At 42.4% G+C, this 119,346-nt stretch overlaps 2 protein-coding genes and 2 pseudogenes across 10 annotated transcripts; 3 read left to right on the top strand and 1 right to left on the bottom strand.

The window, feature by feature from the left end:
* Nucleotides 1-14,699: 14,699 nt before the first annotated feature.
* On the bottom strand, nt 14,700-15,656 carry LOC132679755 (olfactory receptor 7C1-like; annotated as a pseudogene).
* A 40,424-nt stretch (nt 15,657-56,080) lies between these two features.
* Nucleotides 56,081-79,188, top strand: LOC132674922 (adhesion G protein-coupled receptor E2). Of its 4 annotated transcripts, none has more exons than XM_078443277.2 (18): nt 56,081-56,265; nt 57,272-57,322; nt 57,587-57,709; nt 59,512-59,667; nt 64,284-64,430; nt 64,662-64,708; nt 64,831-64,908; nt 65,324-65,501; nt 68,796-68,903; nt 69,091-69,311; nt 69,503-69,682; nt 73,144-73,338; nt 73,627-73,862; nt 74,155-74,221; nt 74,635-74,726; nt 75,571-75,739; nt 75,825-75,935; nt 78,573-79,188. In XM_078443277.2, exons 1-18 carry the CDS (start codon nt 56,235-56,237, stop codon nt 78,657-78,659), a joined length of 2,277 nt encoding a protein of 758 aa, XP_078299403.2. In that variant the 5' UTR covers nt 56,081-56,234; the 3' UTR covers nt 78,660-79,188. The 4 variants fall into 4 exon arrangements, with proteins under 4 accessions (XP_078299403.2, XP_078299402.2, XP_078299404.2 ...); XM_078443276.2 differs by having other exon boundaries at nt 73,141-73,338; XM_078443278.2 differs by lacking the exon at nt 64,831-64,908 and having other exon boundaries at nt 73,141-73,338.
* Nucleotides 79,189-88,448: 9,260 nt separating this feature from the next.
* On the top strand, nt 88,449-115,387 carry LOC132675115 (adhesion G protein-coupled receptor E2-like). 6 transcript variants are annotated; one of them, XM_078443272.2, is made up of 20 exons: nt 88,449-88,537; nt 90,751-90,816; nt 99,293-99,442; nt 101,399-101,446; nt 101,747-101,881; nt 105,352-105,507; nt 106,078-106,254; nt 106,760-106,806; nt 106,949-107,026; nt 107,132-107,309; nt 110,341-110,448; nt 110,613-110,833; nt 111,025-111,204; nt 111,762-111,959; nt 112,244-112,479; nt 112,772-112,838; nt 113,252-113,343; nt 114,188-114,356; nt 114,442-114,552; nt 115,268-115,387. In XM_078443272.2, exons 1-20 carry the CDS (start codon nt 88,510-88,512, stop codon nt 115,316-115,318), a joined length of 2,496 nt encoding a protein of 831 aa, XP_078299398.2. In that variant the 5' UTR covers nt 88,449-88,509; the 3' UTR covers nt 115,319-115,387. The 6 variants fall into 6 exon arrangements, with proteins under 6 accessions (XP_078299398.2, XP_078299400.2, XP_078299401.2 ...); XM_078443274.2 differs by having other exon boundaries at nt 101,399-101,449; nt 106,087-106,254; XM_078443275.2 differs by having other exon boundaries at nt 101,399-101,449; nt 110,757-110,833.
* LOC132677154 (BBSome-interacting protein 1 pseudogene) lies at nt 93,969-94,360 on the top strand (annotated as a pseudogene).
* Nucleotides 115,388-119,346: the final 3,959 nt, after the last annotated feature.

Raw genomic sequence — 119,346 nt, 5'->3', positions numbered from 1 at the left:
AAGCCTCTAGCCAGTTTGATCAAAAACAAAAAGGAAAGGACTCAAACAAATAAAATCAAGAATGAAAGAGCAGAGATTACAACCAGCACTGCAGAAATACAAACAAAAATAAGAGAATATTATAAGCAAGTATAGACCCACAAATTGGGCAATGTGGAAGAAATGGACAAATTCCTAGAAACATATAAACGACCAAAATTGAAACCAGAAGAAATAGAAAATTTGAACAGACCCATAACCAGTAAAGAAATTGAATAGTAATCAAAAATCTCCCAAAAAAACTAGAGTCCAGGGCCAGATGGCTTTCCAGGGGAATTCTAAAAAACATTTAAGGAAGAGTTAACAGCTATTCTTTCAAAGCTGTTCCAAAAAATAAAAATGGAAGGAACACTTCCAAACTCATTCTGTGAAGCTAGCATTACTTTGATTCCAACACCAGACAAAGACCCCACTAAAAAGGACCACTATAGCCCAATTTCCCTGATGAACAGGGACACAAAAATCCTCAACAAGATACTATCCAACTGGATCCAACAATGTATTGAGAGAATTATCCACCATGACCAAGTGGGATTTATACCTGGGATGTGGGCTAGTTCAATATCCACAAAACAATCGATGTGACACATCACATCAGTAAAAGAAAGGACAAGAACCACATGATCCTCTCAATAGATACAGAGAAGGTATTTGACAAAATACAGCATCCTTTATTGATAAAAACCCTCAAGAGAGGAGGGTTAGAAGGATCATACCTTAAGATCAGAAAAGCTGTATTTGAAAGACCACTGATAATATCATCCTCATTGGGGAAAAGCTGAGAGATTTCCCCCCGAGTGTCAGGAACACGACAGGGATGTCCACGCTCACCACTGCTATTTAACATAATATTGGAAGACCTAGCCTCAGAAATCACATAACATAAAGGAATAAAAGGCATCCAAATTGGCAAGTAGGAGGTCAAAGTTTCACTCTTTGCAGACGACATGATACTCTATATGGAAATCCCAAAATATTCCACCAAAATGCTGCTATAACCGATCCATGAATTCAGCAAAGTCACAGGATATAAAATCCATGGACAGAAATCAGAGCATTCCTATACACCAGTGATGAAGCAATAAGACAGAGATATCAAGAAATCTATCCCATTGACAATTGCACTAAAAAACACAATACCTACGAATAAACCTAACCAAAGAGGTGAAAAATCTATACACTGAAACCTATAGAAAGCTTAGGAAAGAAATCGAAGAAAACAAAAATATACAAAAATATTCCGTGCACCTGGATAGAAAGAGCAAATATTTATAAAATGTTGTTACTACTCAAAACACTCTACATATTCAATGCAATCCCTATCGAAATAAAGACAAAATAATTCTTCACAGAGCTACAGCAAACAATCCTAAAATACGTATGGCCCAGAAAAGACCCTGAATAGCCAAAGCATTCCTGAAAAAGAAAACCAAAGCTGGAGGCATCACAATCCCAGACTTCAAGCTGCAATACAAAGCTATAATCATCAAGACAGTATGGTACTGGCACAAAAACTGACACTCATATCAGTGGAACAGAATAGAGAACCTAGAAATGGTCCCACAAATGTATGGTCAACTAATCATTGACAAAGCAAGAAAGAATATCCAATCGAATAAAGACAGACTCTTCAGCAAATGGTGCTGGGAAAACTGGACAGCCACATGCAGAAAAATGAACCTGGACCACTTTCTTACACTATACACAAAAATAAACTCAAAATGGATGAAAGACCTAAATGTAAGACAGGAAGCCATCAAAATCCTCAAGGAGAAAGCAGGCAAAAAAATCTTTGACCTCAGCCGCAGCAACTTCTTCCTCAACACGTCTCCAGAGGCAAGGGAAACAAAAGCAAACATGAACTACTGGGAGCTCATCAAAATAAAAAGCTTCTGCACAGCGAAGGAAACAATCAGCAAAACTAAAAGGCAACCGATGGAATGGGAGAAGATGTGGCAAATGACATATCAGACAAAGGTTAGTATCCAAAATCTATACAGAACTTATAGACAAATGATCCAGTGAAGAAATGGGGAACTCACATGAATAGACACTTTTCCAAAGAAGATGTCCAGATAGCTAACAGACACATGAAAAAATGCTCCACATCACTCATCATCAGAGCAATACAAATCAAAACCACAGTGGGATACCACCTCACACCAGTCAGAATGGCTACATTAACAACTCAGGCAACAACAGATGTTAGTGAGAATGCAATAAAAGAAGGTTTCTTTTGCACTGCTGGTGGGAATGCAAACTGGTGCAGCTGCTCTGGAAAACAATATGGCAATGCCTCAAAAAATTAAAAATAGAACTACCCTATAAGCCAGGAATTACACTACTAGCTATTGAAACAAGGGATACAGGTGTGCTGTTTCAGAGGGGCACAAGCACTTCAATGTTTATAGCAGCACTATAGACAATAGGCAAGGTATGGAAAGAGATCAAATGTCCATCAATGGATGAATGGGTAAAGAAGGTGTGGTATATTTATACACTGGGGTACTACTTGACAACAGAAAAAGTGAAATCTTGCCATTTGCAACGACCTGGATGGAACAAGAGGGTATTATGCTAAGTTAAGATAGCCAGTCAGAGAAAGACAAATATCATACGACTTCACTCATATGAGGAATTTAAGGTACAAACGAGATGAACATAAAGGAAGAGAAGCAAAAATACTATAAAAGCAGGGAGGGGACAAAACATGAGAGACTCTTAAATACAAAGAACAAACAGGGTTGCTGGAGGGGTTGTGGGTGGGGGGATAGGCTAAATGGGTAGGGGGCATTAGGGAAGACACTTGTTGGGATGAGCACTGGGTGTTATACATAGGGGATGAATCACTAGAATCTACTAAAATCATTATAGCATTATATGCTAACTAACTTGCATGTAAATTAAAAAATAAAATTCAGCCAACGGACACTACAGTACAGCGTCTTTTTTCCATGTATATGTTATATATGGTGTCTGTCCACAACAGGATACATCTTATGTAATATATAAAAATGGAACATAAATCATTCCCACATAATTCTCTGCCTTTCTCTCTATCTTTATGTCTACAGTTGGTCTAAACGCTGCATTTTCTATTGCATAAGACAGGTTCAGCTTGCTATTTAAGCTTTATGGGTGTGTACTTCACTGATAAATTCTCTCTGTCCTGTACACACGCGCACACACACACACACACACACACACACACACACACGGAGACAGAGAGAGAGTTCTCCATTACTGTGGTACCGTGTACTCTTGTAGCTGAAGAAACATCTTTTAGAAAGCAGGGGACAGGCTATGCCATAAGTCAAACAGAGTCTTTCTCCTAGCAGAATTGCAGTCTCTGATATTAGGCTTTCCAGCGGAGTAGTCATGGCTAAGGATCACAAGAACCACACAGAGTTAGAAGAATTAACATCAGTCTTTCTCAGTCTCTTCCCAAAAATTTCAAAGGGGAAACACTTCTTCCTTTATTCCATCAGGCCAGCATTGCACTGATTCCAAAACCACGAAAAGGCATTGCAAGAAAAGAAAAGTACAGAACAGTATTCCCAAGGAATGTTGACGCGAAAATTTTTGACTAAGTGTTACCAATGCCAGCCTTGCAGCCTTTTGATCATGGTGTAGAAAAGGGTTGTGCATCATGATCAAATGGCATTTATTCCAGGAAGGCAAGAATGGTTTAACTAATAAAACCCCCTCAGTATAATACACCACATTAACAGAATGAAGGATAAAAGCACACGAGTATCTCAACAGATGGCACATAAAACATGACAAAATGGAGCGTTCCCTGATAGTAACAACACTCAAAAAACTAAGAACAGAAGGAAACTTCCACAACACGAAAGAGGTCATATATGAAAACCCATCTTCTAAAATCATTCCCCAGAGAGAAACACTGAGAACACCCCCTAAGATGATGCAAGACAAGCATGTCTGCTTTCATACCTCTCATGCAACATAGCTTTGCAACTTCGAGACAGAGCAACTAGCCAAAAAAATAAAAAAGAAAAGAAAAAAAGAAGAAGGAAATAAAAGGCATTAAAATTAGAATGGAAGAGGTAATATGAGTCCTCCAGACCAGAGACCTAGCCCCTCTCACTCCCACGGTACTAGTTCTATCCCTTACTTCACTCACACTCTGAAATCAGCAATCGTTTTTTCCTCACAATAACCTGGGTCACTTTTCCACGGGCCGGTCCTGTTCCTACCGCCCCTGACATAGAACCTGAACTTACTCTTCACTAACTACAGAAGGAAACTTCAACCCTCAGGCCAAAGTGTCACTTTCTTTAGTAATCTGACTGTTGCCTACCCAGCCAGGCCACTGTGGCTTCGTTTTGCAGAACCCGCGGCCCCTGCTTCTGATGCCTGGTGAGACAGTAAGAAGTATTTCCAATCCCAGCAGCACAACTTCTGCTCCACTGAATCTCTAAATTTTCCTCCTCTGCTGGCTCTTCCTGGACTGCACACCCCTTGTCCTCATGGGAAGACCCCTACACCGCCTCCACGTCTCAGCACCGAGAAGCTGCTCTGGGAAGCCTTCACTAACTCCCACCAAAGAGTCCTCTTTTCAAGAACAAATAAAATAAAGGGCCAATTTTGGAGGATCTACTTCACCAGATTTCAGTGCCACCTCACATTAATATGTTTATTTATGTATTTTTACCTCTTTCATTCTCTTGATACAGTGAGTACCTTGACAGAACAAACACTGTCTTGGTCATTTATGTATTCATAAAATGCTGAAAACAACGTTTGTTGAATGACTGCAATTAACAAATGGTTCAAAAATGATAGATAGTCATTCCCAACAATGGAAGGACTGGCAAAGAAAATGGAGGAAAGGCTGTTGAGAAATGAAGGCCCATTGATGAAGCACTCACCTTGGAGGAGACAGATCAGGGAGAAAAGGTTTAGTGTATCCAGAGTTTCCCTCCACAATCAAAGCCTTAAGGGCTTGACATCACTAAACTCTCATTAACTTATTGTCCCTATTGGTGCCCCCAAAATAACTACCGACACAAGGGTTCCTTCCTACCATAATATATTTCCCCAGCACTTCTGAAGATGCCACGGCTCACCCAGATGTTAGCACAGAACAGCGTGAAATCAATAACCCAGTCTCTCCCATGGTTGACTGATGCAGCTGGAAGTTATGTCGCCAGGAAGTGAAGAGACATGACCCCACTAGGGAAGGCTCTAGAACACAGCTATGTGCTCATATCACCTGAGGTTTCAAGAGTCGACTTCATTGGTGCAGAAAGGCATTTTAATTTCTGTAATTGTAGGGAATTAATCCCCATGAGTCTCATTAATTAAATATTCTGTTGTCTCTCTTCCCTTTAGGAGACTTGGGTCTCTAGAGCTAGGAGAGAAAAATAGAGAGCAAACTTGTCCCGCTGTTGGTATTGGGACACAGACTTGGCATTCCGGATTGTCTCTTATCACATTTAACTCTCTTATACCAGAAGAAGTTGCCCTGTCTTTACAGGTTCTCCCTAGTAAGTCAGAGTCTCCCATAGTAACTATTCAATTCTGGTTTTGGAGAATTCTGTGTCCCCTTAATCTCTTCTTTCTTCCATCCATACCTGTTCTTTTGGCTCACCATCCTGCAGCCCCCAGCCCCCACAGTGATTCTCCTCTTTTCCTGCTTCTCATTCTCCTTCAACGTGGGCAATATCTATTTAACATCACTCAACCATTTGCTTCTTTGGGCATCCTCTAACCCCTCATTAGCATTTGTGATATAGTAGGCACTAAGCAATGTGGTGGGAAGCAAGAAAAGTGTGAGAATGGTCCTTTATCTTGAGGGGCTCACAGTCTCAACAGGGTAAGAGACATAAAAATAAATGCAATCGTGCCATTTGCAGTGACATGGATGGTGCTAGAATGTATCATGCTAACAGATTAAGTCAATCAGAGAAGGACAAATACCATATGATTTCACTCATATTGAAAGTGAATTAACAAAACAAATGAACATATATGAAGGGTGAAAGAGGAGAGAGGGAAAGAAACCATAAGAGACTCTTAACAAATAGACAGATGGAGAAAAGTGGGAGGGAGATGGGCTAGATGAGTGTTGGGTGTTAAGGAGGGCACTTGTGATGAGCACTGGGTGTTGTATGTAAGTGATGAATTACTGAACTCTCCTCCCAAAACTAATATTTCACTGCATGTTATCTACCTAAAACACAAATTTAAAAATAAAATGAAAAACACATGAATGCACTACCCTGAAGGGGCACTGACACATCAGAAAAAGAATACAACCCTAGTCAACTTTTCCAGAAGAGTTGAGTGAAGGCCGCACAAACAAGCTTCTCTTGGTTCCAACTCTTGATGAGGGAGAAGGGGATAAGGCACTCCAAGAGGAAGTATCTGGGCAGCCAATGTGGGAAATACTTCATACTTGCTGGCCAATAATCAGGGGGCAAGTATGACAATTCAAACATGACCCTGAGCAGTTAGCCTGCAGAGAACAGAGATGCTGATATTTTAGCTACAGGTTTGACACGTACTTATGAAAACAGTGGAGTTTCAGTGTGGATTTCATGATGCGATGTCAGGATCAAGTTCTCCCTGTGGAAAACTCATCATGCAATCATGTTAGACACAGACCCTTGTTACTACAATTGTCTAAGAACACTGTAGATGAAAAAATAGAGAATAAATGGACATTTTTAAATGGCAAAAAAGCAACATTTAAATATTGTGTAAGTTTGCAACTTGGATGGACCTAGAGGTATAGTGCTGAGTGAAATGAGCCAGTCAGAGAAAGACAAATACCCTTTGATGTCACTCATCTGGGGAACTTAAGAAATAAAACGCAGGACCAAATAAGGAAAAGACAGACAAAAAAAACAGATTCTTAAACACAGAGAACAAACTGGTGGTTGCCAGAGAGAATGTGGGTGAGGACGGGTAGGATAGATAAAGGGTATTAAGAGTACGCTTATGTCCATGAGCTCTGAACAGTGTATAGAATTGTTAAGCATTACATTGTACACATCAAATGAATATAACACTGTAGGTAAATTATACTTCAATTAAAACAATGGCTGGGGAAAGGTGAAAATACGATTTTCAGAGTTACCTCATTCTAATTTCAAACTGATCTTTTTTCAACAACAACAAAAACAGAAATATAACTCAATGGAATAGGAGGGAGCCCAGAAATAAACGCAAGTATTATGACTGAATGATTTTTGGCAAGAGTGGCAGAATAGACAGCCCTTCCAAGATGGTGATGGAAAACTTGGATAACCACATGCTTAAAGATGAAGCTGGCCCTTTCATCTACATCTACCAACATGACTCCAAATGGATCACAGACTGAAGTATAAGAGATAAAACTGTAAGCACTTAGAGGAAAATACAGAGGTACATCTATATGCCACTGGATTTGACAAAGATTTCCTGGATACAACACCAAAGACACAGGCAACTAGAGAAAAATTTGCTTTGGCAAAATGAACAATATTTGTGCATCGAAGGGCACTATTTTCCAAGTGAAAAGACGCACCACAAAATGGAGAAAAGATTGGCAAATCACATGCCTGATAATAGATTATTATCCAAAATTAATATCCAAATGGAAAAGAATTTCAAAACTTCCACAGCAAAAAAAAAAAAAAACCAAATAACTCAATTTATTTTATTTTTTTTCAATATATGAAGTTTACTGTCAAATTGGTTTCCATACAACACCCAGTGCTCATCCCAACAGGTGCCCTCCTCAATACCCATCACCCACCCTCCCCTCCCTCCCACTCCCCATCAACCCTCAGTTTGTTCTCAGTTTTTAAGAGTCTCTTATGCTTTGGATCTCTCCCACTCTAATCTCTTTTTTTTTTCCTTCCCCTCCCCCATGGGTTTCTGTTAAGTTTCTCAGGATCCACATAAGAGTGAAAACATATGGTATCTGTCTTTCTCTGTATGGCTTATTTCACTTAGCATCACACTCTCCAGTTCCATCCATGTTGCTACAAAGGGCCATATTTCGTTCTTTCTCATTGCCATGTAGTACCATTGTGTATATAAACCACAATTTCTTTATCCATTCATCAGTTGATGGACATTTAGGCTCTTTACACAATTTGGCTATTGTTGAGAGTGCTGCTATAAACATTGGGGTACAAGTGCCCCTATGCATCAGTACTCCTGTATCCCTTGGGTAAATTCCTAGCAGTGCTCCAAATAACTCAATTTAAAAACAGCTATGCTTTTATTTAAATCCCAGTTACATAACATACAATGTAATATTAGATTCAGGTGATTCAACACTTCCATAATAAAAACTTTTTTAAAAAGATATTTAAGGGCGCCTGGGTGGCTCAGTCAGTTAAGCAACCAACTTCGGCTCGGTTTATGATCTCGCAGTTTGTGAGTTTGAGCCCCGTGTCGGGCTCTGTGCTGACAGCTCAGAGCCTGGAGCCTGCTTCGTATTCTGTGTCTCCCCCTCTCTCTGCCCCTCCCCTGCTCATGCTCTGTGTCTCTCTGTCTCTCAATAATAAATAAATGTTTAAAAAAATTTAAATAAAAATAAAAAAATAATAAAAAGATGTTTAAAAAATAAAAGAAACAATTTCTGTTGGTGACGATTTGGAGAAAAAAGTAACCCTCCAATACTGTTGGTGGGAATCAAAACTGGAACCCGCCACTGTGGAAAAGAGTATGGAGATTCCTCAAAAGTATAAATAGAGCTTCTCTACAATCCCATAAATGCACTATCAGCTTATTACCCCCCAAAATACAAAATCACGAATTAAAAGGGATACATACCCCTTTGTTTAGAGTAGCATCTTTACAATAACCAAATTGTGGGAACAGCCCAAGTGTCCACCAATAGATGAATGAATAAAGAAGATGTGGGACATACACACACACAATGACATATTATTCATCCAATGAAAGGGAATGAAATCTTGCCAATTGCATCAACACTGATGGAGCTAAAGTGTATTATGCTAAGCAAAAGAAGTCAGTCAGAGAAAGACGAATGCCATATGACTTCATTCCTGTGTGGAATTTAAGAAAGAATACAAACGAGCAAAGGAAAAAAAAAGAGAAGCAAACCAAACATCAGACTCTTAACCACAGAGAACACACTGACAGTTACCAAAGGGGAGGCGTGGGGGAGGATTGTGATGGGGACTAAGGAGCGCAGTTGTGATGAGCACCAGGTATGGTATGGAAGGGTTGAATCACTGTGTTGTACACCTGAAAGTGAGGTTACACTGCATGCTAACTATACTGGAATTAAAATGTAAACATAAATTTTAAAACAAAATTAATGATAAAAAAAGAACAGGCAATGGACTCAAACAGGCATTTCTCCAAAGACTATATAAGAATGGCTACTGAGCGTGGGAAAGATGTACAACATGACTAATCAAGAGGGAAATGCAAATCAAAACCATAACGTGATACCACGTCACACACACTAGGATGGCTATTTAATTTTTTTTAATATATGAAATTTATTGTCAAATTGGTTTCCATACAACAGCCAGTGCTCATCCCAAAAGATGCCCTCTTCAATGCCCATCACCTACCCTCCCCTCCCTCCCACCCCCCATCAGCCCTCAGTTTGTTCTCAGTTTTTAAGAGTCTCTTATGCTTTGGATCTCTCCCACTCTAATCTCTTTTTTTTCCTTCCCCTCCCCCATGGGTTTCTGTTAAGTTTCTCAGGATCCACATAAGAGTGAAACCATGTGGTATCTGTCTTTCTCTGTATGGTTTATTTCACTTAGCATCACACTCTCCAGTTCCATCCACGTTGCTACAAAAGGCCATATTTCATTCTTTCTCATTGCCACGTAGTACTCCATTGTGTATATAAACCACAATTTCTTTATCCATTCATCAGTTGATGGACATTTAGGCTCTTTACACAATTTGGCTATTGTTGAGAGTGCTGCTATAAACATTGGGGTACAAGTGCCCCTATGCATCAGTACTCCTGTATCCCTTGGGTAAATTCCTAACAGTGCTATTGCTGGGTCATAGGGTAGGTCTATTTTTAATTTTTTGAGGAACCTCCACACTGTTTTCCAGAGTGGCTGCACCAGTTTGCATTCCCACCAACAGTGCAAGAGGGTTCCCGTTTCTCCACATCCTCTCCAGCATCTATAGTCTCCTGATTTCTTCATTTTGGCCACTCTGACTGGCGTGAGGTGATATCTGAGTGTGGTTTTGATTTGTATTTCCCTGGTGAGGAGCAATGTTGAGCATCTTTTCATGTGCCTGTTGGCCATCTGGATGTCTTCTTTAGAGAAGTGTCTATTCATGTTTTCTGCCCATTTCTTCACTGGCTTATTTGTTTTTTGGGTGTGGAGTTTAGTGAGCTCTTTATAGATTTTGGATACTAGCCCTTTGTCTGATATGTCATTTGCAAATATCTTTTCCCATTCCGTTGGTTGCCTTTTAGTTTTGTTGATTGTTTCCTTTGCTGTGCAGAAGCTTTTTATCTTCATGAAGTCCCAATAGTTCGTTTTTGCTTTTCATTCCCTTGCATTTGGGGATGTGTCAAGTAAGAAATTGCTGCAGCTGAGGTCAGAGAGGTCTTTTCCTGCTTTCTCCTCTAGGGTTTTGATGGTTTCCTGTCTCATATTCAGGTCCTTTATCCATTTTGAGTTTATTTTTGTGAATGGTGTAAGAAAGTAGTCTAGTTTCATTCTTCTGCATGTTGCTGTCCAGTTCTCCCAGCACCATTTGTTAAAGAGACTGTCTTTTTTCCATTGGATGTTCTTTCCTGCGTTGTCAAAGATTAGTTGGCCATACTTTTGTGGGTCTAGTTCTGGGGTGTCTATTCTATTCCATTGGTCTATGTGTCTGTTTTTGTGCCAATACCATGCTGTCTTGATGATGACAGCTTTGTAGTAGAGGCTAACGTCTGGGATTGTGATGCCTCCCGCTTTGGTCTTCTTCAAAATTACTTTGGCTATTCGGGGCCTTTTGTGGTTCCATATGAATTTTAGTATCGCTTGTTCTAGCTTCAAGAAGAATGCTGCTGCAATTTTGATTGGGATTGCATTGAATGTGTAGATAGCTTTGGGTAGTATTGACATTTTAACAATATTTATTCTTCCAACCCATGAGCACAGAATGTTTTTCCATTTCTTTATATCTTCTTCAATTTCTTTCATAAGCCCTCTATAGTTTTCAGCATACAGATCTTGTACGTCTTTGGTTAGATTTATTCCTAGGTATTTTATGCTTCTTGGTGCAATTGTGAATGGGATCAGTTTCTTTATTTGTCTTTCTGTTGCTTCATTATTAGTGCATAAGAATGCAACTGATTTCTGCACATTGATTTTGTATCCTGCAGCTTTGCTGAATTCATGCATCAGTTCTAGCAGACTTTTGGTGGAGTCTATCGGATTTTCCATGTATAATATCATGTCATCTGCAAAAAGTGAAAGCTTGACTTCATCTTTGCCAATTTTGATGCCTTTGATTTCCTTTTGTTGTCTGATTGCTGATGCTAGCACTTCCAACACTATGTTAAACAACAGCAGTGAGAGTGGACATCCCTGTCGTGTTCCTGATCTCAGGGGGAAAGCTCTCAGTTTTTCCCCATTGAGGATGATATTAGCTGTGGGCTTTTCATAAATGGCTTTTATGATGTTTAAGCATGTTCCTTCTATCCCGACTTTCTCGAGAGTTTTTATTAAGAAACGATGCTGAATTTTGTCAAATGCTTTTTCTGCATCGATTAACAGGATCATATGGTTCTTATCTTTTCTTTTATTAATGTCATGTATCATGTTGATTGATTTGTGAATGTTGAACCAGCCCTGCATCCCAGGAATGAATCCCACTTGATCGTGGTGAATAATTCTTTTTATAAGCTGTTGAATTCGATTTGCTAGTATCTTATTGAGAATTTTTGCATCCATATTCATCAGGGATATTGGCCTGTAGTTCTCTTTTTTTGCTGGGTCTCTGTCTGGTTTAGGAATCAAAGTAATACTGGCTTCATAGAATGAGTCTGGAAGTTTTCCTTCCCTTTCTATTTTTTGGAATAGCTTGAGAAGGAAAGGTATTATCTCTGCTTTAAATGTCTGGTAGAATTCCCCAGGGAAGCCATAGGATGGCTATTCTAAATACTAACCCAGAAACCATGTGTTGGTGAGGATACGGAGAAATTGGAACACTGTGGTGCTTTGCTGATAAATAACTAAAATGTGGCACAGCTGCTGGAGGAAACAGTATGCCAGTTCATCAAAATATAAACGTAGAAATATTACTTGAGCCAGTAGTTTCACATCTGGTTATATATCCACTTATATGCCTCAAGAAAAAGGTAAAGCAGTGACTAGAAAAGATTTTTGTACACCGCTGTTCATACGGCTCTACTTACAGTAGACAAAATGCAGAGACAACCTGAATGTCCATCAACAAACTCATGAATGAACAAAGCGGGGTGAGCACATAGAGTGGAACATCATTCAGCCTTTAAAATGAATGGAATTCTGACACAGGCTACAACATGGATGAACTGTGCAAACACAATGCTAAGTGAATGTAGCCAGACACAAAAGGACTAATATTATACAATTACATCTATATGAGGTACTAAAGTACTCAGCTTTAGAGAGAGAATTTAGGATGGTGGGAGACAAGGACTGGGTAGAGGGACAATGGGGAGTTAATATTTCATAGGGACAAAGGTTAGGTCTGAGACCATGAGAAAGTTCTGGAGATGGATAGAGGTGGTGATTGCACAATGGTGAGAAAGTACTTAATGCCACATAAATGTATTTCAAAATGTTTGAAATAATAAATTTTATATGTATTTTACCATGAGAAAAAAAAATAGTGACATGCTCTAAAAGAATTTCAGTGCCATAAATAGGTTAATATGATGTCAAGGAAGGAATCCAAAGTGCAGGGAGACAAGGGTGATGTGATGGGTTTATCTTGTGTGATTCAATACCTCAACCACAAAGTATACCCAAAATAAGGGTTCGGAGAACATAAAATTCATAAGGTCATTGAGAAATACCTTGCTGAGGGCTGTAATGTCTTTCTTGACAAGCTCTACAGAGCTTCTGCCCCGCATGACAGACTTACCATGGACATGCTGAATATAAAATCCCTTCTCCTGTGTTCAGCCCTTTCTGAACTGCCAGAGGCCATGTCAGCAGTCCCAAACCATCTAAGGTATGGTATTCATAGTGCATGTAAGAGCTAATCATTCTCATCCAAATTGGTTAAGCTACAGGGATTTCTGTAAATGGCAAATTCATCATGGTGTCTTCATGAACCAAAAATGATGGGCAGCTCAATAAGAATTCATCCAATTTGAGTCGTCAAAAAAAATTAAAAATTTAAAAGCCCTCCAGTTCTCATGAAGAAAACATGACCTGAATCACCGCAATGAAGGGTCATAATGTCTACTTGACTCTCAGAGCTGAGACACTTTACTGACTCAGATCCTCAATTGATGGAACCAGTTGCCCGTGAGTGAAGACTATAAAATGACAACAAATGCTTTACGTTTTCCTCCAAACCCAACCCAAAAGCTTGGAAGTGACATTGCTAGCCAGCTTATGATGGTTCATGAGGACTGTGGTCTGAACTAAAATTGGTAGCTTGAAACTGGGCAAGATGAGGGTAATTATACCATGGAAATTGGCAAATGCTACAAGCAAGCTCTCTTCTTCATCCGATTTTTCTTATTTTCTTCTCTCTTCTTACATCTCCTCTTTTGTTTTCTCTTTGCTTTTGAGCGAGAGCTCCCTAAACATTTATTTGAATACTAGTGTGCAAAAGGACCTGTGAACTTTTACAAACCAAAGTGGTGGCTTCGGGAGCAGGTGATGATGAGACATTTGTCTTACTCTGTCTCATAAAGCACGGGTTAGGTCCATAATCATATCCTGCTACTAGTACCTGATTTCTGAGATGCTTGCTACAAAAATTTGGCTGGAAATGGGCAGAATATCCATACTGCTTTTGTGACCTGTGAAAGGGCGATTACGGTAGGAGGTGCTGAGGGAAATCGCCAGACAGTGTTGCTGCTACCTGCCAAAATACTAAAAGAAAAGCCATAACGCATCCCTGGGATAACCACCAAGAGTGACACCATTGATCCCTGAAAAACCAGGAGTTGTAATTTCTATTACCTACACACTTCATGGATGTTTTGGACTGTGCAAGGGAAAATTAGATACTCCATGGTAAATGCGGAATATTGTGAATGTCATCACACGGGGTTCCAGGCCTCTGCTGATGCAGATATGATCTCTTTCCAGGATAGATTGACATAAACCTCAAAAACTGGTGTATACTCTCTGATAACTTAAATGATTTTTCTCCCAAAGCAGAATACTCTAATGAATAGCTGCTTTCATCTCAGAGAGGACAGATTCCACATTTATTCCTCTGGGTCTTTCTATCACATTATAAGTATTCAATTTCCTATATTATTTATTTGCTGCTGAAAATCCACGCAATGGAATTTAATGAGAGATCTAAAATTTTATAAAGAAATGCAGAAGAAATAGTTGCTGATTATGAATGAAAAGTTAAAGAACCCAAGTACTGTGGAAAGATAAACTGCAGACTGTCAATCTATGAACTGATACAAACATCATGATCTACATATTCCAGGGTTTTGAGCCCTGTTGCTCAAGTCTTTATCTTAAAGCAAAGAATCCTACATTCAGAGAATGTCCCTCTGCTAAAGAGCTTTCTCAGGGCTTGCTTCATGTCTCTGTTCCTCAGGCCATAGATGAAGGGGTTCAGCATGGGCGTCACCACCGTGCACATGACTGAGGCTATGGCACTTGTCCTGGAGTTTTGTGCAGCAGCAGAACTCAGATACACCCCAAGGCTTGTAGCATAGAACAAAGAGACCACTGAGAGGTGAGACCCACACGTGGAAAATGCTTTACACTTGCCACTCCCTGATGAAATTCTCAAAATGGAGGCTACAATCTTAGAGTAAGAATATAGGATACCAGCGATTGGAACAACACCCAGAAGTCCACTTGTGAGATAAGTCACCAGGACATTGAGGAACATATCAGAGCAAGCAAGTTGGATCACCTGATTAAGTCCACAGAAAAACTGAAGGATTTCCAGCTCTGTGCAAAAGGAGAGTTGCAAAATCAATAAGTCATGTAATAGAGAGTCAAGAACACTCAACACCTAGGATCCCAGGAGTAGGATGCCACAGAACTTGGGGTTCATGATGACCATGTAGTGCAGTGGCTGACAGATGGCCACAAAACAGTCATGGGCCATCACTGTCAAGAGTATGTTATCTAATACTCCAAAAAGCACGACATCTGGCTGAGACAGACTTCATAGGTGATCATTTTGCTCTGCGTCTGGATGTTCAGCAGCATCTTTGGGACGGTGGTGGAGGTGAAACAGATGTCTGCAAAGGACAGGTTGGAGAGGAAAAAGTACATGGGCGTGGGGGGGTGGGAGTCTGTGATAATGGCCAGGATCATGAGTAGGTTCCCAGTGAAGGTGACCAGGTACATGGACAGGAACAGCCAAAAGAACAGTGACTGCAGTCCCCGCTCGTCTGACAGTCCCAGGAGGGGACTAAATTCAGAAATTCGGGTTTGGTTTTCTTGTTCCATGAAACTAAACTACAGAAATAGAAAGAAGAGCCTTTCAAATTTAGCCACAAACAGTAGTCAAGAAAGTAACAGAGAGGGAACCAAGGTGGCCTTCAGTAGGTGAATGGATAAATAAGCTGTCATGTACCCAGACAATGCAATGTTATTCTGTACTTGGAAGAAACACACCATCAAGCCATGAAAAGACATAGAGGAAACTTCAGTGCATATTATTAAGTGAAAGAAGTTTATCTGAAAAAGCTTCATACTGTATGATTCTAAAAACATGAAATTGTAGAAAAGGCAAAACTACGGAAAAGGAATAACAGGTATCAATGTGGCCAAAGGGTGCAGTGGGAGCGAGAGGGGTTAAGAGGCAGAGCACAAAGGGTTTTTAGGGCAGTGAAATACTCCATATGATACTATAAATATGGATACATGTTTGTTTTGTGCCAGTCTCAGTATATCATTTACCAACGTTGTGACTGGACCAGCCCTTATCATTCTTATGATGGTTGCAAGACACCCTCTGCAATAACCATCAGGAAACTCTGAAAAAAAAAATTACTGCTCATAGCTCCTGGGGCCACACAGTGAAGTCACAGAGAGACAGAGAGCGCACATGGACCTTGGGGTCCGCTTTTACTGGGGTGAGGGACTAGAGTTTCACTGGTTCACTCTTTATTTGTAAATTTAAAACTTAAGAGCAGGAATTAAAGCACAAAAGAGAAAAAGGAGAGAAAAGTCCGTTTCTAAATCAGCCAGATCCCTACAACAAAACAAAAAAATATGGGGCGCCTGGGTGGCTCAGTCAGTTAAGCGTCCAGCTTCAGCTCAGGTCATGATCTCGCGGTTCATGAGTTTGAGCCCCACGTCGGGCTCGGGGCTGACAGCTCGGAGCCTGGAGCCAGCTTCGGATTCTGGGTCTCCCTCTCTCTCCGTCCCTCCCCTGCTTGCGCTCTGTCTCTCTGTCTCTCAAAAATGAATACACATGAAAAAATATTAAAAATATATATCAGAATGGGGCACCCTGGTTCTTTATTTAATTACAGGGCTGGCAATGTGGGTTTTGTTTCTGAAATAGCCATGCTTGAAGTGGCTGCCTCAGCAACAGTCTGTTGCAATAACACTGCAGCACGGTGACCGATAGGGACTACACTTACTGTGGTGAGTATTGAGCAATGTCAAACATCGCTAAATCAATATGTTGTACAACAGAAACTAACGGAACATTGTGTGTTCATTATGCTTCAATTAAAAAAAAGAAAGGAACTGAAGTCAGGCACTCGCGTTACACAAAAGGAAAAACCAACCGTCAGGGCTCACACTACACAGTCATCGTACAGTTTCTCAAACCCATAGAACGTACAACACCAAGAGTAAACTGTAATATGAACTGTGGACCTTGGCTGGCTAAAGATGTGACGGTGTAGGTTCACTGACTGTAAGAAACGCACCACTCTTGTGGGCGGTGTTGATAATGAGGGTAGCTATGCCTCGTGAGAGAAGGGAATATAGGGAAAGTGTACCTTCCCCTCAATTTTGCTGTGAACCTAAAACTGCTCTGAAAAAAAAAAAAGTCTTCATTTTTCAAAGCTTAAAAATAAACAGAAATGCTATGATTTTATTTTACACACCTTTAATTGGCTAATTTCTGTATATTATCCACAAATCTAGTTCCTTTTTATTTGGGGATTTGGGATTTCGAGGAATCCCAAATGCTCTCTCTTCTCTTTGATGCTGAAACTTATTAGCCACTCCTGCCCTTAATCCAAACATCTTTCCCAGGCATTATTTTCCTCTGCAAATCGCCTGAGGCTTTCCTTTGTCCATCGACAACTAGTTTTGACCAATTATTTTGTGCTTATTATTGTTGAAAGCACTGGGAATCAACAGTACAATTAATTTTTAAGAATCTTTGCCCCTTCAATTCCACGTATGAGTGAAATCATATGATATTTGTCTTTCTCTGGTTGACTTGTTTAGCTTAGCATAATACAAAAAAATAAAATCTTTTCCCCTAACTAGTTTTATTCTAGGATATGTATGTGGCTGGAGGAAATAGAATATCAGTAAATAAGTAAATGACATTTCATGTGGAGATTATTATTATTAAGTAAACTAATACAGAATGATGAGATTGCAGAGTGGAGAAAAAAATCTTCTATACTCACTCCTTTCTTCTTTTTAGTTTTTATTTATTTATTTTCAGAGAGAGAGTGTGTACAAGCAGGGGAGGGGCAGGGAGAGAGGGAGAGAGATAGAGAATCCTAAACTCTGTGCTGACAGCACAGAGCCTGATGGGGGGCTCGAACTCACTAACCGTGAGATCATGACCTGAGCTGAAATCAAGAGTCACATGCTTCACCAACCGAGCCACCCAGGTGCCCCTTGTATTCTCACTTCTAATTAGAGACCTTTGAGGGGGAAAAACCTGGTCATTGGGATGAAGTGCAGGATTTACCTATGAGAAGAGCATGTAGAACAGAGAAATATTCAGGGCAAAGCCCCCAGTATGGGAGCATTCCTGTTATCACTGAGAAACAGAAAGGAGAGTGGTGTGACCAGAATGGGTACAGCAGGTATAAGGGTAGAAGGTAAAATAAGAGGGAGGAGGCCAGAACATTCAGATGCTGGGGAAAGCTCCTAACGTGTGAGATCTCACAGGTGTCCTTTACATGTAACCGTTGTTAAATACAATGCATTTAAGTACATATATTGTAAATCATACATATAAATGATACGTAACTTAACACTCCATACACTACAATTTATCTCCCTCAGTGTCCACTGTCTCTAAATTTTGCATTTTTGATTGTAGAACACAAATTCAGCATGGGATAGATGTTCAGCTTGTGTCCTCTTCAGTGAGAACTTCCTTTACTCCACCGACATGCATGCTCAGAGTCATGAACTGGGGTGTCATATCCTCCTATACCGGAAGCATAGCTGAATGGGCAGCAGAGGGCACTCTATAAGATAAGCCTATTAGCTCGCTTTCTTCGGAGAATTGAGTTTTGTAGTCAAGCATCCTAATGGGGTAGCCATGTCTGTAGGGATCCCAAGAATGAGCCAGCTCTGAATCAGGGAATGTTTGTGGTGGTCTTCTGCTATGCACATGGAGAGGAAGAGAAAACTAGTCTACAGAGAGGGAGAGAAGAATGAAGTCGACAAAAGGGGGGAAGGAAAGAAAAGGCTGCATTCAATCGAGAGAGGGTGTAAAGGGAGAATCGACTTCTCTAGGTGCCAGTAAAACACATCCAAGTTATAGCCCCCAGAGTGTCCAGAAAAAAATAACAGTACTCTTAATACTCAACTAGATAAATATTTTTGATCTTTATGGCCCCAAAGGATTCATATACTCACAGTATCATAATTTACAAATAAAGATCAATAAAAAATTGAAAATACAAATAGTAAAATTGACATAATTCAACCAAAATATTTTCAGTGATTTTTTTCAAAGTCCAATGAGCTGGGAAAGTAAATGTTTTGGTATGTGAAACCAAACTATTTTGATTGTTTAAAAACTGTTACTGAAATGCTAGTAAATTCTAGCAAACCTTTAAGGAAGAAGTTATACCAATCCTCCATAATACTTCCAAAAAATAGAAGCAGTCAGAGTACTTCCTAACTCATTTGGTAAAGCCAGCATTAACTAACATTGGAACTAAAGACATTACAAGACAGGAACATTACAGGCCAATCTCTCTCATGAAAATAGATGCAAAATCCTTAACAAAATATTAGTAAAGCAAAATCAACAATGTAAAGAAATGATATGACACGAAGACCAAATGAAATTTATTCCAGATGTGCAAGATTGGTTCAATATTTGAAAGACATCTGTGCCTAGAGTTAACAATACACTATTTCATACTTAAAAATGTATTCATAGCTGGGGAGCCTGGGTGGCTCAGGTGGTTAAGTGTCAACTTCGGCTCAGGTCATGATCTCACGGTGTGTGGGTTTGAGCCCCACGTCGAGCTCTGTGCAGACAGCTCGGAGCCTGCTTCAGATTCTCTCTCTCTCCCCTCTCTCTGCCCCTCCCATGCTCATGCTCTCTCTCTGTCTCTCAATAATAAATAAACATTAAAAAAAATTAATGTATTCATAGAATAATACTCTAGCTCCATCCATGCTGTTGCTTATGCTAAACAAAGTCAGTCAGTCAAAGAAAGACAAATACCATATGATTTCACTCATATGTAGACTTTGAGAAACTAAACAAATGAGCAAAAGTGGGGGGCAGAAGGGGAGAGGCAAACCAAGAAACATACTCTTAACTATAGAGAACAAACTGATGGTTGCCAGAGGGAAGGTGGGTGAGGAATGAGTGAACTAGCTGGTGGGGATTAAGGAGTTCGCTTGTGATGAGCCCCAGGTGTTGTAGGGAAGGGCTGAATCACTAAATTCTACTCTTGGAACTAATATTACATTGTAGGTTAAACTAACTGGAATTTAAATAAAAACTTGAAAATAAATAAAACTTAAAAAAAAAAAGAAAAGCAAGTAAAGACATACAGACTGAGAAGGAAGAAATAACTGTCTTTGCTCACAGCTGACATGATCATCTATGAGGAAAATCCCAAAGAACCAACAAGAAAACCCCAGGAACTAATAAGTGACTATAGCAAGATTGCAAGAAACAGGATAAACATGTAAAAGTTAATTACCTTCCTACATACCAAAAATGAGCAATTGGGATTTGAAATTTAAAAATACACCATTTGCAATAGCACCCTCAAAAGTGAAATGTGGAGATATAAATTAAACAAGAGAGGTGTAGAACCTAAATGTGAAAAACTATTTAAAAAATGAAAGAAATCACAGAAGATCCACATAGGTGGACACATGTCCTATAATCATGGAGCAGCAACATTGTAAGATATCAGTCTTCCCAACTTGACCTGTACATTCAATGCAATCACAGTCAAAATGCCAGCAAGCTCTTTTGGAGATATCAACAAACCAATTCTAAAGTTTATACGGTAAAGAAAAAGACCTACAGTAGCAACACAATAATGAAGGGGAAACGTTGGAGAACTCACATACCCTAATTTCAGTACTTACTGTAAACCTATGGTGATCCACACAATACTGTGTTTGCAAAAGAATAAACACATGGATTAATGGAACAGGGTTAAAAATCCAGAAATAGACCCACACAAATAGAGGAGCTGATCTATGACAAAGAAGCAAAGAAAATTCAATATTCAATAGTATTTTCAACAAATGAAGCTAGAACAATCAGACATATATGTGCAAACAACATGAACCTAGACGCAAACTTACAGCTTTCACAAAAACTAACTCAAATTGTATCGTATACTTAAAATGCAAAACTATAAAAGTTTTAGAAGAAAACATTGGAGAAAATCTAGGGCTCTTGTGTTTGGTAATGAGTTTTTAGATACAACACCAAAAAAAATAATCCACAAAAGAAAAAACTAAGTTGGACTTTATTAAAATTAAAAACTTCCACTTGCAAAAGGAACTGTTAAGAGAAGCAAAATAACCCACAGCCTGGGAGAAAATATTTGCAGAACATTTATCTGATAAAAGACTTTCATCCAAAATATACAAATATGGAGCCATACAAGCTCTCATTCATTGCTAGTGAGATACAAAATAGCACAGCCACTCTGGAAGACAGTCTGGCAGGTTCTTACAAAATTAAACATAATCTTACCACACAATCCAATAGTTGCACTACTAGATATAAACCCACCGAATCTGAAGACACATCCACACAATAGCCTGTGTGCAAATGTTTTAGCAGCTTTATTCATAATCTCCAAAATCTGGGGGCAACCAAGATGTCCTTCAATAAGTAAATATATAAACACACTATGGTACATCTATACAATGGAATATTATTCAGTGATAAAAAGAAATTATTTACTGAGCCACAAAAAGGCTGGATAAATCTTAAGCGCTTGTTTCTGAATGAAAGAAGCCAGACTGAAAGCCTACATACAGTATAATTTCAGTTATATGACATTCTGGAAAAGTAAAAGCTATACAGAAAATAAAATGATCAATAGTTCCCAAGAGTTTGTAGGAGGGAAGGAAGAGTTGTATAGGTGAAACCCAGTGAATTTTTCCAAGTACCAAAACTATTCCATAGAATGTTTGTGTGCAATTGTGAGCACTTGATATCATGTATTTGTGAAAACCCATTGAAACTTTACATCACTTTTACAATTAAACCTTCATGTATCCAAACAAAGACATCAGTTGGGAAAGAAAGTCAAGAGAATCCCTGGATGGAATGCAGAATGTGAAAAAAAAAAACTATCTACTTATATTACAAATGTATGAAACAACCTCGCTGAATGGGATGAGGGAAATGGTCATAAACTAAGTAAAACTGGAAATAAGTGGTGTCTATAAAATTAAAGGGAAAGAACAGTACATAATTACATAGTGTACTCAGGTTGATAAAGTTCTCTTCCACCATTGTACGGACTGGCAATGATGGCACGTCTATATATGTATACCAGAGGAGAGCGATCAAGTAAATGGATGACAGATGGGGAAACCAGGATTCTGACTGTTGCAGTAAGGTTTACAGATAAGCAAGGGCAGGATATGGTCGTGGATTGGAGTCCGACACATATACACAGGTTATATAGACAGGTACATACACAGATTAGTAAACACACATGTTTCCTTGCTTGTCAACCGAAAGGACCTAAAGATCCTAGTAGAAATGAGCAAACCAAGAGTTTGGATCTTGATTTCTAACACCACTCACTTGTAGAAGAAACCTGAGCTCCTTGGAAAAATAATGAATTCTAGGGCTTGGACCAGACAATACACCTGATGAGCCTGGAGCATCTTGCGGTGCCAGAAAGAAGGTAACTCAAAAAGCCCACCATGGTGGGGACATAGCAAAGGACATGGAAGCTACCCAAAAGAACTCCCAGTGCCCAAAGCGGGAACAATTTGAGCAACATCATGAAGTGGTATTGGGTTATAACTCAACATGTAAAATCGATAGCCATAAATCCATATTATAAGTAAACAAATTATAAACAAACAACATAAAGACAAATCTCTTATGCAAAAGAGATTCAATAAGTTATTTAAATATTCCACTCTCAAAAAGGCGGAACATAATTCCCCATTCCTGAAGTGTGAGCTGTACATGTTAACTTCCTTACAAAGAGCTCAGTTGGGAGTGTGGGGGGGGCGGGGGGAGAGAAAATTTTAAGTAAGGAAACCTGAAAAGCAGCCAGGTAATCAATGCCACAGTGAACAGCAATACCTTATGTTAGTATTATGCACTCTTGATATGTAGTCTTCCTTTCCAAAATCCATAGACGCTGTTAAATCATGAGAAAAGCATCAGACGAATCCAAATCAAGGGCATTTTACAAAATACTTGACCAGTACTCCTCAGAATTTAAGTTTATTAAGACAAGGGAAGTCTGAGAAACTGTCATAGCTAAGAGGAGCCAAGAAGGGATACCCAGGGGCACCTGGGTGGATCAGTCGGTTAAGCGTTCAGCTTTGGCTCAGATCATGATCTCACGGTTTGTGTTCGAGCCCCGTGTCGGGCTCTGTGCTGACAGCTCTGAGCCTGGAGCCTGCTTCGGATTCTGTGTCTCCCTCTCTCTCTGCCCCTCTCCCACTCACACTTTGTTTCTTTCTCTCAAAATACAAATAAACATTAAAAACCTTTTTTAAGCTTCTGCACTGCAAAGGAAACAATCAACAAAACTAAAAGGCAACCAACGGAATGGAAAACGATATTTGCAAATGACATATCGGACAAAGGGCTAGTATCCAAAATCTATACAGAGCTCACCAAACTCCACACCCGAAAAACAAATAAGCCAGAGAGGAAATGGGCAGAAAACATGAATAGACACTTCTCTAAAGAAGACATCCAGGGGCGCCTGGGTGGCTCAGTCGGTTAAGCGTCCGACTTCGGCTCAGGTCATGATCTCATGGTCCGTGAGTTCGAGCCCCGCGTTGGGCTCTGTGCTGACAGCTCAGAGCCTGGAGCCTGCTTCCGATTCTGTGTCTCCCTCTCTCTCTGACCCTCCCCCGTTCACACTCTGTCTCTCTGTCTCAAAAATAAATAAACATTAAAAAAAATTAAAAAAAAAAAAGAAGACATCCAGATGGCCAACAGGCACATGAAAAGATGCTCAACGTCGCTCCTCATCAGGGAAATATAAATCAAAACCACACTCAGATACCACCTCACGCCAGTCAGAGTGGCCAAAATGAACAAACCAGGAGACTCTAGATGCTAGAGAGGATGTGGAGAAACAGGAACCCTCTTGCACTGTTGGTGGGAATGCAAACTGGTGCAGCCACTCTGGAAAACAGTGTGGAGGTTCCTCAAGAAATTAAAAATAGATCTACCTTATGACCCAGCAATAGCACTGCTAGGAATTTACCCAAGGGATCCAGGAGTGCTGATGCATAGGGGCACTTGTACCCCAATGTTTAAAGCAGCACTTTCAACAATAGCCATACTATGGAAAGAGCCTAAATGTCCATCAACTGATGAATGGATAAAGAAGATGTGGTTTATATACACAATGGAATCCTACTTGGCAATGAGAAAGAATGCAATATGGCCTTTTGTAGCAACGTGGATGGAACTGGAGAGTGTGATGCCAAGTGAAATAAGCCATACAGAGAAAGACAGATACCATATGGTTTCACTCTTATGTCGATCCTGAGAAACTTAACAGAAGACCAAGGGGGAGGGGAAGAAAAAAAAAAAGGTTAGAGAGGGAGAGAGCCAAAACATAAGAGACTCTTAAAAACTGAGAACAAACTGAGGGTTGATGGGGGGTGGGAGGGAGGGGAGGGTGGGTGATGCGTATTGAGGAGGGCACCTGTTGGGATGAGCACTGGGTGTTGTATGGAAACCAATTTGATAATAAATTTCACATTAAAAAGAAAAAAACTTTTTTAAAAAGAGAAGGGATAACTAAATGCAATGTATTCTCCTGGATAGGAGATATAAATAAGGAAAACTGGGTGTGGAGTTTATGTACACTATCTTCACAATTTTTCTGTGAGTTTAAAACTGTTTATAAAATAAAGTCTGTTAAAAATTAAAATTAGTGAAATGCAAACACCTTAGAAACAGCGAGATCTGAGCTTGACTCCAGTCTCCATTATATATGCCTCTTGTAAGTCTCATATTCTTTCCCCATATAATCAGAATAAGAACCTCAACTTCACAGTTATGGAAGAATTAAATAAAATAATGAATAAAAATATTCATGTATGCCTAGCATTAATCAGTGAACTTTTGGATACACTGTTTCAGTTACTCACATATTCATTCCCCACCTCCCATCTCTACCTCCATTATGCTATTTTTATTCATTATCTCTGTATGACATTGACAATCAGCAATACTCTGTCTCTCACATTGACCTGGGTGATCTTTCCACACAATGAGCCCGACTGTGAACATAACCTACTATAAGCTCTGCATTGACTCCACTGATTTCAGAATGAAGTGTTAATCCAATGAAAATGTAAGGTCTCTGTCATCCGGCTGCTGTTTAGCTGGCCCACCTCATGTTTCACTCTTTGCCCTCTGCCCTCATTATTGGTCGGGTATTGGGGAGATCGTTGGGGTATGGGTTAAATGGGCAATGGGCATTAAGGAGGGCACTTGGGATGAGCACTGGGTGTTATACGGAAGTGATGAATCACTGGGTTCTACTCCCAAAACCAATACTACACTGCATATTAATTAACTTGAATGCCTTTTTTTTTTAATTTTTATTAATGTTTATTCATTTTTGAGAGAGAGAGACAGACAGACAGAGCATAAGTGGGGTGGGGAAGAGAGAGATGGAGACACAGTATCTGAAGCAGTCTCCAGGCTCTGAGCTGTCAGAGAAGAGCCTGTCTCAGGGCTCAAACCCACGAACCAGGAGGTCCGGATCTGGGCCAAAATTGGGCGCTTAATCGATTGAGGCATCCAGGCGCCCCTAATTTGAATTTAAATAAATAAATTTAAAACAAAATAACTATGAGTAACTTCCTAAGCATACTTTACAGTTGCATTAATCCCCACCATTTGTTTCCCAACCACCTCGTTCCCTTTCTCCACTGGAAGAATCCCGCTTCTGCCTGGTAAAAATTAAAAATACAAGCTTGTCTGTGAAGACTTCACTCACCTCCCCAGAAAGAGTCGAGTACTTTTGGATCTACTTCAGTGCCCTATCAGGATTTTTTTTTATTTGTTTCCCCTTTTTAAACTACAAGCCCCTCGGAAGAAGGAACAATGTCTAATGCTTTCCTTCAATCCTTCAATGTTAGTGCCTAACATGCACTAATTACTAAATAAATGTTTAGAGAACTAAAAGGGCAAATGGTGGAATAAGGTTAGACAGGCATTTCCATCAATGGAAAAGAAAGGAGAAGCAGCAAAATTAGAAGAAATGCTACCGAGGGAGGAAGGTCCAATGATTAGAAGCCAACACTAGATGAAACAGATTAAGGGAAAAAAAATTTTACTGTATATGGAATCTTTGTCCAGAACCAGGGATGGTAACATGGCAGAGTTTTATATTATTAAATTTTCCTTTATTTGTTATCCCTGTTGGTTCCCCCCAAGGTTACGACCAATAAAAGGAGTCCCGTGTGCTATGTCACACATCTCCCAACATCTGTAAAGATGCTGTGGCTCACCTATATAGTATCAGCTCACAGTTTGAGTTCAGTGACTCAGTTTCTTCCTTAGGTAATGGATGGAGTTGGGGGCTGTGCCCCCAGCAAGGGCAGTGAGATGGAACCACTCGTGAGCTTCCAGAGGAAGACAATGTTGGGTTTTCTCATCATCTGACATTGGTAAAGTAGTCTTGGGGTGGGGTAGCAAAGCATTTTACAGTTTCTGTGGCTTTGGGGGATGGATGAATTTCCATGGAGCCTCATTAATGAAGTATCCTTTTTTGTCTCTCTAGTCCTTGGATATTTAGTTCTCTGGAGGTAGAAGAGAAAAACAGAATAAAACTTACACAGGTTTGACTACTGGGAGATATCTTTGGAGCTCCATGTGTACTTTTTATCCTATTGGACTCCTTCCCTCCAACAGGATGTCTCCTCTATGTAGGTATTATGTCTAGCATGCAGTACACTTTTTTTGTAATTTTTTAATGTTTATTTATTTTTTGAAAGAGAGAGACAGACAGTGTGAGCAGGGGAGGAGCAGAGAGGGAGACACAGAATCGGAAGCAGGCTCCAGAGCTCTGAGCTGTCAGCACAGAGCCTGACACGGGGCTGGAACTCATGAACCAAGAGATCATGACCTGAGCGGAAGTCGGACGCTTAACCGACTGAGCCACCCAGGCGCCCCCTAGCATGCAGTACCCTTAACGATTGCCCCATCCATCTCTACAATGCATTCCTTCTCCAAGATCTAAAGAACACAGTTGAACATTCTGGTGTTGTGAAAATACTTCTGACCACACACAACCTCGCACAGGCTCACCGCTGCATTTTTGTCATTGTTCTCATGTTGATCAGCTGGGAATTGGAACAAAACAAATGAAAAATCATCCCTGTCAAAAAAGCTTAGGGAGAAGGGCCTATAAAATGGTTTTACAGGCAAGGACTCTGGGAGTGTCTATACATGTTGGGGGTCACAAGAGGCAAAGACTGGTCATCATCTCTTTAGGTTTCTGTGTAGAAGGGAACAGGCTCTGGGATTAAGAACACCCTTATTATGATGAGCGCCGAGTAATGTATAGAATTGTTGAATCACTATACTGTAACCTGAAACTAATAAAAACCAGTATATTAATTATAGTGGCATTAAAAAAAGAACTCGAAAAATGAAAAAAAAAAGAAAGGAACAGGTTCTGTTATGAGATGGGCTCATATGTGATGCTCAAAGTTCATTTCATAATATTACATGTCATATAACAATATACAAGTATATTCAAGGAATTATATTTTTAGTTATAAAGATGACTTTATCATTCAAATCAGTGATAAAGGCCATATGCATGTTAGCTGTTCACAGCAGATTGTTCTTTGTTAGACTTCCACACTGAAAATGAGAAGAATTAAGAGTTGTGTGTGCATATGATAGAAGAATCCAATCTGTTGGGGGATATTAGGAGAGAAGAAGGAAAATGTTGGTGAGGAGAAGCCACTGAAGTCCTAACCAAAAGGATGAGGGAATGTTACCTGTATGAACAGAGTGTATATACATGTGCAAATTGGGCATAATCCTTCAGAAATCCATTTCTCATCCCTCATACAAAAAATAGACAAGGTTGAAACATGCCAAATTAGGATGCCAGGTCACAGAATTCCTTGCAACACACAAGAAGAAACTCAAGGGTTTTTTTTGGGTTTTTTTGACAGGGATAGTTGGCTGTGATTGGTCTCAAGGATTCGGAACTATTCCCTAATGCTGACTACCTACGTAAGGCACCTAGTCCTTTCACCTGGATGATGATGATGATGATGATGATGATGATGATGATATATTGTGAATACACTGAGACCAGAGGGAACTGATGCCCAAGAACTTTTGACAAAGGCAAAAGATTATCACTGACAGATAAATTGGAAAATTAAGAAAATACTGAATTTGAGACACAATGTTGACATTATGCTTTCTATGGGACTTCACACTGCCAAAATATAAATGTGCACAAAATTTTTATTCCTCTATACCTAAACCGGTGTCTGGGGCATTTTGATTGTTCCTATTTGTTAAATGAAGCAGTGAAAATCATTTGGTAAAGTATTCAATTGTTAAGTGATCCTGAGCAATTCTTCTTTCCATGGAGCATAGACCAAGAAGTGAAGTCTCTGTTCGTTGTTAGAGAAGGCAGATACGGTGTGAGGAAGAGGCTTCTCATAGACAGTTCTGCCATGACTATACTTTGGCTTCAGTGAGATTTTGGGAATTTTTAGGGTGAAATTCCAGGATTCACTTTCACCCATGGCAAAGGACCATGCATGTAAGTCATATCTACCTGACCAAGCCATGGATGGAGGAACACAATGGATGAAGCCTGCTGGGGAGTCTGAGATAAAAATGGATTAAGGATCCAACCCTCATGGATACCCTGCACCTACAAAGTCACATGCTTTGCATCCTCTACTCCTTTAATTTAGGGGACTTTGTTTGCTTTTTTGTTTGGTTGGGGCTTTTAATACTTTAATAAATATATGGCCCTCATACATTGTACGTGGGAAGGTGACATGATATAGCCACTACAGAAGAGAGTTTGGCTGTTTTTCAAATTTTAAACATAGAATCAACATGTGATTCAGCAATTCCACTCCTAAGCACACACCCAAACAAAGTGAAATCAGGTATCCAAGCAAACACGTGTGCACAAATGTTCATAGCAGCACCATTCACAATATGTAAATTGTGGAAATGTCCACCAAGTAATGAATGTCCAGCCAAACGTCCAGCCAAATATCTATCAATCAATGAATGAAGAAAGAAAATTTGGCATAGCCATATAATGGAATATTATTCAACAACACAAAAGAAACAAGTGCTGATACATGCTCAATGTGGATAAACCTTAAACATACTATAAATTAAATAAGTCAGCTACCAAGTACCACATATTATATTATTCTGTTTATATGAAATATCCAGAATAGGCAAATCCATAAAGACAAAAAGAAGAGTAGTGGTTTTCAGGAGGTAAGAGAAGGGAAGAAAGGGAAGGTGACTACTTAATGGGTACTGAATTTCCTTTCTGGTGATGACAGTGTTCTAGAACTAGACAGAGGTCAATATACTGTCACTGAATTATTATATTTAAAATGATTAATTTTATGTTATGTGAATTTCACTTCTAAATAAGTAAATGACATTACTTTGTATATATCATTCAGCAAATTGCTTTTTTTCACTCATAATTATGATTCAAAATTCATCTATATTATTTTGTTAATGTTTTTTTATTTATTTATTTTGAGAGAGAGAGAGAGAGAGGGAGAGAGAGGAAGGGAGGGAGGGACAGGGGTCAAGAGAGAGAGAGAGAGAGAGAGAGAGTATCCCAAGCAGGCTCCATATTCTCATCCCCACATGGGGCTCCACACGGGGCTCTATCTCACAAACTGTGCTATCATGACCTGACCTGAGCCGATATCAAGAGTTGGTTGCTTAACCAACTGAGCCACCCAGGTGCCCCAAAATTCATCCATATTCTTACACTTAACTGTAGATCATAGGTTTGAAGACTACAGAATGTGGGCCAAATCCATCCCACTGCTTTTTTTATTTTTTGTGGGTGTTTTCGGTTTTTTTGTTTTTTTGGTTTTTTGTTTTTTGTTTTTTTGGTAGTCTTTCCTAAAGGAACATTGATAGATTGTTTGCATCAGACTTCTTTGGTGGGCTTTGGTTATTTTAAAGTTGGAAACAAAACAAAACATAGGGTTAGAAACAAAACATCTAAGTAGTTTGTATTTTCATGGAGAACACTACCTGTTATTTTTAGCAGAATCAGAATTATTTAGGTTTTATTTCTGTAGGTTAAAGTTGTCATTTTCTTCTTTATCTGAAGACTCTGGATACCTAGAAACAAAAGGGTGATAAGTCTTGACTGTCTTAACTTTATCTTTCAAGAGGCAAGAGAGTATGGTTGATGGGATTGAGTCTAGAAGTACAGTCCAGCCAAAGCTGGAGATAAATAATGAACTGTCTTCTCTAAACAGTCCAGATTAGGAGAGGATGTGGATAAAGTAGGAAGGATAAATATTGCCTCAGAGACAGTTGAACCGTATTTTTATTCTTCCTATTGTTCTTTCTTTTTTCCCCGATGTCCCCAAATTACTCCTGTTTAAATTTAAAATGTTATGAATGCTATTTGTATTTTATAAGAATAAGGCACACTGTTCTATTTCTCTATTTTTTCATGAAACATAAGAATATTAAGTTATGTGAGCTATAAAACCTTTTATTGATACAAACCCTACATACAAAATTGAAGTATGGAAAACCCCAGGTAAATTTACATTTTGCTATATTTGCATAATTCTTCAAAGTGCTATTTCATCTAACACAAGGAAAGTCTGACGTTGAATTGCCCTAGAACTGAAAGGTAAAAACAGAACATCTAGGCTTGAAGATTTTTATTCAGAAAATTTTTAGACACTGGATGTCTCAGTCAGTTAAGCATCCCACTCTGACTCAGGTAATGACCTCACAGTTCCTGAGTTCGAGCCCCATGTCGGGCTCTGTGCTGACAACTCCGAGCCTGGAGCCTGCTTCATATTCTATGTCTCCCTCTCTCTTTCTCTCTGCCCCTCCCCTGTTCTCTCTCTCTCTTTCTCTCTCTCAAAAATAAATAAACATTTTTTTAAAAAGAAAGTTTTTAACTAGATAGATATTAGGCCTTTATATATTATTATTTGTATTATCTATTTCTTCATGGGAAAGATTTGGTAATTTGTCTCTTGCAACATACCAGTTCATTTCATTCATCATGTTGAATTTATATGCATATGTCTGTCCATAATATTCTCTCATTATCTTTTCAGTGTCTAAAGGTTGAAGATACTGTACCATCTTTTATTCATGGCATTGGTAATTTGTCTTCATAAATAAAAATGCAATTTCCTTAATACTGTATATCATATGAAATACATATTTATGATAACATGTAATAATCTCTGAGCCTGAATGCAAACCAGTCCATGGTATGTTGCACGCATTTACTGATGCTGAAAATGTGATGAGCTGTCTCTGCATTAGCAATGACCCTAAGTTGTGTAGACACTTCTAGAGACTATGTCTATGAGGTACATGAGGCCATCCTATAAGCCTTTTTTCCTATTGCCTCTTACTGGATGGCTTTGCCTTTCACTGGGCCCACTGTCAATTAATTGGAATGGAAGTCATGATGCATACATATACTAACATGCCTGTGTTGGTGGCTTTTTTGTATGTGCTTGGGAGCATTTGTGCAATATCCTGAGGCTTCAGCTAATAGTGTTCAATTGTATTCTCTAGCTCTTTGGAGAAGGAATGCACCCAACAGATGGATAGGGCAGTCGATCAGAGATACTCTGCCCTCTAGAGATCAAAGAAAGAAAAGAAAGAAAGAAAAAGAGAAAGAAAAGAAAAGAAAAGAGAAGGAGACAAACTCTTCTCCAGGGGAAAAATAAGGGGGGGGGGGGGGGGCTGTCTCATGAGATAGAAAAAATAGAGACTTGTAGCTGCTTCCCAGTGGGCAAAATTGGCAAGACTGTTTACATGTTTTTTTTGTCTTTGTTAACCTCTGCAGAACCAAATCTCTTGGGATTTATAGAGGCACTAAAACATTTTATTTAACAAGGCTCTGTGGGAGTTCAGCTCTTGAAGCTAAACACTGAAAATGCAATCTCTTTCCCTACATCTACATGAGACTATGTAACCAAATTCGGGTCATTAAGAAATACAAATGCCTCTTCCAGAAGCCTCATGAGTGGGTCCATCTCCCTGCCCTTCCTGGGGACAGAGATTCTAACTTCATCTATCACCCAAGGAAGAAACTGGATCACTGACATAAAGACTCCTTTCTGACCATTTCCAGGTGAACCCCATCTTCACAGGTGCTGGGAGATGTGGTATGGCCTTTTAAATATTAATCATTTTAGGGTCACCAACAGGGATAACAAGTCAAGAAAAGTTTAATGTACGATCCTGACAAGTTACCTTCCTTGATTCTAGAAGGAAATAACGAACACTTAAATAAACTTTTTTCTTGAATCTGTCTTCTCTGGTGTTGGTTCTCAATCATGGGCCCTCCTTCCCTCAACAATATTCCATCTTCTTTCACTGCTTTTCTATTCTCCCACATTGATAGAAATATCTGTCTAGCCTCATTCTGCCATTTGTCCTTTCAGCTTTTCAGCGAATATCTATTCAGTAACTACTGCACGGTAGGCACTAAACTGTGGTCTGGGGTTGAAAGAAAGCATAAGGTATTGTCTCAAGAGCTGAAAGTTTAAACAGAGTAAGGTATGTAGAAATAAATGAAACCTCCTGACAGGGCACTGTAATCCTGGGACAGTGTATCCAAAAGTCCACTACTGAAGGTAACGAAGCCTTCACAGAGAAGTTCATAATTATACTGAGCCTTGAAGGAAGAGTAGAGTTCCTCCATGTGGAGAAGAGGGTAAATGTATAGCAGCAAAAAAATCTTCAGAGGGGTAAATGCAAGCATTGGTTAAACTGGAAGGTGTTCTTAAGAAATTACAAATAGTTGTGTATTTTTTAAAGTTTATTTATTTTGAGAGAGACAGAGACAGCATGAGTCGGGGAGGGGCAGAGAGACAGAGGGAGAGAGAAAGAATCCCAAGCAGGCTCTGCACTGTCAGCGCAGAGCCTGATGCAGGGCTTGAACCCATGAAGCCGTAAGATCATGACCTGAGCAGAAATCAAGAGTCAGATGCTTAACCGACTGAGCCATCCAGGCGCCCCACAAATAGTAATTTTTTTAACGAAATCAGAATCTATGTTTAACAAGATTCCCAGGAGATTTGTGCACCTTAAATCAAGGACTGAGAAGTGCTGTGTCCTTCCCACTCCCCTCACACATACAACAGCTACCTACACCTTCTTAATCCCTTTTAAATGCCAGGCATGGATCCCTTGTTGATGTGGGTACTACAGGGCACTGCTGACCCCAGTGTGGTTAGGGTCCAATTAATCCTGCAGCAACCCCTATTGGCATTCTCCTCCTATCTGAGTAAAGAGGTCTAAGCCTCTGAGTCTGGTTGCCCAGTAACAGAATGCTGCTGCTGGCCATCATGTCATTCTGCTAGCCTATGTCATTCAGCTATGGTTTCCATTCTACCTCCTTTGTTCCCAGTAAATACCCACATGGCCATTTTACAGAAGTGAGAACAGGTACAGAAAGACCAAGGGACTTGCCTGAGGTCCCACAGCCAGGGATCAAGACACCAGGCTCTCAGATACCTCCCTGGGACCCGGGACACAAAGGTTTTGTAGTGGATCAAGTATGCCCCCAAGAGCCATACCCAGGTCCTAAGCCCTGTCCCTATGAATGTGACCTGATGTGAAATAAAGGTCTTTGCAGATGTAATTAAGGATATAGAAATGAGATCACTCTGAATTTAGAGTGGGCTCTAAATCCAGTAAGTGTCTTTATGAGAGCAAGGAAGAAAGAGATTTGACACACAGAGATGAGAAAAGGGGTATTTATGTGAAGATATCAGAGTGATGGATCTACAAATCAGGGAATGCCAAGGTTGCCAATAGGTACCAAAAGCTAAGATACAGGCAAGAAACAAATCCATCCCCAGAACCTCCAGAAAGAACCAATGCTAATGACACCTTGATTTCAGACTTCTGGCATCCATAACTGTGACAGAAGAAATTTCTGTTGCTTTAAGCTACCCGGTTTGCAGTAATTTGTTATGGCAGCCCTAGGAAGCCAATGTGTTGCTACTGAGTTCCAGAGAGAGCTGGGGAAGGCGATGTATGTTTTCGTCTTCCAAGGGCAGAAGTCCTGGCAAGTACGTGGAGGGGTGACTGATTATATTGGTATCTTATTAGACATCAACAAACCAGAATGATTCCAAGGATGGGGCGCTCCAAAATTTTTCAGCATTTTGGGGTTTAAGGGCCCAAATACGTCTCCCTCTGGCCTCACGTCAGCTGAGTTGGGCTGTGAAAGAGGTGGATTCCGTGGGACCCAAGGGGCAGAGCTGAAACCAATGTTGCGAAGCATCAAGAGACAGCCATGCCCCCAACAGAGATGAAGTAGAAAGAGGGCAGGTTTCCCAAGTGTCCATCCTGAGGTTGGGTGCAGCCTCTGCTACTTACAAGCTGTGTGGCCTTAAATTGTGCCACACCTGTTTCACCGTCTTCCGATGGAGACAACCCCGTGTAGTCCAAGGCTGCTAGAGGATTTAATTAAGTGATACCTGAAAAGTGCCTGACAGCACTGACAGCAGGTCTACAAGAGCTCAGGGACCTCACAGTTGGGTCACCTGACCAAGGGTGCACGCATTCTTTGAGATTCTTAAGACTAAACTATACACAGGTCTGCGGTTTTATACTTTTACCAACTTACTCATATTGGCTTTAGTTTAATATTCTTCAGCAGTCTTCCTGACTTGGGAAACCCTGCTGGGTACAGACTTTGACATTCCACGGTTTGGGAGAAAGATGTTTATGTGTTGATGCATCTCTAGTTAATTTGTATCAGTAACTTATCCTGTGTTTGTTTGGGGGGGGGGGGGCAGTGTTTGCATTGACACAATATTTTATTAAAGACATGATATGTAAGGTTTCAAGAAGAAATTGACCACATAGAGTACAAGGAGTTAACTTAAGCACTATCTTATTAAATATTCCGTGTACTTTTAAAATTATTAAGACATCATCCATATACCATAAAATCCACTCTTTCAAAGTGTTCCATTTAGTGTAGAATTCACTTGTAAAGCCATCTTGTCCTAGGCTTTTTCCCTGTTGGGAGATTTTTTTACTATCAGATTCACTCTCTTTGCTTATTAGTGGTCTATTACAGGTTTCCTATTGACTCATCACTCACTATTGGTAAGATGTGTTTCTAGAAATTTATCCATATATTCTCAATTATCTAATTTGTTGGCATATAACTGTTCACAGTATTCTCTTATGATCTTTTGTGTGTACGTGCTATCAATTGTAATGTCTCCTCTTTCAATTATACTTTTATTAATTTTGAGCCATCTCTTGTTCTCTTAGCCTAGCTAAAGTGTTGTCAATTTTTATGTTCTTTTCTCTAATCTCCTTGGCTAGTATCATTTCACCTGAAAATGTTTACCACCACTGACTTACTGATACTCTCTTTCCCACCCCCAGCAAACACCCTTACATATAACTTCTTTGAAGGCAAAAATTTGTTTTTCTGACACTTCAGGCATGGATTTTTCGCTGCCATTAATAATGCTTGGTACATAATAAATACTTAAAAATATTTGTTGGCCAAAGCACAGAAGAAAAGATGGGGCACATGGGGGGGTCCTTTTGATAATCAGACTAAATAACAATAGATCAAGGGGTGCTTGGGTGTCTCAACTGAGTAGTCAGTTGAGTAAGCTGATCAGCTCAGGTCATGATCTCACAGTTCATGGGTTCGAGCCCCACGTCAGGCTGTGCTGACAGCTCAGAGCCTGGAGCCTGCTTCAGAATCCGTGTCTACCTCTCTCTCTGTTCCTCCCCTGCTCACACTCTCTCTGTCTCTCTCAACAATAAATAAAGGTTAAAAAAAAACAGCAGATCCATAGATAAAATATGGGAATTAATGAATTAATCAGGTGTCACATACAAACTATGGTGTCTTAAGTTGTTGATAACTGCCTGTTTCGCTAAATAATTGTTCCCCCCCTTCCTGGCAGTCATACCAGCTACATGGAACCAGGAAACCAAACACGAGTCTCAGAATTGATCCTCCTTGGATTTTCAGAAGAGGCAGAGCTGCAGCCTCTGCTCTTCGGACTGTTCCTATCAATGTACCTGGTCACTGTCTTTGGGAACCTGCTCATCATCTTGACCATCACCTCAGACTCTTACCTCTACACTCCGATGTGCTTCTTCCTTGCCAACTTGCCCTCAACAGACATTTGCTTCCCCTTCACCATTGTCCCAAAAGATGCTGCTCAACATCCAGACACGGAACAATGTCATTACTTATGCAGACTGCATCATCCCAATATATTCTTTCTTGCCTTTTGGAGAGCTGGACAACTTTTTTCTGACTGTAATGGCGTATGACCAGTTTGTGGCCATCTATCATCCTCTCCGTTACAGTCATCATGAACCCCCGGCTCTGCTGCCTCCCAATTGCCTATATTCTGATACATCCCCATTTATATCATTGCCCCAATCTCTCTTCCCATTTATGTAGATAGAGACTTAACCTCTTCAGATAGTTGTGTTGTACATACTCAAAATCACCATTTTCATTTTTCCAAATGCTCGTTGTCTTTCCCCCATATCAATAAGGATTTTTTTAACATGTCATCATAATTTATTCTTTTTTGTTTTGTTGGTTGGTTTTTTTAATATAATTTATCATCAAACTGGTTTCCATACAATACCCTATGCTCATCCCAACAAGTGCCCTCCTCCCTGCCCATCACTCACTTTCCCCACTCCCTCACCACCCCCCCATCTACCCTTAGTTTGTTCTCAGTCCTTAAGAGTCTCTTATGGTTTGCCTCCCTCTCTCTCTGTAACTCTTTGTCCCCTTCCCCTCCCCCATGTCTTCTGTTAAGTTTCTCAAGATCCACATATGAGTGAAAACATATGGTATCTGTCTTTCTCTGCCTCGCTTATTTCACTTAGCATAATACCCTCCGGTTCCATCCACGTTGCTGCAAATGGCCAGATTTAATTCTTTCTCATTGCCAAGTAGTATTCCATTGTATATATAAACCACAAATGGGTGTGTTTAAAAGCTTTTTTTAAATGTTTATTTATTTTTGGGGGCGCCTGAGTGGCTCAGTTGGTTAAGCGTCCAAATTCGGCTCAGGCCAGGATCTCATGGTCCGTGAGTTCGAGCCCCACATCAGGCTCTGTGCTGACAACTCAGAGCCTGGAACCTGCTTCGGATTCTGTGTCTCCCTCTCTCTCTGACCCTCCCCCACTCTCACTGTCTCTGTGTCTCAAAAATGAATAAATGTTAAAAAATATATATAATAATAAATGTCTATTTTTAAGAGAGAGAGCACCAGGGAGGGAAGGAGAGAGACAGACTGAGATTCTGGCGTGGGTTCTGTGCTGAGAGCAGAGAGCCCCATGCGAGGCTCAAACCCATGAACTGTAATATCATGACCTAAGCGGAAGTCTGACACTTAAACGACTGAGCCACCCAAGCACCCCTAAAATCCTTTTATTCATTGTTTACTTATTTATTTTGAGAGGGGGAAGGGCAGAGAGAGAGGGAAAGAGAGAAAATCCCAAGCAGGCTCGGTGTCGTCAGCACAGAGCCTGATGCAGGCAGGGCTCAGAGAGATTATGAGATTATGAGCTGAGCCAAAATCAAGAGTCAGAGCTTAATTGACTGAGCCACCCAGGAGATTATGAGATTATGGAACCATGAGACTATGACCTGAGCCAAAATCAAGAGTCAGAGCTTAACTGACTGAGCCACCCAGGTGCCCCACAAATGGGTATGTTTATTTTGGATAATTTGAGGAGAATTTAATAGGGGAACTAATTATGAAATCTTGAGCATGGTGTATATAAAGTACTAGAGATCACACAGAATTTTGAGATTGGTAACAGTGGCGAGCATTATCAACCACAGGCCTAATGAGATAAGAGAAGGGAGTAGTTACCGATGCACAGGAAGAAGGACACGTGTGATGAGGGCCTCCTTGATGAGAGCCTACCATGAGACAAAGCCAGTCCATGGAGTTCTCTGGTTCGAGCCCACTCAGCCCTCAAGGCTCTGCTTAATAGGTATTTCAAAGGTATTTGAATATATACCTTAAAAGGTATATTCAAAGGTATTTCTCCTTCCTGATATACTCTGATAGCACTCCATATTATTAGTTCACAGTAAAGAAGGTTCACAAGGCTTTCGTATTTGAATAATAGTTTTCTATAAAGTCAGTACTTCCTCTTTGCTCTGAACGTTCACCAAGTCGTTTTCTGACATGTGTTTAGTTTTTCAAGTGACTCTCTGGTAAGAGAAATTCCTGAAAGTGTCTCCCTCTCTCTTTACCACTCTCTTCTTCTCTCTCTCTCTCTCTTTCACACACACACACACACACACACACACACACACACACACTAGATATTACATAAATTGTTCATCCTATGTTTCTATAGTTTTTAAAAGGAGTTGGGTTTAAAAAAAAATTCATTGCAAGAGTTGATGTTTTGATGGGTGCACAATGTGTTGAATCTTTTCTGATTACTACTATAATCTTGTTTTTCTTTCATCTTTTTCTACTATGCTTTTTTACTTTTTTGTAAATTTTTCAAATTCTATTTTACTTCCATCATTTCGTTTTATTCTATTTCATTATATTCATTTTGTCAAATTTTCAAACATTTTCCTTTTTTTTCTTTTCTTATCTTTCCCTTTTTTCTCTAATCTATCAATCTCCTTTCAACAACCATACCAACACACAACTAGGATCTAGCATCCTTTATTTGATTTGTTTGTGTGTTGTTTTTAATTTTTTAATGTGAATTTTGTTTGCCTTATTCCTTTTCTTCCTCCAAAATGACGAAAGGAAGGAATTCACCCCAAAAGAAAGAACAAAAGCAAAAATGAACTATTGGGACCTCATCAAAATAAAAAGCTTCTACACAGTGAAGGAAACAATCAACAAAACTAAAAGGCAACTGACAGAATGAGGACAGATATTTGGGATAATGGGAGTAGATAATGGGAGAAAGGTTAGTATCCAAAATCTATAAAGAACTTATCAAACTCAACACCCAAATAACAAATAATCCAGTGAAGAAATGGACAAAAGACATGAATAGACACTTTTCCAAAGAAGACATCCAGATGGCCAACTGACACATGAAAAAATGCTCCACGTCACTCATCATCAGGGAAATACAAATCAAAACCACAATGAGATACCACCTTCCACCTGTCAGAATGGCTAACATTAACAACTCAGGCAACAACAGATGTTGGCGAGGATGTGGAGACAGAGGATCTCTCATGCACGGCTAGTGGAAATGCAAACCGGTGCAGCCATTCTGGAAAACAGTATGGAGATTCCTCAAAAAAGTACAACTTCCTCAAAAAATAGAACTACCCTATGACCCAGCAATTGCACTACTAGGCATTTATCCAAGCGATACAGGTGTGCTGTTTTGAAGGGGCACATGCACCCCAATGTTTATAGGAGCATTATCAACAATAGCCAAAGTATGGAAGGAGCCCAAATGTCCATCAATGGATGAAAGGATAAAGAAGATGTGGTATACATATACAATGGAGTATTACTTGGCAATCAAAAAGAATGAAATCTTGCCATTTGCAACTACGTGGATGGAACTAGAGGGTATTAGAACAAAGAGCAAAATTAGTCAGAGAAAGACAAATATCATACGACTTCACTCATATGAGGACTTTAAGATACAAAACAGATGAATATAAGGAAAGGGAAGCAAAAATAATATAAAAACAGAGAGAGGGACAACACATAAGAGACTCAAGTATAGAGAAGAAACAGGGTTGCTGGAGGGGTTGTGGGAGGGGGATGAGCTAAATGAGTAAGAGGCATTAATGAATCTACTCATGAAATCATTGTTGCATTACATGCTAACTAACTTGGATGTAAATTTAAAAATAAATAATTAATAAAATGTAAAAAAAAATGAGACATCACTACAAACCTATTGGAGTGGCAGAAATTAAAACACTGACAACACCAAGTGCTGGTGAAGATGTAGAAAAATAACACCTCTGATTCATTGTTGACGGGAAGGCAAAATGGTACAAAACTTAACACACTCTTACTATATGACCCAGCAATCTGCTCCTTGGTAAATACCCAAATGAATTTAAAACATGTCCACACAAAAAAAATCTGTACATACATATTTATAACATCTTTATTGATCATTGCCAACACTTAGAAGTAACCAAGATGCCCTTCAGTAGGTGAATGGATAAATAAACTATGGCACACCCAGGCAATGGAATATTGCTTAACATTAAAAGAAATTGAGGAGGTCAGGTTAAGATCACAGAGAAGTAGGGGGACCAGGATTTTCTTGTCCCTCAAACACAGTTGTATTGAGGGGCGCCTAGGTGGCCCAGTCGGTTGAGCGTCCGACTTCAGCTCAGGTCATGATCTCGTGGTCTGTGAGTTCGAGCCCCGCGTCAGGCTCTGGGCTGACAGCTCAGAGCCTGGAGCCTGCTTCATATTCTGGGTCTCCCTCTCTCTCTCTCTGCCCTCTCCCGCTCATGCTGTCTCTCTCTGTCTCTCAAAAATAAATAAACGCTAAAAAAAAATTTTTTTTTAAAAAAACACAGTTGTATTGAGATCAAATCACTTGGAACTCCCAGGATATTTATCTGAGGAGTGGCAGAAGGATCTCCACGGTTGGAGGGAGATAGCTCGACAGGATCAAGCCTCTGGAGCTGAAACTTGGAGGTACAAAGGTGTGCGACTTTCTCTGGAACAGAGCTGGAGGCCTTGCACACTCCTAGGGAGGAGGGAGCCAGCCCTGAACACATAGTACAGTGTGGCGATCTCAGGGGCACACTGGGAGAGAACAGCCCCCTTCTTGGAGAATTTTGGGAAGGTTTATTGCCTCCCCAAGGACAAAAGACCCTGGTGCCATCCAAAGGCCTTTAATCAGCTTCAGAACAGGGTCATCACAGTGCAGGGTCCTTTAAGACATTGGGTTTTGAATCCGAGCCCGAGCACCTAGGAGGAATGGGACACTGTGGAGCAGGGCAAGCTGACTTCCCTCGACATTATGTGAAGACCGCCTGAACAGTGTGGTTTGAGACACCTGGTCCAGGGGGGGTGTTGTCATTTTCCACGCCCCCCCCCATCACCAACACAGTGGGGCTTCAGGGAGCAGCACAACAGCCTCCAGTGGAGGCAGGACTCACTTACACCAAACCCCATACCTGCATGCCTCACAACTGCTTACTTACTGGAGCAAGACTGACTGACCCAAGGCAGCCGGCCTCTCCTCCAGACCAGCACAGCCGCCAATCCCAGGCACCAATAGACAACTGTGTTTTGTTTTGTTTTGTTTTGTTGTTTTATTTTATTTTATTTTATTTTATGTTATTATTTTTCTTTCTTCCCTTTTGTTTTTTTCTTTTAGAATCAGGCTCATAGTTTCTGATTTGTTTCTAGTCAATTCTCATTATACACACACACACACACACACGTATGTGTGTGTGTGTGTGTGTGTGTGTGTGTGTGTGTGTGTGTGGACCAGGCATTTTTATTCTATTCATTTCCACCTTTTCTCTTTCTTCTTCTTTATTTTCCTTTCTCTTTCTCTGGATTTAGCCTTATAGTTTTTGATTCTCTGTTTGGTATTTTCTCTCTTTTTATTTTTCTCTTTTTATGGGATGAGGCTTCCCCCACCCCCCTTTCCTTTCTTTTTCAAGGGTTACTTCAATAAATAACTTTGATTGCAAAGCACACCTGCTTGAAGGTCCAAACACCCCACCACTATAAGCAAGGGGGAGCTCTGCAGGGGACTAACCAGTGAGACAGAGCAGCCAAAATGCAACAACAGAGTTCATGCAACATTCACCAAAAACACTTCCTCAAGTGCCAGGCCCTGGGCACTTTTTAATATAGGAGTACTTTCAGGTGCAGGACACATAACAAGCTTTTCAAACACGCAAAAGATGGGGTGCCTGGATGGCTCAGTCGGTTAAGCATCTGACTTCAGCTCAGATCATGATCTCACAGTTTGTGAGTTCAAGCCCCATGTCGGGCTCTGTGATGACAGCTCCGAGCCTGGAGCCTGCTTAAGATTCTGTATCTCCCTCTCTCTGCCCCTTCCACACTCATGCTCTTTGTCTCTCTATCTTGGAAAAATAAATAAACATTAAAAAAATGTTTAAATACACAAAAGACAGAAATTTAGCCAAAATGACAAAATGGAGGAATTCTCCCCAAAAGAAAATTCAAGAAGAAATCAACCAGAGAATTGCTCAAAGCAGATACAAACAATATATCTGAACAAGAATTTAGAATACTAACAGCCATAAGACAAATAGTTGGACTTGAAAAAGCATAGAAGACACCTGAGTAACTCTTGCTACAGAGATCAAAGACCTAAGAACTACTCACAATGAATTTAGAAATGCTGTAGTTGAGATGCAAAATAAACTAGATACAGTGACAGCAAGGATGGAAGAAGCAGGAAAGAGAATAGGCGACATAGAGGGTAAAATTATGGAAATGATTAAGCTGAAAAAAAGGGGAAAAGAAATTACTAGATCACGAGAAGAGAATTAGAGAACTAAGTGATTCCATGAAACGAAACAATGTTGGTATCATAGGCGTTCCAGAAGAAGAAGAATGAGAGAAAGGGCAGAAGGTTTATTTGGACAAATTATAGTTGAGAACTTCCCCAATCTGGGGGAGGAAACAGGCAGGCATCCAAGTCCAAGAGACACAGAGAATTCCCTTCAAAATCAACAAAAAGGACAACACCACAACATATCATAGTGAAACTGGCAAAATACAAAGATAAAGAGAGAATTCTGAAAGGAATTAGGGACAAACGGTCCTTAACCTACAAGAGTAGACACATAAGGGTAGTAGCAGATCTGTCCACTGAAACTTAGCAGGCCAGAAGGGAGTGGCAGGAAATAGCCGATGTGCTGAATAGGAAAAACATGCAGCCAAGAATTCTTTATCTAGCAAGGTTGTCATTCAGACTAGAAGGAGAGATAAAGTCTTTCCCAGACAAACAAAAACTGAAGGAGCTCATAACCACTAAACCAGCCCTGCAAGAGATCCTAAAGGGGACTCTGTGAGTGGAAAGCAGCAAAGACTACAAAGGACCAGAGACATCACCATGAACATGAAATGTACAGATAACACAATGACTCTAAATCCATATCTTTCAATAATCACTCTGAATGTAAATGGACTAAATGCCCCAATCAAAAGATATAGGATATCAGAATGGATTAAAAAAAAAATCCATCTATATGTTGCCTAAAGGAGACTCATTTTAGACATGAAGACACCTGCAGATTGAAAGTGAGAGGATGAAGAAGAATCTATCATGCCAACGGACATCAAAGGAAAGGTGGAGTAGCCATACTTACATCAGACAAACTAGATTTTAAAATAAAGACTGTAACAAGCAATGAATAAGGGCATTATATCATAATTAAGGAGTCTGTCCCTCAAGAAGAACTAATAATTGTAAATATCTATTCCCCCAACATGGAGGCACCCTAATATATAAATCAGTTAATTACAAACATAAGCAAATTTATTGATAATAATACTGTAATTGTAGGTGACTTTAATACTCCACTTCCAACAATGGACAGATCATCTAGGCAGAAAATCAATAAGGAAACAATGCCTCTGAATGACATATGGACCAGATGGACTTAACAGATATATTTAAAACTTTTCATCCTAAAGCAGCAGAATATACTTTCTTCTTGAGTGCATGTGGAACATTCTCCAAAACAGATCACATACTGGTCACAAAACAGCGCTCAACAAAAATATTGAGATCATACCATGCATATTTTCAGATCACAACACTATAAAACTTGAAAATCGACCACAAGAAAAAATTTGGAAAGTCCCCAAATACGTGGAGGTTAAATAACACCCTCCTAAAGAATGAATGACTTAACCAGGAAATTAAAGAAGAAATTTAAAAATACATGGAAGCAAATGAAAATGAAAACATGACAGTCCAAACCATTTGTGATGCAGCAAAGTCAGTCCTAAGAGGAAAGTACAATGCATTTCAGGCCGATCTCAAGAAGCAAGAAAGGTCCCAAATATACAACCAAACCTTCCACCTAAAGGAGCTATAAAGCATCAGCAAATAAATCCCAAAGCCAGCAGAAGAGGGGAAACACTAAAGATTAGAGCAGAAATAAATGATATAGAATCCAAAAAAAAAAAAAGTAGAAGAGATAAATAAATCTAAGACCTGGTTTTTTGAAAGAATACACAAAATTGATAAACTCCTCACCAGAATTCTCAAAAAGAAAAGAGAAATGACCCAAAGAGATAAATCACGAATGAAAAAGGAGAGATCATAACCAACACCAGAGAAATACAATTTTACTAGAACGCTATGAAAAAGTATATGCCAACAAACTGGACAATCTGGAAGAAATGGGGAAATTCCTAGACATCCACACAGTACCAAAACTCAAATGGGAAGAAATATAAAATTTTAACAGGCCCATAACCAGCAAAGAAATTGAATTGGTTATCAAAAAGCTCCCAACAAATAAGAGTCCTGGGCCAGATGGCTTCCCTGGGGAATTCTACCAGATATTTAAAGCAGAGTTAATACCTATTCTTCTCAAGCTGTTGCAAAAAATAGAAACAGAAGGAAAGCTTCCAAACTCATTCTTTGAAGCTGACATTACTTGATTCCCAAACCAGACAGAGACCCCACTAAAAAGGAGAATTACAGACCAGCGATGAACCTGGAAGCAAAAATTCTCAACGAGATACTACAAACTGAAGCCAACAGCACATTAAGAGAATTTTTCACCATGATCGAGTAGGATTCATTCCTGGGCTGCAGGGCTGGTTAAGTATTCACAAATCAAACTGTGTGATACACCACATTAATAGAAGAAAGGATAAGAGCCATATGATCCAGTCAATAGATGCAGAGAAAGCACGTGACAAAAGATAGCATACTTTCTTAATAAAAATCCTCAAGAAAGTAGGATTGTAGGGAACATACCTTAAAATCATAAAAGCCATACATGAAAGGCCCACAGCTAATATCACCCTCAATAGTGAAAAACTGAGAACTTTCCTCCTGAGGTCAAGAACATGACAGGATGTCCACTCTCACCACTGTTGTTCAACATAGTGTTGGAAGTCCTAGCCTAAGCAATCAGACAACAAAATGAAATAAAAGGCATCCAAATTGGCAAAGAAGAAGTCAAACTTTCATTCTTCGCAGATGACATAATACTCTATATGAAAAACCTGAACGACTCCACCCAAAAAAACTGCTAGAGCTGTTACAGGAATTCACCAAAGTCTCAGGATATAAAACCAATGTACAGAAATTAGTTGCATTTCTATACACCAATAATGAAGCAACAGAAAGAAATATCAAGGAATTAATCCCATTTACAATTGCACCAAAACCCATAAATACCTAGTAATAAACCTAACAAAAGAGGTAAAAGACCTGTACACTGAAAACTATACAAAGTTTACGAAAGAAATTTAATAAGACACTAAGAAATGGAAAAACTCATTGGAAAAAGAAATTGGGTGAAAAACTAAATCCCATGCTCCTGGATAGGAAGAACAAATATTGTTAAAATGCCAATACTACCCAAAGCAATCTACATATTCAATGCAATCCCTATCAAAATAACACCAGCATTCTTCACAGAGCTAGAACACACAACCCTAAAAATTTGCATGGAACCACAAAAGACCCCAAATAGTCAAAGTAATGTTGAAAAAGAAAACCAAAGCTGGAGGCATCAAAACCCCAGACTTTCACCTGTATTAAAAAGCAGTAATCACCAAGACGTTATGGTATTGGTACAAAAACAGACACACAGATCAATGGAATAGAAGAGAGAACCTACAACTTGACCCACAAATATATGGCCAATGGATCTTCAACAAAGCAAGAAGGAGTATCCAATGGAAAAAAGACAGTCTCTTTAGCAAATGGTGCTGAGAGAACTGGACAGCAACATGCAGAAGAATGAAACTGAACGACTTTCTTACACCATACACAAAAATAAATTGAAAATTATGAAAGGCCTAAATGTGAGACCACCAAAATCCTACCAGAGAGGGACGCCTGGGAGGCTCAGTCAGTTAAGCATCCGACTTTGGCTCAGGTCATGATCTCATGGCTCATGGGCTCGAGCCCCACATTAGGCTCTGTGCTGACAGCTCAGAGCCTGGAGCCTGCTTCGGATTCTGTGTCTCCCCCTCTCTCTGCCCCTCCCCCCATCTCTCAAAAATGAATAAACATTTAAAAAATGTTTTTAACTGCAAAGTGATATCACCTTATACATCCTTCGTGAGGATGTAGAGAAACCTTGTTTCTGGAAACATAAAAGCAGCCATATAGAAAACAGTAATTCCTGGCAATTTCTCAAAATATTAAAAATGGAATTATCATATGATCTGAAAATCCTAATTCTGGATATATATCCAAAAGAATTGAATGCAGGATTTTTGAAGAGATTTCTGCGTGCCCGTGTTCATAGTAATGTGATTCACAGTAGCTTAGAGTTGGAAGCAATCCAAGTGTCCATTGATGCTTAAACAAAATGAGGTACACAAATACAATGTAATATTACTCAGCCTTAAAAAGGAAGGAAAATTCTGTGAGATGCTATAGCACGGATGAATCTTGAGGATACTATCTTAAGTGAAATAAGCCAGTTATAAAAAGACAAAGATTGCATGATCACCCTTACGTGTGGTATCTAAAATTGTCAAAGTCATAGAAAGAGAAAGTAGAATGGTGATTTCCAGGGGCTGGAAGAGGGAGTAACGGGGAATTGTTGTTTAATGGGTAGAGAGGTTCAATTTTGCAAGATGAAAAAGTTCTGGAGATTCATTACACAACACTGTAAATATATATAACACTAATGAACTGTACACTTCAAAAAGGTTAAGAAGGTAAGAAAAATTTATCAAATTGTACTTAAACGTGTGAAGGTTAGGGGCACTTGGGTGGCTCAGTCGGTTGAACATCCGACTCCAGCTCAGGTCATGATTTTGCAGTTTGTGGGTTTGAGCCCCACAATCAGCTCAGAGGGTGGAGCCTGCTTCAGATTCTGTGCCTCCCTCTTTCTCTACCTCTCCCCGATTCGTGCTCTGTCTCTCTTTCTCTCTCAAAAAAAAATTAATAAAAATTAAAAATCTTTAATAAAAATAAATGTTGTGTACTATATGTCAATTACACCACAATAAAGCTGCTCTAAAAAGATACAACCGCAAAAGGAAATGTTACTCAATTGGACTTCAATAAGATGGAGAATTTCTTCTGTTCATCAAAAAACAGCATCGAGAGAATGAGAATGAGATAGTTCACAATACCAATCTCCTACAAAGGACTCCAGGATATACAAAGACTTCCACAAACAGAAAAGAAACACAACAAAAAGGAGAACAGGGAAAAGGCCTGAGGTTCACCAAGGAGGATATGCAAATGATCGGTATGTGCATGAAAAGCTATGCAACATCTTTAGTCATCAGAAGAGTGCAAATAAAACACACACACACAAAAAACCAAATGCAAAGAAGTCTCCTGTATTTAATCTTGAAAGAGAAAAAGGCCACTAATGGGGAAAAAAATGGTGAAATCCAGATAGAGTCTGTAGTGCATTTAATAGTAACGTACTTCTTATGGTTTTAATCAACGTTAACTTTCTATTCTTGATGAATGTGTAATAGTTACATGAGATGCTTAACACAGAAAGCGCTGAGTGAAGGGTATGTGGGAATTCCCTATACTGCCTGTGCAACTTTTCTAGAAATCTAACGTTAGTCCAAAACAATTTTTGTTTTTTAGAACTTGTAAAAATGAGAAAACACTACACTACACACCCACTACATGCCTGCTGGAATAGCGAAAATTTAAAAGAAGAAAGATAAGGGGTGCCTGGGTGGCTCGGTCAGTTGAGCCTCAGACTCGGTTTCAGCTGAGGCCGTGATCCCAAGGTCAAGGGATTAAGCTCTGTGTTGAGCTCCATGCTGAACAAAGAGTCTGCTTAGGATTCATTCTCTCTCTCCCTCTCCCTCTCCCTCCCTCCCTCCGCCCCTCTCCCCTGCTTGTGCTCTCCATCAAAATAAAAAATAAATAAGGAAGGAAGGAAGGAAGGAAGGAAGGGAGGAAGGAAGGAAGGAAGGAAAGTAGCAAGCATTACAGAAAATGTGGACCCTGGAACTCTCACAGTGATTGTGGAAATATAAACTGGTAGGACCACTTTAGAAAAGTGCTTAGCAATGTCTACCAAAATTATATCTACTCTGTGACCCAACATTTCACTCTTATGAACATCCCAAAATTATATTCATAAGTGCATCCAAAGTGTACAAAAATGTTCATGGAAGCTTCACTTATACTAACAAAAAAATAAAAAATGGAAATGACACAAGTGATCATGAACAGTAAAATGAATAAATAAATTATAGTGTTTTTATACAATGGAATACTACCCAGCAATAAAAAAGAATAAACTACAGTTACAGGTTAATACATGGCTGAATCTCACAAACATAACAGAGTGAAAGAAGAAACATGTTGCTTGCATTCAATTATAAAAGGTTTTAAAAAGGCAACATTAATCTGTACCTTTAGAAATCAAAGTAGTAGTGACTTTTGTGAAAAAACAATTAGAGATAATGGACAAATTTTTTGGAAACCATAATTCAGGAGGAGCCAAGATGATGGACCAGCATGGAAGTTTCTTGTGTGTCTCGCGTCCATGAAATACACCCAGACCAACACTAAACCATGCTGCACGCCTAGAAAACTGATTTGAGGGTTAACACCACAATCTGCACAACCTGAACCACAGAATTCAGCAGGTACACGGCGCGGAGAGGTGAACTGGGGGAGAGAGAAGCCGCAGAGGGCAGGGGGCTGTTTTTGCTTGTGCAGAGAGGACAGAGACGGAGAGGGGAGAGTATGGGAAAAGCGCCCCCCACCCAAAGCAGCTGGAGAGACAGTGGAAAAGTGGAAACAGCCACAGGGACTGAACCAAAAAGGGAGAAAGGAGAAAGGAGAGGGGTAAAATTCTATTGAGACTCTGTAAACAGGGGGAGCACAGAGTCTGAAACTCCGCAGCTCATACCTGGTGGGAAGGGCGAATCCCCAGGGCACAGCGGAGTCGGGGGTCTTCAGGCCACATGGCAGAGGCGGTTCCCCTGCTGGGAGAACATCTGGTACAGGTTGTGTAGCCCCCGCACAGGCAAAGTGCCAGCAGACCCCGGAGACAGCCACATTCGCTGGTGCTGGAACAAGGTCGCTGGGGGTGAAGCCTGGTGCCGGATGTGTGTTGTGATTTGCCATAATCCCTGAAACGCTGCTGCTACGCGATCGCGTGAACTTTCTCTGGGACAGGCTGGCACCCGGCCGCGGTCTCTGGGCGTCATTAGCAGCACGGTCCTGCGAATGTTCCTGGGTGCGGCTGGCACCCGGCTAGTGCTCGGTGAGCCCCTCGCACAGAAGGTCTGAGCAGGTCGAAGCCGCAGTCCCTCAGAAATAAGGGATCGGGAAAAACAGCCACATCTGAGATAAAAATCAGGAGGCAGGTGCCGCCTGGCAACCTGACGGCTTATTCACAGACAGTGTAAAGGCCGGGAGTGGACGAAGCCTGGAGACAAAGGACGGGTGGGCGATTGCTGATCGGGGAGAACACAGTTCTCATACTGGAGATTGGATAGCTGGATGACGCCATTTTCACCCTTCCCGCGCATGCGCATTCGCACCTACATGCATCAGAACAACCCACCCCTGTAAGCTAAGCAGCGCCATCTAGTGGAGAACGGAGCCGTTACACTAAGCCCCGCCCAACTGGGCCAACCTCGCTGTTCAGGAACAACACAAATCTCTCCTCCTGCTTAGTTTACAGACTGTAAAGCGCTTTATAGTTCCACTTCCAGGAGAACGTAACGACGTAATGTAACCGATGTAACTTCAATCGTATTTCAGTCTGTTTGCTGACCCATCTATTCAATTTTATTTTTTTTTCTTTTTCATTTCTTTTCTTTTTCTTGAATGAAGAAAGAGAAAAAAAATATTTTTACTTTCAATTTTTATTAAAAACTTTTTCTTTAATTTTTTCCACTGTGTTTTTTACTTTTTTGTCAAATTTTCAAATTCAATTTTGCTTCCATCATTTCATTTTATTCTATTTCATTGTATTCATTTTTTCAAATTTTCCAACATTTTCCTTTTTTTCCCCTTTTTTCTCTAATCTATCAAGCACCTTTGAACACCCAGACCAAAAAAGACCTAGGATCTAGCATCATTTATTTGATATTTGTGTGTGTGTTGTTTTTAATCTTTTAATTTTAATTTTTTTAGCTCATTAATTCCTTTTCTTCCTTCAAAATGATGAAATGAAGGAATTCATCCCAAAAGAAAAAGCAGGAAGAAACGACAGCCAGGGACATAACCAACACAGATACAAGCAAGGTGTCTTAACCAGAATTTAAAATCACAATAATAAGTATACTAGCTGGGATCAAAAATAGATATCTCTATTTGTCCCTTTCTATGGAGATAAAAGAAGTAAAAGCTAATCAGGATGAAATAAAAATTGCTGTAACTGAGCTGCAATTTCCAATGGATGCTGCAGCAGTAAGGATGGATGAGGCAGAGCAGGGAATCAACAATATAGAGAACAAACTTATGGAGAATAAGAAAGAAAAAAAAAAAGGGAGACTAAGGCAAAAGAGCATGATTTAAGAATTAGAGAAATCAGTGACTCGTTAAAAAGGAACAACATCAGAATCATCGGGGTCCCAGAGGAGGAAGAGAGAGAAATAGGAGTAGAAGGGTTATGTGAGCAAATCATAGTGGAAAACACTCCTAACCAGGGGAAACACAGACACCAAAATCCAGGAAACACAGAGCATTCCCAATAGATTCAACAAAAACCAACCATCAACAAGGCATATCATAGTCAAATTCACAAAATACTCAGGCAAGACGAGAACCATGAAAGCAGCAAGGGAAAAAAAGTACCTAACCTACAAGGGAAGACAGATCAGGTTTGCAGCAGAACTATCCACAGAAACTTGGCAGGCCAGAAAGGAGTGGCAGGATACATTCAATGTGCTGAATTGGAAAAATATGCAGCCAAGAATTCTTTATCCAGGAACACTGTTATTCAAAATAGAAGGAGAGATTAAAAGTTTCCCAAACAAAACTAAAGGAGTCCTTGACCACTAAACCAAGCCTGCAAGAAATTTTCAGGGGGACTCTCTGAGGGGAGAAAATAAATAAATAAATACATGCATACATACATACATGCATACATACATACATACATACCAAAAGCAGCAAAGACTAAAAAGGACCAGAGAACACCAGAAACTCCAACTCTACAAGAAACATAATGGCAATAAACTCATATCTTTCAGTACTCACTCTAAACATCAATGGACTAAATGCTCTAATCAAAACATATAGGGTAACAGAATGGATAAGAAAACAGGATCCATCTATGTGCTGTTTACAAGAGACCCACTTTAGACCCAAAAAACACCTTCAGATTGAAAGTAAGGGGATGGAGAACCATCTATCATGCTAACAGTCGAAAAAAGAAAGCTGGAGTAGCCATACTTATATCAGACGATTTAGACTTTAAAATAAAGACTGTAACAAGAGACAAAGAAGAGCATTATATCATAGTTAAGGGGTCTATCCACCAAGAAGACCTAACAACTATAAACATTTATGCTCCAAATGTGATAGCACCCAAATATATAAATCAATTATACACAAGCATACAGAAACTAATTGATAATAATACCATAATAGTAGGAGACTTCAACACTCCACTCACAGAAATGGACAGATCATCTAATCAAAAAAATCAACAAGGAAACAATGGCTTTGAATGACACACTGGACCAGATGGACTTAACAGATATATTCATAACATATCACCCTAAAGCAGTGGAATATACATTCTTCTCCAGTGCACATGGAACGTTCTCCAGAATAGACCATATATTGGGACACAAATCAGTCTTCAACAAGTACAAAAAGATCAAGATCATACTGTGCATATTTTCAGACCGCAAGGCTATGAAACTCAAAATCAACCACAAGAAAAAATTTGGAAAGGCAACAAATACTTGGAGACTAAAGAGCATCCTACTAAAGAGTGAATGGGCTAACCAAGAAGTTAAAGAGGAAATTAAAAAGTACATGGAAGCCAATGCAAATGGTAACATCACAGGCCAAAACCTCTGGGACGCAGCAAAAGCAGTCATAAGAGGAAAGTATATAGCAATACAGACCTTCCTAAAGAAGGAAGAAAGGTCTCAGATACACAACCTAACCTTACACCTTAAAGATCTGGAAAAATAACAGCAGATAAAACCCAAAACCAGCAGAAGACAGGAAATAATAAAGATTAGAGCAGAAATCAATGCTATCGAAACCAAAAGAAAAAAAAAAGTAGAACAGATCAATGAAACCAGAAGCTGGTTCTTTGAAAGAATTAACAAAATTGATAAACCACTAGCCAGTCTGATCAAAAAGAAAAAGGAAAGGACCCAAATAAATAAAATCAAGAATGAAAGAGGAGAGATCACAGCCAACACACCAAAACTAAAAACAATAATAAGAGAATATTATAAGCAATTATATGCCAATAAAATGGGCAGTATGGAAGAAATGGACAAATTCCTAGAAACATACACTACCAAAATTGAAATAGGAAGAAATAGAAAATTTGAACAGACCCATTACCAGTAAGGAAATCGACTTAGTAATCAAAAATCTGCCAAAAAACAAGAATCCAGGGCCAGATGGCTTTCCAGGGGAATTCTACCAAACATTTAAGGAAGAGTTAACACCTATTCTCCTGAAGCTGTTCCAAACAACAGAAATGGAAGGAAAACTTCCAAACTCTTTCTATGAAGTCAGCATCACCTTGATTCCCAATCCAGACAGAGACCCCACTAAAAAGGAGAACTATACACCAATTTCCCTGATGAACATGGATGCAAAAATCCTCAACAAGATATTAGCCAACCAGATCCAACAATACATTAAAAAAATTATACACCACAACCCAGTGGGATTTACACCTGGGATGCAGGGCTGGTTCAATATCTGCAAAACAATCAATGTGATTCATCACATCAATAAAAGAAAGGACAAGAACCACATGATCCTCTCAATAGATGCAGAGAAAGCATTTGACAAAATACAGCATCCTTTCTTAGTAAAACCCTCAAGAAAGTAGGGATAGAAGGAGCACACGTCGAGATCATAAAAGCCATATATGAACGACACAATGTTAATATCATCCTCAATGGGGAAAAACTGAGAGCTTTCCCCCTAAGGTCAGGAACAAGACAGGGATGTCCACTCTCGCCACTGTTATTCAACATAGTATTGGAAGTCTTAGCCTTAGCCTCGGCACTCAAACAACACAAAGAAATAAAAGGCATCCAAATCAGCCAGGAGGAGGTCAAACTTTCACTCTTCGAAGGTGACGTGATACTCTATATGGAAAACTCAAAAGATTCCACACACACAAAAAAAACTACTAGAGCTGTTACAGGAATTCAGCAAAGTTGCAGGATATAAAATCAATGCACAGAGATCAATTGCATTCCTATACACCAACAATGAAGCCACAGAAAGAAATCAGGAATCAATCCCATTTACAATTGCACCAAAACCCATAAAATACCTAGGAATAAATCTAAACAAAGAGGTGAAAAACCTATACACTGAAAACTGCAGAAAGCTTATGAAAGAAACTGAAGAAGACACAAAAAAAATGGAAAAAGATTCCATGCTCCTGGATAGAAAGAACAAATATTGTTAAAATGTCGATACTACCCAAAGCAATCTACATATTCAATGCAATCCCTATCAAAATACCACCAGCATTCTTCACAGAGCTAGAACAAATATCCCTAAAATTTGTATGGACCCAGAAAAGATCCAGAATAGCCAAAGCAATCTTGAAAAAGAAAACCAAAGCAGGAGAAATCACAATCCCGGACTTCAAGCTGTATTACAAAGCTGCAATCATCAAGACAGTATGGTACTGACACAAAAACAGACGCTCAGATCAATGGAATAGAATAGAGAACCCAGAAATGGACCCACAAATGTATGGCAAACTAATCTTTGACAAAGCAGGAAACAATATCCGATGGGATAAAGACAGTCTCTTCAGCGAATGGTGATGGGAAAACTGGACAGCAACATGCAGAAAAATGAACCTGGACCACTTTCCTACACTATACACAAAAATAAACTCAAAATAGATGAAAGACCTAAACGTAAGACAGGAAGCCATCAAAATCCTAGAGGAGAAAGCAGGCAAAAACCTCTTTGACCTCAGCCACAGCAACTTCTTACTCAACGGGTCTCCAGAGGCAAGGGAAACAAAAGCAAAAATGAACTACTGGGACCTCATCAAAATGAAAAACTTCTGCACAGTGAAGGAAACAATCAGCAAAACTAAAAGGCAACCGACAGAATGGGAGAAGATATTTGCAAATGACATATCAGATAAAGGGTTAGTATCCAAAATCTATAAAGAACTTATCAAATTCAACACCCAAAAAACAAATAATCCAGTGAAGAAATGGGCAAAAGACATGAATAGACACTTCTCCAAGGAAGACATCCAGATGGCCAACCGACACATGAAAAAATGCTCAACATCACTCACCATCAGGGAAATACAAATCAAAACCGCAATGAGATACCACCTCACACCTGTCAGAATGGCTAACATTAACAGCTCCGACAACAACAGATGTTGGCGAGGATGCGGAGAAAGAGGATCTCTTTTGCATTATTGGTGGCAACGCAAGTTGGTGCAGCCACTCTGGAAAACAGTAGGGAGGTTCTTCAAAAAACTAAAAATAGAACTACCCTATGGCCCAGCAATCGCACTACTAGGCATTTATCCATGGGATACGGGTGTGCTGTTTCGAAGGGACACATGCACCCCCATGTTTATAGGAGCACTATCAACAATAGCCAAAGTATGGAAGGAGCCCAAATGTCCCTCGATGGATGAATGGATAAAGAAGATGTGGTATATATATACAATGGAGGATCACTTGGCAGTGAAAAAGAACGAAATCTTGCCATTTGCAACTACGTGGATGGAACTGGAGGGCATTATGCTAAGTGAAATGAGTCGGTCAGAGAAAGACAAAAATCCTATGACTTCACTCCTATGAGGACTTTAAGAGACAAAACAGATGAACATAAGGGAAGGGAAACAAAAAGAATATAAAAACAGAAAGGGGAACAAAACAGAAGAGTCTCATAAATATGGAGAACAAACGGGGGGTGACGGGAGGGGTTGTGGGAAGGGGGAGGGGCTAAACGGGGAAGGGACATTACGGAATCTACTGAAATCATTGTTTCGCTATATGCTAATTTGGATGTAAATTTTAAAAAATAAAAAATAAAATTAAAAAAATTAATAAAGATAACATCCTGTTGGTGAAATAATGGATATAACTAATATTTGCATTATTAGCTGCCTTTCACAAAGGAGGATAGGAAGAACGTTGTTTGTTAGGTATTTCCAGTAGACCATATAATGTGTCATGTGCTTTACCTGTTTGTTCTCATTGAATCCTCCCAACACCCTGGTAAGAATAACTATTTCCATCTTACAAAAATTTTAAGGGGTATATGTGCCTTATATAAAACTAGCAGCTATCAATTCTGCAGCCTTCCCACCTCAACACATTCTTGTTTAAACAGCATCACTGGACTGAAGACAATGGGGAAAAGCAAGAATGAAAAAGAGTAACGTATACGGCTCAAATCCCAGGATGTAGAAGGCAGTCGGTGAATGTTAGCTAGGCAGTAGTCTTATTCAACAATGCTGAACTGCATCATTGGCCGGGGACCCACAGATTTACTCTTTTGGAAAGACCCTTTAATTAGATTCACCATCACTCGCTCTTTCATCATTAGAAATGAAGAAGAATCAGCAAGGTGGCTGGCCATCCAAAGAGTACTAATGCTAGGCAAAAAATAAAAAGGAGAAGAGGGAGATCTGATAAGTTTAAATTGGTGGGGGAAAGGGAAGAAAGCATTCAGGCTAGCTGTTTCTAGCTAGTCAGTTCTTCTAGGGCATACTTTTGCTTCAACAGGAAATATTTTTGGCCCACAGCTCAAGATTGAATTCCCCCACTGCTCAGGCTTCATGTTTCTGTACCATGAAGGGAAGATACTTTGCATTTCATCCAGGTAGGTAGAATTGTGAGAATCTTAAGACCATTTTAGTGTTCTCTATACCTTTGGAAAAACTTCTTTGTCTTTTGCTTGATTCATAGCTTGCTCTTGCATTATTCTCTTGGAAGATAATAACCCCAAAAAAGGACACTTTTTAATTCTATTAATCTTTCAAAGAAGGAAGTGGTTTGAATTTGCAGCTAGGGGAAAATGTGGGACTTATTTGGGTATTTCTCAATTTATGATCTACATATTTTTGTTATTATTACCTGCAAGTGGTTTTGTTTTTAGAATAAATCCTGTGAAATAATATGGTGCCTGAAATTTGCCTCCAAGTTATCCAGTGGGGGTAGGGGCTGAGTAGAGGTGTGGACGAAATAAAAGTAACCATAAGTTGATGATGATTGGAGCAGGATGATTGATCCTCACGGGTTGAGTTGACTATTCTTCTACTTAGAGTTTTCTATTAAACTGAAAAAAGAATTTTTTAATCTAGACCAAGCTGCACAAAGCCACAGAGCCAAAGAGTGGCAGAACTCATTCAAATTTAGTTGCAATCAACTCCAAGAACAGTGGTGCAGTCTCAGGCCAGCCTGGAAGTGAAAATGGATTCAAACCACTTCAAAAGAAGAAACATCCTGACTATAAAGAACAGATATTAGTATCTGAATGAAGACAGGCAGATCTGAAATTTTCCTCATAAGATGTATCTCGTAAAATTGATGGGAATTGATGTTCTAATATGTGTGCCTATTACTTTCCATTTGTGTAGATTTTGATTCCTATACTAAAAATTTACTGCTATCAATTCCTCAGGAGCCTTCTGGAAGATAAAAGGGAAAACATGCACCCCCTAGGTCCTGTGGGAAAGTCTAGGAACCTGTCCAGAAGGAAACACTGGGATGCTTTAGAAGCCATGGGGCAATAGGGGAGAGTCACCTTAACCAGGTTGTAGCACCTATTTGTGTGGGAGGTTTGGATTTCATTCCTCAGCCATATTTACCTTCTTTCTGTGTTCTAGGGCTCTGTGTCCTGCTAATACCATTGGGAGCTATTGCCCACAAGAATGGAGGTGAGTGTGCTCAAACAGACTCTACCCATTACCTGAAGCTGAGGGAAAGGACGTTGCACTAGCAAGGGCTTTTTCTCGGGAGTGCTCTTCTTAGGCTTTGATAAGTTGACCCTGCTTCTCCCCCAGACTTCCAGTCCATTACCAAGGACAATTCCTTGTATGAAAACAAGCATTGCTTTCTTCTCCTCCCTCCATCTCCTTATGCCCCACTGGGAGTCGGCATCTTCTGAGAGCCTGCAAACCCATATGTCCATTCCCCCACAGCTCCCTGTGCTCGGTGCCCACGGAATGCCCACTGTACCAATGCCAGCTCCTGCCGCTGTGATCCTGGATTCACTTCACTCTCTGGAAAGGTCATCTTTAGCACCTCCTCGGAGGTCTGTACAGGTAAAGAGACTGAGAGATCGTAGAGCGGGTCATCACAGAGGGGGTCCTTAGAGGAGTCATCACAGACTCCTCAGCCCTTGAAGCAGCACTTGATTTCATTGTCCAGGGCAGGAGAGAGAAGCCAAGAGACAGGCAATCAGGCCTCATGGTCAAGGAGTATAGTGTTAAGAGCTGAGGATTTGGAGCTGGACTATCTGAGTTCCAGATTTTTTACTGATCAGCTGTGCAAGACCAAGCAAATTGTTTTATGTCCCAGGGCCTCAATTTCCTTCTCTGTAAATCAGGGACAATGATAATATCAACCCATTTAGTTACGTGTTTTAAATCAACATATAAATGGAATCCATAGAGACAGAAAGCAAATTGGTGGTTGTCAGGTGCTGGGGGCGGGAAGAATGGGAAGTGACCACTTAAATGGGAAAGGGAGTTCTTTACTTTTAATTTTTTTATTTTAATCCCATCATAGTTAACAGACAGTGTGATATTAGTTTCAGGTGTACAAGTTAGTGATTCAACAAGTCTATATATCATTATTCAGTGCTCATCATGAGAACTGTACTATTAATCCCCTTTACCTAAAGGGGTTTTCTTTTGGTGTCATAAAAATGTTCTGGAACTAGAGAGAGGGAGTGGTTGCACAACATTGTGAATGCAATACATGCCAGTTAATTGTTCACTTTAAAACAGTTGGTTTTGGTATGTGAACGTCACCTCAAGAAAAAAATACGTAAATGATAAATTAACACATGTCAAACACTTAGAACAGTGCATCGCGCTTGAGAAGAAGCCAATACATTTGCTGTTGTGGTTGTTGTTGGCTGTTAATTGGTCAAAGACAGAGGCAGCCTGTTGAAGGGGGAGGTCAGGAAGGACCATGCAGCCAACAGAGATTCTGAATGTTCCACCAACCCTAGAGCTAACTTGCCGGGAACTCCCTATAAGCCATAATCTCAGTTCCTCCATCCAAAAATATCCACATGCAACCTCAAGCCAGATGGCCATTTGCCATTTGTAAAGCACTATTTCCGAAATTAAAATTAATTTGAACTACATAATAACCAGATGAATGGATACTGTTATCTCTTCCGATTTGTAGATAAGGAAGCTGAGACTTTGAGAGGTGCTTTGTTCACACTCACACAGATGGTCATAGAGCTGGAATTCAGATAGGGTTAATTTGAATTCCACAAATCTCTCAAAGAAACGCCGTCCCTGAAGAAGTTCAGGTCAGCCCCTTGAGAAAGTCAATGTTGGCACCATTTTATAAATGAGGAAACTGAGCCTTGAGAGGTGAAACCATTTGTCCAAAGGAAGAGGAAGGAGCTGGGCCCATGGTTCAAACTGTTGCATTCTGATATCTGTCCAGTTGGTCAAGAGTTGGATAAAATATGAAATATCCCTACTATAGAACATCTATAGGCATTAAAATTATTTCTTGTTTTGATGTGGAAAAGTAGGCATAAAATATTCTAAGACCCCGGAAGAATTTGTATATTCCAAAAGCTGTGTTCTGAGTCCACAGGAAATTGATGAAAATGTAATAGTGTTCTTTTCATAATCAGTAATGGTGGGTGACAGGTACATGTGGATTTATTATACTGTTCTCCATTTTTAAAAAACTGTTGCAGTCTCAGTGGTGGGATATTTAAATGTCATTGGAGTTTTCTGATTTCCCAGTTTTCTCCCATAAACACGTTATTTGGTTCAGAAAGAAAATGCAAGGGGTCAAATCATCTGAATCTCGTTGCTACCTATCCTACCAGAATTTTGGACATTGTTAGAAGTTCTCACTTGTGTTCCAGATATCAACGAGTGTGGCCCACCTTTATACATGTCTTGTGGAAGCCTTGCACATTGTCACAACGTGGAGGGGAGTTACTACTGTGAGTGTGCCCCTGGGCATGAGCTCCTTTCAGGAGGCACCAAATTCCAAAGCGAGAAAGAGAACACTTGTCAAGGTAAGTGGCTTCTGTGTCACACATTTCCCCCATGCCCACGACCAACCTCATCCTGTCAATTATTCCATAGGTCTGAGAGTCCAGAAGAGAACACTCTTGGGTCTCTCATGGGCTCCTTCCTCCCATTTCTTGTACTTGTCCAGACTTACAATGCCCTGTGAAGGTATATCTAGAAAATTCTTTATTGCAACATTGTATACAATAGTTAAGGCTTGGAAACGGATGACTTCCATTAATGGAGAAGAGTTTCACATATTACAGGATAGCCATACAATAATAAGCTTCGGAGCCCTTTTTTATCAACTTGTTTTTCTTTTTGATGGACAGTTCTATGAATTTTAATGTAAGTACAGATCTGGGTTACCACCACTACATTCAGGAACCAAAACAATTAATTACATTATTCCAAAACATTCCTTCATCCTGTTTCTTTATAGGCACTACGCCACCTGCCCTGGCAACCCCTCATATACAGATATTTTTTCCACCTGCAGCACTGTCTTTTGAAAATGTCATATAAATGCAGTAATACAATATGTAGCCTTGTAAGTCAGATTTCATCTACTCAGTGTAATGTTTTTGGAGGTTTATCCATATTGTTTTGTGTATTGATAGCTCATTCCTTTTCCCCCCGCTTTTGATACGTCTATTTTCCAGAAAGAAAATTGGCTACAGTTATTTTGCATTTACAATGACTGTTTTCTTTTATCTGGATCTATTTATCCAGGTCTTGAGTTTGGCTAATAATACAACTGCGTAAAGTTACTTCTAGATTCACATGTCACAGGTTAGTCCACAGATCGTTGTTTTATTACTTTTTAATTTTTTTAACATTTATTCATTTTTGAAAGACGGAGCGCAAGTGGGGGTAGGGCAGAGACAGAGGGAGACACAGAATCTGAAGCAGGCTCCAGACTCTGAGCTGTCAGCCCAGAGCCCGATGTGGGGCTCAAACTCATGAACTACGAGATTATTACCTGAGCTGAAGTTGGACGCTTAACCGACTGAGACACCCAGGCACCTCCACAGATCATTGTTTTAGAGGGATGCATATAGTAACTTTCATTTCTGGCTTTCTGTTAGAATCACCCTGTATTTTAAAAAATAGAGATTCCAGGGCGCCTGGGTGGCTCAGTCGGTTGAGCATCCGACTTGGGCTCAGGTCATGATATCGCAGTCTGTGAGTTCAAGCCCCGCGTTGGGCTCGGTGCTGACAGCTCAGAGCCTGGAGCCTGCTTCGGATTCTGTGTCACCCTCTCTCTCTCTTCCCCTCCCCCACTCATGCTCTGTCTCTCTGTGTGTCAAAAATAAACATTAAAAAAAAATTTTTTTTTAAATAGAGATGCCTGGGATCCCTCCCTACCTGAGATGCTCTGAACCACTCCTGGCATGGAGCTCAGATATAGATATTTCTTCAGAGTTCCAATGTTAATTATGATGACTAGTTCATTCCTTTTTATTGCTAAGTAATATTCTATTGTATAGAATTGGTTTATCCATTCACCCATTTGGGTTGTTTCCAATTGGAATGATTAAAAATAGAGCTAAATGAGATATCTCTTGATAAACTAGAATTCTTCCCAAGTTGTTTTAAATAGAAAAATATGCCACGGGATGGTACTTATAGTATGCCAACGGCTTTGTTTGTCCCCTATCTTCCTTTTTCTTAATTTCAAGCATGTTTCCATACATATATTTTCATCTTAAAACTTTTCAAGCAGTAGTCCAAAAAGTAAATACTACTTTGTGGTAGTATTTAGACAATAATTTTATCATCGGTGTGATTTGATTGCCTACCATTGCTCTGAGCTCTATGCCAGGCACTGTTACTCCAACACTAAATAAAGCACAGGCTGTGTCTCCTGGAGTTTTTACTCCAGTAAGCAGACAGATCAACATACAAATACAATATCAGTCACTCTTGGCAAAGCATCCACGTCTTGGGAAAACAATGTGTTTCTCACCACTGTACCCCAGTGCCTAGCACATAGAAGGCGTTCTGGAAATAACACGTAAGTGAAAAACTGGAAAGAGTTCATCATCACACAAGGTATGAGCTGTGGTCACACCTTGGTCTTGTCGCTTGGCCTTGATTTTGGCTAAGTTTTTACAATCTCTGGTCTTGGTTTCCTTATCTACCCTTGAAGAGATTAAGTGTTTTTTTTAACTTTTTTTTAAAACCTGAATATTAAGTTGTTTATCTTATAAAACTGTGTAAAATACACTTTTAAGAAAAGCTTCATGGATTTATATTAACTGAGGACTTTTCAATCCATTATTAATTTTCATACTAGCCATTTTGTATTTACACAGTTGTTTGACCCATGTTTGAAAGTATCAGAAATGACTAAGAGACAAGGGATGTTTAGTATCCACAAAGAGAAAAGTAAACTAAATTCAACGTTGAATTTAATATTCAATGATTCAAATCATTTCATATTAAAATGTGACAGCAATGTATTTGCTCTGAAATGGTTCAACTTTCAGGTCGCCTGGGTAAAGTTAAGTGTCCAGATCTTGATTTAGGCTCAGGTCACAATCTCACAATAGTGAGATCAAGCCCCGCATCAGGCTCTGTGCTGGGCATGGAACCTGCTTAAAATTCTGTCTTTCTCTGCTCCTCCCCCACTCACTCATTCTCATAGGTGATCTCTCTCTGTTTCTCATGCTTTCTCAAAAAAATATATATAATTAAAAATTTTTTACATGAAATGGGATCACTTTTAAACCTCAACCTTACTGGGAGCATGATGCTGTTTGTAAACTACTCACCATCCCTAAAGTAGAAAAATCTTGGGGCGCCTGGGTGGCTCAGTCGGTTAAGCGTCCGACTTCGGCTCAGGTCACGATCTCACGTTCCGTGAGTTCGAGCCCCGCATCGGGCTCTGGGCTGATGGCTCAGAGCCTGGAGCCTGCTTCCAATTCTGTGTCTCCCTCTCTCTCTGCCCTTCCCCCGTTCATGCTCTGTCTCTCTCTGTCTCAAAAATAAACGTTAAAAAAAATTTTTTTTTTAAAAGAAAAATCTCTGACCTTAAATTGAGAGAAGCATCTCCTACCCCACTGTCTAGGGTACAAACAGAAAAAGCTGTATCAAGTACTGTCCTAGCTCCACTCTCCTGTTTTCTAAGTTAACAAAAGAGGATCAAATTTCTCTCCTAATTAGAAAAGACAGAAAGATAAGTTTACAGCCAAGTGGATTTGAGGACAGTCACATTTACTCAATGCTGTGACCACAATCACATGCCTTCCTCATTTTTCAACCACAAACTGCTCTGAGAAGGAACTTCCCTTGGGTGGGGAGATAGCAGGGATGCCTGAGATATTCTGGGGCCAAAGCAAGTTCCTTCTGGGTATGGCATTTAGAATAGGTCTACCACCCACCCAACAGGCTACAGGCAATGCTGAAGTGTGTGTACGCCCAGAGCCCTGAAGGGTAGAGCTGGCGCCACAGAAAAGTGAGGGGTGGCATTAGCCAGTGGGGTTAGGGGCTTTTTGAGCTGACTATGCATACCTCCCGATTACCCATCAGACTCCCGCAGCAACGCGAAGGGCAGATACCAACATGACTTGGCTGGAAGCGATCCCCAGGCTCCTGGGTGAATCACTGTATTAATTTCTTATTACTAATATAACAAACTTAGTAGTTTAAAACAGTATAATATATTCTCTTACTGTGTTGAAGGTTAGAAGTTTTAAGTGGTTCCTTCTAGAAGCTCTAGGGGAGAATCTGTTTCCTTGCCTTTTCTGGCTTCTGGAAAATGCCTTCATTCCTTGGTTCAAGGCTCCTTTTTCCCCTCTTCAAAGTCAACATCATATGTATCATCTCCTCTCCTCTCTGACCTTCTCCCTCCCTTTTATAAGAATCTTTGTGATTATATTAACTGCACCCATATCATCAGGATAATCCCCCAACAAGAGACTTAATCACCAAGTTCAAAATTTTCTTTTGGATGAAAGATAACATAATCATAGGCTCCAGGAATAAGGACTTGGATGTCATTGAAGGGGCCATTATTCTATCTACTACACTCACCATCCACAAGCAGCTCTGATCTGAATATCACACATATACACACAAAGTTCTCATCTTGGCAACCTTGCTTGAATGTAGAGGCCAGCCAACTCCTTATGCGAAGGGCCACATCATAAATATCTTGAGTTTTTTGGGCCACAAGCTCCCTATCACAACTACTCAACTCTGCCATTATAGTGTGAAAGCAGACAGACAACACATAAATGAATAGGAGTGGCTACATTCCCATAAAATTTTATGTATGGATACTAAAATTTTAATTTCATATAATTTTCATGGGTCGAAAAAGACAGCTCTTCCTTTGATTTTTTATCTTAGCCACTTAAAAAAATCCTTTACAGAAATAGGCAACAGCCGGATTTGGCTGTGGGCCATGGTTTGCCAACCCCTGCTCTGTCCGAGGTGGTGGCTGAGTAGAGAGTGCTATCACCAGATGGTATCCGTCCATTGAAGTTATGATGGAATCTTCGATGCCTGACCTTGAAAAAGATGATGGAAGGTAGGAAGGCTGGACTTACTGAGTATAGGAGAGGCCTGAGCAAGGCCTGGATAGGGGACTGATCCTTCTCTTTTGTGTCTCTAGATGTGGACGAATGCAGCTCCGGAAAACACCAATGCCACAACACCACCCACTGCATCAATGTGAAGGGCAGCTACAGATGCTACTGTCACCATGACTGGGCGGCCAGATCCAGGCCTCTACATGGTCTGAACTTCACCATCTGTGAAGGTATATAGTCCAACACACACACATGCATACACACAGATGCACACGGATGCATGTGCATGTGTGTGTGCACACACTCTTGCACATGAACATCCGTGTGAACACATGCCTTCACAAAACAGAAACCATGCACATACATGCATTCCACATGTATATGCAGGCGCACACACACACACACACACACACACACACACACACACACATTAGTGGTGCTTCTGCCTCTTTTCCCTGCAGAAGTCCCCTTCCCCTCATGGACATCACCTTCTGGAGTCAACAGCCAGGTGAGTGGAGCCTCAGCAGAAGACTAGAAGCAGAAAGATCTTCAGCAACCATCTTGTGTCCACCCTCTCCCCAAACTCCCACTTCAGGCTCTCTGACCTGCCTCCATGTCCCCTTTCCCCAGAGTCTCTCCCGCTTCTTTGACAAGGTCCAGCAGTTATCCCAAGACTTCAAGCCAGCTTTGGCCAAGAACACCATCCAGGTAAAGTCAGAACCAGGAAAGAGGCCAGGTGTGGGAATCCCATAGAGACCTGGGTCACTTTGGTAGGGATGTAGATAGACAAGCTCCTATGTAGTTGACACTGCAACTGGTCCCTCACCCATGGTGGAGAGAAGGCTATCTAGAAGCACTTTTAAAGACACCCAGATGCACTAATTTATTTCCCTATTGGCTGGTTCTGGGCTTTGGGCTTATGTCATCCTTGGCCTTTCTGACCCAGGTTGACCTCTAAGTGGCTGAGATCTAAGCAACAAGGACCATCCAAGGAATCCAATTCAGTGCCATTGTTACCCTCCAAATACCCAATGTCTAGGGTCCGTTCTCTTGGGCTGAATGGCCAGGTCTTCATGCAACCCATTTGATCCATTGCCCACTGGCTCTTTGTCCCATCCCCCAGGACCTCATGCAGGAAGTAGATGAGCTGCTGGAGACCCCAGGGGACCTGGAGACCTTGGCCCCCTCAGAGCAGCACTGTGTGGCCACTCACCTGCTCGTTGGCCTGGAGGATGTCCTGAGAGTGTTGAGCAAGTTGCTGCCCAAAGGGCCACTGACCGCGCATGCTCCTGCAGGCACAGGTAAGTATCTGAGTATGCTTCAGGCTCCCGCTCCTTCTGTTAACCTTCTCACTCTCCCCTCTTCCTAGAGACTGTCCCACTGGAGCCAAGTGGCCACACTCACATCTCAGGATTTTATTTAAAATAATTCAGAAAATATTCCCCTATCATAAAATAAACTCCTGTGGAACTCAGTCTTTTATTTGTTTTAAGCACAAAAGTTTCAGATTTTTTTTAAAGGATAAGTAAAAAGAAGCATATACAAATATCAGTAAGTCTATCATTACATCGTTTATATAATTACCACAGAAAATTGCAACAATGAGGTTCATAAAAATAAGGTATTCAAAAATAAACTCAACACTACCTGGAAATGAAGAAAACACAATTAATCTTGAAAAGTTGAAAATTACATAATATTATCTGATCTAATTTTAAGTATAACCTTAAATAACATTGTACCAACGGTTTCATTGTTAAAACGCATGCTTATTTCTATGCAGTTTTTCCCAGATTTTTCAGCATCCATACTACCCAGGAGATAGCAAAGAGAATTAAAAGCTGGCCACAAATATTTGATTCTGATTCCTGCATTCTCAAATATCCTGGTCATTGTTTAATATCTTTCCATCTTTGTGGACTCCTTTTGCATGCATTTGGAAAGAATTGCAATCATTTTATTCATGGTTTTATCTGGGACTCAAAGAAAGCATTTCCAGACTAATTTCACCATATGTAGATGGCAATTACCAGGAAGACTTACCTCAATCAGGTGTTTTTCAACAGTGTTACTGAGATGTAATTTACCCAACATAAATTCACCCATTTGAAGTGTATAATTCAATGGTTTGGGCATATTCACAAAGGTGTGCGACCATTACCTTGAAATAATCTTAGACATTTTCATCACGCCAAAAAGAAACCGCATATGCATGAGCGGTCACTCCGCATTCCCCGCAACCCCCAGCCCCTGGCAGCCACCAACCTGCTTTCTGTGTCTATGGATCGCCTATTCTGGACATTTCATATAAATGGAATCATACAATCTATGACCTTACGTTATTGGATTCTTTCACTCAGCGTACGTCTTGAAGTTCAGCCATGTTGTAGCTTATATCAGTATTTCATTCCTTTTGATTGACAAATGGTATGCCTTGATAAGGTTATGTACATTTTATTTATCTTTCTATCAGTTGATGGACATTTAGGTTGTTTCTGCTTTGAGGCTATTATGAATTAACACTCACAGACAAATCGTGCAAACGTATGTTTTCCTTTCTTTGGGGTAGATATCTGACGGTGGCATTGCTGGGTCATCTAGTAACTCTACGTTTAATATTTTGAGAAATTTCCAGGCTGCTTTCCAAAGTGGCTGGACCATTTACTTTCCCTCCAGCAATGGATAAGCATTCTAATTTCTCCACATCGTTGCAAACACTTGCTGTTTGGGAGGGCAGGTGATATTATAGCCATCCTAGCAGGTGCGAAATGGTATTTCATTCTGGTTTTCATTTTCACTTACCTAATAACTAATGGTGTTAAGGATATTTTCATGTACTTACTGGCATTTTATATATCTTCTCTAGAGAAATGCCTATTCAAGTCTTTTGCCCATTTTTTAAAGCTTTTATTTAAATTCCAGTTATTTAACATACAGTGTAATATTAGTTTCAGGTGTACCATTTAGTTATTCAACACTTCCATACAATATCGGGTGCTCATCACAAGTGGCTTCCTGAACCCTCATCACCTATTTCACCCATTCCCCCCACCACCTCCCCTCTGGTAACCACCAGTTTGTTCTTTATAGTTAAGGGTCTGTTTCTTGGTTTGCCTCTTTTTTTCCCCTATGAACATCTGTTTTGTTTCTTAAGTTCCATCTATGAGTGAAACCGTATGGTATTTGTCTTTCTCTGACTGACTTATTTTGCTTAGCATAGTACACTCTAGCTCCATCTACCTCGTTGCAAATGGCAAGATTTCATTCTTTTTTTATGCTGACTAATGTTCTCGTGTGTGTGTGTGTGTGTGTGTGTGTGTGTGTGTGTGTGTGTGTGTGTTTGTGACACCTATTCTTTATCCATTCATCAGTTGGTAGATGTTTGGACTCTTTCCATACTTCAGCTACTGTAGACAATGCTGCTATAAACGTTAGGGTGCATGTATCCCTTTGAATTAGTATTTTTGCATTCTTTGGGTTTTTTATTTTATTTATTTTTTAAAACCTTTTTTTTTTAGAGAGAGAGGGTGTGAGTGAGCAAGGGGCAGAAAGAGAGGGAGAGAGACAGAATCCCACCCAGGCTCTGCATTGTCAGCTTAGAGCTCCAAGTGGGGTTCGAGCTCATCTTTGGGTATTTTAATTGGGTTATTTGTCTTATTATTGAGTTGTAAGAACTCTTTATATAGTCTGGACACCAGACCTTGTCAGACTTCGAGTGGCAAATACCTACATCAGATTTAACAGCAGTGTTGTTTATATTCAAATTTGGAGCATCTGTGATTTAGAGTTATGTCGTAGACTCCGGGTCTGAAGTTCTCTCTTGTCCAGCAAGAAAGCGGATGCAGGATTAAAATGTGAGAGAGACTAGTGTCCGGGGAGGAGACAAGAGCACCGAGTAAGGGTCCTTGCTCCATTTTTATTAGGATCAGAAGGCTTACAAGCGTGATGGACGTGCAGGAAGAGACAATGAAACCGTGAAGAAGGCACCTTTCTTTTGCTAATCAGCTCCACACTGGGCAACTTCATCCTGCCTTGTTAACCCATGGGTGCCAGCTCAGGGAATTCCTAAGCTTACTACCCACAGAGTTAGAATTGTCATTGCAACAAAAGCCTTGTCTTGTCTGTTAGCAGTTTCTTCCCTTCCTTGAGATGATGCAAATTCAGTAGAAAATTTTCTTAAAAAGTGCAATCTTTGGAAACATTCTGGTTTTCAGCTTTTAAAAATAGTCAAAGGATGCCTGGGTGGCTTGTTAAGAGTCCGACTCTGATTTCAGCTCAGGTCGTGATCTTTCGGCTTGTGAGATCAAGCCCCACGTTGGGCTCTGTGCTAACAGCATGGAGCCTACTTGGGATTCTCTGCCCTCCTCCTCTGCCCCTCCCCTGCACTCTCTCTCTCTCTCTCTCTCTCTCTCTCTCTCTCTCTCAATGAATAAACATTTTGTAAATCCTCAAATAACGGTATTAAACCAGCCACATCACTCTTATTTCATACTTAAAATTCATGTGGTTTATCAGCATACCAAAAAGATCTAATTCCAATACTGCAAGCAGTAGCCTGACTTCTCCCATCCCTCGTGCCATTGCCACCACTACAGGACTGTCTCTGACGGTGCAGGACCAAGGAATCGGGGATGTCACCTTGGGCCAGAGCCAGGCAAAGATGCAGCTGAAGTGGGATGTGGCACAGGAATCCAATGACTTGGGTAATGACTGCAGTGGGGAAGGGAAGGCCCCTGAGACCTTGCGATGGGACCAGACAGCCAGGATGTGACACAGAATTAAAGATTAAAGGAAAGTGTAGGGTGGGCGGGGCTACAGGGGAGAGTCCATTTGAGGAGAAAGGGGCCCTGGCAGCGACCCTGACATGTCAATCTTGGCCTTGTCCTGCAGGTCCTTCTGTGGTGGGCCTCGTCTCCACTCCAGGGATGAGCAAGTTACTGGCTGAGGCGCCCCTGGTCCTGGACTCTAAGCAGCAGACAGTTCTGCATGAACACAGGGACTTCCTGGCAGGAGGCTTCCCTGTCCTGCTCTCAGATGTCGTCTCTGCGTTTGTGAGCAACAAGGACACCCAGAACCTCAGCTCCCCCGTCACCTTCATCGTCTCCCACCACGTGAGTCCTGGTGGAATGGGGCTGTGAGTAGGCAAGGAACTGGTCTGGGTCCGAGGCTCAGTCTCACTGTCGAGATCACCCTTTGTGTCCTGGGGGCCTCCTCCGTGGGCGCCTCCTTCCCCCAGGAAAGCCCTTTGCAAACCAGCTTTGGATAAGAGTCTCCAGCTCCCACCGACGCTCTCTTCCTACAGTCGGTGATGCCCGGGCCAATGCAGAAGGTGTTCTGTGTCTTCTGGGAGCACAGTCAGGATGGATGTGGTCATTGGTCCACCACGGGCTGCAGGATGGCGGCCACTGGAGATGCCAGCACCACCTGCCAGTGCTCCCACCTCAGCAGCTTTGCCGTCCTCATGGCCCACGGCCACATGCAGGTGAGATCCCTGAGAGAGGCCATGGAGACAAGGATGCTAGAGACTACAGGCAACCAGAAAGGAAAGGATGTGATGGGAGAGGTCAGAAGGGACCCAGGGAGATCAGCATCGAGGACCAAAGCATCGTCCTTTCCTGGCCGGGTGACAGGGTTACTCCTTCTGGGGTGGGGGAGGCGGGGTAGGTGGTGGCACCAGGAATTGAGATCCTCCCAGGTGACAGCAGGCAGATCAAAATGAGAACTCTTTTAACTACATGGCCAGGCCTCATGGGAATCCAGACCAATTCAAACAGCACCCTCAAAACAGCGTGTTTCCTCCCACCATTTCAGCAAAGAATAAAATGTGGTGTACAAGTGTTCATGGTTACATTTCTGAAGAGATGAAAAATATTCGCATGGTTGAAGGAGTAACATTGAAAAGTCTCTTTCCCGCCCATGGCCCCCAGTGATCAGGGTTCTTCTTAGAAGAAATCTCAGTTTCTTCTGAGTACTTTTAGAGATATTTTATGTATAAACAAGCAAATGCATATAATGTGTAATTTTATTTTCACTCCAGGCATTGCCTACATATTCATTCTTAGGCATTTTTTCCATTTCAAATACTTATGAGATTCTGTATCAGTACACAAAGAACTTGACCATTCATCTTTAAATTACACAGCTTTCCATTCTGTGGATGTTCCATACTTTAGCAAATCTCCAACGACAAACATTTTTTGCAAGCTTCAGTTTCTGCAAAGTTGCAATAGCATTGCTATGTCAGAGTAATAGTTCTAACTTTGAGATACATACATTTAATACACACATATAATATCACCACGTATCAGTAGCCACCCAATGGATTCCTTTACATTTTAAAGTTGGGTAACGATACTGTCATTCTTGGCTAATCACCCCACCCAACCATTCAAAGTGTTTCTTTTAAGTGTTTAGATTTGACTCTTCTTTCATTTTTGAAAATACGCCTTGAAATATACGTTCCAACATTTGTTCTCTTCATTGATTTGGTTTTCTTCATTGAAGACCAACTCTGCATGTTGTGGCTCTCATTTACCTCGCTCTCGTATTTCTTGTTCTTCTGATTTCCTTTTGCCTCTTTCTTTATATTAATTTAATTTTGCCAATTTTTTTCATTCCTGTTCTATCTCTTAAACTGTACTTCAGTAGGGTCCATTCTTAATATGAGCTCTTCAAATTTTGTCTTCATTACTGCAGGGGTTTTTTTTCTTCCACTTCTTTATTGTGTTTTTCTAATGCACAACTCCACAAGATCTCTCTTCTCTGAGGCCTTGTATCTCTCCTTTCATTTCTTGCTTATAAAGGCAAGAGCTCCCTTACATGCTTTGATTCAGAGTAAATAATGTCACAACTTTTAGCTGCCCCGTGTTAACAATTATTTGGTGAGTATTCCTTACTTAAATTTTTTACTCTCTTTCTCCTTTTTTGTGATATTTTGTATAGATTTTGTGTTTGTTCCATTTAATTTTTTTGTGATATTTTGTATAGATCTTGTGTTTGTTCCTTTTTATTTTTTTGTGATATGTTGTATAGATCCTTTCAATCACTTATGATTAAGGCAGATGGTGTTTCCTGGAGGAATTATTTCCAAGATATTTATGTAAAAACATGTTCAGGGTTTTGTGATTTTTATGTAACTTTTAAAAATTTATCTAGGGGTGCCTGGGTGGCTCAGTTGGTTAAGCGTCCAACTTCGACTCAGGTCGTGATCTCACGGTTCGTGAGTGCCAGCCCCGCATCGGGCTCTGTGCTGACAGCTCAGGGCCTGGAGTCTGCTTCGGATTCTGTGTCTCCCTCTCTCTCTGCCCCTCCCCCACTCATGCTCTGTCTCTCTCTGTCTCAGAAATAAATAAACATTAAAAAAAAAATAAAAATTTATCTAAGCAAAATTAAATGTCAGCAGTAGGGTTTCCATGTACAAAACCTGTTTTCCTCCACAACCAGAGCCAAACTTCTTTAAACCAACTGGTGGATGGAAACTCCTGCCTACATCATTCCCACTATTGTAATCATGACACAGATTATTCTGGTTTCCTCCAATGTATACTTCTAGTCAATCTTCTCTGATTTTAGCTTCTCTTCCAATTATTCCCTAGTTTTAGAGAAAGTGGAAATGGTGGTTTTGGTTTTATTACATTTGTGGCATTTGAATTATTTCCAAGAACAGGTGTGTGTGTGTGTGTGTGTGTGTGTGTGTGTGTGTGTGCATGTACATGTGAGCACATGTGCACATGCAACCTTTGGGCCACCATTTTCAATACCAGAACAATTGACTTTTTCTTTCAAACAAGGATTACCTTTAAAACGTGATAAGTACTACAATTTGTAATGAATCCTTAGCAATGGGGAGAGATGGGAGGGGAGTGGGGGAAACAGATAATTGTCTGTGTTTTTGTGGTCTGTGTTATTTTTCCCAGCCCAAGAATATGATTATTTTCTAGGTGACCTGGTACAAATACTCAGGAAGGTGCTCTCGGGTCACTGGGATGGGTAGGACTGAAGCATCATTTCCAGGAGAGCAACCTGTAAAACTAATAAACATAGTGATACACAAATTTCAGCATCGAAATACAACCCTAGTAGGTTCAAAGGCTTGATGTCTTGAAGGAGGGTTATCCTATCACATAGGTACAGCTGCGTTTATACAAGCTTTATTTCTAGAATCACACACTCAAGTAACTCATTTTTTTAACTGATGTTATTGGAATACAATATATTTGCAATAGAAATCCGATTATAAGCATACACTTTGTAAGTTTTAACAGTTGTAAAAAACCCATGCTCTAAAGGTCACTGAGCTGGTAGGACTTTTCCGTAACCTCAGAAAGCCCCTCAGGAGTCTTTCAGTGCTCCCATCCCAAACCCCAGGAAACCACAGAACTCATTTTGTTGCTACAGTTTATTTTGACTGTCCTAGAGCCATTCAGTAGAATGGAATTGTTCTCTTTTGTTCCTGGCTCTTCGGCTCAACATTCTATGAGACTCTCTCATATTACTGAGTGTAAACATAATTCATTCCTTTTTATTGCTATATAGCATCCCAACATATTACTCTACCACAGATTGTTTTATACCACAAACTGTTCTCCAATTATTGGGCATTTGCATTTCTTCCAGTTTGGGCTATTATGAATAGAGCTGTTATGAAAATGCATAAACATTGGTCTTATGGACATTCCTTTTCATTTCTCTTGGTAAATACCCAGAAATGGAGTTGCTGAGTCCTATGGTAAGTGTGTGTTTAACATTAATGTATGTTCAACTTTATAAAAAACTCCCAAACTCCATTCCAAAGTAGTTGTTACCTTTTACATTCTCACACAGGAGTGTATGAGAGTTCCAAAAGTTCCATTTTGCAACATTACTATCAGTGTGTTTAAGTTTTACCATTCTAGTCTATGCTTTTAGAGAGGTGACTGTGATCTCATTCACGGGTCTGAGCAGGAGGATCCCATGCTGGCTGTGATCACCTATGTGGGGCTGGGCCTCTCTCTGCTGTGCCTCCTCCTGGCAGCCCTCACCTTCCTCCTGTGCAAAGCCATCCAGAACACCAGCACCTCGCTCCACCTGCAGCTCTCGATCTGCCTCTTCCTGGCCCACCTGCTCTTCCTCACGGCCATCGACCAGACCAAGATCAAGGTACTGACACTGTCACAGAGGACCCCCTGCCCTGAGCCACGGGATGCTCAGTTCGTGGAGCCCTGCTGCACTGATACCTTAATAAAATGGCCTTGGGTGACAGGGAGGCTGGAGGGGTAAATAGCCTATTTCACGTTGACTGATGAAGCAGAAGACAATCCTCTCTCAACAACTCGACCCTATATATATATATATACGAGTTCTCCCCGCTGGCAAGGTATGGGAGGGGTCCTGGGGCCACCCTTCTCCCTGACAGTCCCTCCTGGTGACTCCTTCCTCCTCCCCCAGCTGCTGTGCGCCATCATCGCGGGGGCCTTACACTATCTCTACCTGGCCTCCTTCACCTGGATGCTGTTGGAGGGTCTACACCTCTTCCTCACAGCACGCAACCTGACGGTGGTCAACTACACCAGTGTGAGCAGGTTCATGAAGAGACTCATGTTCCCTGTGGGCTATGGAGTCCTGGCTCTAATCGTGGCCATTTCTGCTGCATCCAGACCTTCCCTTTATGGAACACCCACCAGGTAAGTGCAAATTCCCACTGCCCCTATCTTCTCCAGCACAACTGTGGCCATCATAGAACCAATAGCGATTTAATTTCCCCCGAACATGATAGGCAGAGGAAAGGTCAGTGCCCACTCCGAAGACATCTCTCTGATGGAATTTTGTGTTCCTTGAACTGTTTTTAAGTCCTTAAGATTTAATTATTTCAAATGTTCATTATGAAGTATTTAATCATTATATATTATACATTCTAGTGATTCTTTATCCACAAAGGCCAATGTTCTCTTGACTCACTTCTCATCTCTCTCTTAGATGCTGGCTCCACACAGACAAAGGATTTGTATGGACCTTCCTGGGCCCCGTCTGCACCATCTTCTCCGTGAGTAACACATGACATCAGAGCATCCTGCCTGCCAAAGTGACGGTCATTCAAAGACCAGGTGTACCAGGAGGGTTACAGGCAGCGGGAGCAATCATTCCAGTTGGCCCAGGACTGATGAGAGACCCCCCACCCCGGGATGCAGGAATTTCCATTGCAACAACAGGACTAACATGTTTCCTGAGACCTGGGACTTTCAGTGCTAAAATTTGGAGTTTCCATGCGAACTGCATCGAAGTGCTCGCCAAAGTTACAGGACAAACACATGCCTGAGTTACAGGGTGGTTGGTCTAGTCTTCTAGGACTTCTACAAAAGGCAAAAGCTTCTTACCTGCCGGGTTAGGTGTTGGATGAGCTAGGAGGATGCTTACCAGATGTGGAGTGAATTTAATACACCTGTGGGCTTTCTGCAGATTAATCTGGCCTTCTTTCTGATGACCTTCTGGATAGTGAGAAACAAGCTCTCCTCCCTCAACAGAGATGTGTCCACCCTCCAGAACACCAGGTGAGGAGGAGTCAGAGGAATGTCCCCCATCCAGAGCATTATCCTCAGAGCTCCAAGGATCTGATGTCCAGAGAGAATGGACTTTGCCCTGATACACAGGGATTGCTTCCATGCCTTACCTAGCAGGTCCTGAGAACATTTCTATCCTGACAACACACTCAAAACATCACATAACAGTTCCCAGAACCCAGCGCACCCTTTCATGGTCGTGCCTTCATGCGTTTTAGGCCCCCTGCCTTCCCCTTCTCTTGCCCCACGTGAACGCAGGTTCATCAACCACATGTCACATCACCTAGGAGTTTGGGGATGCCCTTTCCTTTCCTCAACTTTGCACAGAATCAGTGGCCTCTATTCTGGGCAAAGCACATTCTGGGTCAGGTCATGGAGAAGGTGGGGACAGGAACAGCCCTGGATGGGATCTGGGCAGAAGTACCTCACTTTGCAAATGTTATAAGTGATCATTTGTTTCTGTCTTGCCACCAGGCTCTAAGGGCTGTGGAAACAGAAGTCTTGTCTTGGTTGTTCTGAATGCCCAAGCCCCAGCCTAGGGCCAGGGGCACAGAATGTTCTCGACAATGTCAGCTGAACAAAATGAGGGGTCTTCCTGAAACATCGTGACCTTTTTGAAACTCACATTCTGGAGTGTCACTACCATCCCTAGTCCTAGTCAAACTGCCGTCCCTGACCCAAACACCATTTCTTTTTATGGAATCATTGACGATAAAGATCCAAGTTGATCGCTACTCAGTAGGAAGCATCCGTGGAGTGGACTTGAAAACAGGTGGGGAGGGGAGGGGGCTGTTGCTCCCGGTGCGTCACGAGCCTCGTCTCTCCTCCTACCCAGGATGCTGACATTCAAAGCGACGGCTCAGCTCCTCATCCTGGGCTGCACGTGGTGTCTGGGCGTCCTGCAGGTGGGGCCAGCTGCCCGCGTCATGGCTTACCTCTTCACCATCATCAACAGCCTGCAGGGAGCGTTCATCTTCCTGGTGTACTGCCTCCTCAGCCAGCAGGTACCACGGTCCGGCCCCCATCCAGGACTCTTCCTGTCCCCGCCCCGCCCAGTGAGCTGACCCAGAGCGTGCTTCGCCCCTGCAGGTCCGGGAGCAGTACGGGAAATGGTTCAGAGGGGTCAGGAAAGCCAAAGCCGAGCCTGAGAATTACACGCTCTCAAGCGGGACCGTGTCTGATGCCTCCAAGCACAGTGCGGTAAGATTATGCAGTGTTCCCAGAGCACTTCCCTAGCCGATCCACTTGGGCGTCTCATGCCTGCCTCACTGGACAACCTGGGCAGATAGCAGGGGATGCCCTAGGAAGGCTCATGCCTGGACTCCCTTGAAGGCACTTCCCTGTCTTGAAACGAGCTCTTCCTATACTTTCACTCGCTGAGCTTCTGTGTTCACAGCGACCCTTGCACACGACTGTCCTCTTTCCCCACATTTGTGGAGCACCCACTTTGTGCAAAATGTTGCATAGGGTTTCTAATCGTGCTTGGTGAGAAGATACAAATGTAGATACTTATAAGCAGAGAAGGAAGCTTGGTCAGCTAACTAATCAGAAATGAATGGTGTGGAGCAGATCGTTAATGCTCAAAGTGCACAGAGCCATGCACATCTTTTCTCCCAGGTCATTCCAGAGAGACTCACGGGCTTTATATAAATTATGCAAGGTCTTCAGCCTCCTCTACTTTCTCCCAACTTCATTCCCCACCCCCCGTCCTCACCCTGCCTGGCAAGTCGTCTACACATCTCTCCCCAACTTGCCTGTCCTCCCTCTAAAACTGTTCCTTCCCAAATGGTCTACTCATCAAAATCTCATCCTTCAAACTCTTTCCTCCTCCCAGCAGATGTGCGTGCTGACTTCTTCACAGAGAAAACACAAGTCAGCAGGAAGAAACAAGGTTACTTTTGCACTCTCAAAAACACCAGCCATTTGGCATCTAGTTCACTGTGTTCTCATTCCCTCTTGTGACTGCACATAGACAAAATATGCCTCCTAGTTTTTAAGGCTAATCCCTCCACCTGTACTTTGGTTCCTGACCCTCTCGACTTCCCAGTGACTTAACATTACGGTTCACACATTTTATCTCTGGTATATTGGTTCTCATGTTCTCAACAGCTGCATTGTAACACATTACATGTCTCACTTACTCTGATCTATTTTAATTTTTTTTTATTTTATATATATATATATATATATATATAGAGAGAGAGAGAGAGAGAGAGAGAGAGTGTGTGTGTGTGTGTGTGTGAGTGGGGGAGAGGGGCAGAGGGAGAGAATCTTAAGCAGACTCCACGCTCAGTGTGGAGCCCGACTCAGGGCTCAATCCCATGACCATGGGATCATGACCTGATTCAGAAATCAAGAGTCGGATGCTCAACCAGCTGAGCCACCAAGCCGCCCCAAGAAGTACTAATGTTTTATTTATGCTTCCTTCTTCTTCTTCCTCTCGATGTTCGAACCTGGATTTTGCCTCCATCATTCCACCAAAAGACCTCTGTCTTAGGCCACCAACGGTCTCTACTTACGAATATCTTTTGGTCCTCTTAGCGGTCTTAGCAGCATTTGGAACCCTTGGTGTGCTGGACGCTGTGATGGCTTCCTCCATGTCACAATACTCCTCTTGGTCTCTGGCTTCCGCGTGTCCACACTCCCTGGAATATCGCTATCTTTCTGCATGAGCTTGCTCCATCTCCTTTGTATTTCAACCACTCTACCGGGCTGGGTCCTAAGAACACTTCTGTTCTCATAGTTTGGCACACAATTTTAAGACATTTATACATAAATGTATATATACTAGCATTTAGCAAAGTTATTGGGTGCATTTCAAAGTGTAGATCATGAGTGGCTTTGTAAAGGAGGGGAAACGCACATCCACATGTGCCTAGGTATTGGAGGAGGCAGCCATGGGAGGTAGGGGAGGTTTTCCCTACGTTGCTGTATATATACGTTGACAACATTATTTTAAAAAAGAGAATATCCACATACTTGTGATTTGAAAAAGAAAAAGAAAATTCAAAGTTGCCATAAAGCATAAAGAAAGACATTCACATGATGTATATAACTCTCTCATTCTCACTTTAAAGTGCTCACATCTAGGGGTTCCTGGGTGGCTCAGTTTGTTGAGCACCCAACTCTTGATTTCAGCTCAGGTTATGATCTCACAGTCGCGGGATCAAACCCCACCGAAGGCTCCACACTGAAAGTGATGTCTGCTTGGGATTCTCTCTCTCCCTCCGGGTGGTCAGTTGAGTGTTTGACTCTTGATTTCAGCTCAGGACATGAACCCAGGGTCGTGGGATCGAACCCTGAGATGGGCTCTTTCTTCGCTGGAGCTTGCTTGGGATTCTCTCTTTGCCCCTCCCCCACTCGTGCTGTCATGCTCTCTCTCTCTCTCAAAACAAAAACAAAAACAAAAAAACCCTACAAAACAAAGTCCCAAGCAGAAATCCCAGATTGACCTTCTCCCACACTCTTAGGGTGTTTACAGCTAGGAAATTCAGTTTGTACCGACCTGAGTTTAAATGCTGGCTCAGCTATTTGCTGGTTTTTTCACTTTAGACAACTGTTTTATAGCATACATCTTAGCTTCCTCATTTCAAAACCCTCTCACTATCCTCCCTGACTCTTTCTGGCACTGCTCCAGATTTTCCCCATCGGGCTCCTCCAGAAGCCCACCCCTCCCACTCCACCCCGACTCCTACCCCCCCCCCCCCCCCCGCCGTCCCCTCCATCGGGTTCGCATTCCCCCATCAGGACCCCTGCACCAGAGACTGCCGCTATGGGCGATCCCTTTGGCTCACCACAGTCTCTCCCATTGTCTGACTGTCCCCAATTCCTTTTCAGGCTCTCCATTCTTCCAACTCCTCGCATCCCCCACGTTCGGAACGCCTTCTTCCCGGCTTCACAGAATCCCCAGTGCCCAAGCCTTGAGTTCCTGATCATGTTTCTGGATTGCTGGCCCCCCAACACTGACTTCAAGTCCATTTACTGCAGATTCAAAGTCTCGGATTGAGGAGACGAGTTTCTGGTGTCCAGGCTCCTCTAGGCACAAACTTCCTGTTTCCAGATTCTGCGGATTCCAACTTCCAGGAATCGGCCACAAAGAGCTAAGTCCAGCTAAGGTCCTCTTCATCCAGTGGACCACAGTCTTCTCTGTTCTTAAAAGTCTCTGAAGTAGGGACCTCAAGGGAAAAGATGGCCTCAGCGTGTTCACTGTGGCATTGGAAGACGGGAAAACACAAACCACTCAAATAAACCATCAATAAGAAGAGGCAAGATGCTGGGGCACCGGGTGGCTCAGTTGGTTGAGCCTCCAACTCTTGATTTGGGCTCAGGTCATGATCCCAGGGTCAGTGCAGAGCCTACTAAAGATATTCTCTCTCCCTCTGCCCCTCTCCCCTGCTCTCTCTCCCTCTCTCCCTCTCTGAAAATAAAATAAAATAAAACAAAATAAAATACATGGCAAGATGAAAAATTATTTCAGTTTTAAAGAATGCCAGTCCACAGACACAAAGACCAAATCACTGGTACCTATGTTGACACAGAAAAATCTCCACATACGATAAAAAGTGAGTCAAGTTGTTGGGTGTCTGTAGTACAATGCTATATAACTTTAAAAGCTTAAGTGTACTAACATTTGAATGTTTACATGGATAGAGTCTTGTTTAACTCTCATAATTAAGTCATAGATTCTATGTTTGGCAGAACAAATTATAATTCAGTAATAGTAGAGAAAACCTATTTAAGGGAGGTTAGGTCAGGTGAGGATCAGTCAGATCTCTCTTGTGCTTTGTGGTGTCGTATTTTTACAACAAAACAGTATTCATGTTCTTACTTGTTATCAAAAGTAAATTTTTTAATGTTTTAAATGAGATGCCCACTCCAGGTAAAGGCAAGAATACAGTTGCTGAAAAGCAAAGCATAAGGCATGACATATCCCAACCCTAATTCTTAACTAGTGTTTTGCCCACAATGCTTGAAATTCCTTTTGTCTACAGAATGTCTGGTATCTTTTGTTAAACTGCAGATTCTGATTGAGGAATCGTTGGACTTTCTCCTTTGCTTAGGAAGCAGGACTTATGGATCAATCACACGGTCCCCATGTTAACTACTGATTCCAAAATGATATGCTTTACCTTTTTTTTAAGGAGGCTTCACACCCAATGTGGGGTTTGAACTCACGACCCTGAGATCAAGAGTTGCATGTTCTACCAAGCCAGCCAGGTGCCCCCGTTTCAAACCACTTTGAAACTCAATAGCTGAACCGGCTCACAATTCTTTATGCTATCTCCAAGTTCAACCCAACGGAGCGGAAAGAAAGAGTGTATAATTGTCTGCCAAGAAAGCTTCAGAGAATTCACTGGAAAATACTGAGTTCACTAACATGCTGAAAGCAAGGGCAACATTCAAAATGCAATGGTTTTTCTACCAAAGGAAAAATAAATTTTAAAATACAAAGAGCTGAGGGGCGCTTGGCAGCTCAGTCAGTTAAGGGTCCGACTTCGGCTCAGCTCATGATCTCGCGGTTTGTGAATTTGAACCCCGCGCAGGGTGGAGAGCTCGGCGCCTGGAGCCTGCTTCAGATTCTGTCTCCCTCTCTCTCTGCCCCTCCCCTGCTCATGCTGTCTCTCTCTCTCTCTTTCTCTCTCTCTCTCTCTCTCAAAAATAAACATTAAGAAAAAAATTTTAATAAAAAAATAAAATAAAAATACAAAGAGCTGTTTAAATTTAAAAATAATGGGCGCCTGAGTGGCTCAGTCGGTTGAGCGTCCAACTTCAGCTCAGGTCATGATCTCATGGTTCATGGGTTCAAGCCCCGTGATAGGCTCTGTGCTGACAGCTCGGAGCCTGGAACCTGTTTCAGATTCTGTGTCTCCCTCTCTCTGCCCCTCCCCCTGCTCGCACTCTCTCTGTCTCTCTGTCTCTCTGTCTGTCTCTCTCTCAAAATAAACAAACATCTAAATAAATAAATAAATAAATAAATAAATAAATAAATAAATAAAATTTAAAAATAAAACCTCAACAGGAGCTCCCAGGTGGCTTAGTCGGTTAAGCGTCTGACTCTTGATTTTGGCTCAGGTCATGGTCTCGCATTTCATGAGTTCAAGCCCCACATCGGGCTCTGTGCTGACAGTGCAGAGCCTGCTTGGGATTCTCTCTCACTCTCTCTCGCTCTCGCTCTCTCTCTTTCTCTCTCTCTCTCTCAATCTCTCTCTCTCCTTCTGTCTCTGCCCCTCCCCACCTTGCTCTCTCTGTCTCTCTCAAAATGAATAAATAAACTTAAAATTAAAAAAATAAAATAAAACCTCAACAGCACCTAAGAACAATCCCATAAGAAATGCATGAAGTTCTCAAGGAGAAAACTGTAAGGTGTAACTGGAAGAAATCATAACCTACACAAAGAGAGAGAGTTGTGTTAGTAGTGATGGAAAAGTCTTAATACTGTAAAAAAGTTACTACCTCCAAGTTCATCTACACAGTCAATGCAACAGCAGTCAAAATCCCAAGACATTTTCACGGACTTTAGTAAACTGTCTATAAAGTGTATTTAGAAGAAAAAATGTGACAGAAAAGATAGGCCACTTACAAAGAAGAATAAGCAATTAGGCGCTCACAATGGGCCATTTCTTGCTCTTTGCTTTTTCTTGACTGAACATTAATCAGGCTTCTCTCTTTCCTACAGGCCCCTGAATTCTGCGTACCCTCAAGCCTGAGCAAGTACCCAAAAAGTGGAACATACCCTTGCCATCAGCCTCTCCTGGGAATTGGCTGACCACAGCAAGACCCTCTTTTTGCCACAACACACTGATAATTTCCTCTTATTTGTCCAGCTTCCCCTCCAAAGACTCTGCTTATCTCTACCTGCTTCTTCCTTTACCCTATAAAATAAAAATATTTTTCCATATGATTTTGAGATACTCATGGATTTCTGAGAATCTTCTCCCTACAACAATAGTCCTTCTAAGTAAAGTCTCTCCTTATTCAAGCCCAGATTTAAAGTTATTTGAAAGAAAACACAGGGATTTGTGTCATAACATCTATAAAAACAAAACCATGGCAGTTTTTAACATGTGGTATTGTTCCAGGAATAGAAAATGAGTCAATGAAAAAAAACGTAAAGAATACATCATCTACAGCAATGTGACGTTCCATAGAAATAGCATTTCAATTCAACGTTTGAAACACTGAATGTGAAGTCAGGGAAGTCACAAATTCTCTCAATAAATGGTGTCAGGACGACAGGCTATCCACTTAGGAATGAACAAATTCCAGGCACATCAAAATCTACCAAGATTATTAAAATATTGGAAAATGAAGGACAACATCCCAGGCAAGATTAAAGCAAAACTCGTACAGTAAATAATTGAAAACCTGGACCAAAACGAAATTATAAGTTTATGGTGACACCACTCTCAATTTCTTCTTTATTGCAATTGTAATAGGATTGGCATTTACACTGTTTGTTATCAGTGTGAATGTGGACACACAGAATCATCAAGTGATGCTGGTGTTCCAGGGTACCCCTGTCCATGGTGGCCCAAAACCATACGGCAAACAGAGTGCACATCTTCCTGGACCCATTACACAGTGGTCAACTGTTTGCCTGGTGGCACCCTCAGTATCTGTCCCATCTGCCAACTTAGCTACAGATTCCCATTTCTGGGAGCAGTCCTGAGCTATGCCAGTCTATTAGTAGTCAGATTCCAGTTTGGAAGGAGCTGCCGGATTGTATCTGGTTAATAACACACATGCTCTTCAGGTTCCTGGGGTTCCTGTTAAGGATGAGAGAAGGGTTGAATTAACAGAGACTACTTCCAGGGACACCTGACTAGCTCAGTCTGTGAAGTACATGACTCTTGATCTTGGGGTGGTGAGGCCAAGTCCCACTTTAGATGTAGAGATCACTTAAAAAAAATAATTTTTAAAAAAAGAAGGAATACAACTGTGATTGATAAGCATATGTTAATTAAAATCTGCATTTGAGGGGGTTCCGGAAGATGGCGGCGTAGGAGGACGCGGGGCTCACAGCGCGTCCTGCCGATCACTTAGATTCCACCTACACCTGCCTAAAGAACCCAGAAAACCGCCAGAGGATTAGCAGAAGGGAGTCTCCGGAGTCAAGCGCAGACTAGAGGCCCACGGAAGAGGGGCTCCTCCTGAAGTGGATCACCTAAGGAGAAGCGAGCTAAGCCTGCCCCTCCAGCCCCCGTGCACCTTGCCTACCCACCCCAGCTAATACGCCAGATCCCCAGCAACACAAGCCTGGCAGTGTGCAAGTAGCCCAGACGGGCCACGCCACCCCACAGTGAATCCCGCCCCTAGGAGAGGGGAAGAGAAGGCACACACCAGTCTGACTGTGGCCCCAGCGGTGGGCTGGGGGCAGACATCGGGTCGGACTGCAGCCCCGCCCACTAACTCCAGTTATACACCACAGCACAGGGGAAGTGCCCTGCAGGTCCTCACCACGCCAGGGACTCTCCAAAATGACCAAACGGAAGAATTCCCCTCAGAAGAATCTCCAGGAAATAACAACAGCTAATGAACTGATCAAAAAGGATTTAAATAATATAACAGAAAGTGAATTTAGAATAATAGTCATAAAATTAATCGCTGGGCTTGAAAACAGTATACAGGACAGCAGAGAATCTCTTGCCACAAAGATCGAGGGACTAAGGAACAGTCACGAGGAGCTGAAAAACGCTTTAAACGAAATGCAAAACAAAATGGAAACCACGATGGCTCGGCTTGAAGAGGCAGAGGAGAGAATAGGTGAACTAGAAGATAAAGTTATGGAGAAAGAGGAAGCTGAAAGAAAGAGAGATAAAAAAATCCAGGAGTATGAGGGGAAAATTAGAGAACTAAGTGATACACTAAAAAAAAATAATATACGCATAATTGGTATCCCAGAGGAGGAAGAGAGAGGGAAAGGTGCTGAAGGGGTACTTGAACAAATTATAGCTGAGAACTTCCCTGAACTGGGGAAGGAAAAAGGCATTGAAATCCAAGAGGCACAGAGAACTCCCTTCAGACGTAACTTGAATCGATCTTCTGCACGACATATCATAGTGAAACTGGCAAAATACAAGGATAAAGAGAAAATTCTGAAAGCAGCAAGGGATAAACGTGCCCTCACATATAAAGGGAGACCTATAAGACTCGTGACTGATCTCTCCTTTGAAACTTGGCAGGCCAGAAAGGCTTGGCACGATATCTACAGTGTGCTAAACAGAAAAAATATGCAGCCGAGAATCCTTTATCCAGCAAGGCTGTCATTTAGAATAGAAGGAGAGATAAAGGTCTTCCCAAACAAACAAAAACTGAAGGAATTTGTCACCACGAAACCAGCCCTACAAGAGATCCTAAGGGGGATCCTGTGAGACAAAGTACCAGAGACATCACTACAAGCATAAAACATACAGACATCACAATGACTCTAAACCCATATCTTTCTATAATAACACTGAATGTAAATGGATTAAATGCGCCAACTAAAAGACATAGGGTATCAGAATGGATAAAAAAACAAGACCCATCTATTTGCTGTCTACAAGAGACTCATTTTAGATCTGAGGACACCTTTAGATTGAGAGTGAGGGGATGGAGAACTATTTATCATGCTCCTGGAAGCCAAAAGAAAGCTGGAGTAGCCATACTTATATCAGACAAACTAGACTTTAAATTAAAGGCTGTAACAAGAGATGAAGAAGGGCATTATATAATAATCACAGGGTCTATCCACCAGGAAGAGCTAACTATTATAAATGTCTATGCGCCAAATACCCGAGCCCCCAGATATATAAAACAATTACTCATAAACATAAGCAACCTTATTGATAAGAATGTGGTCATTGCAGGGGACTTTAACACCCCACTTACAGAAATGGATAGATCATCTAGACACACAGTCAATAAAGAAACAAGGGCCCTGAATGATACATTGGATCAGATGGACTTGACAGATATATTTAGAACTCTGCATCCCAAAGCAACAGAATATACTTTCTTCTCGAGTGCACATGGAACATTCTCCAAGATAGATCATATACTGGGTCACAAAACAGCCCTTCATAAGTTTACAAGAATTGAAATTATACCATGCATACTTTCAGACCACAATGCTATGAAGCTTGAAATCAACCACAGGAAAAAGTCTGGAAAACCTCCAAAAGCATGGAGGTTAAAGAACACCCTACTAACGAATGAGTGGGTCAACCAGGCAATTAGAGAAGAAATTAAAACATATATGGAAACAAACGAAAATGAAAATACAACAATCCAAACGCTTTGGGATGCAGCGAAGGCAGTCCTGAGAGGAAAATACATTGCAATCCAGGCCTATCTCAAGAAACAAGAAAAATCCCAAATACAAAATCTAACAGCACACCTAAAGGAAATAGAAGCAGAACAGCAAAGGCAGCCTAAACCCAGCAGAAGAAGAGAAATAATAAAGATCAGAGCAGAAATAAACAATATAGAATCTAAAAAAACTGTAGAGCAGATCAACGAAACCAAGAGTTGGTTTTGTGAAAAAATAAACAAAATTGACAAACCTCTAGCCAGGCTTCTCAAAAAGAAAAGGGAGATGACCCAAATAGATAAAATCATGAATGAAAATGGAATGATTACAACCAATCCCTCAGAGATACAAACAATTATCAGGGAATACTATGAAAAATTATATGCCAGCAAATTGGACAACCTGGAAGAAATGGACAAATTTCTAAACACCCACACTCTTCCAAAACTCAATCAGGAGGAAATAGAAAGCTTGAACAGACCCATAACCAGCGAAGAAATTGAATCGGTTATCAAAAATCTCCCAACAAATAAGAGTCCAGGACCAGATGGCTTCCCAGGGGAGTTCTACCAGACATTTAAAGCAGAGATAATACCTATCCTTCTCAAGCTATTCCAAGAAATAGAAAGGGAAGGAAAACTTCCAGACTCATTCTATGAAGCCAGTATTACTTTGATTCCTAAACCAGACAGAGACCCAGTAAAAAAAGAGAACTACAGGCCAATATCCCTGATGAATATGGATGCAAAAATTCTTAATAAGATACTAGCTAATCAAATTCAACAGCATATAAAAAGAATTATTCACCATGATCAAGTGGGATTCATTCCTGGGATGCAGGGCTGGTTCAACATTCGCAAATCGATCAACGTGACACATCACATTAACAAAAAAAAAAAGAGAAGAACCATATGATCCTGTCAATTGATGCAGAAAAGGCCTTTGACAAAATCCAGCACCCTTTCTTAATAAAAACCCTTGAGAAAGTCGGGATAGAAGGAACATACTTAAAGATCATAAAGGCCATTTATGAAAAGCCCACAGCTAACATCATCCTCAACGGGGAAAAACTGAGAGCTTTTTCCCTGAGATCAGGAACACGACAGGGATGCCCACTGTCACCGCTGTTGTTTAACATAGTGCTGGAAGTTCTAGCATCAGCAATCAGACAACAAAAGGAAATCAAAGGCATCAAAATTGGCAAAGATGAAGTCAAGCTTTCGCTTTTTGCAGATGACATGATATTATACATGGAAAATCCGATAGACTCCACCAAAAGTCTGCTAGAACTGATACATGAATTCAGCAAAGTTGCAGGATACAAAATCAATGTGCAGAAATCAGTTGCATTCTTATACACTAACAATGAAGCAACAGAAAGACAAATGAAGAAACTGATCCCATTCACAATTGCACCAAGAAGCATAAAATACCTAGGAATAAATCTAACCAAAGATGTAAAAGATCTGTATGCTGAAAACTATAGAAAGCTTATGCAGGTAATTGAAGAAGATATAAAGAAATGGAAAGACATTCCCTGCTCATGGATTGGAAGAATAAATATTGTCAAAATGTCAATACTACCCAAAGCTATCTACACATTCAATGCAATCCCAATCAAAATTGCACCAGCATTCTTCTCGAAACTAGAACAAGCAATCCTAAAATTCATATGGAACCACAAAAGGCCCCGAATAGCCAAAGTAATTTTGAAGAAGAAGACCAAAGCAGGAGGCATCACAATCCCAGACTTTAGCGTCTACTACAAAGCTGTCATCATCAAGACAGCATGGTATTGGCATAAAAACAGACACATAGACCAATGGAATAGAATAGAAACCCCAGAACTAGACCCACAAACGTATGGCCAACTCATCTTTGACAAAGCAGGAAAGAACATCCAATGGAAAAAAGACAGTCTCTTTAACAAATGGTGCTGGGAGAACTGGACAGCAACATGCAGAAGGTTGAAACTAGACCACTTTCTCACACCATTCACAAAAATAAACTCAAAATGGATAAAGGACCTGAATGTGAGACAGGAAACCATCAAAACCTTAGAGGAGAAAGCAGGAAAAGACCTCTCTGACCTCAGCCGTAGCAATCTCTTACTCGGCACATCCCCAAAGGCAAGGGAATTAAAAGCAAAAGTGAATTACTGGGACCTTATGAAGATAAAAAGCTTCTGCACAGCAAAGGAAACAACCAACAAAACTAAAAGGCAACCAACGGAATGGGAAAAGATATTTGCAAATGACACATCGGACAAAGGGCTAGTATCCAAAATCTATAAAGAGCTCATCAAACTCCACACCCGAAAAACAAATAACCCAGTGAAGAAATGGGCAGAAAACATGAATAGACACTTCTCTAAAGAAGACATCCGCATGGCCAACAGGCACATGAAAAGATGTTCAACGTCGCTCCTTATCAGGGAAATACAAATCAAAACCACACTCAGATACCACCTCACGCCAGTCAGAGTGGCCAAAATGAAGAAATCAGGAGACTATAGATGCTGGAGAGGATGTGGAGAAACAGGAACCCTCTTGCACTGTTGGTGGGAATGCAAATTGGTGCAGCCGCTCTGGAAAGCAGTGTGGAGGTTCCTCAGAAAATTAAAAATAGACCTACCGTATGACCCAGCAATAGCACTGCTAGGAATTTATCCAAGGGATACAGGAGTACTGATGCATAGGGGCACCTGTACCCCAATGTTTATAGCGGCACTCTCAACAATAGCCAAATTATGGAAAGAGCCTAAATGTCCATCAACTGATGAATGGATAAAGAAATTGTGGTTTATATACACAATGGAATACTACGTGGCAATGAGAAAAAATGCAATATGGCCTTTTGTAGCAACATGGATGGAACTGGAGAGTGTGATGCTAAGTGAAATAAGCCATACAGAGAAAGACAGATACCATATGGTTTCACTCTTATGTGGATCCTGAGAAACATAACAGAAACCCATGGGGGAGGGGAAGGAAAAAAAAAAAAAAAAGAGGTTAGAGTGGGAGAGAGCCAAAGCATTAGAGACTGTTAAAAACTGAGAACAAACTGAGGGTTGATGGGGGGTGGGAGGGAGGGCAAGGTGGGAGGGAGGGCAGGGTGGGTGATGGGTATTGAGGAGGGCACCTTTTGGGATGAGCACTGGGTGTTGTATGGAAACCAATTTGACAGTAAATTTCATATATTAAAAAATAAAATAAAAAAAAAAATAAAGGGCCAAAAAAAAAAAAATAAATAAAAATAAAAATAAAAACCACTTTCATGGAAGCTTTCAGTACAAATACCAGTAATGCTATGCAAATATTTAAAAAATAGAAGTGGAGTTTCTGGGAAGTTAATCACAGGACAGACTAGGGGGAAAGAAAGGATCCAGACAAGCAGTTTCCTAAGTCAGCTCCTGTGGGCCAAGTCAGACTTAAAATAGGAAGCCTTTGTAACACGCACAGACCAAGAGCAGAGGTCCGCACCATGAGGAACAGATATCGACTGCTGCCAGGTAGGTAGAATTGTAACAATAGTGACAGATAACTAAAGCTATCTGGGAACTCTCTAACCAGTTAGAGAATATTCTGTGTTCCTGAGACTCTGGTTTTTTTCCCACTTTCTCTACCAAAGACGAAGGGGAGATGTTGAGAAGGATATAAACTCACTTGTATTAAGTCTCAAAGGAGATAATCAGTGAAACTTATTCCCAGGGCCAATCCAACAAAGATTTCTCCTTTTACTACCTATATCAGTCCAGTTTCTCCAGAAAAACAGAGCCAATACAATGTGTGTGTGTGTGTGTGTGTGTGTGTGTGTGTGTGTGTGTGTGTGTGAAAGAGAGAGACAGAGTGAGAAAGAGAGAGAGAGAGAAAGAGGGAGAGATTCATTCATTTTAAGGAGTTGGTTCATGAGATTGTGGAGGTTGGGAAGCTGAAATTCTGCAGGGCAGGCCAGCAGGCTGGAAACCCAGGGGAGATTTGTTGTTCTATCTCAAGTCCAAAGTCAGTCTGGAGGCAGAATTCCCTCTTCCTCGAAAGAGGTCAGACTTCTTTTGTTTTTCCTAAGGACTTCAACTGATTGGATGAGGCCCACCCAGATTATGGAAGATAATCTGTTTTACTCAGAGTCTACTGATTTAACTGTTTCTCTCATCTGAAAAAAACACCTGCCCAGAGATATCTAGACTAATGTTTGACCATATATCTGGGTGCTGTGGCCCAGCCAAATTTGTTACATGAAATTAACCATCATGTTACCTATACTATTTTTTTTACAAGACTATATAGCAAATTATCTAAAAACTCTAATGAGCTAAGAAAAATATCCTTTAGCCCATAGGCTTTGTGTGGGTCACAGCATGGTTTAAAGGACAATAACAGTGCATAATAGCAAAATCAACTTAATTCTGATTAGTCTTTCTTTCCCTCAGTGCTTAGTATGATACCTGTTACATAGTAAGTTAAGCGTTCCTTACGTATTGTCTTTATTGCTTGTAATTTTGTTTCCTGGTTGTCATGAAAATAGCCACATCTCGAGGTGTCTGGGTGGCTCAGTTGAGCGTCCGACTTCAGCTCAGGACATGATCTTGTGGTTCATGGGTACAAGCTCCGTGTCAGGCTCTGTGCTGACAGCTCAGAGCCTAGAGCCTGCTTCGGATTCTGTGTCTCCCTCTCTTTCTCTCTACCCCTCCCCTGCTCACACTCTGTCTCTCTCTATCTCTCTCTCTCTCAAAAATGAGTAAACTTTAAAAATTTTGAAAATAGCCGCATTTCTTATCATCTGATTTGTGGAACAGGATTTTAATGCTGGGCACATTCTAGGAAAATCCTATAAAGGCACACAGATATGAAAAGATTTTCATAGGGTTCATTGCCTCCCACAAATGGAAGGAGAGACTCTAACAGGTGGCCCAGTGATTGCCTGTAGAGTAGATTCCTTTGCGTCTGCAGTGGTGTGTATACCACAGAGCCTGTCCAGTGACCCATCGCTCAGGACGAGACTGGGGGATAAAGGGAAAGGCTGTGCCCTCAGTGCGCCACAGGAGGGCCAGGAGCTCGCATGCAAGAACCACAGAAGTCATGGGTGCTGCACCTGGATAGGCCACTTAACCAGGAGACGGTGGCTCTACCTGACAATGCCCTTAGTTGTCACTCCTCACCTGTCATCAGCTCCCCCCACTCTCTTGACTCCAGGGCTCCCTGCCCTGCTGATACTGCTGTGAGCTAGGGCTCAGACTTGGGGCTGTCTGACGCCCAAACCCACGTTCTTCTCGTGTGCCCCAAAACATGTATGTCAAAGAGGGGACAGTGACCCTGGGAGAGAAATCCTCAGGGTAGATTTCTGCCATTGCCAGAGAACTAAGAACCTGGCCACTGTGAGGACTTTGTGCTTCAAGATTCACTCCCTCCACCGGGAAAGGTTGGAATTTCTACCTTGTGTCCCTGACGTCACCTGTGTATATTCTGTCCCCTCACCTATAGCACTGAGGCTCCGTGAGGATGTGTCTGTTAGTGACTGACTCCTCTGGGAGTCAAGGGATGTGAAGGGCAAAAACTGAGTCCTCAATTCCACGAAAGGTCCGAGAGCCCTGTGGCTGCTGCTGGAAAGCTGTGGGCCGCAGGACCAGACCCACCTCCCCAGGAGGCAATGACCATGCCACCAGGAACTAACACCAGAGCTCCACACTCCTCTTTTTGTCTTCTCACTGGTTTTTTTCTGCTTCAGGACTCTTGCTGCTGCTGCTGCTGCTGCTGCTGTTAATATTCAGAGCTGCTTCCCAGAACACTAGAGGTGAGTCCGCCCAGATTTAGTGACATAAGCTAAGTATGCACATGCTGGGGTCTGGATCCTGTCACCGACAAAGGGGAAAGGAGGTTTATTCTCCAAGCGAGGCTCCAAGATGGCCTTCTGGGGATAAGAGAAGCTGTTTCTTCCTCCCTTAATGTCCAGCCGTCTGTCTTTTCCTCTTCCAAAGGCAGCCATCCCTCCACAACCCTCCCCTGCTCGACTCAGGGACTCTTAGCTGGCAGCTGCTGGCTTCAACCATTCCTTGAGCCTTCCGACTGTGGTCCTCGTTGCTAGGGCCCCCACACCTGTGCTCACTGGTGCCCTCCGAACTCTCCACCGGTCGATGCCTCCGTGATTCGGGTACTCGTCTGGGGAGAGCTTCACCAGCCCCTTGCAGAGTTGTGATGGTACAGGGACTTGGGTGGCAGAGGGGCTTGGAGATATGGGGGGAGGTGGTGAGATGTCCCGAGCCCTCGGCCCTAAGAATAGCACCCAGCCCTTCATCCAGGAAAAGAGAGGTGACAGGGCAGGGGGAGTATGAGGGAAGTGGACCATCAGGTTTTCGTGATCGATGGGTAGAGTGTTGAGAGCTCACACAGCAGAGCTGGGCTACCCGGCTTCAAAGTCTAATTCACCCTGACTACACCTGACACGCAAGAAATTATTTCCCCTCTCTATGCCTCAGGGTGCTTGTCTGTAAATTGGGGATCATCGTTGTACCTACCCCACATGATTAGAGTGAGATTTAAAATTCACCTGCGTAAAGAACAGCTAAAGACGAGTATGGAGCAAATTGTCAACAAATGTCAGTTATTATCACTGTTGCTGTTGCCATTATTATTTTCAAAGAAGAAAGAAAGGGGAGAAATAGTGGAAGCTCAGGCTGTCTTTCTGGAGTGAGCTCACCGGGAACTCTCGGCCCCTCACGGTCATGGTCTCCTTCCTCAGTGTTCACAGCCGACCTATGAGGCAAGCGGAGTTGAAGGTGGGGGCTTTTTCACACCTTCACCCATTTTGCCCACCCCACCCCACCCCCCACCTTGGCAATCACTGATCTGTTCTCTGTATCTCTGAGTTCAGGGGTTTTTTTTTTTATTCCACCAAAAAGTGAGGTCATACAATATTTTTCTCTTTCTGCCTATTTCACTTAGCATAATGCCCTTAAGGCCCATCCCTGCCGTCACAAATGACAGGGTCTCTTCTCTCTTATGGCCAAGTAATATTCCGCTGTATCCGCATACCATTTCGTCATTATCCATTCATCCATCGGTGGACGTTTAGGTTGTTTCCATGTCCTGTTGTAAATAACGTGGGACGGAACATGGGGGTGCAGATATCTCTTTCAGAAAGTGATTTCATTTTCTTCAGGTCAGTACCCGGAAGTGGGATTACTGGATCATACAGTAGTTCTATTTTTATTTTTGTGAGAAATCTCCATACTCTTTCCCATAGTGGCCGCACCAATTTATGTTCCCTCCCACAGTGTGCAGGGTTCTCTTTTCCCACCTCCGCACCAACACTTGCTATTTCTTTTTTTATAGTGGCCACGCTGACAGATGTGAGGTGATATCTCAGTGTGGTTTTGATTTGCGTTCCCCCGATGATTAGTGGTGTTGAGTACATTTTCATGCACCTCTTGGCCACCTGGATGTCTTCTTTGGAAAAATGTATATTCAGAGGCTCTACCCATCTTTAAATTGACTAATAATGCTCTTTGGGGTTTTTGTTGTTTGCTTGTTTCTCTTTGCTATTGAAGGTGTATGAATTCTTTATATATTTTGGATGCTAATCCTTATCGGATACTGTATAAGATTTGCATTTACTTTCTCCCAAATTGTAGATTGTCTTTTTCATTTGGTTGCGGTTTCCCTTGCTGTACAGTTTGATGTGGTCCCACTTGTCTGTTTTTGCTTTTGTTGCCTTTGCTTTTGATGTCAAGTCCAAATAATTGTTGCCCACATCAATGTCAAAAAGCTTACCCCCTATGTTTTCTTCTACGAATTTTATGATTTCAGGATAACATCATTTTTCAAATTATCAAATTTGGGCTCAAAGAGATCAAGTGACTTATTCAAAGTCATACAACTAATAAACTGGTAAAAGCACACCCAGGTCTAAAACTAAGGAGTTTTTAAGTGTTAATGAGGATGTGGAGAAAAAGGAACCCTTGGGCATTGTTGGTGGGAATGCAAACTGGTGCAGTCACTGTGGAAGACATTATAGAGGTTCCTCAAAAAAATTAAAAATAGAAATGCCATATGACCCAGCAATTCCACTACTGAGCATTTACCTAAAGAAAATCAAAACACTCATCAAAAAGAGATATGTCTCTCCTACATTTACTACAACATTATTTACAATAGCCAAGATAAGGAAGCAACCCAAGGGTCCATCCATAGATGAATGGGTAAAGAAGATGTGTATCTGTCAGCAATGATATTACCCACCCATAAAAAAGAATGAGATCTTGCCATCTGCAACACAGATGGCCCTAGAAGGCATGATGCCAAGTGAAATGCGTCAGACTGAGAAAGACAAATCCCGAAAGATTTCATATATATGTGGAATCTAAAATATAAAACAAACAAAACCAGACTCTTTTTTTAGTGTTTATTTATTTTTGACAGAGAGAGAAGGAGAGAGAGAGAGAGACAGCATGTGTGTGAGTGGGGGAGGGGCATAGAGAGGGAGAGGAAGAGAATCCCAAGCAGGCTCCATGCTTGTGAGCACAGAGTCCCACACGGGGTTTGAACTCATGAACCGTGAGATCATGACCTGAGCTGAAGTCGGACACTTAACCAACGGAGTCACCCAGGCACCCCCAACACCGGACTCCTCAATACAGAGAGCAAACTGGTGGTTGCCAGAAGGGTGGTAACAGGGGGATGGGCAAAATAGATTAAGGGGATTAGAAGGTACCAAGCTCCAGCTATCAAATAAATAAGTCACAGAGATGAAAAGTACAGCATAGGGAATATAGACAATAATATGTAATAATCGTGTATGGTGACAGACAGTAGCTACACTTATCATGGTGAGCCCTGAGTAATGTTTAGAATTGTTAGATCATTATGTTGTGCACCTGAAATTAATGTAACACTGTATGTTAATTATACTTCAATGAAAATATATTTTAAAAAAGAAAGAAGAGAGAGGAGTCTGTAAGTAGGCCCGAAAAAGGACCAAAGGTGACCAGTCATCCCAGGAAAAAACTTAGCTGTATCCAACAATTCAGATATGGTGGAAGTGAAGTCAATGTTCCGGGAAGTTCTTCCAAAACAAGGGCAGCTGTCTGTGGAAGATATAACCACAATGGTGCTGTGTAAACCCAAACTTTTACCCTTAAAATCTCTGACTCTGGAAAAATTGGAGAAAATGCAGCAAGCAGCCCAGGATACGATTCGCCAAGAAATGGCAGAAAAGGAACAACAGCAAATAACTCACTGAATGATAACTTAGCACTTCTACAGAATACCCTACCTTAGCATTAACAATAGCTAGAAAATAATTTGCACCTGTTTGCTAAGAACAGTGTGTTAATAAAATTGATAGTCCTTACAAATAATATAAAAATACCCAAGACTAATGAAACTTGTATTGTGAATTTAGACAATGTGGTTTGTATTGAACATAAGCAATTAAAAAAACGTTGAACGCAAAAAAATAAAATAAAATAAAATAAAATAAAAATAAAAAATAAAGAATACAGGAGTGCCTGAGTGGCTCAGTCAGTTAAGCATCCAATTCTTTTTTTTATTATTTTTTTAATGTTTATTTATTTTTGAGACAGAGAGAGACAGAGCATGAATGGGGGAGGGTCAGAGAGAGAGAGGGAGACACAGAATCCAAAGCAGACTCCAGGCTCTGAGCTGTCAGCACAGAGCCCAACACGGGGCTTGAATTCACGAACCATGAGATCATGACCTGAGCTGAAGTCGGAGGCTTAACCGACTGAGCCACCCAGGTGCCCCTAAGCATCCAATTCTTTTTTTTTTTTTTTTGAAATTTATTGTCAAATTGGTTGCCATACAACACCCAGTGCTCATCCCAACAGGTGCCTTCCTCAATGCCCATCACCCCCCCCTCCCCACCCTCCCACCCTCCCTCAACCCTCAGTTTGTTCGCAGTTTTTAAGAGTCTCTTATGCTTTGGCTCTCTTCCACTCTAACCTCTTTTTTTTTTCTTCCCCTCCCCCATGGGTTTCTGTTAAGTTTCTCAGGATCCACATAAGAGTGAAAACATATGGTATCTGTCTTTCTCTGTGTGGCTTATTTCACTTAGCATCACACTCTCCAGTTCCATCCGCATTGCTACAAAAGGCCATATTTCATTCTTTCTCATTGCCACATAGTACTCCATTGTGTATATAAACCACAATTTCTTTATCCATTCATCAGTTGATGGACATTTAGGCTCTTTCCATCATTTGGCTATTGTTGAAAGTGCTGCTACAAACATTGGGGTACAAGTGCCCCTATGCATCAGCACTCCCGTATCCCTTGGGTAAATTCCTAGCAGTGCTACTGCTGGGTCATAGGGTAGGTCTATTTTTAATTTTTTGAGGAACCTCCACACTGTTTTCCAGAGTGGCTACACCAATTTGCATTCCCACCAACAGTGCAAGAGGGTTCCCGTTTCTCCACATCCTCTCCAGCATCTATAGTCTCCTGATTTGTTCATTTTGGCCACTCTGACTGGCGTGGGGTGATATCTGAGTGTGGTTTTGATTTGTATTTCCCTGATGAGGAGCGACGATGAGCATCTTTTCATGTGCCTGTTGGCCATGCGGATGTCTTCTTTAGAGAAGTGTCTATTCATGTTTTCTGCCCATTTCTTCACTGGATTATTTGTCTTTCGGGTGTGGAGTTTGGTGAGCTCTTTATAGATTTTGGATACTAGCCCTTTGTCCGATATGTCATTCCTAAGCATCCAATTCTTGATTGCAGCTCAGGTCATGGTCTCACAGTCATGGGATGGAGCCCCTCATCAGCCACATTGGGCTTGAAGCCTCTTTAAGATTCTCTGTCTTCCACTGCCCCTCTCCCCCATTCACATACTCTCATTCTCACTCTCTCTCAAAAAGGAAGGAAGGAAGGAAGGAAGGAAGGAAGGGAGGGAGGGAGGGAGGAAGGTGGGAGGGAGGAAGGTAGGAGGGAGGAAGGTAGGAGGGAGGAGACATTTCTATAGTCTTTTCTTATTTTGAGTATAGTTGATACATAGTGTTACATTAGTTGCAGATGTACAACATAATGATTTGACAAATTTATACATTGTGCTATGTTTACCCTAAGTGTAGCTGCTATCTGTCCCCATGAAGCAATACGCTGCTATTACAATAGCATTGACTGTGTTCCTTATGCTATGCCTTTTATTCCCCTGACTTACTCACTCAATACTTGCGCATCTAGATCTCTCTCTCCCCCTTCACCCAACTGCCAGCCCCACTTGTCTCTGGCAACCATCTTTTGTTCTCTGTATTTGTAGATCTGATCCTGCTTTTTGTTTGTTTCATTCATTTGGGTTTGGTTTTTTTTTTTTTTTAGATTCTACTTCTGAGTGGTATCACATGGTATTTACCTTTCTCAGTCTTGTTTCACTTAGCATAATACCCTATAGGTCCATCCATATTGTCAAAAATGGCACAAAGTCATCCTTTTTATGGCTGCATAATATCCTGTCGTGTATATACCACATGCCCCTTATCCATTCATCTGCTGATGGACACCCAGGTTGCTTCCATATCTGGGCTATTGTCAATAATGCTGCGATAAACCAAAAAAAAAAGTGTTTTATAAGTTAAGGAGTACTATGCACAAATAAGATAGGATTGTTTAGTACCAGTTAAATCAGTTCTTTCCCCACGAAACAATTTTTTCAGTATGCAAAAACAAGCTTTCAAAATCCAAGAATTAAATTACACTACATATCTGTTTAAGAAATGATACAAAATTAGAAGTGTATCCTTTTAAAAAATCCTGTTGTAGGGGATCCTGAGTGGCTCCATCAGTTAAGCATCCAACTCTTGGTTTTGGCTCAGGTCTTGATCCTGCCCTTAGTGGGTTGGAGCTCTGCACTGGGTTCCGAGCTGACAGTGCAGAGCCTGCTTGGGATTCTCTCTCCCTCTCTCTCTGCCCCTCCCCTGCTCTCTCTCTCTTAAAATAAATAACTTAAATTTTTTTTAATAAATAAATAAAATCCTGTTGTATATGAATATATTTTCAAAAAAATTATTAAACAAATACAACATAATTTTAACTAGAAAGAGAGAAAAAGAAAGAAAGAAAGAAAGAAAGAAAGAAAGAAAGAAAGAAAAAGAAAAGAAGAGAAAAGAAAAGAAAGATAAAGAAATTTCAATCTCATAAAAAACATCAACTATTTTTATTAAATCAGAAACACAAAAATTCAGGGGCATCTGGGTGGCTCAGTCAGTTAAGCGTCCAATTTCGACTCAGGTCACAATCTGGCAATTTGTGGGTTCAAGCCCCATGTTGGGCTCTGTGCTGACAGCTCGAAGCCTGGAGCCTGCTTCAGATTCTGTGTCTCCCTCTCCTCTCTCTGCCCCTCCCTCTCTCCCTCTCCCTCCTCCCTCTCTATCAAAAATAAGTAAACATTTTTAAAAACCTTTTTTAAAGAAAAGAAACATGCAAATTGATTTTACTTTAAGGTGAAAATAAATACAATTTGAATAAAGGAAGTTAGAACTAACGTTTGCTTTAAAAAAAATGTTTAATGACACTGAGAGGTTTTTATTCAACAAAATAAGATCATGAAAGGAAATTATAATACTTAAAAATGGTTAAGACCGAAAAAAAAAAAAAAAAAACTTTTGTGTGCCTTTTACCACAATAAGAAAATAGGGGAAAGAGGGAAATTATACAGTTTTTACTCCAAGAAATACTTTTCATGTACTCAAAAGTCTTAGATGCATATATATTTATAATAATAGAAAATATTCCCAACATGTGTAGTGAACTTATGGGCGATTCTCTTGGTTTTCATTGTTTTACATTTTCTTTGTCTTCCAAACGTCCGTGTGTCATTTAATATTTGGGGGAAAGTGAATTTCATCACGGAAAAAAAAGGTGGTATGACTCCTGCCCAGCCGCCCTCTCCCGATGCCCTGAGAGGCGCCCCTCGCGGACCCCCTGCACGTCTGTGCGCGCGTCTCACGGAGACTCCGGCCCGGGGGAGCGCGGCCAGGGGGCCTGCGGCTGGTGTGGCTGGATCCCCGCTCCCTTCTGGGAGCACGTTTGCCGGTTGAGAGTGTCTCCTCGTCGTGTCTTCCCCTCCCGCGCGCCTCATTACCACCCGCTGGACCCCACCCCATCCCACGACCCCGGAGACGGGTGTCCAGCCATCGCCCCCATCTGAGAAGACAGGAGGGCGGTCCCATGGCCCAGACGGGGCGTGCCTCTTCCCGCCTGCTGTCCCGTCCTGGGGCTGACGCCCACAGCCTGGGCCCGGGGCCTCGGAAAGAAGTCCTCGAGTTCGGGTAGGAGACTCTGCTCTGGGGGAGACCAGCTGCCTGCCAGACCCCCACTCAGCACGAGGTCATGAGCCCTTGCAGGCTCTGAAAGTCTCTGGTCCCCCGATGGGAGTGTCCGGGACCCAACGTTCTGCCCCTGCCCTTTGATTCACCTGATCAAGTTGTTGAGGTCGTGGATAGCTGGCGGTGTCCAGCCTTGCTCTGTGGGTCCCCGAGCTACTCCGAGGGGCCAGGGTCGTGGCCATCTTTCCTCTCACGTTTAGAGAACAGGAAGAGCTAGGAGGCCAGGAACCCACCTTGCAATAACTCAGCTGTGAGCAACTTCTTGGTGCTTCTCCATTTCACATCTATGATGGACTCTGATTAAAGAGAATTCCCCCAGAGACATCCTGGGGCATCTAGAAAAGGCCTGACATTGGGATTTGGGGGAGTGCCTGATGAGAATTATGAGGTGTACTTAGGCCACTGTGAGTAAAGTGGGTAGAAACCATCAACGCTCAGGGACCTGGCCATCTGCTTCTATCCTCAGGTGTGAATGCTGAGTGTCATGTGTCACCCTAGACAGCCCCCAGGCCATGACTGGCTCCACCTCTCAGCATCGAGGGTGGCCTTCCATGCTACTGGCACCCTGAGAGCCCACCCCAGGTCTCCAGCGGTACAAATAACACCACAGGGAAGGGTCTGGACCCTGACTCAGTGCCTCTGTTTATCCCACAAGGTCTACAGAAGGGGATGCAGACCTCCTTCCAGCCCCCATCCTGGAACAGTAGCATCTGAATCTAGGTGGCCCTCAGGCCCAGCCAGAGAGCAGAGACGGCTGTCAGCAGGCTTTCTGGAGCGGCCAGCCCTGCTCAGTCCAGCCTGGGGAGTGCTACCCGGGAGCTGTGTCTGTCCAGCCTTCATTGTCGGGTCAGGCTGGTGACCGGGCTCTCTGCCTGTGGGAACTTATTCCTTTGAAAGTGGAAGGAATAAGCTTACGTTGTTGTATTCCAGACATCGACGTGTGTGAGCGACCCTGGAGGACGCCCTGTGTACCATACGTTGACTGCCAGGGCGTGGATGGGAGATACTGCGTGTGCGGCCCAGGGCAGGAGCTGATTCCCGAGATGACATTCAGGAATGAGAGTGAAAACATGTGTCAAGGTAAGAAGGGCTTTGCACCTTCTGTCTCCTCATCCTCGAGGTTTGAGGTCACTGACCCCACTCTGTCCAGGCCTCAGAGAGCCGTTCTGGGCACCTATACCTGTGTCCCAGCCCTCCCCAAAGCCCCAGACTCAGATCCCTCTGCAGAGTGCCACTTAACTCAATTCTGGAGCATCTCCCTTGCCGCCCAGCATTTCACTTTCAGAAAACCAGAGGGATGGCATCCAACATACTTCACAAGCTCACGGCATGTTATGTTCCGGAGCAGTATCCACCCTCTTCTTCTTCATCAGTGGCAGCCAAGATGAGACTTTCCCCCTGCTCCCCCGAGATCTACACGGGCTCAGCCACACCAGGACCCCTGTCAGCCCCCCAGCATCATGATGGACCCAGGAGCCCTGCCCATAAATGTGGGAGGGGGGCGATCCCAGGGTGGGCCTACCTTCCCTGACTCACAACCCGGCCTGGAAAAGACGCCTCCTAGCACTCTAACCGGCCTCTTGGCCTCCAGGCTCTAATTGCCCATCCCGGGCTCTGCCCTGAACCTTGTCTGTAATTTTAGTTCACAGGCCAGTGGGCAACTCAGGTGACTGGGATGTGGAGGATGTTGGGAGAAGGTGGGAAGAGCGAAACGGGCCACTCCACACATGCTCTAAGATTCAGGCGAATGAAAGAGGCTGCCGTCTGGGCTGGATGAAAACAGAGGGGATCATTGCCAGAGGCGTGACCTTCTTCCAAAGAGGGCAACCCGAAGCCCCACGTTGACCCAGACACTCAGACAGAAGGTGGAGGCTGAGTCCCACTTGGTAGGGCACACAGGTCTGCCCCCTTGGTGGGAGGCCAAGGGCAGAGAAGACAGAATCATCTGCCATCCCTCACCCATGGGTGCCTGCCCCCTCTCCAGCCACCCAGCCATCACCCACCACTGGCCCTGCTCAGATATCTCACCACTTTCTTTTAGTCTGGAGAATTCCTTCTTGGGGATCAGAAAAGGCAACTTCACAGCCCCAAAGCTGCCTGGCCGGATGTCAGCCCCACCATCCACTTCAGCCTGGTCCTCACCATCCTGGTGACCCTGCCTATCCAGCAGGACCTTCATTCTCCTGACCCTTTCCCTCAAGCCTGGCTGGAAGGTCCTGGCTCAAGTGTGGGACTTGTCCATGTCCATAGAGCTAGAGTCTCAGAGTGAGCGTGGATGGGAGCATGATGTCCTGCGAGGGTCACCAGGATTCTAAAGGTTATGCAGGCAGTGAGATCCACCCTGGGGAAGTCAGGACAAAGGCCATCGCTGGATGCCATGACAGGTCCTGGTCAGGAACGCAGCATTTCCCCTGCACTCAGCTCCCAGGAAGGCCCACCCTGGACTTGTCCAAGTCCTCAAGCTGGGACTCAGGTGGCCGTGATGTCCCTGCTCCATCTGGGAGCCACCCAGGAAAGCTGAGGGCACCAAAGCTGACAGACAGAGAGGGTTTGGGCCACTGCCATCCACACGTGAGGAACAGAGCATCCGGCCACACCATCCTCCCATAGGGTGCCCCATGTGAAATAGAAAAGGCACCCACGCACCAGAGAGGAGAGAGCAGGGCCTTCTCCAAGCAGATTTCTGCCATCGCCAGAGAACAAAGAACCTGCCTATGGGGAAGGCACTGGATTTGAAGATTTTCTACTTCAAGGTTTACTCCCCTCCACTGGGAGAGGTTGGGGTTTCTATGTTGTATCCCTGACGTCAGCTGCCTGTGTGTACTCTGTCCCCTCACCTAGAGCACCCGAGGCTCCGCGAAGGCTGTGGTTGTCCTTGACTGACTCCTGGGGAAGTCCAAGGAGAGGGACAGACAGGCCGTGTTTTGGTTCTGTGTAAGGTACAAGAGCCTCCCTCCAGGGGGCAATGACCAGGCAGACAGGGGTTGAAATGGGACCTTGACTCTCCTCTGTCATCTCTCTGTTTTTCTGCCCCAGGGCTCTTGGTGCTGCTGCTGTTGACACTGGGGCCTGTACAGAAACTGAGTGGTAAGTCTGTCCAGCCAGCCCCATTGGTGACATAAGCTGGGGAGTGCATGCTGGGGTCTGGGTTCTCTCACCGATAAGGGGGTACGGGAAGGGAGCTTATTGCACAAATGAGGCTCACAGATGGTCTTCTGGGTATAAAAGAAGCTGTTTCTTCCTCCCTAAATGTGCAGAGTTTTCTGAGCTCTTCCAATGGCAGCCATCCTTCTCTTTCCTCCCCCGCTCTACTCCTGGACCTCCAGCGGGCAGCTGGCTCCCTCCATTTCTTGAGCCTTCTGACTGTGGTCTTGGTCCCCACAGCTTCTGCCCCCACAGACTGTGCTCAGTGGTGCCCTCCAAAGTCCTCATGTGTCAACGCCACGGCCTGTCGCTGCTCTCCAGGGTTCACTTCTTTATCCGGGGACATCTTCACCAACCGCTTGGAGAATTGTGATGGTACAGGGGCCTGGGGGGTGGTGGTGGGCGCATGGAGATGTTGGGGGAAGTGGTAGGGGGAAGATGTTCTCCTCTCTATGCCTCAGTTTGCTTGTCTGTAAATTGGGGATCATCGTTGTACCCACCCCACACGGATGGAGTGAGATTTAAAATCTGCCCGTGTGGAGAACCGATAAAGACAAGTATGGAGCAGACAGTCCAACACAAGCTCTTATCATGGCTACTGCCGTTATTACTATGATCGTGCTCGTTGCACAAGGAAAGGGGAGAAAGAATGGAAGCAACGGGAGGAAAGAAACACAGGACTTGAAAGCCCAGGCTCTCCTCCTGGCGTGAGCTCACCGGGAACTCCCGACCCCTCAAGGTCATGGTTTCCCGCCTCACTGTTCACAGCAGACCCATGAGGAAGCAAATCTAGCACCAGTTTTCCTCCCTGCCTCCTTGCACCCCTACCAATCCCTCCCCACCTCTGGCACCCACGCATCTGTTGTCTGTATAACTTCTGTCTTGTTTGTGGGTTTGTTTTTAGATTCCACATACATTGAAATCGTACGGTATTTGTCTTTCTCTGTGCAACTTAACTCACTTAGTGTAATGCCCTCAAGGTCCATCCATGGTATTGCAAATGTCAGGACTGTCTTCCCTTGTATGGTTAAGTGATACTCCCCCATACACATACAACACTTTTTCATTATCCACTCAAGCATCGATAAAAACTAAGGTTGTTTCCCTACCTTGCCTGTTACAAATAAAGCTGCAACGAACACGAGGATGTCGACTTTCAAGTTAGTGTTTTTGTTTCCTTCAAATAAATACCCAGAAGTAGAACTGCCGGATGATGTGGTACTTCCATTTTTAATGTTTCGAATTTCCCACAGTGGCTGCACCAGTTTGCATTCCCACCCACGGTGCGCAAGTTTCCCTTTTTCCCACATCCTCACCAACACTTGTTATTTCTTATCTTTTTTATAATAGCCATTCCAACAGGTGCGAGATGGTATCTCATTACAGTTTGGCTTTGCACCTCTCTGACGATGAGTGATGTTGGGTACCTTTTCATGTACCTGTTGGCCATTTGGATGTCTTCTTTGGAAAATGTCTTTTCAGATCTGCAGCCCATTTTTTAAGTTGGATTGTTTATTTTTCTTTTTTCTATTGTGTTGAATGAGTTCTGTATTTTGGATGTTAGCCACTTCTCAGCTTTATGATTTGCAAATATTTTCTACTAAACTGTAGGTTGCTTTTTCATTTTTTGATGGTTTCTTTTGCTGTGCAGAAGTTTTTTAGTTTGATATGTTCCCACTAACTTATCTTTGTTTTTTGGAGTCAAATCCAAAAAAATCTGTGCCAAGACCAATTTCAAGAGCTTATTCCCTATGTTTTTTCTATAAATTTTATGGCTTCATTTTTTTAAATGATAATAATTGGGCTCAAAGAGATTGAATTAGCCAGAGTCACCATTAATAAGGATGTAGAACCTAGATGAAGATCTAAAACTAAAGTGTTTTAAAAAAAAATAAAAAATAACAAAACTGAAGAGTTTTTATTCTTCAACAATGCAAAATCATAAAAGAAAATTATATTACTTAAATATGGTTAACATGGTAAATTTTATGTTAAGGGCATTCTACCACAATAAAAAAATAATGGGGAAAGGAGGACATGAGCAGCTCTCACACCAAGAAATATTCTTCATCTACTCAAAATCATCTTAGATGCAAATTTATTGATAATAAAGGAAAATATTCCTAATATGTTTGAAAAGCTGAGGGGAAAACTATCTTAAATCTTCCAGTAGTTCATATAGTAGACTTACAGTTGATTTTCTTTGTTCTCATTTTTTACATTTTCTTTGTTTTCTAAGTACCCATGTGTCATTTAGTGCTTGAGGAAAATATTTTATCAGAGAAAAAAAGGTGCTGTTGTGACCATTGCCCGGCCTTTGTGCATTTGCATACGGGTCTCATGAAGATTCATGGCTGGGTGAGCATGATGAGGAGATCCTACCGCTAATGTAACTGGACCCTGGCTCCTTTCTGGAAGCACATCTGTCTGGTTGAGGAGGCCTCATGCCTTCCACACCTTGGATCTCATTCTCAACCGTCCCCCACTTGAGTCCACCCCATCCTACAACCCTAGAGACGGGTGTCCAGCCATCGCCCCCATCTGAGAAGACAGGAGGGCGGTCCCATGGCCCAGACGGGGCCGTGCCTCTTCCCACCTGCTGTCCCGTCCTGGGCCCGACGCCCACAGCCTGGGCCCGGGGCCTTAGAAGGAAGTCCTCGAGTTCGGGTAGGAGACTCTGCTCTGGGGGAGACCAGCTGCCTGCCCCCACTCAGCACGAGGTCATGAGCCCTTGCAGGCTCTGAAAGTCTCTGATCCCCCCATGGGAGTGTCTGGGACCAAACATTCTGTCCCTGCCCTTTGATTCACCTGATCAAGTTGTTGAGGTTGTCGATAGCTGATGGTGTCCAGCCTTGCTCTGTGGGTCCCCGAGCTACTCAAAGAGAACCTGGCTGATGGACAGCTTTCCTGTCATGTTTAAAGAACAGGGAGATGTAGGATGCCCGAAAACATCCCCAGTGACTCGGCTGTGAGACACTTTGTGCAGCTTCTCCATGTCACGTCCCCAGTGTCTCTGACAAGAGGGGACTTCCCTCAGGAGTGGAGATATTGAGACTCCCACTGAGGCATCTTGGGGCATCTTTAAAATGTCTGACTGGGGCACCTGGGTGGCTCAGTCAGTTGAGCATCCAACTCCAGCTCAGGTCATGATCTCATGGTTCATGAGTTTGAGCCCTAACTCAGGCTCTCTGCTGTCAGTACAGGGCCCACTTCGGATCCTCTGTCCCCTTCTCTCTCTGCGTGTCTCTCTCTCTCTCTCTCTCAAATAAAATAAACATTAAAAAGAAATGCCTGACATTAGGAGCTTGGGGGAGTGGATGATGAGGACTGTGGGTGTCCTTGGGCCACTGTGAATAATGGAAGTGAAAGCTGTCAATGAGCAGAGGCCTGACCACCTGGCTTTATCTTCATGTGCGAATAAGTGTGACCCTGAACAGACTCCAGCCGTGACTCCCTTCACTGACTCATTATGGAGAGTGGCCTTCAATAGCACTGTCGCCCTGACTGCAGCCCACCCCCAGGTTCCCAATCACGCAGACAGACTCAGTGCCTCTGTCCACCCCATGAGGTCTGCAGAAGGGGAGGCAGACCTCCTTCCAGCCCCCATCATGGAACAGAAGCATCTGAATCTAGGTGCCCCTCAGGCCCAGCCAGAGAGCAGAGATGAGCGGAGCCTTCAGCAGCTTTCTGGAGCAACCTGACTCCCACTCAGACCAGCCCCTGAAATGCCACCTGCAAGCTGAGTTCTCTCCCGTTCCGTTGGTAGAGTCTGGCTGGAGGCCAGGGCCTCTGCCCATGGGAACCCACACCTTTGGGAGGTAACCTTTTGTCCTGTTGGCTTTCAGACATCAACGAGTGTGGACCACCCCCCAGAGTGTCCTGTGGAAAATTCGCACACTGCCTTAACACAGAGGGGAGCTACCACTGCATGTGCAGCCCAGGATACGAGCTTGCTTCTGGGGCAAAAACATTCAGGAATGAAAGTGAGAACACATGTCAAGGTAAGAACCACCCCACGCCTTCCATCTCCCCAACCATGCGGTGGGAAGGCATTTGCTCCACTTTCTCTAAGCATCAGAGAGCTGTCCTCGGCACCTACCCGGTCACGCACTCCTCTTTGAACCCCAAGGCTCAGAACCTTCTGCAGAGGGTCACTTCTGAAAGTTCAGAGTATCCCTTGCCCACCCACCGCCCCCCCCCCCACCCCGGCATCTTGTTTTTGTAAAACAAGAGAGAAGGATGGCACTCAAGATATTTAAGGAGCTCACGGCATATTGCTTCCAGTGCAAGATCCCTCCTCTTTACCATCATCAGTGACTGCCAGGATGAGACCTTTCCCCACCAAAGCCCACCTGGGCTCTGCCATACCAGGAAAACTCTCAGACCTCTTGGGCCACATTGGACTCAGGGACCCCACCCCGAAACACTGGAGTGGGAAGATTCGAGAGCTGAGCTTTTCTGAGCCAGTGGTCTCCCTGGCCAACAGTTTTGGCATCCTGATACCCCCTCCTTCTCAGGTGCTCAGTCCCTTGTCTCCTTCCCTGCACAAGGCTTACCCTGACTCTCCCCAGTAATTTCAGTTCACATTCCTGAGAGCAAACCAGATGACCAGAAGCCAGAAGAATGCTGTGTGGAGTCTAAGCAGAATTACACAGATCCACCCCCATACACACATAGAAAATTACATGATCAGAAGGGGCTCCCGTCGAGACAAGATAGCAACAGACGGCATCATTGGGGACCAGCAGGTGAGCAGCTGCCCTGAGGGAATTAAAACAAAGGCCGTCAATGGGAGCCAGATCCAACAGGATCCTTGTTGGGTAATGCACCATTTTCCCTGCACTTGGTTCCCTAGAAGACCCACACTGGCCTTTGTCCAAATGCTGAGGCTGGGACACAGATGCCCACGATGTCTCACCCTGGCTGAAAGCTGCCCGGGGAAGCCGAGGGCACCCAGCCAGGGCTGGGAGACAGGGAGGACCCAGGCCAATTCCATCCATATCTGGCCAGCAGAGCATCTAGGCCACCACATTCACCCATAGCACACCTCTGTGTGAATAAGAAAAGGCACTCACTCACCAGGGAGGAGACAGTAGGGCCTTCCCGATGCTTCTATGCCCAAACCAGGCTCCCTGAATAACCAAATGACCACCTGGGAAAGTACCTGGCCTGACCTGACCCCAGACCCCTACCCCCGAACACGTACAAAGATAGATGCTGTCACACCTCATGAAGCACTCTTGTCTCTTGCAGGCAACTTTTTCCCCAGCTGGACCCCACCCCGTGGAATCAAGAGCCGGGTGAGTTGGCCCCAGCAGGGACCAGGAGACAGGAAATCTTTCCTTGAAGCACGGGCTGCCCGCCCTCCCTGGCCACCATTTTCCCCAAGCTTCCCCACTCGCACGTGAGGCTCTCTGACCTCCTCATTTGCCCTCTTCCCAGAGACTCTCCCGCTTCTTTGAAAAAGTTGAAGATCTGGCCAGAAAGTTCATACCGGCCTTTGCCCAGGACAGCATCCAGGTAAATAGACTTTATTCTCCAGGATCTTTATTCTGAGGCTCAATGGACAGCCTCTTCATGCAGTCTGGCCGACGGCTCACGACTTCTGGGTCTGCTTTCCCCCAGGGCCTCATAGAGGGGGTGGATGAGTTGTTGCAGACCCCGGAAGACTTGGAGGCGCTGCCCCGCTCAGAGCAGCACCGTGTGGCCACGAACCTGCTCGCTGGCCTGGAGGACGTCCTGAGAAACATAAGCCAGGCCCTGCCCAATGGGACATTGACCTTCAATGCATCTGCAGGCACAGGCAAGTACTGGGGTCTGCCCCGGGCTCCTGCCCTGCCCTTCCCCACCTCGTTTATCCCCCAGCCTCACTGGAGCCAGTGACCACGCTTGTATCTCAGTGTTACACTCCCTAAACCAATTAAAAGTGGTTAAAAAGAAATGAATATATTATGCTAAGTCAGAGATGGCCAAATACCATGTGGTCTCACTTATATGTGGAATTCTAAAAAAAAAAAAAGGGGGGGGCACAAGCTTATAGACACAGATTAGTGAGTGTCAGAGGTAGGGGTGAGGTGTGTGGGGGTGGGGCAGTGGGCTAAATGGGTGAAGGGGGTCAAAAGATATAAAATAACTAAGTCATGGGATGTAATGTACAGCAGGAGGATAATAACACTATATTACATGTTTCCAAGTTGCTACAAGAGTAAACCTTGAAAGTTCTTATCACAGGAAAAAAAAATGTAACTCTATGTGGGGACAAGTGTTTACTACACTCACTGTGGTGATCATTTTGCAACACATACAAATAACAAATCATCACCATGTACACCTGAAACTAATATCATGTTCTATGTTCGTTATACTTCAATTAAAAAAAGAAATGAATAAAGCCATAAATAATATACATCTTAATAGAAACTAAATTATGAGCAGTTGAGTTAATGGTAATGAAGAACATAAAATACAATAGAAATGGCTTCCCAAGAAAACAATTTACTTAATTTGGAATCATATGCAGTTAATGTTCTCTCACGGTTAAGTATTTTATTTGTTTCATTTGAGGTAGAATTCACGTAACATAAAATCCACCATTTTATTTTTTTTTTTAATTTTTTTTTTAACGTTTATTTATTTTTGAGAGAGAGAGACAGAGCATGAACGGGGGAGGGTCAGAGGGAGAGGGAGACACAGAATCTGAAACAGTCAACAGGCTCTGAGCTGTCAGCACAGAGCCCAACACGGGGCTCGAACTCACGGACCGTGAGATCGTGACCTGAGCCGAAGTCAGACACTTAACCGACTGAGCCACCCAGGCGCCCCAAAATCCACCATTTTAAACAAAGTATACAATTCAGTGGCATTTAGTACATTCACGGAGTTGTGATCATTTCCTCTATTTCTAAACGGTTTTCATCGCCCTCGAAGTAAATACTGTATGCCACCCCACCCCCAGAAGTCACTCCCTATTCCTCCGCTCCCCCAGCCCCTGGCCACCACTAGTCTGTTTTCTGTCTCTATGGATGGGCCTATTCTGGACTTCTCATACCTAGAGAGTCATACACTATGTGGTTTCTTTCACCTAGCAGGATGTTTTCAAGGTTCATCCACGTTGTAGCATCTCTCAGTGTTTCATTCCCTTTTGCGGCTGAGTAACATTTAATTGTAGATGGATACAGCACTTCTTGTGTCCCCGTTCATCCACTGATGCACATTTAGGGTGTTGCCACCCTTTGACTCTTCACATGGTGCTACTGAGAATATCGGTTCACACATTTTTGTTTGAATAACTGTTCTCGGTTCTTTGGGGTACTTACTTAGGACTGGAATTTCTGAGTTATACAGCGATTCTATGGTCAACTTTTTGAGAACCACCAAACTATTTTCCAAAGAGGCTATTTTTCCATCTCGTATTCTCACCGGCAATGGACCCCGATTTCTACCCCCTCAGCAACACTTGGCACTTTCACTTTTTTGTTGTTGTTGTTTTTTTAAGTGTATTTATTTATTTATTTTGAAAGAGAGAGCACAAGCCAGGGAGGGGCACAGAGAGGTAGAGAGAGAGGATCCCAAGCAGGCTCTAAGCTGTCAGCACGGAACCTGATGTGGGGCTCGAACCCACGAACCATGAGATCATGACTTGAGTCGAAGTTGGACACTCAACCAACTAAGCCACCCTGGCGCCCCTGTTTTATTTTTATTAGAGTCTTTTCAGTATGTGTCTGGTGATATCTCATTGTGGTTTTGATTTACGTTTCCCTGATGACTAGTGATGGCTCACATCTTTTTGTGTAATTATTGAACATGTGTGTATCTTTTTTGGAGAAATGTCTATGCAAGTCCCTTTGCCCTTTATTTCATTGTTTGCCTTTTGGTTGTTGACCTGCAAGAATTCTTTATATGTTTTAATAGTACACTCTGTGAGACATGTGACTTGCTAATTTTTTTCTCCCATTCCATAGATTATTTTTTTTTACTTTTTATTTTTTTATTTTTTTCAATATATGAAGTTTATTGTCAAATTGGTTTCCATACGACACCCAGTGCTCATCCCAAAAGGTGCCCTCCTCAATACCCATCACCCACCCTCCCCTCCCTCCCACCCCCCATCAACCCTCAGTTTGTTCTCAGTTTTTAACAGTCTCTTATGCTTTGGCTCTCTCCCACTCTAACCTCCTTTTTTTTTTTTCCTTCCCCTCCCCCATGGGTTTCTGTTAAGTTTCTCAGGATCCATATAAGAGTGAATATTTTTTTTTGCTTTAATGAACAGGTGCTTCTGTTTTGAAATTCATTTTCTCTTTTTTTCCTTAGTTGCATGTGCATTTGGTGCTATATCTAAGAATCCATTGTCAAATCCAAGGCTGTGAAGATTTACATCTGTGTTTTCTTCCAACTGTTGTACTTTTAGCCCTTAAGTTTAGGATTGTTTGTTTGTTTCTTTGTCTGTTTTAGAGAGAGAAAGAGAGAGATGGGGAGGGGCAGACTGAGAGACAGAGACAGAGAGAGAGAGAGAGAGACAGAGAGAGAGAGAATCCAAACGGGCTCCAAGCTTAGCATGGAGCCCAACACAGGCTTTGATCCCACACCCTTGGGGTCATTACCTGAGCTGAAATCAAAAGTCAGATGCTCAACCAACTGAGCCACCAAGGCATGCCTTAAATTTGGCATGCCACTTTGAGTTAATTTTTGTGTGTTGTATGAAGTAGAGTTCCTGTTCTTCTTTCGTGTGTGGATAGCCAGATGTATGTAAACACACATATAAAGGATAGTATTATTGTAACCACTACAGCCACAAATACTATCCTAACTCCCTTAATAACTCTGACATCTCATAGACCTGTCCCTGAAGGTGCAAGAACAAGGAGACAGAAATGTCACCTTGAGTCTGAACCAGGCAAAGATGCTGCTGAGCTTGGATGAGGTGCATGAATCTAGTGACTCAGGTAACGGCCGAGATGGGAGGTCACAATATGCCCAAGGACGTGACAAACGGGGACCTGAAGCTTACGGGGTGGTAGGGGGCAGAGTGGGGCCAAAAAGGGTCCATCTGAGGAAGAAGGGGCCCTGGTGGGCACCCCGAGGTATCCACATTGGCCTTGTCCTGCAGGTCCTTCTGTGGTGGGCCTCGTCTCCACTCCAGGGATGGGCAAGTTACTGGCCAAGGCGCCCCTGGTCCTGGACCCTAAGCAGCAGGCAGTTCTGCGTGAACGCAAGGAATGGCTGGGAGAGGTCTCCCCTGTCCTGCTCTCAGATGTCGTCTCTGCCTTTGTGAGCAACAAGGACACCCAGAACCTCAGCTCCCCCGTCAACTTCATCTTCTCCCACCGCGTGAGTCCTGGTGGAATGGGGCTGTGGCTGGGCAAGGAACTGGTCTGGGTCTGGGGCTCAGCCTCACTGTCGAGATCACCCTTTGTGTCCTGGGGGCCTCCTCCGTGGGCGCCTCCTTCCCCCAGGAAAGCCCTTTGCAAATCAGCTTTGGATAAGAGTCTCCAGCTCCCACCGACGCTCTCTTCCTACAGTCGGTGACACCCGGGCCAACGCAGAAGGTGTTCTGTGTCTTCTGGGAGCACAGTCAGGATGGAGGTGGTCATTGGTCCACCACGGGCTGCAGGATGGCGGCCACCAGAGACGCCAGCACCACCTGCCAGTGCTCCCACCTCAGCAGCTTTGCCGTCCTCATGGCCCACAGCCACGTGCAGGTGAGATCCCTGAGAGAGGCTGCTTTCCACGTCTATCACTCTCGAACATGTTTCCCCACATGTAGGAGCTTAAAGAAACATAAATTTATGTCTCGTGGTTTCTGTGGGACGAGAATCAGGCGTAGCGTAGCTGAGTTGCCTGCTCTGGGTCTTACAAGGTTGAGACCATTGAGTCAGCCAAAGCTGCATTCTTGTCGGAGGCCTGGGGTCCTCCTGTGAGCTCCCTGGTTGCTGGCAGAATTCCGTTCCTTGCAGTTGTAGAACTGGAATTCCACTTTCTTTCTGGCTGCGAGCAGGGGACCCTGCTCAGCTCCTAGGGGCTACCTGCATTCCTTCTCTCTAGGCCCCACACAGTGTATCAGCATTTCTGTCCAGAGGCCAGCAGGAGAAGCTCCCTCACCTCAAACGCCCTCAAACTTTGAATCCTTTTCTCTAGGAAGAGCCTAGAGCTTTGAGAGCTCACTGATTAGACCAGGCCTACCCAGGGTGATGAAATTCCTCTTAAAGTCAACTGATATAGGACCTGTGACTGTGATGTCCTTTTTGCTGGGTCCCAGAAGGAGGATCCCGTGCTGGTTGTCATCACCTACGTGGGGCTGGGCCTCTCTCTGCTGTGCCTCCTCCTGGCAGCCCTCACCTTCCTCCTGTGCAAAGCCATCCAGAACACCAGCACCTCGCTCCACCTGCAGCTCTCGATCTGCCTCTTCCTGGCCCACCTGCTCTTCCTCACGGCCATCGACCAGACCAAGATCAAGGTACTGACACTGTCACAGAGGACCCCCTGCCCTGAGCCACGGGATGCTCAGTTCGTGGAGCCCTGCTGCACTGATACCTTAATAAAATGGCCTTGGGTGACAGGGAGGCTGGAGGGGTAAATAGACTATTTCATGTTGACTGATGAAGCAGAAGACAATCCTCTCTCAACAACTCAACCCTATATATATATACGAGTTCTCCCCGCTGGCAAGGTATGGGAGGGGTCCTGGGGCCACCCTCCTCCCTGACAGTCCCTCCTGGTGACTCCTTCCTCCTCCCCCAGCTGCTGTGCGCCATCATCGCGGGGGCCTTACACTATCTCTACCTGGCCTCCTTCACCTGGATGCTGTTGGAGGGTCTACACCTCTTCCTCACGGCACGCAACCTGACAGTGGTCAACTACTCCAGTATGAGCAGGTTCATGAAGAGACTCATGCTCCCTGTGGGCTATGGAGTCCCGGCTCTAATCGTGGCCATTTCTGCTGCATCCAGACCTTCCCTTTATGGAACACCCACCAGGTAAGTGCAAATTCCCACTGCCCCTATCTTCTCCAGCACAACTGTGGCCATCATAGAACCAATAGCGATTTAATTTCCCCCGAACATGATAGGCAGAGGAAAGGTCAGTGCCCACTCCGAAGACATCTCTCTGATGGAATTTTGTGTTCCTTGAACTGTTTTTAAGTCCTTAAGATTTAATTATTTCAAATGTTCATTATGAAGTATTTAATCATTATATATTATACATTCTAGTGATTCTTTATCCACAAAGGCCAATGTTCTCTTGACTCACTTCTCATCTCTCTCTTAGATGCTGGCTCCACACAGACAAAGGATTTGTATGGACCTTCCTGGGCCCCGTCTGCACCATCTTCTCCGTGAGTAACACATGACATCAGAGCATCCTGCCTGCCAAAGTGACGGTCATTCAAAGACCAGGTGTACCAGGAGGGTTACAGGCAGCGGGAGCAATCATTCCAGTTGGCCCAGGACTGATGAGAGACCCCCCACCCCGGGATGCAGGAATTTCCATTGCAACAACAGGACTAACATGTTTCCTGAGACCTGGGACTTTCAGTGCTAAAATTTGGAGTTTCCATGCGAACTGCATCGAAGTGCTCGCCAAAGTTACAGGACAAACACATGCCTGAGTTACAGGGTGGTTGGTCTAGTCTTCTAGGACTTCTACAAAAGGCAAAAGCTTCTTACCTGCCGGGTTAGGTGTTGGATGAGCTAGGAGGATGCTTACCAGATGTGGAGTGAATTTAATACACCTGTGGGCTTTCTGCAGATTAATCTGGCCTTCTTTCTGATGACCTTCTGGATAGTGAAAAACAAGCTCTCCTCCCTCAACAGAGATGTGTCCACCCTCCAGAACACCAGGTGAGGAGGAGTCAGAGGAATGTCCCCCATCCAGAGCATTATCCTCAGAGCTCCAAGGATCTGATGTCCAGAGAGAATGGACTTTGCCCTGATACACAGGGATTGCTTCCATGCCTTACCTAGCAGGTCCTGAGAACATTTCTATCCTGACAACACACTCAAAACATCACATAACAGTTCCCAGAACCCAGCGCACCCTTTCATGGTCGTGCCTTCATGCGTTTTAGGCCCCCTGCCTTCCCCTTCTCTTGCCCCACGTGAACGCAGGTTCATCAACCACATGTCACATCACCTAGGAGTTTGGGGATGCCCTTTCCTTTCCTCAACTTTGCACAGAATCAGTGGCCTCTATTCTGGGCAAAGCACATTCTGGGTCAGGTCATGGAGAAGGTGGGGACAGGAACAGCCCTGGATGGGATCTGGGCAGAAGTACCTCACTTTGCAAATGTTATAAGTGATCATTTGTTTCTGTCTTGCCACCAGGCTCTAAGGGCTGTGGAAACAGAAGTCTTGTCTTGGTTGTTCTGAATGCCCAAGCCCCAGCCTAGGGCCAGGGGCACAGAATGTTCTCGACAATGTCAGCTGAACAAAATGAGGGGTCTTCCTGAAACATCGTGACCTTTTTGAAACTCACATTCTGGAGTGTCACTACCATCCCTAGTCCTAGTCAAACTGCCGTCCCTGACCCAAACACCATTTCTTTTTATGGAATCATTGACGATAAAGATCCAAGTTGATCGCTACTCAGTAGGAAGCATCCGTGGAGTGGACTTGAAAACAGGTGGGGAGGGGAGGGGGCTGTTGCTCCCGGTGCGTCACGAGCCTCCTCTCTCCTCCTACCCAGGATGCTGACATTCAAAGCGACGGCTCAGCTCCTCATCCTGGGCTGCACGTGGTGTCTGGGCGTCCTGCAGGTGGGGCCAGCTGCCCGCGTCATGGCTTACCTCTTCACCATCATCAACAGCCTGCAGGGAGCGTTCATCTTCCTGGTGTACTGCCTCCTCAGCCAGCAGGTACCACGGTCCGGCCCCCATCCAGGACTCTTCCTGTCCCCGCCCCGCCCAGTGAGCTGACCCAGAGCGTGCTTCGCCCCTGCAGGTCCGGGAGCAGTACGGGAAATGGTTCAGAGGGGTCAGGAAAGCCAAAGCCGAGCCTGAGAATTACACGCTCTCAAGCGGGACCGTGTCTGATGCCTCCAAGCACAGTGCGGTAAGATTATGCAGTGTTCCCAGAGCACTTCCCTAGCCGATCCACTTGGGCGTCTCATGCCTGCCTCACTGGACAACCTGGGCAGATAGCAGGGGATGCCCTAGGAAGGCTCATGCCTGGACTCACTTGAAGGCACTTCCCTGTCTTGAAACGAGCTCTTCACTATACTTTCACTCGCTGAGCTTCTGTGCCCTCTTGCACATGACTGTCCTCTTTGCATGATATGGTGCAACCACTTTTTAACTATACTTAAAATCAACAAGATAGAAAACACTCAGAAGCAGAGAAAGATGCTGTGGTCAGCTAAGTAATTGGGAAGTAATAATCTGGAGCAGAGATGCCCCAGCTGTACAGGGTCACTGCATATCCTGTATCCCAAATCATTCCATGCTGTCCCTGTATATAATGAACAATAAACACCTGGTGTGTATATAGTCATAAAAGTGAAATAAGGATTAAGTTGCATTGAAACCTCCCATAAAAGTCTGCAGTCATTCCTAGTATTTCCAAAGATACAGACACTGTAAAACCTCATTAGAGAATCACAGAGGGCAAGGGGAGAGATTCTGGCAATGTGAATTGTCCCAAGCATTTGTACGTTCGGGTCCACAAAACTTTTTCTCTTCTTAGACTTCTTTTGACAATATTTTATAGTTTTCTATACACAAACCTTGCACTTTCTAACACAGAATCGTTTTTACACCTTCTTTTTTAGGAGAATTATAATGAACAGCTAACCCTGGTGAACTTGTCTCTTAGAAAGTGAAGAAAACACTGAACTGTCCTCTTTGGGGCAAAGAGTATTAAAAATAACTCTCCTTGGCACCACTGTGGGAGAAAAGTATGCGGGAAACGTTTGTCATTCAGCTGCTGGCAAATTTGGGTTTTCTGGTACATACAAGCATTCTCATCATCTCCTTCCCAGTATAATCAGGAGCTCTAACCCAATACCCCAGTAGAAACCTCTTTTTCCAAAAAGATTCTTCCTCAGGTTGATGATACATAACAAGGAAAACCAGCCTCAAAGGACTTCCCTAAAATAACACAGGAGAGGAAAGTAATATTCAAATACCTGCCTGTAGAGTAAAACAACTAATGCCAGTTGCCCAAGACTTTCCTGATTTTAGAGCTGACAGTATTTCTCCCCAGGAAACATTTTGGTTACAGGCAAAGTAGACCAGTTGGTCTCTGTTCATACATACATGCCTCAACTTACTCACTCTCCATTCCTGAAGCCCTACTGATTAATTCCTTCCAAAAATGTGCACTGGATCAAGGAGATCCAGTTCCCGAGTTCACAGAGTTTAAATGTGGGGAAAAAAAAGTTTCATCCGATGGAGTAAAATCAGAACTATGAGACTCAAGTCTCTGCATCTTTACATTTTATAAGCTGAGCTGTGGGGAAAGGTGTATATTGCTACAGCACATTTATACATAACATAATATTTCATCCTTACCATGCATCTAGGCAAGATCTAAACCCAGAGTGGTTCCCCCTCCAAGACATTCCCTGGAGGCTCCCACTGACCAATTTTGTAACAATTTGAACATAAATGACTGTACATGAGTATAATATTTTAGATAAACATATTCATGAGTCCATAGTGATACTTAGAGGCTCAGTTAATAGATGCAGAAAATACGATAGAATTAGAAGAGCATGATTCTTTCAATATCCCATAAATAGTCACTAAAAGCATTGAGTGAAAGGGTGTTGGAGAACAGGCTGGGACCAGAGCACCAAAGAATCACCTCTTGGATCACCGATTAATTACAAGGGCCAAAGTGCACATTTGCAACGTGGAGATCTGACAGCCACCATCTGAATTAATGCCCATACTTAATATCATCGATGGTGGGCAAACTGACATTAGGAATATCAGGAGATACATACATCCCATTGTTGAAGTTACAACATCCCATTTTTAGTACATAAAAAATTGAAATCTAACCCAGCCTTTAGAGAGAGGGTAACCAAACTATAGCATGCAGGCCAAATCCAGGGAACTGCCTGTTTTTGTTAATAAAGTTTTATTGGAACATTGACGTATTGTCTATGGCTGCTTTCAGGCTACAATGTCAGAGTTGAGAAATCAGTATCATTTTTAAAAGTGGCTAGAGGCTGCTGTAAATTAAAAGAGACAAAAGTGACATCACAAATTCGGCATCAATCTTAGGGAGACTCTGGTTCAGATATACAGCTCTAGATGACATTTTGGAGACAATGAGGATAATTTGAATATGTATCAGACATTAAAAGTTATTATGATATTGTTCATTTTCTTGGGCATAATAATAGTATTGTGGTTATGCAGAGAATATTCCTTGAGTTCCGAAATATTTGTTGAAGAATGAAGTGTCATAATGTCTGCCACTGACTATCACATGTTTTAACAAAATGTATCCATGTGTGGAAATGAATTGAGAAAGATCTTTCAGTGTGGCACTATGTTAACAATTGTTGACTCTAGATGAGGAGTATGTGAGCGTTCATTCATTGTATCATTCTTCCAAATTCTAAATTTAAAAATGGTCAAAGCTGTCAGAAAAAATAATAAAAAGGTGTCAGAAAAGTAAATACATATACTAGTTATTAATTCATTAAAAATTATATACCATCATAGATTTCTAGACGTCCAATAAAAATGTCTTTTCCTCCACACAAAACTAATTCTGTGAATGGATCTTTTCTAAAACTATGCACAGCTAATGGTGATGGGTTTGAAATCAAAAATTTTAAATAAAACAAAATCATTAAAATATTACGAGAAAATAGGGGGGATCTCCACTTCTGCCTACAAAATAAAAAACGGAAACGAGTATTGTTTTCAACGTAACAATAGGAAAAATCCACATAAACTACAAAATCATTCGGTTTCTCAAACTCTCTTACCTGTAACAGAAGGTAGGTAAGGACAACAAAGTGGCCTAAAGTCTAAGGAAAGACAGGATTATCCACACATAGGCAGACCTATGGGAAGCACAAAAGGAAGAGATCCGGGTGCCATAGAAATGCTTAAAAAAGAACCTACATTTCTGAATGAGTTGCTCAGGGCCAAGTATGGGCAGTCATGAGAGTGTAGAAACTCTGAAGGAGTGGCAAAAATATGTGCAAAGAACTTGTAAAATTCAATAATAAAAAGGTTAATGAAATATTAGAAAAAGAAATTGATAGGTAATTAACAGAAAAAGGAAAGCAAATTGCTAACAAACGCATAGTTAATCGGGGAGGAGCCAAGATGGTGGAACAGCCTGGAAGCTTTTTGTGTGTCTCACGTCCATGAAGTACAGCCAGACCCACACTAAACCATCCTACACACCTAGAAAACCGATTGGAAGATTAACACAACAATCTGCACAACCTGAACCACCGAATTCAGCAGGTACGCGGCACGGAGAACTGAACTTGGGGAGCAAGAAGCCCCGAAGGTAGAGAACCCCTTTTGCAGGCGGAGAGAGGACGGAGACTGGGGACGGAGGGAGCATACGGGAAAAGCACCGCTCCCCAAAAGCAGCTGGAGAGAAAGTGGAAAACTGGAAACAGCCACAGGGACGAAACTACAAAGGGAGAAAGGAGAGGGTTTAAATTCCATTCAGACTGTAAACAAGGGGAGCGCAAAGGCTGCAACTCCGCAGCTCCCTACCTGGCGGTGCTCTGGTGGGAAGGGTGAATCCCCAGGAACAGAGTGGGGTCCAGGAGTTCCTCGGGCCACACGGGGAAAAGCGGTTCCACTGCCGGAAGGGCATTCGGTAGAGACTGTTGACGCCACCTGGTCCCAGCAGACCCCGGAAGGCGGCCACATTCGCTGGTGCTGGGACGAGGTCGTTGAGGGTGAAGCCTGGTGCCAGATGTGTATTGTGATTTTCCACGGTCCCTGAAACGCTGAGGCTACACTGTCTCGCGATCTTTTTGGGGGGCGGGCTGACACCTGGCCGTAGTCTCGGGGCACCGGCACCAGCAGGGTCCGGCAAGCGTTCCTGGGTGCAGCCGCCATTCGGCCATTGCTCATTCGGGCACTGCTCAGTGAGACCCTCCCCAAGAGGGGCGGAGCGGATCAAAGCCGCAGTCCTTAGGAAGTAAGGGGCCGGGGAAAACAGCCGCATCTGAGACAAAACTTGGGAGAGAGGTACTGCCTGGGGCCTGGTCACGGAGAGTGGAAAAGCGGGGAGTGGACGAGAGCTGAAAACGGAGAACAGGTGCGCGATTGCCGATCCGGGAGAACAGCCTGGGTGGCTGGGTGGCGCCATTTTTCACCGCTCCTGCGCAGGCGCCTGCGCACCGACAAGCCCTGCAACAATCCACCCCAGGAGGCTAGCAGCGCCATCTAGTGGTGAGCAGAGCCATTACAACGAGCCCTGCCCAACTGGGCCAACTTCACTCTTCAAGAACACAAACCTCACACAAACCTCACCGCCGGCTTCATTTCTGGACTATAAAGAGCTACATGGACTGATTCTAGGGGAAAACGAAGCAATTTCAGTCCTACTTCAATCTGTTAGCAGGTTCATCTATTCAATTTTTTCTCTCTTTTTTTTTCCTTTTTCTCTTTTACAATTCTTTTCTTTTTCTTGAATACAGAAAGTGAAACAACTCATTTTTATTTTCAATTTTTCTTAAAAATATCTGTCTTTAATTTTTGTTACTATATTTTTTACTTTGGTGTAAATTTTTTCAACTTCTACTTTACTTCCATCATTTTATTTTAGTCTACTTCAGTATACCCACCTTTTCAAATGTTCAAACAATTTCTTTTTTTTCTTTTTCTTTTTTCTTTTTCCTTTTTCTTTTTCTTG

This window comes from Panthera onca, chromosome A2 (genome assembly GCF_046562875.1).
Source record: "Panthera onca isolate mPanOnc1 chromosome A2, mPanOnc1 haplotype 2, whole genome shotgun sequence".
In the NCBI taxonomy this organism is placed as follows: Eukaryota; Metazoa; Chordata; class Mammalia; order Carnivora; family Felidae; genus Panthera; species Panthera onca.
This window is presented reverse-complemented; position numbering and strand designations above follow the sequence as displayed.

What these genes read in the sequence shown, in the direction of transcription:
- LOC132675115 (XM_078443271.2), top strand. Translation starts at nt 88,510, where the DNA reads ATGAGGAACAGATATCGACTGCTGCCAG. An exon ending in GCATCATTGGGGACCAGCAG is followed by an intron (nt 106,255 to 106,759) that starts GTGAGCAGCTGC and finishes TGTCTCTTGCAG; the next exon opens with GCAACTTTTTCCCCAGCTGG. An exon ending in ACTGCCTCCTCAGCCAGCAG is followed by an intron (nt 114,357 to 114,441) that starts GTACCACGGTCC and finishes TCGCCCCTGCAG; the next exon opens with GTCCGGGAGCAGTACGGGAA.
- LOC132674922 (XM_078443276.2), top strand. Translation starts at nt 56,235, where the DNA reads ATGAAGGGAAGATACTTTGCATTTCATCCAG. An exon ending in TATTGCCCACAAGAATGGAG is followed by an intron (nt 57,323 to 57,586) that starts GTGAGTGTGCTC and finishes ATTCCCCCACAG; the next exon opens with CTCCCTGTGCTCGGTGCCCA. An exon ending in CCTTCATCGTCTCCCACCAC is followed by an intron (nt 69,312 to 69,502) that starts GTGAGTCCTGGT and finishes CTCTTCCTACAG; the next exon opens with TCGGTGATGCCCGGGCCAAT.